At 44.8% G+C, this 144,179-nt stretch overlaps 2 protein-coding genes and 1 non-coding gene across 3 annotated transcripts in view; 1 reads left to right on the top strand and 2 right to left on the bottom strand.

Annotated features, from left to right (window-relative positions):
- Positions 1-6,464, bottom strand: part of LOC144892380 (uncharacterized) — a 547,127-nt gene extending 540,663 nt beyond the window's left edge. Inside the window, exon 1 of the mRNA XM_078778779.1 lies at positions 2,718-6,464. Coding sequence (XP_078634905.1) covers positions 2,718-5,293 — 2,576 coding nt within the window. The 5' untranslated portion in view covers positions 5,294-6,464. The remainder of the gene's footprint in view (positions 1-2,717) is intronic.
- Positions 6,465-27,430: 20,966 nt separating this feature from the next.
- LOC137428804 (U6 spliceosomal RNA) lies at positions 27,431-27,537 on the top strand. Its single transcript, XR_010984759.1, has one exon. It is a non-coding gene; the product is annotated as a U6 spliceosomal RNA (small nuclear RNA).
- Positions 27,538-69,349: 41,812 nt separating this feature from the next.
- On the bottom strand, positions 69,350-136,600 carry NOX4 (NADPH oxidase 4). The gene is made up of 18 exons (XM_068116113.2): positions 136,481-136,600; positions 136,233-136,328; positions 107,075-107,185; positions 106,492-106,576; positions 105,941-106,038; positions 103,050-103,077; positions 102,685-102,757; positions 93,635-93,715; positions 92,236-92,416; positions 91,856-92,020; positions 91,569-91,631; positions 89,924-89,984; positions 88,639-88,720; positions 76,958-77,077; positions 76,019-76,127; positions 75,127-75,195; positions 73,585-73,682; positions 69,350-72,029 (listed from the first exon to the last, which is right to left on the bottom strand). Exons 1-18 carry the CDS (start codon positions 136,541-136,543, stop codon positions 71,909-71,911), a joined length of 1,704 nt encoding a protein of 567 aa, XP_067972214.2. The 5' UTR covers positions 136,544-136,600; the 3' UTR covers positions 69,350-71,908.
- Positions 136,601-144,179: the final 7,579 nt, after the last annotated feature.

Below are 144,179 nucleotides of genomic sequence, written 5' to 3'. Positions count from 1 at the left end.
ATGCCAAATAATTAAATATGCTGCAGCGCGGCATTGCCGGGGCGCCTCCGGCACCCGGCAATACCGCAGTGCAGCTCATTGAGGCTGCATTGGGAGGGAGAGGTGTACACTAATTGATTGATTAATTGTATAATTAAAATCAATAAAAGATTATCACAAAATATTTTCATAATCAATTGGCTAATCGCATAACTAAACCACTAGTGCTTCATCCGAAGATGTATCTTTTAGAAATTTAATTAAATAAGTCATTTATAAAAAATTAAATAATTAATTGATTACTCAATAAATTAATTAATCGATTAATCAATAAATAATTAATAGATGAAATGATTAATCAATAAATCAAAAATATCCTTTATAACCACATCACTTCGTCACTCATGTCCAAATATTAGCTTCCCAGCTCAAAAGGTGCCTGAGATATTGGCCAAATGAGAAAGAAAATAAATAAATGATTAATAATGAAAATAAATAAATAATAATCATAAAAAAATTAAATTATTAATCAATTTGGTCAGAGAACACATAAACTACCACTATTTCATCAGAATCTGTAACTTAAAAAAAAAATTTTTTTTTGTCATTAATCGAATAATTTAATAACTAATCGATTAATTGATTAATTAATAAATCAAAAATATCCTTTGCAGCCAAATCACCTGGTCATTGGCATGTCCAAATATCAGCTTCCTAACTCAAAAGGTGCCTGAGTTAATGGTCAGAAGAGAAAGGAAATTTGATTAATTAAATAAGTACTTAATTAATCGCTAATAATTAAATAACTCCTCAATTAATTGATTAATCAAAAAAAAAAAATACCGTTTTTGACAAAGGACTTGCTCACAAAGGATTGTGCCGAAATTTCAGCTTCCTAGCTCAAAGGATGGCTGAGATATCGTCCGGACAAACAAACAAGAAAACAAGAAAACAAACAAGAAAGAAAACAAGAAAACAAACAAACAAACAAACAAACAACCAGAGTGAAAACTGAGTACTCTCTTTCAGCGTGCGTCACTGCCGAGCCCCCTTCGGTGCCCAGCAATGACGATTTGCAATGCCTGGAGATGGCATAGGAAAGGAGCGGTGTACAATAACCTTTATTGAAACATGTTGGGGTCCCAGCAGGTGTCGTTAGGTAGTGTTGTGCATAGAAGGAACGCTAGAGGGGGCGTGGCCAATAGGAGGAGGAGTTCCGAGTGAAGGACGGTGTGTGGAGAGGATTGAAACAGGACGTGCGTCCGATGTTGGATTGAATAAAACAGTTGGACCTTCACTGAGTTCTTCATTCTTGGAATACTTTACGACACAACAAACTGGCGACGAGAATGGGACTGAACTCGAATCCACCGACATCCTTTCTGCAAAACCCGGGTGAGCCTTCGATGCCTTTTACGGCCTGGACTCGAGTCTTTGACAACTTCGTGCTGGCGATACAGGAGACGACACTGGCGGATGCGAGGAAGCGCGCACTTTTGATACATTGCTTGGGCACCGAAGGTCAGAGACTCTTCTATACATTAACAGTAGCTGATAATAGCTATGAGACTGCACTTGCGGCCTTGAGGTCACAAGAGTTCATGTGGCAGAACGATATAAATTTCGGCAATGTGGTCAGGAAAATGGCGGCGAGTCTCCGTCACAATACATCGCTTCGGAGATGGTCGTCACATGTGAGTTTGGAGAGCTGGCAGACGAAATGATCCGGGACCAGCTGGTCGAGAAAACCAATTCACCTCGGATTAGAGATTAGACTTAGAGAGCGGTTACTGCTAGAAACGGTACTGACATTTACAGAAAGCTATAACCATCGCTAGACAGACCGAGTCGGCAATGGCGGAGGCCAAGATCATAGGCCTAGGGGCTGCTAGGGGCATACAGGTCATACACACACCCTGTGCAGACACAGGATTCGCAGAGCAGCAAAAGACCCTTTTAGTCTAGTAGGAAGACTAGGTCCCCCTGCACCCCCCGGAGATATACTTCTAATCAGTGTTTCAAGATTGGAAAAAATGTGTAGAAAATGACTAGCTATGGCCCCAAGCTGAAAAAATGTCCCACATACCATTTTTATGCAAATTACTGCTGCCATTATCAAAAAAACGATTTTTGACATATCTCAGCCAATATTGCAGATAATTGAAAAATGAAGGTGTCTAGACCCATGTTTTGAAGGGCATAGATCATGATAGAACTATTCATAACATGATTACATGTGTCTATGGTATACTAGTATGCTAATTAGTGCTTTATTTACAAAATAATCACAGTTTTACGAAATAATAGACTCATATTAAGGTCCGTCTACACAGACGTTAACACAAAGTTTTATTTTTCTAAATATTACAACTGTCAAAATAGTCCTAGCACTCAATGTGACCACTCTTCTCTTGCTTGTTTTAGATAAACATCATTAGCATTAGTGATTCTACACTGAGTCAGTCATCATCATTTTCATCGAAATCGTCAGAGTGCCCCTGGTATCATCGAGCGAGCCACTGCGATTGCACCCATAGTAAGCAGGTCCTTGGCCCCTGGGTGCGTGCTTTCCAGATTTGTCAGGTGGACTTCCAGCCAAGTCAGATATCTGTAAAGTACAGAGAGGGAAATACTGTAGACATTTATTGGAATAGCTCCTCTCATAATACATGAACCCAAGTATCAATTAAAATCTACTCAGTGATGGTTATACATTTTACCATGTATGCTACACAAACCTGGAGTAGTTGTGTCCGTCAAAGGCGAAGAAGATATCTGCCATCTCTCCGTTACACTTGTGAAACAGCTGGAGGTTGTTGGTCTTCACAGAGTGGAGGAGCATGAAGACAAGATGGCAGTGGGTAATGAACGACATCCAGAAGGCAGCTGTCTTCCCCAGGTGGCCCTTGCGCACCTTTTCCTCAAAGGCATGGTACTTTTTGATGAGGAGTAGAGTTGAGGGGTCTTTGAGGGCTTCATCGAGGTGCTCTCGGTTGCAAGACTGGGTCATTCTGAGAAGCACAGCAGGGTCAGAGATCATGATGTTCTCCTCCTCAGTGAATCTCTCCATCAACAGCCTCTCCATTGCCTCACACACTGTTTTGAGGCAAAAGAGGGACTTTGCGTAGGCCTTTCCACTGAGAACACCTTTGAGAGATCCACTTGTTACTAGTTGTGCCTCAAAGAGAATCTCTGCATATCCAGAACCACGCATCTTGTGTCCAGTGAGCATCCCGATGTAGTTCATGGATGTGTGGAAGGGTCCAATCGTTACTACATGACTAGCAAATTCATTTGGCCAGCGCCAGATGATGGGAAGGGCTTTCATGCAGACACCCAGATCAAATGTATTCAGGACCCATCTCTGACCCACCTCAGCAGTTGCTGCCTCGGAACGCTTCAGTAGCTCACGAACAACTGCGTTGTCTGTGATCGGTTGGTGGATAGGCGTGCAGTAGTCGACTGTTGATTTGCTGGGTGGGGGAGAACCAGTTGCAGAGGTGAAACCCCCTAGCCCAGGCACAGGCTGCAGGCCACAGCTTCCGATGTATCTGATGAAGAGCCAGATGTAGTACTCTTGCATCGTAGTGGCATAGACTGTGTCATTCTCTGCTGGCGGTGTGAATGATGAGCCTTCAGGGAACTTCGGGCCAACGCGAGTAAAGTGCAAGGGTGGGAGAGTTTTTGGTGTGTCGACCTTCAGGCTACGCTGTTGTGACCTATTGATGGTAGGTAGCATTCGGTCCTTGCTGCTCTCGAACCTGGGCTTGACCTCCTGCACCATGATTCCTCCAGCACTGTTTACAATGTTGCTGCCGTGCACACTGGTAGTGGTTTTATTCAAGTTGTCCCACTCACAGTGGAATACAAGGTTGCCCTCTCCTGTCACAATTTGTGGTGTACGATAAGTTGAGACTTCATCCAGGACCTTGGCGAGAGCAGTTTCCAACTCCAAGGCGAAATCGTAGCTCTCAGAGTGTCCAAGCCTGTGTAGTATTGTGGTGAGCTGTTTGCTTCGGAACAGGTGCCTTACAGTCACACAGAGGAGAATGTGCTTTGGTAACTTCCATTTTCCATCTGACACTGCACGGCACAGATCTTGTCCAATGGAGAAGACCAGACGCTTCACCTTTTCTGTCTCGATGCCCTCCTTGCCAGTCATTAGCACGCTGAGAAAGCGGACAAGGTCTGGAGGTAGGATGTCTTCAGGATTGAGCTCCATGTCTTCAGCTGTTGGTGGCCATGGTTGGTCTTTACACTCTCTGAAAGCCTGTAGAATACCCTGGCGAAGTTGGAGGGCAACATTTTGGTTCTTGTTTGTGCTTCCGAGTGTGAATGCTCGTGCGAGAGCATTGGAAACTGTTATGTTTGAGCTGTGCACAAGCCAGAAAGAAATGACATCACATTTGTCATGATCAACCTTCGTGAAGTGGATATGCTCCTTGATTGGGTCATTCTGTAGGCGTTTCAGTAGTTTCTCTGACCGATAATTTGAGTTCTCATATCCATTCAGTTTCAGTTCCTCGACATAGAGCAAGCGCAAGGAAGAAAGCTGTAGAACTTTATTCTGCTGGATGACCTGGGTTTGAATGTGTTCCAGTACTGAGTTGAATGCCTTTTCATGGGCGGCTGACATGCAAGCCTGCTCCTTTGGTGCTTCGGCTCTGTGAATCGCACGCTCATAGTTGTAGAATGCTGTGCGGAAAGCTTTAAAACATGACGGATGGTGTTTGGCCTCACATGCAAAGAGGTCTTTGTTTTTCACCTTTCGATGGAGTCGATAGAGACCCATTTTCTCAGCCCGTGTTTCGATTTGCTCCCATGCATTTTCTTTGTTTTTAAAGGATGGGAAGGTTGTAGGCCTCTCAGTATTGCGATGAGCATCTTTGGTCTCAACTTTCTCACAAAATATACACTCTGGCGGGAAGATGGGTTCAGCAGAACCTCCTGGTTTACGAGGAGAGTGATGCCATGATGAGGTTGATGGCCCTGGTTCTGTATCATCTCCCAGACGATGAAAGTGGCGGACAAAGTGCTTATAACACTTGCTGTGATATCCTACTCTTTCTAGGTCATCAGGAAGAGTTGCCGGGATCTGATCACATACTGATTGCATACGACATGGGGAGTCATGCGGTTGGTTGAGACGTCTATCCCGGATCTTTTGAAGCAGTTGCAGTTTTTCTGAAGCAGATCCTTTAATTTTACGGAGGGGCGTGAAATCCCCATGATCAGACATGGATGGTACATGAAGGATGCATGTAGGAGGAGAGCTTTGGGCTGCAGGTTCTACACTCCGTTTTCTTTTGGGCATGCTTGCTGTCGATGTCTACCATCACTGTTAAATGACAAATAAGAAATCACGAATGATGTTAAAAGTGCCTGTGAAAGGAGGCTCTGAGTTTTCAGTGAGGTAACAGAGGTTCTGAGTCATGTTCTACACTAGGGTACTTTTTAGCTGACTAAACCATGTTTAGTGGCATCAAAAGTGCTAATAGCTAAAACATCTAAATTCTTCCACACTAACGTTAGCTATCTAGGCCAATGAAACATTGTGCTAAGTTACTGTAGCTAGCTCAGCTGTCGTGCCTCTTTCTGGTTCAATTCATATACAGAAGTCAACAGATATGTCTCATGTTTGGCATTAACAAAAGTTTAAGTTACACCGACATTAGGAACATACTGTACATAGATGAGGCTAGCTTTAACGTTAGCTAACATGGTGCTAGCTGGCTCAGCTGTTATTCTGCCTGTTTATGATTTCATGCAGAAACTGAAGTCAAGAGTGTGAGTAACATTATAGTTAGCATCTTACCTGGCTAGATTGGAGGATGAATACCAAGAACAACACACAGATGGAATGGAAGACTGAACTTTCAACTGAGGTATTCAATAACATCAACGTTACCAATTGATACGAGCGCGCGACATTACCAATTGATACGAGCGCGCGAGCGCGCATGTTACATGGATGGAAATGTAAAATGGCAGCTATAGCAGCACTAATTTGGATCTCTAGTCTGTCATTTCTGCACTGTGATTGGATAACATAAAAAAATATGTTTGGGAGTTAACAGCAGGAGTTGGTAGATTTTACGTGGGCTGGGTGAGAAACCTTTAAATAAGCAAGTGAAAATCTCTCGCAATACAAAGTCAATGGTGGGAAGAAAAGTTGAGTGGTACCAATGTTACTGCCAATGTCCCGCCCCTATGCAAGACTCAGGAGCATCTTGTTGACATTTAACCTTGAAAATACCTGGGTTTAGACCCCTTATGTACCATGTTAAGTTATCTGCAGTATTAACGTATCCTTATCATTTGTAAAACTGATTATTTTGTAATTACAGCATTAATATGCATACTAGTATACCATAGACACATGTAATCATGTTATGAATAGTTCTATCATGATCTATGCCCTTCAAAACATGGGTCTAGACACCTTCATTTTTCAATTATCTGCAATATTGGCTGAGATATGTCAAAAATCGTTTTTTTGATAATGGCAGCAGTAATTTGCATAAAAATGGTATGTGGGATTTTTTCAGCTTGGGGCCATAGCTAGTCATTTTCTACACATTTTTTCCAATCTAGAAACACTGATTAGAAGTATATCTCCGGGGGGTGCAGGGGGACCTAGTCTTCCTACTAGACTATTTAGACTCGCTGGGAGAGGTATTTCAGATCAGCGATCCCAACCGGCTCAAGGGAAGACGTGTTATAGATGCGGTGAACTGTAAACCACACAGCTAATGACTATGGATGCCCAGCAAAGGACGCACAGTGCAACAGCTGCAAAAAGAGAGGACTTTTTGCTAAAGTATGCTGGAGCTCAAAACAGGTTCACGAAGTGACTGTACCTGTCGTGAATGTGCTGAGTGTAGACAATAGGACTCGAGATGCTGATAAGATAATGTGCACTGTACATGTTACTGCTGCCGTGGGAGAGCCCATGGACATTGAACTAATGTTGGATACAGGTTCAGCAGTATCCATACTTCCTGAATCTGTCTACACGCAATGTTTCAATAATGTGTCACTGACTGAGCCAAAACTACACCTGGTTAGCTACCCGAGTAACCCGATTCCTGTGCTAGTGTAGCAGCATAGCAAACCTGTTGTGCATTTTGTGATACAAGCACCAAATTTGGCACAAATGTACATTAATATGTTGCGAACATTTTCAGATATTGGGCCACTTGAAATTCCGTAATTTTTTTTTTCAATTTTTTTCAAATTTCGTAATTTCAAATTTTTCGGCTTCGAGGCCGGCCGATATAGTGGGGCGGCTTAGCCCAAATATTCAAAAGAATTGTGCATTTTGTGATACAAGCACCAAATTTGGCACAAATGTACATTAATATGTTGCGAACATTGTGTGGTCAGCAATGAAGACGAGAGTCTGAATTACATGTATGCAAAAGACCTTGTGAACCAGTGAAGCAAATACACGGGTAAGCATGAATTAAATCTAGGGCATGATATAATTTCCATGATGTTTACCTCTACACTCAATGGTGGAAGGAGGTAATGTTTTGATCCCAGCTTGTCTGTATGTCTGTTTGTCTGTTAGTCCACAAAATTCCAGACAAAGCTTGTAGTAGTGGTAGTTGTAGTGGTAGTGGTGATAACAGAAATTGTTATATAGAACTGAACTTATATTATTATTATATGCAGAAAATAACTTCATTTCTATATGCCCTGCAGTGGACAGGTTAATTGGTTTATGCACTGAAGGGGTCACCCTGGTGTGCACTGCTGTGTTCTGCCTCACTGAGTTGTTCAGGTATGATGTACTCAGCACAAGCTTCCGGTCGGCCCGGAGGTGGGGGTGCGGGGCCTGTCACGGAACGTCAAAACAAACGGCCTGCCGGGGCCGCCCAAAAGTCGGGCGTGAGGGGCGCGTCCACTAATGGAACGCCTCTCGCTTCCCAGATCGAGGGCCACGTGGTCAGGAGAACCTCGTCCCTTCCGGTCACACTTTGCCTATCGGCCGGCCTCGAAGACCGAAATTGTGACGGTGTCACCCGAAAAATTTGAAATTACGAAATTTGAAAAAATTTGAAAAAAAAGATTACGGAATTTCAAGTGGCCCAATATCTGAAAATGTTCGCAACATATTAATGTACATTTGTGCCAAATTTGGTGCTTGTATCACAAAATGCACAATTCTTTTGAATATTTGGGCTAAGCCGCCCCACTATGCGTGGTTGCCTGCATGCCGATGTGACTTTCGAGAATCACTGTGCACCTGCTGAATTCGACATAGTGCGGAGCGACACTGCCATTCTGGGCAGAGACCTGGTTGCTGCACTCGACATGCATTTACTGAATGGTCGCATCACTTCTACCACCTAAAACAGGGCAAATCGAACTCCAGTCGCAAATGTTACAGGTGCCAGCAAGGAGGACACCCTGGGCTGTGCAAAGGGGTTTATTCATCTCGTTAAAATACGACCCAATGTGACTCCAGTCCAGCAAAAGCTGCGCCGCTTGCCTTTTTCTGTGAGAGATGCTGTTTCTCAGGAGTTGAAAAAGCTCGTTAAATTGGATGTAATTGAGCCAATTGAATCTTCAGAGTGGGTTTCACCAATTGTAGTGACAATGAAGAAAAATGGAGGGATTCGTCTGTGTGTGGATTTAAGAGGACCAAATAAATCGGTGGTGATTGACGGATATCCTCTTCCGCATATGGAGGAGATGTTTGCCGAGCTGTGAGGCAGCACACTTTTCTCCACACTGGATCTGCAAAGTGCGTACCACCAGGTTGTATTGCATGAGCACAGCAGGGACCTCACTGCCTTCATTACGCATGAGGGACTATTTCGCTACAAACGAATCCCTTACCCTTACGGGCTCGCTTCAGCAACCAGTTGTTTCCAGAGGATGATGTCTGCCATTTAAAAAAAACCAGCCCGGAGCTCGGTGTTACCTAGACGATGTAATAGTTTTTGGAGGGACTCCTGAAGCACAAGATAAAAACCTCAGAGAGGTACTACAACGTATCGATGCAGCTGGGCTGAAACTGAACCTTTCAAAATGCCACTTCAGACAGACGGAGTTGTCATTTTTAGGATCTGTGGTGTCACACAACAACAACAACAACAACAACAACATGCATTTTAAGGCCATTTTCCCTGCTAGAGCGGGGGTTAGCCTTGCGGTCCCCATGACAATCTTCTCCATTTTGCCATATTTTCTGCATCTCTCCTTGTTAACCCCCTTGCCCGCATTTCTTCTTCCACCATCTTTAGCCAAGTCTTTCTCGGTCTTCCCCGTCCTCTAATTCCTTCTACATTAATTTCCATCACTCTTCTCAACCAGTCACTTTCATCCTTCCTCAACACATGACCAAACCATCTCAACCTGTTCCTCTTCACAGCATCAATCACAGGCAATATTCCCATCATCTTTCGCAATTCATCATTTGTCTTCCTCTCTCTCAACGATACTCCGCACATCCATCGAACCATTCGCATTTCCACCCTTTCCAGCCTTCGTTGCTGCTCTTCGTTCATTACCCATGTCTCGCTCCCATAAATCATAACACTTCTCACACATGCAGCAAACACCTTTCCCTTCAGCTTCAGCGACACTCTCCCCCTCATCAGCACGCCACTCAGTTCCCGAAACTGCTTCCATGCACATCTCACTCGAGCAAACGTTGCCGAGTCTGATCCACCTTCTCCATTCAGCATCTCTCCGAGGTAGCAAAATGTTTTCACACCTTCCAGCTTCACGCCGTCTCCAAGATCCAACTCAACATTTCCTCCATCTGCAGCTCCCTCTGTGCACACCTTACATTTGAATGTAGCTGCCACACTGGTAAATGACCCTCTCAGACCACTACATTTTTGATGAACCCACTCAGCGCACATTGTACATTGAATGGAGTTCACTCCGACACCCTTCCTGCACACAGCACATGGCCACTTCCCAGTTCTTTCCACCTCACCACATGCTTTACCACTTGCCATCACCCTCGTCTTTCCGATATTCACCTTTACAGACCTTTTGTCTCCATACATTCCTTCCACTTGTTCATCTTTTCCTTCAGTCCATCCATACTTTCCGCAATCAACACCAGATCATCTGCATACAACAACTCCCACGGTAAACCCTCCTTTACGTTCTGAGCCAGCACCTCCATCACAGCTACAAATAGTAGTGGACTTAGTACCGACCCCTGATGCACTCCCACCTTCACCTCAAACTCACCACTGTTCCCGTCCTTCGTCCTTACAGCTGTGCGCGCTCTTTTGTACATTGCCATCACTACTCTGATCAACCATTCCTCCACTCCTAACTTCCTCAATGCCCATGTCAATACTTTGCATGGAACCCTATCGAATGCTTTCTCCAGATCAACAAACCCAAAAAACAACTTTTTCCTCTTCTCCATGTACTTCTCCTGCAACTGCCTCACAATGAAAAGCGCGTCTGTCGTTCCTCTTCCTGGCATAAATCCAAACTGCATTTTGTCGATCTTCACTTTCTTCCTTATCCTCCTCTCCAACACCCTTTCCAATACCTTCATTCCATGCTCCAATAACTTTATCGCTCGGTACGAGCCACACTCCAGAGGGTCACCTTTCCCCTTGAAAAGAGGGACGAGGGTACTCAGTTCCCAATTCACTGGAATGCGGCCTTCTTTCACCACCAGATTACAGATCTCTGTCATTCTCTTCACACCCCAACTTCCTGCTGCCTTCAACATATCTCCCACAACTCCCGTCGGCCCTCCCGCTTTTCCACTCTTCAATCTTCATTGCTTTTATCGCTTCCTCAACTTCCTTCTCAGTTATCTTCTCTGCCGATCCTAAAACTGGGTTACTCTCTATATTGCCATCCCATTCATTCTCTGTATTCAACAGCATTTCCATATATCTTTTCCATCTTCCTTTAATTCCATCTGGGTCGACAACGATTTGTCCCACTTCATCCTTCAAGCAACTCACCCCCATCACATCACACCTCTCTTTCGCTATGTGCTTTGCAATCCTGAATACTGCTTTCTGACCCTCTTCCGAATCCAAGCGTTCTCCGAACATTTTCCTACATGCCTCCTGCGCCTTTGCTACCTCTTTCTTTGCAGCCTTCCTGGCTGCCTTATAACTTTCATGCTCTGCTGTTTCTGCTCCTGTACCCTTCGCCTCTGCCACGCCTTGAACTTCTTCCTCTTCTCGTCAATCCTCTTTCCAACTTCATCATCCCACCACCATGTTTCCGACTGCCTCGGTGGTCCTTTTGTCCATCCACATACCTCACCAACGGCTCCCAACAGACTAGCTTTCATTGACATCCAACCACTTTCAAGCTCAACCACATCATCCTCTACCCTACTCAGCCTCTCTTTTAATGCCTCCCTTACTGTCACGTCTTTCAACCTCCACACCTTCATTCTCGGTTGGTACTTCACCCGCCGAGCTCTCCTCGCACCTTTCACCCTTATGTCGCAGACAACCAAGTGGTGCTGTGAAACAGCCTCCTCCCCCGGGATCACCTTATGTGCCCCCTATCTCGCCTACGCACCATCAGGTAGTCAACGGTTGTTGTCGACCCACCTGACATGTATGTAACAAGCTTATTATCCTCTTTCTGGAACTGAGTATTACAAATCAACAAATCAGCTCCATCAGCAAACTCCAAAATCCTTTCACCTTCTCCATTTCTCACACCATATCCGTAACCCCCATGAACTCCCTCAAAACCATCCATACTCCTTCCCACATTTCCATTCAGGTCTCCTCCCACCACAACAACTTCCTCATCTTTCACGTTTTCCATCAGCTTCTCTATCGCACACCAGAACTTGTCCTTCACTTCATTGCTTCAACCAACCTGCGGAGCATATCCCGAGATGACGTTCACCAAGAGCTTTCCAATCATCATTTTCACCATCATCAACCTATCACTCACTCTAGTCACACTCACCACACTGTCTACAAACTCCTCAGAAAACAGGACACCAACACCATTCACGCCCTCCGCGCACCCTTGCCACACAAACTTGTATTTCTGTCCCTGCCTACCCTTCACCATTCTCACACGCAGGACTGAAACCTGACCCTGCTCATGTTGTTGCGATGTCACAAGCACCCCCACTGAAAGACTTGCAGAGTTTGCGCTCTTTTCTCAGACTCACGTCATGGTATGCAAAATTCATCCCGAACTATGCAGCGGTCATGGAACCTCAGAGAATTACTACGGGGACCATCCACCTTCTGCTGATCAGTCAAGGCACAGCAAAGTTTTGACTCTGTTAAAGAACTGATTGTCAGTAGTCCAGCTCTCGCTCTTTTTGATCCAGAGCTATACACCATAGTGACAACTGATGCCTCTGATTGTGGTCTTGGAGTGGTCCTGATGCAAATCCACACTGACAAAACAGAGAAAACCATTGCATTTGCATCCCGAACGCTGACTGAATCAGAAAGAAAATATTCCACGGGGGAAAAGGAAGCACTTGGATGCGTGTGGGCGACAGAGAAGTGGAGGACTTATCTCTGGGGCAGACATTTCACATTACGCACCCACAACAGTCCTCTCACTACACTGCTTTCCACAAAAGGATTGGGAAGAGCTGGAATGCGCGTGGCCAGATGGTCCGCATGGCTTCTGTCATTCAGTACAAGCTTGGCTCTGAAAATGTAACAGCTGATTGCTTGTCTCGCCTGCCACTGCCTGCTTCAGAGCCAAGCCTGGAGGATGATGTTGAGGTTGTCGCACTCACATCAACCCTCACTGCTGTGACAGCTGAAGAATTCAAAACTGCCTGTATGTCCTGCCCTGTTCAAGCAAAGCTGCGGGAAATGCTTGCAAAGCGCTGGCCGAAAACGTCGAAAGGCCTGGATCCTGATCTCCTTCCTTACTTCAGATTGCAAAGTGAACTGTCATTACAAGAGGACTGCGTAATGAGAGGTACTCAGGTAGGTGGTTTCAGGAATTCCTCAATACAATTATGATTTACGAATGCGATTGGCACGGACTTTGCTCCCAAATCCGGAAGTGAATTCCCAATTGTTTTTCTATATTTTGCACAGGTACTTTCTACATTTTGATTCCCAATTGTTATATTTTCTAATTATCTGCTCTCCGGATGGTGTGCACATCCAGCTTGAATGGTGTGCCTCTATCTCTGACTTTCACTTTCCTTATTTCACGTCTTTCAAATTTCTCCATTCTGTCACTACCTGTATGTTTCTTCTACTCACTTGCTCTGTACACCTCAAATCAGGCACAATCATCAGTGTAAACCGTTACCAGCACATTACACTTAATTTTTCCGCAGTTTCTGTGATATGTTTCAAGGTTAGAAATTAATCCTGTCTGATTCTATTCTTATTCAAATGTGTTGGAAAAACTAAAATTATATCATTACATAACATAATCTCCCTTTTGGGCGCAGAGAAAGACGGTTTGATTACAAAACAGACATATATTACACTTCACACACAATGGAAACGAGTTTGGTGTGTGGGACTCGTTGGAAACAAAATGGCTTCTAATTGCAAATTGTGGGGACTCTATATAAAGGGACTCTAAACAAGGGTAGAAAAGATCATGGTTTAAGATTGGGGGTGCCCTAGTTTGAACAGGACTCCTAATTTGACCAGGACTCCCAGTTTGACCAGGACTCTCAGTTTGACCAGGACTCTCAGTTTGACCAGGACTCTCAGTTTGACCAGGACTCCTAGTTTGACCAGGACCCCTAATTTGACCAGGACCCCTAGTTTGACCATGACCCCGAGTTTGAACAGGACTCCCAGTTTGACCAGGACTCCTGGTTTTAACATGACTCCTAGTTTGGGCAGCACTCATAATTAGACCAGGACCCCTAATTTGACCAGGACTCCTAGTTTGAACAGGACCCCTAATTTGACCAGCACTCCCAGTTTGAACAGGACCCCTAGTTTGACCATGAACCCTAGTTTGACCATGAACCCTAGTTTGACAAAGACCCCTAGTTTGACTATGACCCCTAGTTTGACCATGACCCCAAGTTTGAACAGGACTCCCAGTTTGAACAGGACTCCCAGTTTGAACAGGACTCCCAGTTTGACCATGACTCCCGGTTTGACCATGACTCCCGGTTTGACCATGACTCCCGGTTTGACCATGACTCCCGGTTTGACCATGACTCCCGGTTTGACCATGACTCCCGGTTTGACCAGGACTCCCGGTTTGACCATGACTCCCGGTTTGACCATGACTCCCGGTTTGACCATGACTCCCGGTTTGACCATGACTCCCGGTTTGACCATGACTCAGTTTGACAGGACTCCTGGTTTTAACATGACCCCTAGTTTGGCCAGCACTCATAGTTTGAACAAGACTCTTAAGTTATTCAAGGCTGTTTGTACAAGTGTCTTCCAGTTCCACTGCATTGCACAGTTTAACACTTCTCTTTTTCTCTGTATTTTGTTTGGATCACGGTGGTGGTTCTTATTGAGCCTGTGGCTGTTGGCACCATCATCTTTCTGGGAACACTGCATTGCACAGGGGAGATCTCGCGAGATCTTGGAGACGACGTCACGGATTTTCGAAGCTCCACACGGTCTCCACATTTTCAAAGTTAAGTCTGTTCACAATTGTATTTTGTCGAAACTGTATTTATCTTTCGGTGTGTGAACCTATAGTGTGTCCCTTGGAAGTTTCTAGGTGTTTATCTTTCATAAATTAATCGTTTGTTTGCCGCGCGGCGTGTGAGGCCTTGCAGCCTCAGGCTTCCCCCGTCGAAGTGTGTTCCTTCCTTCGCTGGTTTTGCTAGGTTTTTTGATTTTCCCTTCTCCCCCAAACTTCACCGAACATCTACTCTTTGTCTAACGTTGTAACCCCGACCCCCCCCCCCCCAAAAAACAAACAAAAAAAAAAACTTTTATTTCCTTTTCTCCTCGTGTGCTTTTGTCCCATCGTGTGCTTTTGCCTCTGTCCACGTGCGCTGTCCCGCCCCGCCCCCATTATCCCCTTGCCTTCCACCTTTTGCCCTGTTCAAGTGACTCGTGGTTGTCCCTCTCGGCTCCCTCTCCCCATTGGTATTTTTGTGAATATAAGATTGTTCTTCACGGTTCTGTTTAAATATGTTTAAACTTTCCCCTGGAGTGTTTTATTCAGTCGTATATTACAACACGCTGTTTTTCTTCCTATTTAAAAGGCTCCTTTCAATTTCCTCTTCAACTCATTCCATTTCAAAAAAATATTCAATCTCTTATAATTCTTTCTCACTAAATGCTCTAAATTCTCATTCATTCCACCAGGAGCCCCCTCTCATTCATTCCCCCCCCTTCCTCACCTCAGCAAAGGACTTCTGCGACTGATTGGGACTGACACAATCTGTCAATTTCCTGACCCGGATCTCAGTCAATGGAGTATCTTCTCTTGAGGACTTGGTGATGACTAATTTCCCTGCAAATGTCTGCTGCTCTTCTTCTGCTCCAATCGGTTCTTCTGATCATGTGCTTGTTAAAGTGGACATCTCTCTGGCCATTCTCAGGGAGCCTCCTCAGCGCTGACGAGTCTGGCATTTCACTCAGGCCAACTGGCACGGGCTGCAAGCAACCATCAATCACCTGGACTGGTCTCCCATCTCCACTGCCTCTGACATCAATTCTTTCTGGGAATTCTTCCAAAGCAAACTGCTCTCTCTCATGCACAGATTTATCCCATCTCGTCTTCAGTTGTCTTACCCTTACTCCCATCCATGGTACACTGAATCTTGTGGTGAGGCAGTTGCCCTGAAACAACTTGCCTTTGCCTCTTGGAAGGCAAATCCAACTGAAGGCAATCTCAGTTCCTTCCACCAAGCTCGGAACAAGTGTGTGTCTACCCTCAGGAGTGCCAGGAAGCACTATCTCTCCACACTCAAGATTGAACTCTCAAACCTGTCTCCTTCCTCCAAATCCTGGTGGCATCTGGTCAAATCCGTTTCTGGTGTTTGTTCCCCCTCCATCCCATCCCTTACCTCAAATGGCGACACAGTTGACACCGCACGTGACAAAGCCGATTGCCTCAACTCTGTGTTTGCCTCAAAATCTTGTGTCCCAAACCCATCTCTCTCTGTTCCCACCTTTCCCAGTCGAACCCAACTGCTCCTGGACTCTGTGTCCTGCTCTCCTGACAAGGTGGAGAAGTTTTTGACAAACCTCGACTCTGATTCTGCAACTGGACCAGACAGCATCAGCCCACGGGTCCTAAAATCCTGCTCTGCCGCTCTATCTCACCCTCTCTCTGTTCTTTTCACCCTCTCTTTTACTCAAGGTCATCTGCCAGCATCTTGGAAATCAGCAAACATTACCGCCTTACACAAAAAGGTGCAAAAACAGATCCTTGCAACTACAGACCAATCAGCCTGCTTCCAATTATCAGCAAAGACATGGAATCCATCATTGCTTCGGATATCAAATCCTTCTTCTTCTCCAATGGCTTGATCTCTGATCATCAATTTGGATTCAGACCAGGTCATTCTACTCTGGACATGTTGCTTCTGCTGTCTCAACAATGGATGTAGGTCCTCAATGCCAAACAGGAAATCAGAGCTGTCTCACTTGACATATCACGTGCCTTCGATACAGTCTGGTACCCAGCTCTGCTCACCAAACTCTCCTCCTATGGTATCCATGGAAATGTCCACTCATGGCTTGCGGACTTCCTCTCTGGTCGTAGGCAACGTGTGACCCTGAATGGATTTCTCTCATCTCCCACCCCCCCCCCCCCCCCCTTCCTGTTCTGGCTGGAGTTCCCCAAGGTAGTGTTCTGGGCCCTGTGCTATTTCTGGTCTTCATCAATGATCTCTCTGACTCTCTGGAAAATCCTTTCTATCTCTTTGCTGATGACTCCACTTTCTGCCGCTCTATTCCTCATCCCTCAGATCGGCAGTCTGCAGCCTCCTCACTCTCTGCAGACCTGGACAAAATCACAGACTGGTCAAACAAGTGGAACATGTCTTTCAATCCTGACACATCTCACACTCTTACAATGTCTCTCCGAAAGGACCGACTGGAAAACCCTCCCATCTACTTTCTCAACAATCCTCTCCAAGAAGTTCTGTCGCTCAAGCTTTTGGGTCTCACTATCTGCCATGATCTTTCTTGGGAAAACCACATCTCCAAGCTGGCCTCCAAAGCCAGTCGCCGACTGGGCATCCTCCGTCGTGCGAAGTCCTTCCTTGGCACACCTGAGCTCCTCACCACATACAAGGCTTTCATCCACAGCTCAATGGAATACTGTTCCCCCCTCTGGGCTGGTGCTCCTGCCTCACATCTAGCTCAGCTTCACGCTGTTCAAACCAAAGCTTTCAGAATCATTGGAATCTCCCGTGATGAAGTTAACTCCGAGGGCCTTTCACTCACTCACCGCAGGCAGGTTGGTGGTCTTTCTGTCTTCTACCGAATCCTCTCCGGCCTTGCTTCCTCAGCTCTCTCTGTGCTCTGTCCTCCCCAATATTCCTTCAGGTCGCACAAGATATGCCTGCAACCCCCTTCTGGTTAAACTGCCAAAATCTAGGCTCTCTGCTCACCTTCACTCTTTCATTCCCCTTTTCTCCCGCCTCTGGAACAAACTCCCCCACTCCCTTCAATCCTACTCCTCCCTCCAGGTCTTTAAAACAGCTGTCCACCACCATCTCTTATCTTCCCCCATCCAAAACCTTGATCTTTTCTACCCCCGCTAATTCACCCCAGATACACTTTTTTTTTTTTTTTTTTAATTCCAACTTCGTTCCTGGAAGTCCTTGTAGTGCTCATCTGTTTTATACCCCTCCCACCTCCCCCCAAGCCCTCGCCCTCCCACATTTCTCCCGATGTCCCTGCTCTCAAATGTTGTGTTTGTGTCCTTCCCCCTCTCTCCCCATCTTGTCTACCGTTCCCCTTATTTTTTGTGTTTTATGTGTTGGTTTGACTTTTTGTGTGATTAATGTTAGCTCTTTCACGAGCCTCGATCTTGTATACAAAAAAAAAACAAAAAAAAAAAAAAACTGCAGTGCCCCTGTTCACAGTAAGCTGGTACTGTACTCATGTTGATGACCTCGGAAGGATGACAGGCCGAGTTAACCCACCTGGAGTTCATTCAACGGATGACCTCACCCACTCATGCCAGCCTCCTTCACCGTGAAGCCAACATCAGGCTTTTTTGCTTGGATGTACATGTGTCATGTACAGTCGTTGCCAAAAATATTGGCACCCTTGCACTTTTTTCAAATAACTCACAATTTTATATAAAACAAGTACAAAAAGTTTTAATTAAAACAAAAGCCGCGTCGATGTTACACAATGCCTAGATGCAGCTGTGCCTATAACGTCGATGTTATAGGCACAGGACATTCCTATTGATTCGATTATTTGATGTTATTTTTGTGCAAAGTGAAAATATATCTTGGCAATTTCCCGTGTGTGGCGACGAATTTTTAATATATCTCGGCATTTTCCCGTCTGTTATTTCAGGCGGTGTATGACTGACCATGCCGCGATTTAAAAAAAAAAAATCTCGGCAATTTCCCGTGTGTGGCGACACGTGAACGAAGCTATGCTCCTCTCTCCACATTATTGTGACGACGTATAAATTAAATATTTCATCGTGACGATTGTCATCAAATGGACGAATTTTTAATATATCTCGGCATTTTCCCGTCTGTTATTTCGGGCGGTGTATGACTGACCATGCCGCGATTTAAACAAAATATATATATCTCTGCATTTTCCCTTCTCTTATTTCGGGCGGTGTATGACTGACCATGCCGCGATTTAAAAAAAAAATATCTCAATGGACTTGAAGTTACAGGCCTTTGAGAATTCATTTCGTTCTATAAAGGCAACTTTCATCGGATTTTCTTCCCGTTTTTTTTCAACTGAGTCTAAAACTATGTTAGCGACTGTGAAAAATGAAATTATATATCGAATTTGATTTGAAATAAAACTGTGTGAGAGAGGAAGACACCACGGGCCTACAAAACAGGCCTCAAAGCTATGCGAGTTAATAAAATGGTGGATATTTGTTTATATGAAAGCTCTCCCAGAATGGGTGGAGCTATGGTTCCCAGAATGGGTGGAGCTTTGAGGTTTTGTCTTCTCTGCAAGAACAAGAAGAACAAGAAGAACAACAACAACAGCAGAGGGCACTCTATGAGCAGCGTCTGCGACGCGGCTAAAAATAAGTTGAAATTTGAAACAAAAGTATTTGGTCTCCACAATTCTTTATTTCACTGTTAATATTACAGAACCTTTGTTTTTGATTCAGAACTTAATATATCCTTTTAAATCAGAAAATAAAAAGAAATGGCATTGACAAAATTATTGACACCCAAGACTTAATATTTGGCAGCACAGACTATTAGACAGGGCAAACCCAAGGAAAAACTAACATTTTTTCCAGTCAAGGTTTTCTCAGTGGTTCTGTCACCCTGAACATATATCCTTTGAGATTAGCTTGGGAGCCACCCAGGATTTGACCTAAAATCCAAGATGGCCGCCAAAAAACAAAATGGCTGCCAAAATTAAATTAATTAGGTTTATACTGCCTTATAGTTTTTCCTGTCAAAACTTTCTCAGCAGTTCCGGCATACTGGACCTATAGCCTTTAAAATTAGCTTGAGGGCCACCTAGGATTTGACCTCAAATCCAAGATGGCCGTCAAAATGGCCGTCAAAATCATCTTAATTATATTCAAACTACCTCTTAGGTTTTCCTGTCAAAGTTTTCTCAGTGGTTCCGCCATTCCAAACCTATGTCCTTTGTTATTAGCTTGGAGGGCACCCAGGATTTGGCCTCAAATGCAAGATGGCCACGAAAAACCAAAATGGCCACCAAAATTACCTCAAAATTGAATTAATAAGGGTTCTCTTTCCTGTTAAATTAACATTTTGTACCTAATATGAGGTTTATAATGGTACCGGAAATTGATTTTCGGGGTCTAGAATACTCAACCGAGCTTTATTACCATGTAAATATGACATTCTCACTCAAAACAAGCCACAAAATGTAAATTGAGATAATATTAACCGCATTTTCTGGTCATCCTACAGTTCAATTCCCCAACAAAATGGGCGATACAAACACATAATTAAGATAGAACTGCAAGTCCAGAGTTAATGTTCATTCGCTATTATCCAAGTCACTGTCCGTCTGTGAGTCAGATGAGTCGACTGCTCTAATACTGCCAGAAGAGGTAGCTGACTGCTCTTCAATGCTGTCGCTGTCACTTCCAGTACTCTCGTCCCCTCCTGTGCTGTCGTCTCCTTTGTCCTCACTATGGCTGTGTCTCGTTCTTCTCTTCTTCTTTGGGGGCTGGGCCGTGTCTCTCGTATCTTCTGTGTCTGCATCATAATTAATGTCACCTGTATGATCGGAAATGATTTTATTGCTTTGTCAAATTGATTTCGATAATATAAGGCTGTGAATTGTATTACTAAATGACAAACAACAAGTCTGAAACAGCAAATGGAAACCTTGCGTAGCTTTACTATAAATAAATGTATATTTACCTGGTGTTAACCTTGTTCTGCTGCTTGTCACCGAAAGGCTTGGTGGGAATTGGGGGCAGGTGAACCATATTGGCCGAATACCATCTTCCGTTTCTTCCCAACCTCTGTGTTTGATGGAAGGATACTCAATATCTTGTTTCAGACATTGATACCAGATGAAAGCTTGTAAATCGCTCCTCTTGAGGTGTTCATTGGTGCTACTCTCATCTTGCAAGATACTTGAACTGGATTTCACGTTCTGCTTGTCGTACATTCTGATCCTTGTTCTCACAAACTCTTAATGTTCACTTCCAGCATACATGCAGGTTCTAAAGAAGGTCTTCGCGTCGGCGATGTCTCCAACTGAAGTGCGCGATGTGCCAAGTTGCGAGAGGAGTTGGAACTTTACCAGTTTCTTTGTCTTCTTCAGTGGTTTTACTTTACCACCACCAAATGGAAAAGAGGTTGTATCACACCCTGTAATGCTGTGATAGGCAGGAAGTGCTTGACACATCTCGTCACCAAATCGGTCAGTTAGAGCTTTGATGCTAGCATACCTCATGGTCAATCTTCATCATCCAGTCTTGTAATGGTTTAATGACAGAATAAGCATAGGTCAGGAGAACCAAGACATCTGTATCTGTCGCCCTGACAATTACGGGATCTGTTAACTTGGATGCATGGAGGATGAGTCTGGTGTCAGCTTCGTGGTGGTTGCAGGAGTCGAGCATCTCGATTTTGTGTTGCGTTATTAACCAGGTATTATCTTCCTCTGTCACAGTTAGTGGAACTTTCAGCTTGGATCTCACAGCATCGGTCTTGTAGTAATCGACTAGAAATCTAATCAGTTCTGTCTTGTTTTCTGAGTTTCGCAGAAACGAGTCCCAATCTTTCCCTTTAGCTTGTGATGTGAGTTCTTCTTCCAGGTGTGCCACGGCGACGTTGAGTGAGCTCCTTCGTTGTGGCTGTACTGTATGAATCAAATATGATTCCCAGTTGCTGTGGTTTGGAGTCACTTGCTGGCAAGCAAAATTTCAACAGGGCTGCTGCATATTTTCCCCAAGTTTGCTGAGCAGGAACAGATTTCACAGCAGCCATTCCATGCCAATTTCACAGCAGCCAATTTCCTTCATGTGGCGGGTTCTCACGGACTGATTCAGACTCTTCTATGAGGTAGTTCCTCAATGCTGCTTTTGAACCTTGTCTCAAATCTCTCTCTCTGGTGTGGCTAGAGCTAGTGGGACAGTAGTCAAGGGATATGAATGTGCCTCTGCTGGAGATGTTGCTTTGCCTACCAGTAAACCGAAGGCCTGTCTGTCTTCTTTCCGGATATTAACAACTTTTGGGTCTTTCTTGGCCTTCTCCATCCGGGTTTTGATCTTGAGCTTGGTAAGCTGGGTATTCCTTAATGGAATACTGCTCTCCCCTCTGGGCTGGTGCTCCTGCCTCACACCTAGCTCGTCTTCACTCTGTTGAAACCAAAGCGTTCAGAATCATTGGAATCTCCCGTGATGAAGCTACCTCCGAGGGCCTTTCACTTGCTCACCGCAGGCAGGTTGGTGGTCTTTCTGTCTTCTACCGACTCCTCTCCGGCCTTGCTCCTCCAGCTCTCTCTCTGGGCTCTGTCCCCCAAATATTTCTACAGGTCGCACAATATCTGCCTGCAACCCTCTTTTGGTTAAACTGCCAAAATCAAGACTCTCTGCTCACCTTCACTCCTTCATTCCTCTTTTCTCCCACCTCTGGAACAAACTCCCTCACTCTTCAATCCCACTCCTCCCTCCAGGTCTTTAAAACGGCTGTTCACCACCATCTCTTATCTTTCCCCATCCAAAACCTTAATCTTTTCTACCCCTGCTAATTTCACCCCAAATCCCCTTTTTTGAAATACCAACTTCTTTCCTGGAAGTCCTTGGTGTCCTTGTGTTTATACTTCTCCCACCCCCCCCCCACCCCTTCCCATGCCGCCTCCCCCCAAGCCCTCTCCCTCCCACACGTTTCCGATGTCCCTGCTCTCAAACGTTGTGTTTGTGTGCTTCCCCTACTCTCCCCATCTTGTCTCCCGCTCCTCTTTTTAGATACTTTTTGGTTGTCTGTCTTTTTTTTTTCTTTTTTTTTGTATACTGAATCGAGGCTCGTGAAAGAACTGACATTTATTTCACAAACAAATCAACCAGACAAACAAAATATATAAAAAGAGGGAGGGGAAGACAAGATGGGGAGAGAAGGGGAAGCACACAAACATAACATTTGAGGGCAGGGAGGTGTGTGGGAGGGAGAGGGCTTGGGGGAGGAGGCGTGGGAAGGGGGGGGGGGGGTGGGAGAAGTATAAAACATAGGGAGACCAAGGACTTCCAGGACAGAAGTTGTTATTTCAAAAAGGTGGATCTGGGGTGAATTAATGGGGGTAGAAAAGATCAAGGTTTTTGATGGGGGAAGATAAGAGATGGTGGTGAAAAAGCTGTTTTAAAGACCTGGAGGGAGGAGTGGGATTAAAGAGAGTGAGGGAGTTTGTTCCAGACGCTTCTGGGTCTTTTGGATCCCCGGGGTATTTTGGGTCTTCGGGGTATTTTGGGTCTTCAGAGTCCTTGGTGTCTTCTGGGTCCTGGTCCCCCCCCTCCCCCCTCCCCCCCCCCCCCCCCCATAAGACATAAGAGTTGAAAGGGTGAAACATAAGACATAAGGGTGAAAGGTGCGAGGAGAGCTCGGCGGGTGAAGTAGCAACCGAGAATGAAGGTGTGGAGGTTGAAAGAGGTGACAGTAAGGGAGGCATTAAAAGAGAGGCTGAGTAGGGTAGAGGATGATGTGGTTGAGCTTGAAAGTGGTTGGATGTCAATGAAGGCTAGTCTGTTGGGAGCCGTTGGTGAGGTATGTGGATGGACAAAAGGACCACCGAGGCACTCGAAAACATGGTGGTGGGATGATGAAGTTGGAAAGAGGATTGACGAGAAGAGGAAGAAATTCAAGGAGTGGCAGAAGGCGAAGGGTACGGGAGCAGACACAACAGAGCATGAAAGTTATAAGGCGGCCACTGGGCATCCTCCGTCGTGCGAAGTCCTTCCTCGGCACACCTGAGCTCCTCACCACATACAAGGCTTTCATCCGCAGCTCAATGGAATACTGTTCTCCCCTATGGGCCGGTGCTCCTGCCTCACACCTAGCTCGGCTTCACGCTGTTGAAACCAAAGCTTTCAGAATTATTGGAATCTCCCGCGATGAAGCTATCTCTGAGGGCCTTTCACTCACTCACCGCAGGCAGGTAGGTGGTCTTTCTGTCTTCTACCGACTCCTCTCCGGCCTTGCACCCCCAGCTCTCTCTGTGCTCTGTCCCCCAAATATTCCTACAGGTCGCACAAGATCTGCCAGCAACCCTCTGATGGTTAAACTGCCGAAATCTCGGCTCTCTGCTCACCTTCACTCTTTCATTCCTCTTTTCTCCCGCCTCTGGAACAAACTCCCTCACTCCCTTCAATCCCGCTCCTCCCTCCAGGTCTTTAAAACAGCTGTTCACCACCATCTCTTATCTTCCCCCATCCAAAACCTTGATCTTTTCTACCCCCGCTAATTCACCCCAGATGCACCTTGTTTGAAATTCCAACTTCTTTCCTGGAAGTCCTGGCAGTGTCCATATGTTTTATACCTCTCCCACCGCCCCCTTCCCATGCCCCCCCCCCCCCCAAAGCCCTCGCCCTCTCTCAGATCTCTCGATGTCTCCATGTCTCTCGGTCCCTGCTCTCAAATGTTGTGTTTGTGTCCTTCCCCCTCTCTCCCCATCTTGTCTACCGCTCCCGATGTTATATGTTTTATGTGTCGGTTTGTCTTTCTGTGTGATTAATGTTCGCTCTTTCACGAGCCTCGATCTTGTATACAAAAAAAAAAAAAAAAAAAAAAGGCAGCCAAGAAGGCTGCAAAGAAAGAGGTAGCAAAGGCGCAGGAGGCATGTAGGAAAATGTTCGGAGAACGCTTGCATTCGGAAGAGGGTCAGAGAGCAGTATTCAGGATTGCAAAGCAGATAGCGAAAGAGAGGTGTGATGTGATGGGGGTTAGTTGCTTGAAGGATGAAGTGGGACAAATCGTTGTGGACCCAGATGGAATTAAAGGAAGATGGAAAAGATATATGGAAATGCTGTCGAATACAGAGAATGAATGGGATGGCAACATAGAGAGTAACCCAGTTTTAGGACCGGCAGAGAAGATAATTGAGAAGGAAGTTGAGGAAGCGATAAAAGCAATGAAGAGTAGAAAAGCGGGAGGGCCGACGGGAGTTGTGGGAGATATGTTGAAGGCAGCAGGAAGTTGGGGTGTGAAGAGAATGACAGAGATCTGTAATCTGGCGGTGAAAGAAGGCCGCATTCCAGTGGATTGGGAACTGAGTACCCTCGTCCCTCTATACAAGGGGAAAGGTGACCCTCTAGAGTGTGGCTCGTACAGAGCGATAAAGCATGGAATGAAGGTATTGGAAAGGGTGTTGGAGAGGAGGATAAGGAAGAAAGTGAAGATCGACGAAATGCAGTTTGGATTTATGCCAGGAAGAGGAACGACAGACGCGCTTTTCATTGTGAGGCAGTTGCAGGAGAAGTACATGGAGAAGAGGAAGAAGTTGTTTTTTGGGTTTGTTGATCTGGAGAAAGCATTCGATAGGGTTCCATGCAAAGTATTGACATGGGCATTGAGGAAGTTAGGAGTGGAGGAATGGTTGATCAGAGTAGTGATGGCAATGTACAAAAGAGCGCGCACAGCTGTAACGACGAAGGACGGGAACAGTGGTGAGGTTGAGGTGAAGGTGGGAGTGCATCAGGGGTCGGTACTAAGTCCAATACTATTTGTAGCTGTGATGGAGGTGCTGGCTCAGAACGTAAAGGAGGGTTTACCGTGGGAGTTGTTGTATGCAGATGATCTGGTGTTGATTGCGGAAAGTATGGATGGACTGAAGGAAAAGATGAACAAGTGGAAGGAATGTATGGAGACAAAAGGTCTGTAAAGGTGAATATCGGAAAGACGAGGGTGATGGCAAGTGGTAAAGCATGTGGTGAGGTGGAAAGAACTGGGAAGTGGCCATGTGCTGTGTGCAGGAAGGGTGTCGGAGTGAACTCCATTCAATGTACAATGTGCGCTGAGTGGGTTCATTAAAAATGTAGTGGTCTGAGAGGGTCATTAACCAGTGTGGCAGCTACATTCAAATGTAAGGTGTGCACAGAGGGAGCTGCAGATGGAGGAAATATTGAGTTGGATCTTGGAGACGGCGTGAAGCTGGAAGGTGTGAAAACATTTTGCTACCTCGGAGACATGCTGAATGGAGAAGGTGGATCAGACTCGGCAACGGTTGCTCGAGTGAGATGTGCATGGAAGAAGTTTCGGGAACTGAGTGGCATGCTGATGAGGAGGGGAGTGTCGTTGAAGCTGAAGGGAAAGGTGTATGCTGCATGTGTGTGAAGTGTTATGATTTATGGGAGCGAGACATGGGTAATGAACGTAGAGCAGCAACGAAGGTTGGAAAGGGTGGAAATGCGAATGGTTCGATGGATGTGCGGAGTATCGTTGAGAGAGAGGAAGACAAATGATGAATTGCGAAAGATGATGGGAATAGAGCCTGTGATTGATGTTGTGAAGAGGAACAGGTTGAGATGGTTTGGTCATGTGTTGAGGAAGGATGAAAGTGACTGGTTGAGAAGAGTGATGGAAATAAATGTAGAAGGAAGTAGAGGATGGGGAAGACCGAGAAAGACTTGGCTAAAGATGGTGGAAGAAGAAATGCGGGCAAGGGGGTTAACAAGGAGAGATGCAGAAAATAGGGCAAGATGGAGAAGATTGTCATTGGGACCGCAATGCTAACCCCCGCTCTAGCAGGGAAAATGGCCTTAAAATGCATGTTGTTGTTGTTTGTATAAAGCGGTAATGTTTAATGTAATTTAATGTATGACCCCCTCCCCCAACTCCTAAAGCACAACTCAAATCACTCCTAAAGCACAACTCGAAGCCTTTAAAACCTAGCTTTATGAAGAGGGACAGACACACACACACCCAGTGTTTTATATGTGAATATTTTGTTGTATATAATCAAGATAGATTATTTGGAAGAAATAGTGCATTATTTGAAAAAAGTGCAAGGGTGCCAATATGTTTGGCCACGACTGTACCCCATACCCTCTATGGAGCTGCCGAGGCAGTTTGATGCTGCCGAGGCAGTTTCTTGGAAAGGGGAGTTACACTGGGTGGTTTGTCATTTCCTTCCCAACATTTGTCCATGCTCTATCCTTTGAAATGCTGAATGTCAAGCAAGCAAGCACGTACCAGGGTTTTTGAATCTTTTTAGACTCTGCCAGGGTTTGAACCACCGACCTCCCTGACCCAGAGCAGACCCTCTGTAACCATTACGCCAGTCAGATTGTCCTTTGTACTGTAGTCTGTATATATATATGCATATACAGTATGAACCGATGAAATCCTTGAAGTGAGATGGGAAGTCTTGCTTGGCAGACATTTGAGATTATTTTAAAACTTCGAGATACCGGTACGAGGAGCATTGTGTGAGTAGCGCCTTCCCACGTCCGATCAAGCACGACTCCAGGGAAGCTGAGTGGGTGCTGGGTGAGCCGAGCGAGCGGTGTATGAGCAACACGGCTAAAGTTGTTCCTCAAAAGTATGAATGTGTGAAGGAGCTCTATGCCATTCATTGTGGGCATGATGTTCATAAAGTTAGACAATAATCTTATGCTGGTATGAACATATTTCAGCATTTACAACTCGCAATTTAATTCTGATTGAGGTACCATAAGGCATTGCGTGCACGGTCGCACAATTAAATGTACTATCCTACTGTTTCAGTTAAAGCTCAACTACTTCATTTTGATTCTTTAATGCAACTATGTTATAATAAGACTGAAGAAATATGATGACTACAATTTTTTTTAAATCAGTCTCTAATAAATGTGTCACCTACAATGTTGGACAGTTGCTATGGTGGTGGGTATAAAAGGAGATCAGAATACTTATATGATTGTACTCGCTTCGGCAGTACATATGCAAAAATTGGAACGATACAGAGAAGATTAGCATGGCCCCTGCGCAAGGATGACACGCAAATTCGTGAAGCGTTCCATATTTTGTCCTTTTATTATTTATTAGCCTCACCCAATCTGGCAAAGATGGTGGGGTACTTTGTAATCAGCTGGAGTACAGACCAACGTCACCGCAATGTGAACGGCGGAACTGGCAGCCCACCCTTGTATTGCGCCCCACGAGGCCCCAAGCAATCCTAAAGCGCACCTCGACAAAGTTGTCTAATGCAATAATGTAAGTACACATTTTTCCATATCATATTATTATTATTTGTAAAATGGAGGATTTTTAAAATTATATTTGTCGGTCACCGAAGGTGGACGAAGGGTGTGTTTTCGCTCATGTCTGTTTGTCTGTCTGTTTACAGGATGTCTCAAAAAGTTATGGTCGGATTTGGAGAAAACTTGATGGACAGGTTGACCGTGTGACGAGGACGAATCGATTCAATTTTGGCGAAGATCCAGATCAGAATCCAGATACCAGAGTTTTTAATTTTTTATGTGATTCTTCACCATTGAGAGATGGTTACATTAACTCCAGCATATTTGAGCAACAATCTCCATCAGGTTTATTATTTGCAAAATGGAGGATTTTTAAAATTATATTTGTCGGTCGACTTTGTTATTCTGTCTGTCTGTCTGTTACTTGGCAAAAAAAACAAGAGTGAAAGTCTAACAGCGGTGTAGCTGGGCTTGTTTGATACTTTAGTTGAAAGAGGATTGTATGACCTGGGTGGGGACACCAGTTAGTAAATAATGTAAGTATTAAATTATTTTTGCATTGAGACACTGGATTAATCTCCGTTTCGAGTCAACAATGGACCAGCCATACACCGCTTCAATCTAGAAACTTTGCAATAACGACAAAGGGATTGGGATTGCAGTGTTACGATTATATTTACTATATTATTAGTATTAACACTTATTATTATTATTATGAAAACAATACTGCTGTATAATAATAATAATAATTAAAACTGCGGGCAGTGATGATCTGGGGACCATACCGCTCCATCCTGGTTGGACGGGTGCACACCAGAGTCGTTGACAACGATAGCCCAGATCCAATTGTTCAAAGTTTCAACTCAATCGATCGAAAAATGAAGGCAGAGATGCATTTTAAAGGTTTTCATAAAATCCAATATGGCCGCCATGTCATGTGACCTATGACGTCATAATTAGGATATGCATCCAATCAAGTGACATACTATAATTGGTCAAAGTTTCAACTCAATCGATCGAAAAATGAAGGCAGAGATGCATTTTAAAGGTTTTCATAAAATCCAATATGGCCGCCAGGTCACATGACCTATGACGTCATAATTAGGATATGCATCCAATCACATGGCGTACTATAAGTTTTCAAAGTTTCAACTCTATCGAACGAAAAACGAAGGCAGGGATGCATTTTAAAGGTTTGCATGAAATCCAATATGGCTGCCATGTCACATGACCTATGACGTCAAATTTATGATATATATACAATCATGTGCCATACTACAAGTGGTCAAAGTTTCAACTCAATCGGTCGAAAAATGAAGGCAGGGATGCATTTTAAATGTTTTCATCAAATCCAAAATGGCCGCCATGTCACGCGACCCATGACGTCATAATTAGGATATGCATCCAATCAAGTGACCTACTATAATTGGTCAAGGTATCAAGTTCATCTGACCAACGGTTTGGCCTGCAGGTCGATACCAAGTTCATGGCATCACAATATTAATTAAATAAATAAAAATGCAGAGTCAGCACTTTTTTAATTGGCGTGCCGTAGACTAATTAAGCAAAAAATTAAAAATCGGAGAAAAGAGCGTTCTTCACCTTGGGGTGTACTATATGTGTGCCAAGTTTCAACTCAATAGGTCGAAAAATGAAGGAGGAGATAGGTTTTTAAGATTTTCACTAAATCCAATATGGCCGCCACAAAACGTGACCTATGACGTCATACTTAGGATATGCATCAAGTCATATGGTATCCCATGCATGGTCAAAGTTTCAAATTCCTACGATCAAAGGTGTGACCTGTAGGTCGCCAACAATTTTTAATGGAATCAGAATAATAATAATAATCTGAGCAATTTCAAAAGGGTACCTTCGGTCCCCTAATAATAATACAAGTACAGATTCATTCGAAGTACACCGCCCCCATGCCAAATAAATATCCTCAAGCGCGGCATTGCCGGGCGCCGAACCGCCGTGCAGCTCATAGAGACTGTATTGGATGGGAGAGGTGTACACTAATTGATTGGTTAATTGCATAATTAAAATCAATAAATAATGATCGTAAAATAATTTTTGATCAATTGGCTAATAGCATACCCAAACCACCAGTGCATTATCCGAAGCTGTAGCTTTTTGAAAATTAATTAAATAAGTCATTGATCAAAAAATAATAATTAATCGATTAATTGATTAATAAATCAAAAATATCCTTTATAGCCACATCACTTGGTCACTGTTGTGTCCAAATATTAGCTTCCCAGCTCAAAAGGGGCCTGAGATATTGCCCAGATGAGAAAGAAAATAAATAAATGATTATTAATGAATAAATGATAATCGTAAAATAATTAAATAATTAAGCAATTGGATAATGGAATACCAAACCACCACAGTTTGATCCGCATCTGTAACGTAAATTTTTTTATTTATTAACTCATTAATGGAATAATTAAATATTTAATCGATTAATTGATTAATCAATGAATCAAAAATATCCTTTACAGCTAAATCACTTGGTCACTGTCATGTCCAAATATCAGCTTACAAACTCAAAAGGTGCCTGAGATATTGCCCAGATGAGAGAAAATAAATAAGTACTTAATTAATCGATATAATAATTTAGTAATTCAATTCATTGATTAATCAAAAAACAAAAAAATACAAATTTTGTCAAAGCACATGCTTACTATTGTGCTGAAATGTCAGCTTCCTAGCTCAAAGGATGGCTGAGATATCACCCAGACAAACAAACAAACAAGAAGACGTCATGCGGAGCACGATACTTGCAAAATCCGCCCCCCCCCCCCCCGCCCCTCCCAAGAAAAAAAATTCCATTGATACAGCAAATTGTCCATTTCATAAAGATTAAAATTGACAATCTTGATCAAAGCTCGGATCAATAGGAAGAAAAGTGATGATTTTTCAGATGAAAAATGATGATTTTGGAAGGTTGACCTTGAGTTGACCTTTGACCTTTTGACCTCAAAAATAGTTAGTTCCCCTATTGAGTGACTCAATGTGCAAATGCTGTTCAATTTTCAAGTCAATCGGATGAAAATTGAGGATTTTTGAAACTCGGCCTATGTTGACCTTTTGGCCGATGTTAACCTCAAGTATACTTGGTGGTTGAATTCAGTGACAAGATATGCAAGTCCTCTTCAAATTTCAAGTCAACTGGATGAAAATTGAGGATTTTAGAAATTTGGCCTATGTTGACCTTTTCGCCTATGTTGACCTTTTGGCCTATGTTCACCTAAAATATAATTTGTAGTTGAATTCAGTGACCAGATATGCAAGTCCTGTTCAAATTTCAAGTCAATTGGATGAAAATTGTGGATTTCAGAAATTTGGTCTATGTTGACCTTTTGGCCTATGTTGACCTCAAGAATACTTGGTGGTTGAATTCAGTGACCAGATATGCAAGTCCTCTTCAAATTTCAAGTCAATCGGATGAAAATTGAGGATTTTAGAAATTTAGCAAAGTTGGTGACCTTTGGCCTATGTTGATCTTTTGACCTATTGACCCCAAAAACAATAGGCTTCTTGCTTTTGACTTTGACCAACGCTTTTGACCAAAACTTCACAAGTTTTGTGAAGATCGGTTGAAAATTGTGACCTGTAGGCCGGTGACAAAGACAGACAGACAGACAGACAGACAGACAGACAGAACCACAAACGGAACCGACCAATATACTTGAAAAATCTTCGATTTTGCAAGTAACAAACAACCAGAGTGAAAACTGAGTACTCCCTCTCAGCACGCATCATTGCCGAGCCCTCTTCGGTGCCTGGCAATGACATCATGCAGCGCCTGGAGATGGCATAGGAAAGGAGCGGTGTACAATAACAATAATAAATCGGTTTATTCCAAAAAGACTTTCGCAGCCATACGCTGAATTAGTCAATTTACAAATACAGCATTTTGATTACAATAATAAGTTACAATAATAATACGAGAACACCACTCATTTGAGCGCATACTCCCGCCGTGGGTCAGGTTGGAATAGTACGATTTCACAAAAGTTTGAGGGGGTAGTTCAGTGACAACACAACACAAGACAACACAAGACAGACACTGCACAGATATATATTTAGAATATATAGAAGATAATGTAAAAAAACAAGGCAATTTCACTTACATTTTCGGATTCAGCGTTCAATTCCATATAGGTGAGTGTATTTTGAGGCATGTGTAATAAAATTGTAAGCCAGAAGAACGTTCGTTTCATTCCTGAGGGATACAACATGTAAAACTGGCCCAAACGTGAAAACAAAACTCGCTCATTTTAAGTCGTACAAGCTAATGCGACCACTCATTCTTCTGGGAAGAATCCAGTGCACATGCTGGTCACACCTATAACTCACCTAAGTCTTTATAAGTTCATCAAATACTGACACCGCGATTGACATTCGCTGAGGTAAATGTTGATATCTCTTCTGAGGTTAACAAAAAAAACAAAGAAAAAAACAGTTTTAAAGCATTATACATATCAAACGATACATTTTATGAAACGGGGAAACCTAATACACACTTTGGTGGTTTTAAAATGACAAAATATGTCTTTATTAGAAAAAAAGAAAAGAACCTTGAAGATGACGCTGCTAACAAAATACACCGCTCTAACGCATAACCACGAGTTTAAACTACATTTACAACAAATATGAAAACTATTTTCATATCACAATGTTAAATATAGAATATATAGAAGATAATGTTTAAAAAAAAAAGAGCCCTATCTTCCAATGGTAAACAATCCTTCAAAAAATTCCTGGATCCGGAATAATATGCTGAGCTTCACCAAAAACGAATCAATTCTTCCTTATCCCAAGGGCAATCATCCCACCAACTTTCATCCAAATCCGTTCAGAACTTTTCCAGATATCTTGTTCACAAACACACGAACACACACACACACGCACACACACAGTTATATCGAACACAAGAGCATCGAAATTGTACCAATGATAATCGATCGAATCGAATCGAATGCATTACTCCCTTGCGGGAGTAATAAGATGCAGCAAGATGCAAGTTATAAAATGCATAAACTAATATAAAGTTATTTCAACACAAAAATACCAGAAGGAAAACATGGAAGGCAATATAAAGTGTTGCAATTTAAAATGTCAAAATAATGAAGTAGATCAAAACAATCAGTTGTGGTAGAGTAGACCCAGAGTGGTGCATAACATAGACACCATGAAGTGTAGTGAGAAAATTTTTTTTTTTTAAATTAGCTGCACCAAGAAGCCTCCCCATGAAGTTTAACCAGACCCAAGAAGCCATGGAGGCTGCGACATTGACCCGACCTCCATCCCACAACTCCGGCGATATCCACAGCGTTTGCGCAGAAGAACACGGAGAAGTCCCATGCACACGCAGCGGAGAACACCAAGGTCCACACGCAGAACAAGCAACAGGTGGAGGGGAGGAGGAACGAGCACAGTGGTGGGCCCGATGGCGAGCATATAAAGTCATGAGCATGAGGGCAGCCGTGGCAGGAAGGGATGTACCCATCTGTGATGCCAAGGCAGATCCAAAACATCGCCGACAAAACCAAGGAGAAGCATGCAACGGAGAGCCAGGTGCGCAATGGAGAGCCAGGTACCCAACGCAGTCAGGTGCACAATGGAGATCCAGGTGTGCATAACAAAGCCAGATGTGTAGCCAGGAGCCGAATCCGACAAAATCCAGGGCAGTTATCCATCGAGCCAGCAGCCCAAGGACAGCACGGGCACGAAGGCAAAATGCAGAGCCAAGAATATGGCAGCACTCACGACTGGCAAGTTTTCTGGCATTCTTCCATCACGATCCTTGCTCAAAACCCTGCCGATGAAACCCACCGCCAGAAACCTCCCGGTCACTGCAAGAGCGGCACGAAAGGTCATGAACCCGAACATCACAAAAACTGCCACATCCACGAACAGGAGCACGCAGTCCATGCTGTCATGGGAGGGAGGGTGCACCTCGCCGGCACTGAGACCATCAGAGGGTCGGTCACTGCAGAACCACGTAGGCCTGAGGCAGAACCCCAGCATCAAACCGTGAGATACAGGGAGCTCAAGGTGTCTGGACAGTCATTATGAATCCATATTGAAGCATTGGAACTCCCTTGTTTGCTAAATTTAAATATGAATTAAAATAAACTAAAAACAAAACTGCAAAACTTAAGGACTCTTTTCAGCACGAGACACATGCACGATACCGGCTAATCCCGGTATTAGTTTATTCTATGTTTTGAGTCAACAATGAACCAACCATACACCGCTTCAATCTAGAAACTTTGCAATAACGATAAAGGGATTGCAGTGTTACGATTATATTTACCATATTATTAGTATTAATGGCATTATTATTATTACGAAAATAATACTACTGTATTAAGAAACCTGGGCTAATTTGTCCGAAGCGGCCTGAAGATGACCCATGAAGCCTAAGGCCTATAAGTACTGTGTCGTTGGAAGACTCATAATGCCTATGCTTTAGATGTTTGATGATCATTTAAACAATCGGTTTATTTGAGTTTCACACGGAATGACAAACGTAAAGGTAGAGCATGGCGATTGTGATATATGACAGGTTCGACGATATGTTCGGCCTGAACGAAATTGGAATCAAAATGGCGGTGTGCAGAGTCAACCGCCTTACGCCGTAATGACATCAGACGTAATCACATCACCCTGTCATGTGACCAGATCCTCAGTTCTGATTGTTATACGTTTGAGGGGACATACATACATACGGACAGACTAACACTGTGCTAGACAAGTATGTTGATCACTCTGGTCTGTGTGTTAGTGTTTTGTTTGTCTGCTCACTTATACTTGCCTACAGGTCACAATTTTAATTTGATCTTCACTAAACTTCACCAAATGCTAGAGTTAGTGGTCCGACAGAATCCTATTTATTTTTGAGATCAAAAGGTGAGCATAGGCCAAAGGTCAACCACTTTTTACAAGTTTCTAAAATCCTCAATTTCCATCCGATTGACTTGAAATGTGAATAGGATTTACACATCAGCAAAATGAATTTAACCACCAACTATTTTTGTGATCAACATAGGCGAAAAGATCAACAACCTTTTCAAATTTCTAAAATCCTCAATTTCCATCCGATTGACTTGAAAATTGAATAGGATTTTTTACATCAGCTGACTGAATTCATCCAACAACTATTTTTGAGGTCAACCTAGGTAAAAAGGTCAACATAGGCCAAAAGGTCAACAACCTTTTCATATTTCTAAAATCTTCAATTTTTATCTGCTTCACTTGAAATTTGAATAGGATTTTCATATCAGCTAACTGAATTCAACCACCAACTATTTTTGAGGTCAATATAGCCCAAAAGGTCAACATAGGCCAAACTTCTAACATTGTCAATTTTCATCTGATTAACTTAAAGTTTTAAGACGATTTGCATATCAGGTTACTGAATTCAACCACAAATTAATTTTGAGGTCAAAAGGATGCTCGAATGGTGCCATTCTACTTTGTTCTGTTTTGCCAAGTGTCGCTCTGTGAGTGATTTTTCATTTGTTTGTCAATCGCTTTTTCGTTTAATAGTTTGTCACCTCCAAACTGATCATCATGAAACTTTACCAAGTTGTTGAGGGAGTCACAACTGAGAAGTATTTTGATGTTGATGTCAAAGGTCATCTTGAAGTCAAATTTCTAAAGTCATTTTTCATCCGATGGACTTTAAAGTTGAACAGCATTTGCAAATTGGGGCACTGAATTGGGAAACCAACTATTTTTGAGGGCAAAAGGTCAATTCAAGGTCAAATTTCTAAAATCGGAAACTTTAATCCGATTGACCCGGACTTTGACTTAGATTAGAAATTTTTATCTTAATGAAATTGACACGAAAACATGGCAACCATTTTTGGAGGGGGTTTTGCAAGTATCGTGCCCTGCTTGACGTCTTTCTTGTTAATTTATTCACAGAAAATAAGAACAACGACCAATGTTACCGATCATATCAAATATATTGTTACGGATTTGGGGGTCGGCTCTCCCCTTATCAATGGGGGGGGGGGGGGGCGTTAATCCCCTTGTCTTTTAAGCTGGCCGTCCCGAGTGCTGGAAGCTACAACGCTCCTCCGGGTTGGTCTTGGGTAGGGTGATTGGTCAACTTGGGTCCCAAATACCTAATTACCAACACCGACCACGACCAGGGACATAACTCCCGCTCGAACCACGGATAAGTTGGAAATTGCCGAGCAGTTAGCAATCCGCGGCCCGAGCCATTAACCAAGAGACTAAACCCGATTCTGAGTGGTTTCCAAATCGTGCCACAGGTACTCAATGGAAAGAAAGGACGGAGGCGATCGGATTAGGGAAAAACCAAGAAAGAACAAGGTACATTTATTAACAAACCAAAGCGGAAACGAAAGGAATATACAAGGAAGAAGAAGAAGAAGCAGCAGGACACAGGGCAGGCTTATCTAAAGTCTTAACTTAACGACCCCAGGACAAACAGACACACTCACACGGGATGGTAGCTGGTAGGGGAGGAAGGTCCAGGTAGATGGTTCCAGGTAGGTCGACTCTGTCCAGGCTCCGGTTCCGCGGGCGAAGAATGGCAGGCAGCTTCGCGTGTCGCCAACCGCGAGCGGACCTTACATATATCAAGGGGCTGGGATGCTGCGTACGTAATACGTTTATCGAGCAAGCGCTCGCGCTCTCTCTCTCTCTCTCTCTCTCTCTCTCTAGTTCAACAAGGGCTTTCCGAAGCAGTTTGTCAAAGAGCTCTGCGCAGCTTCGTCTCTCAGCCAGACCCCACCAAGCGCCGTCTCCAACCCGAGTCGACTCCATAAAAAGGCTCGCGCTGGCGCTTATATAACGCGATTTAAGATCAATGCGCGCGCTTGGAAACCACGCCTGCCAGCGAGCTCACCTCAGCCCTGGTTGGCTGGTAAGGGCTTACCGGCCCCGCCCTTGACAGCGAGTTGACAGGGCCATGCCTTGCTCTTGTTGTTCCGCCCCCTTTTTCCTCGGGCCGACCACATGGTTAATGGCGTTGCTTGGGCGGAAGCTCAGCGAGGCAACGAACGCTGCTAACCAAACCACGTGACAATTTGGGGAGAGACAAGCCCGACTGTAGGGGCGCATTATGGCGTAGCTTGGAGAGAGCGGCTGCAAAATGAACGGAAGGGCCTATGCTTATTTAATTGATGCAACGTAGATTCAACTATTGGGAACACGGCCTTATCTGACACATAATAAGGAAATAACTAAAGTTCCTATGGTGTCCTATGTGTTGCATATGGACTAACTAAGGGTGCAACCTTTAACTTTATTAAATGATGGGAATTATTTACAAGTATTATTTACAACAAGTGTGGGTTCTAAAAACCGCAACAATATTAACAGATTAAAATAATATCGTTCTCTCATCCTCCGGGTTCATACGATTGCATTTCCTCACCTTCCACTGTCGTACATTTTTTCAGCTGCTCCACCTGGAAGAGATGTTCAGAGCAGGTAACATGTCAGTACATCGAGTCGTCAACATTAAATACCCTATTACGTTTTCCCTGTTGTCATTTTCATGTTCAATCTTATGTCAGGTTTATATTATTATTACTGGGGTTGATAGAGTTGGAGCAAAATTTTGAGAAAGCAAATCGTACAGGCATGGACCCAAATGTCCAATTAACTTTTCCAGGGAGTGATATGCCATTACCCCAACTGACTTATCCAAAAGCCCTCTTTATTGTGATACAATCACAATGGCTGTCAACGTAGTTCATTGATGTCATGCATTTTGTTCCCTCCTTCATCTCTATATTCCTTCATTGCATCAATTTTGTGCAACTCCAAGTATTCCATTTCTTTGTTGACATTTTCAATACATGTCTTTTTTGGATGTCCTTTCATCTTTCTTCCTTCTACCACGAGCTTTATTGCTTTCTTTACAGCTTCATTTTCTGAGCTCCGTTACACATTAGTGTAGCAGCATAGCAAACCTGTTGTGCATTTTGTGATACAAGCACCAAATTTGGCACAAATGTACATTAATATGTTGCGAACATTTTCAGATATTGGGCCACTTGAAATTCCGTAATTTTTTTTTTCAAATTTTTTCAAATTTCGTAATTTCAAATTTTTCGGGTGACCCCGTCACAATTTCGGTCTTCGAGGCCGGCCGATATAGTGGGGCGGCTTAGCCCAAATATTCAAAAGAATTGTGCATTTTGTGATACAAGCACCAAATTTGGCACAAATGTACATTAATATGTTGCGAACATTGTGTGGTCAGCAATGAAGACGAGAGTCTGAATTACATGTATGCAAAAGACCTTGTGAACCAGTGAAGCAAATACACGGGTAAGCATGAATTAAATCTAGGGCATGATATAATTTCCATGATGTTTACCTCTACACTCAATGGTGGAAGGAGGTAATGTTTTGATCCCAGCTTGTCTGTATGTCTGTTTGTCTGTTAGTCCACAAAATTCCAGACAAAGCTTGTAGTAGTGGTAGTTGTAGTGGTAGTGGTGATAACAGAAATTGTTATATAGAACTGAACTTATATTATTATTATATGCAGAAAATAACTTCATTTCTATATGCCCTGCAGTGGACAGGTTAATTGGTTTATGCACTGAAGGGGTCACCCTGGTGTGCACTGCTGTGTTCTGCCTCACTGAGTTGTTCAGGTATGATGTACTCAGCACAAGCTTCCGGTCGGCCCGGAGGTGGGGGTGCGGGGCCTGTCACGGAACGTCAAAACAAACGGCCTGCCGGGGCCGCCCAAAAGTCGGGCGTGAGGGGCGCGTCCACTAATGGAACGCCTCTCGCTTCCCAGATCGAGGGCCACGTGGTCAGGAGAACCTCGTCCCTTCCGGTCACACTTTGCCTATCGGCCGGCCTCGAAGAACGAAATTGTGACGGTGTCACCCGAAAAATTTGAAATTACGAAATTTGAAAAAATTTGAAAAAAAAAATTACGGAATTTCAAGTGGCCCAATATCTGAAAATGTTCGCAACATATTAATGTACATTTGTGCCAAATTTGGTGCTTGTATCACAAAATGCACAATTCTTTTGAATATTTGGGCTAAGCCGCCCCACTACATGGCAATACCAACCAAGTCTTCTCTTCTGAAGTTATTCTTAACTGGTATTGATTTTTTTTTTTAATCTCTTCCTGATTTCTGATCTCAGCATTCTTTCTTTCAGAGGCAATCCATTCATCAGTCATATCATTCGCATCTTTGTTATTCCCATTATTTTTACATCTTCGATCATGCCCAAAGCCTTCCGCCAATAAATTGCAATTGGGAAAGGACAGGAACATATTGCCTTTCGCTTGGTTTTTCATTAATGTGGGCATTGTCTACGTTTCATTTCCATACATCAACACCTTTATTGTCCCCCGTCGCAGCACGGAGCGAAAGGGGGACTATGGTTTTCCCGTCTGTGCGTGCGGGCGGGCGTAAGCGCAGGACCGAATTCTAATTTGGTGTGTTGGTGCAAACCACGTCAAAATTCAAGATGGCCGCTGCCATGTATGTCTGAACCTTGTGATTATTTATTTTATTTTTTTTGTATACTGAATCGAGGCTCGTGAAAGAGCTAACATTTATTTCACAAACAAATCAACCAGACAAACAAAATATATAAAAAGAGGGAGCGGAAGACAAGATGGGGAGAGAAGGGGAAGCACACAAACGGGAGAGGGCTTGGGGGGGGGAGGCCTGGGAAGGGGGGTGGGGGGGGGAGAGGTACAAAACACAAGGGGACCGGAATTAGCGGGGGTAGAAAAGATCAAGGTTTTGGATGGGGGAGGATAAGAGATGGTGGTGAACAGCTGTTTTAAAGACCTGGAGGGTGGAGTGGGATTGAAGAGAGTGAGGGAGTTTGTTCCAGAGGCGGGAGAAAAGAGGAATGAAGGAGTGAAGGTGAGCAGAAAGTCTTGATTTCGGCAGTTTAACCATAAGAGGGTTGCAGGCAGATCTTGTGCGACCTGTAGGAATATTTGGGGGACAGAGCCCAGAGAGAGCTGGGGGAGCAAGGCCAGAGAGGAGTCGGTAGAATACGGAAAGACCACCAACCTGCCTGCGGTGAGTGAGTGAAAGGCCCTTGGAGTTAGCTTCATCGCGGGAGATTCCAATGATTCTGAACGCTTTGATTTCAACAGCGTGAAGACGAGCTAGATGTGAGGCAGGAGCACCAGCCCAGAGGGGAGAGCAGTACTGCATTGAGCTGCGGATGAAAGCCTTGTAAGTGGTGAGGAGCTCAGGTGTACCAAGGAAGGACCTCGCACGACGGAGGATGCCCAGTCGGCGACTGGCTTTGGAGGCCAGATTTGAAATGTGGTTTTCCCAGGAAAGATATGAGCGGAATATCTTGGAAAAATAAGCGAAGTACCAACTTCTAATCTGGTGTGGTATCTAGGTATAAGGAAGAACGCTATTGAAAATTGGGTCGCCACGTCAACATCCAAGATGGCCACCACCATATATATGTCTGAACCTTGTGAGCGAAATATCTTGAAAAATAAACGAACTACTAACTTCTAATCTGGCGTGTAGATGTATCTACGCATAAGGAATAACGCTATTGAAAATTGGGTCGCCACATCAAAATCCAAGATGGCCGCCGCCATGTATGTCTGAACCTTGAGCGGAATATCTTGAAAAATAAGTGAAGTACCACCTTCTAATCTGGTGTGTGGGTGTATCTAGGCATAAGGAAGAACCCTATTGAAAATTGGGTCGCCACGTCAAAATCCAAGATGGCCGCCGCCATGTATGTCTGAACCTTGTGAGCGGAATATCTTGAAAAATAAGCGAAGTACCAACTTCTAATCTGGTGTGTGGATGTATCTACGCATAAGGAATAACGCTATTGAAAATTGGGTCGCCACGTCAAAATCCAAGATGGCCGCCGCCATGTATGTCTGAACCTTGTGAGCGGAATATCTTGAAAAATAAACGAACTACTAACTTCTAATCTGGTGTGTGGGTGTATCTACGCATAAGGGAGAATGCTATTGAAAATTGGGTCGCCACGTCAAAATCCAAGATGGCCGCCTTGCGTCTTCCACTTTGTCAACTCGCATCACTTCACCGACGGGGGACCTAGGCGTAACGCTTGTTAACTCATAACTTTTATAGATTTTGGAAAGTTTCTGTTCTTCATGATACCACCTCGTTGTCCAGTCATCATACATGTGAAAATTCTACCTGCCGCATTACTGGGTTTTCAGCGACTGAACCCACACCCCTCACTGGCTTGCTATTGGGGAGAGTGACTGACACCCTGCCAGAACTAAAAACAACACCTGAAAAAAAGGGCAGATGAGTTTCCAAAGTTGTGCGACAACAAAGTTACCAAAGATTAATTTACCTGAATATGGGACAATAAAGATTTATTATTATTCCTTCAGGAGCCAATGGCCATCCAGTAAGGGGATGGTGTCTCCTAAAATAACACCCATCCTGATTGGACCGGTTTTTGGCAACTCAGGTAGCCGAGACGGGTAGTGGGAACCCTGATGTGAGGCGGATGAGCTGGTATTGGCCAACGGCAACCATCAAAAGGCGGATGAGCTGGTATTGGCCAACGGCAACCATCAAAAGGCGGATGAGCTGGTATTGGCCAACGGCAACCATCAAAAAGTGGATGAGCTTGTACTTAGTCAATGACAACTGCACAACCACACCCATGGAGAAGAGGGTAGGTACACAGTGTTGCTGAAGCCGTGAAAAGCGTGTCCCTCGTCCGATCCAATTCTTGACATTGCAGTCCAATTCTTCCCCAACCCCTTTTGTACCATTTTCATTGTGCAAGTGGGCACCGATTTTTGTTGTCGCTTATTTGTAAATAAATAAATAAAGGAATAGAGAGAATAAAGGAAACAAAATATTTCCCCTTAAGTCTAAACAAACATGTTACATCATCTCCAATTCCAAGTACAATAACCATCATCTCATGGGATGCAAAGGAGTTTTTTTCTGATTTTGAATCAAATTATCATCAATAACTAATCCGTTGGAATTGGAAATGCCTGAGTCATGTTCTTCATCTTTCCCCCCTCAATGTCAAAACCTCCTCGTTGCACGTTCTCAGGTCTTCCTAAGTTGCATCTTGCTCAATGGAAACAGTCATCACAAACTTTTTGCTCAACTTGCCTCTTTTTAAAGGTGTTCTTCCTGTCAAAATAAAATGACACAGGACATGATCAATGAGTACAGCACATATAATACATGGAAGTAAAACCAAAAGCGTCTTTTGTGAACACGCAGGTCTGACCACAAAGGGACCACAAAAAGGTGCTCACCTGCTGCACCACCAGATTATGCTTAGACTGGTGATTACTTTTTCTTCGACTTGCCGCTCCATTCTTGTCATTGGTAACCGAAGCCGGAAGTTCACACAAGACATGTGAAAGCTGTGTGCAGACAACCACAGTCAGAGAAAGCACACACTGTAACCGAGTGTCGAGAGCTATTGCAGGAATATGTAGCACCGTATTCTCAGATTATTTTAAATTAATCATCCTTGCCCAGTATAATTTCCACTGATGCATGAGCACAATTTTCAAGAGTGGCTCTTAGTGCTTTTATTTTGTTGGGGAAAATTATTTCTGCTGTTTCATGGCAAAACAGGAGGGCTGAAAGGCTATCACCATTGGGATATCTCTCGGCATATCATTTTCATTCCTGGTATTTTCATCTTTCCTCCGAGTGTTGCAGACACCAACATGAATCGACAAAAGTGGACTTGTTGCAGTACTCAATGTGGCATTCCAGAACTCCATTGCTTTCTCAATCAGTTTCATTATGTGTGTGTTACAAATATTTGGATTTGGTGGGACTGCCTTACAGACATTCCAAGTATGTTGTGTGAATGTTAGACATGCCTCCTATAAATGAGTAATTATATACGTGCATGGCTACAATACTGGGTACACTAAGTGTTACATCTGAGTGGAAAAAATAAAGTTTCAGGAAACAGTAAGTAGGCTGTATTATGTTGTTCTGTATACAGTGCGTATCAAAAAAAAGGTAATCCGAATTCAAGGGGTTAATATTGTTGCGGAAATGAGGATTGTGTTTTTTTTTATTGTGTGTATTATTATTATTGCTTTATTCTGAGCCCTCCTTGCTCCAGTGTGTATAAAGGTCAAAAGGGCGTCCCGGTAGTTAATTCCATAAAGCATACATTGAAGGACACTATAATATCCCTGTTCAGTAGTTTATATCCTTATTATGTGTTTTAGGGTAAGGCCTTGTCTTCCATTAAAATGACACTCCATTGCACCAAATGAAAAAGATAGATTCCCTTCATTCTTCATTCCCATTCCCAAAAACCTCCATTTCCCCTTTCGTCATTGCCAAGCCTCAATTTCCAGCTACATCCCCTCCAAGTCTCCATTGCCAACTGCACTGGGCAGTTTGCCAGTTTGTTACAGCTGTGGGTTGTTTTCGCCCCAAAACCACCATTGAACATGTGCTCGGGTCGGGGAAGAAAGGCGTGCCCGCCCGTCGTCATCAAGGGCGGAGCCAGAGGGTCGTGTGACCAACCAGGGCCGAGGTGAGCACACCGATGGGCGTGTCCTAAAAGCCGGCGGCTTAATCGCCGGAGGCGCTATAAAGGCGCGCGCGCAAGAAGTTGCGAAGAGCTGAGTTGTGTGGTTTTGGTCAGAGGGGGTTGGTCGTCAGTGGTTGCGTGGGTTGCCGGTGGTGAGGAGTGATTGGACCAAGAGAGAGAAAGAGTGGTTGGACTAAGCAAGAGAGGAAGAGTTGGACTAAGCAAGAGAGAGAAAGAGTCCTGGAGTTAGTGAGAGAGGGAGAGAGAACCCGTCATGCCAGACCCCCCACCAGCAGCGTTGGCTTGGCTCCACCAAGCAGCTCCGACCCGTTACCCCGCGCACACGACAGGATCGGTGGCAACGGCGGCCGTCGAGGTCCAGCCCGACGTCCCGTGCGGGATCAAGCTCCAGCCAGCTCCGGATCTTCCTCTCCCTCCAGCCATCCACCTCCCGCCAGTCCTGTCTTTCCATCCTTTTGGTGTACGTGAGTTTGTTCTGTTTGTTTTGTCCCTGGGTAATTAATTAAGACTGCATAGATAAGCTAGTAATTTTCACTGTGTCTCTAAAATCTTCTGTATATTATTTTATTATCTTTCCTTCTCCTTGGTTTCTTTGAGCCTGTAAATAGTAATAAATAGTAATCGTATTTCAAACCTTTTTTGCCTTCGTCTTCCTCTTCTTCACATCCGTGTCGTCTTTGTCTTTTCCCTCATTGAATAGCTGTGGCGCGATCTGGCCAACGTTCAGGGAATCGGGTTTAGTCGGGGAGAAACTGTTCGGCCGCGGTGCCTCCGCTCGGCAAACAACATCTTATCCGCGGACTGTAACAATATGCAAAGGTTATTTAGTTTGACAATTTACATGTGGTTTACCAATTATGAGGAGATCCTCAGCTTTCCATTGATGCCTTTCATGCATCATTGCTGTCACACATGACCGAGTACATGTTCATTGAAAATGACGAGTTCAAATCACATTTTTACAAGTTTGGCTAATCGGTGTAAGACAGTTTTAAATGGACGCATTACTTGTCGACTGCCAAGTTGATTATGTAAAATTGTTAAGCTGGTCTGGTAATCGTCGGTTGCGTCATCCTTTGTTTAAGATGGGTATTTAAGATGGGCGTAGAGTGTATGGGTTTAGAGACAGTCTGAGTCATTGAAAAGATGGTTCAACTTACGACTGAACAGCGGACCTTCGTGGTTACAACCTTTCACCAAACTGGAAATTTGCAGCGAACTCGTGATGCGTTCAGGGAACGTTTCCCAGAACGGGAGCCTCCAGCAGCCAAAACCATCTGGGCAAATGTTAGAAAATACGAAGAGCATGGCACTAGCCTCGACCGCAACAAGGAGAATTTTGGTAGGAGGCGCACTGGGCGATCGGAAATGAACATTGCAGCAGTTAGGCAGCAAGTTTTGGAGCATCCTAGGGATACCCGTGCAAGACGAAATGGGACGGGATTGCCTTCGGCAACATTCAACCGAATCACAAGACTGGACCTCCACCAACATCCATATCGGATTCACATCCGGCATCAACTTATGCCAGGGGATTTTGCCAGGAGGCTGGTACTTGCCAGATGATTGATAGCACGTTGCGAAGCAGATGTCAATTACCTGCGGTATCTCGTTATCGGCAACGAAGCTGCTTTTGCCATGGACGGCAAGGTCAATCCCCATAATGTTCTTGAATATGCACCGACAGGACAACCCCCGGAATTTAATTTTGACACCAACATGAATCGACAAAAGTGGACTGTTTGTTTGGGTCTTTGTTGAAGTGGTCAGGTGATCGGACCATTTTTCTTTCAAAGGAATGTCAATGGTAACAGGTATCTGCAGATGATCAATGATGAAGTTTTACCGCAGCTGGAGGAGAACTTTGAGCGGCAGGTTTGTGGTGTCTTCAGATATCTCTGGTGGGCCCAAGACGGCGCCCCAGCACATCGTCTTATCGCTGTCCGAGATCGACTGAGGGAACTCTTTGGAGACCGAGTCATCGCCCTCAACCATGCAGTGGAATGGCCGCCAAGATCACCTGACCTCACTCCATGTGATTATTTCCTTTGGGGACATTTAAAGAAGGTGTTCGTAACTCCTCCCCGTGATCTTGACGAATTGCAGGGCCGTATTCGACATGAAGTGGATGCTTTGCGCAATGACCCCGGCTTTGGTGAGACGAGCAGTTCAGGGCATGCTCCGCCGCTGTGAGCTTTGTGCTGAAAGGGGAGGTGGACATGTTGAAGGTGTGGGTGCATGAAGGCCAATCATTCCTGAGAAAAGTTGACATCTGACGTTCATTTTGCACCAATTATCCTGACTTGCATCGATTAGCCAAACTTGTAAAAATGCTATTTGAACTCGTCATTTTCAATGAACATGTACTCGGTTATGTGTGACAGCAATGATGCATGGAAGGCATCAATGGAAAGCTGAGGATCTCCTCTTAATTAGTGAACCACATGTAAATTGTCAAAATAAATAACCTTTGCATATTAACCCCTTGAATTCGGATCACCTTTTTTTGATACGCACTGTATATTGCAGTATTCGAGTTTGAAGCATCAGACCTGCTACATGTTTCGTTTTCACCAAAATGAAAACGAGAGCGCTTCGCACGCTGGATTCGTGCATTCCACAGCACCGGAGCACACGGACACAAAAACAAAGTCTGACGTCATCCGTAAACGAGTGGTCGTCTGCCAGCGAGTGACTGCTATGCTATCTCAACAAACAGGACCCGCGTTACACATAATCAAGTTTCGAGCGATGAAGGTTTCTTTTCACTTTTGCTGGGATGTGATTCGTGCATAACGGGGTGGACACGGAAAAATAATACAAGATTATCGTGAAAAAAATTAACTTTCTGATTGATCGATTGAATAAGCATCAAGGGCATTCTTGTTAATGTATTTCTTAATCTACACACCGAGTTCATTTCACAAGTCCTTCGTGATTTGAAAATGAAACTGACACACAATTATTGTGAATATGGTGGACACGAAGTGTTATGCGCGAATCACTTATTTTGCCATGCATTGCACATTTCAAGGAATTTTAGAAAATGTAAAAAAACACCACCAGGAGACATACTAGACATCAAACATTCCATTTAATTACAATTTTAATCATCAATGCATATTTTTATTTAAAGACAATGAAATAAAAATTGACATAGTGAGAATGTAACATTTTATTTCGAAAATATGCCATTTTTGTCTTGTATACTCAACCATCACAAATCTAAGTGCATGATATAATGTGAAAATCAGGTTTTTGCAGGTCCTCAAGACTATTTGCTACAACATAAAACCAGAGGTGTCTTTTCATTCAGTTCATTTTTTTTAATTGAGGGAATTTTATTTCATGTGTAAAAGTGTACCCAGTATTGTATTATTTATTTATTTATTTCAGCTATCTCAGGCTCACGTTCAGGTGCTGGTACATGCACCACATGCAGGACACACGTGTTAGTAGACGTCAGCGTACTTTACCGTCAAATAACAAGGACATTAGTCGATAATGGACAAATAAATGCAGTGTATGGGACTTGAACCTGGGTTACCTGCATCACGACTCGCGAGCCATCGGTTCAGATCGGAACGCAAAACAAAGCCAATTTCCACCTTTCGGTTCCATGCTGACAAATCCTGCTTGTACTCAATTGGAGAAGATGAAGCAAATAAGCGGCAACAGAGCGATGAGCAAGGAGAGTCAGCAAAAGGCTGAGACGAGGAAGATAAATCAGGACAAACAAAATCGGATGAAGCAATCAGTAGAATATATGTTGTCATAGAGAAGCCTTTGCTTGCAGGCCTCAGAGAGCCCAATTTCCAACCGACCAGCTTCTTTGATCGATAGGCCACTGTTTTGCTGTAGATGTGATGAGCAATCTATCCATCGGGTTATTTCGACTAGACTTGGACATGGACCTCGGCCAACCCATGTTTCTTCGTTCGATATCTTTAATTCTCTTGACATTCTCACAAACTCTGAGAATCTGGGCAAAACAAAACCTTCCTCCTTCTCGTTTATCCACACAATCCAAGCATCTGCAACATACTGTGCAAGTGGAAGGATGTTTTTTTAGAAACTCACCCATCGATGTATAGCGGATTCTGAAACTTTCAAAATTATTGGAATCTCCTACGATGAGACCAAAGTACAATTAAGGCCGACTCTGAGCTATGGGTACTTGCCTGTGTTTGAATCCCGACCCAGCTATAAACTGTCATCCCAGTGTTTCACAGGCTGTGTGATTCATCAATGGTAAACCGGGCGTCCCATCTACTGACATTCGTTGAACATTAAAGACCCCACAGTTTCCTTTGCGAAGAGTCGGCGAGCCATCACCGGCACAATGAACACATTACAAATTCCTGCTCTAACCAGCAGAGGGTACTGCATCAGTGGCCCGGCCACGACCTCAGCAAATGATGCTGCCCTGCAGCCTTGTGCTGCGTACGCACGACAAGGAACAAGGCCTGCTGCTCTTGCATCATACACTGGCCGATAGTCTGTTTGTTACAATTACCTCGGGTCCAACTTCCTCCGTCCTCTCAACCTTTCAACAGTCTCCAGTTTCTCTTGGAGGTTCCTACAGAAATCCCCTCACCCTCCTGGATAAAATTCCAAAATCCAGGCTCGCCCCACACTTCCTTTCCATTGTTCTGCCTTTTTTCCGGTTGTGGGAGCTCTTTCTGGAGATGATTCAGTCACACTCTTCCTTCCAAGCCATCAAACAACCATTGAACCACCATCTCATGTCATCCCCCTTCCCTGCCCATGATCTTTTTTCTACCCCATATTAACTCCACCTCACCAAACCATTTTAATTGCAGCTCTCTCCTTTTTTGTTCCGAGAGGCACCGGTATGAAATGATATGGCCACCATCTTGGTTTTCTGATGGGCCTAACACATTAGGCGTGTTGGCCTCCGCTTTCCCTTCCTTGTCTGTTTTGTCCAACTGATTCCCTACTGTCAGCTCGTTGACATTACACCCTCTGGTCACGTCTCTTCCATGAGCCTCAATGTTGTATAAAACCATTCCACATTTCCGGTTCAATATTACACTAATCGTACGTGAGATTTTCCAGCAAGTCACATTGTATCACGACTTACCCATTGGTTTGACAGCTGCTGGATGAGACATTTTTTTTGTGCACAATAAAATACATTTTTCAGTCCTAAACGTTTCTCAAAGTAAAAAATAAAATAAAGTTAGATCGATTTTTCAAAATATGAATGCAATTAAAACTAGAAAGCATCTGAAAATGCAAACCCCGTGTGCGTCCGTTTGTATTCAGACGTCTTATTCTTCCGCCTGCTCAAAATAACGAAAACTGTTTTTAAAAAAATACAAAATGAAAATTTATGATTTTATGCAGCCTTGACCTTTGAGCTTTAGATCTAAAAAATATATATATAATCTTCTACCTTTTGATCGGTGAATTCTGTGACCTGCAAATTCTTAAAATTTCAGCTCAATTGGAGGAAAATTGACAATTATATACAACCTTGACCTTTGACTTTTCGATCTAAAAAAAACAATTGGCTTCTAGCTTTTGATTGGTGAACCAATTTAGTGACCCAATATGCAAATTCTTTAAATTTCAGGTCAATTGGGTGAAATTTGGCAATTTTACGCAACCTTGACCTTTGACCTTTTGATATTAAAAAAAACCCATCAGCTTCTGGGTTTTGATTGGTGAACCAATTTAGTGACCCAATATGCAAATTTTTTAAATTTCAGGTCAATCGGATGAAAATTGATGATTTGTGACGCTGACCTTGTGACCAAATTACTAATTTGCCTTCTCCACATCTTATTATAATAGAGCAAACGTATACATATATGGTTATGTATGTCGCTGTTTATATGCGACGAAAACGTCTTCTTCTTCAAATAAAATTACCTTCTCTTAATTAACCCTCTTAATTGCGTTAAGACTGCTGAGACCCCTCAGACCTTTGACGACCCTTTAATTCCCCAAGACCCTTCAGACCACCAAGATTCCTGAAGACCCGAATGACTCAAAACACCCCGAAGACCCAAAACACCCCGGAGACCCAAAAGATACCGAAATGGTCAAAGATGCCTACCCCTCTGAAACGACGTATGGTGAGGAGCGTGCCAGTTATTATAACTAGCAACGGTACCCGGCTTCAATTTGGAGGCCCAAAATGAAAAGGCAACATATCAGAAATTCGTGCCACACATCGAACGTCTCCACCAAATTTCGTCCAAATCCGTCGACAATTTTTTGAGATATCCTGTTCACAGACAAACAGGGGTGAAAGCATAACCTCTGTCTGAAATCATAACCTTCGGTGGTGGAGGAATCTATTAATCGCCATGGACATGAAATGAAGGTAAATAGTCAGAACACCGTGGACCTAGTTGTATGAAAGGAAACCAAAAGGCAAGATCTTAATAATAATCACGAGTTATGTTCCCAAAAAAAACCACAAGCGATGATGGATTGTAGGATTAAATAAATGTCAAAAGGAGAGACTATATTGTACTCGTACATACCAAATACAAATTGTCTGCCTTTTCCAGAATCACAGGTGGTTAATTAGTGGTAAAGTTACACCAAACAAGGAATCTCATGAGGCTTTCGGCCATGCTCATCTCTCACCAGGGGCTCTTCCAGACATTCAAAATTAACCGTTATCTTCTGTTTCAAATGAAATATGGCTTACCACAGTCCACACTATTGATTAATGCTCATTTATGGGTCGATGTACATACACCTCAACAGTCCTGTTTCAAATGGGGGTGCTGCCTGCAGTCCTCTCGTGGGAAGGAGGCATAATGAGCTGGCAGGGGCTATCTGGCGTTAATTAAGTGGAATCCTGGGGAGATATGTCATGAGGTCTGCACTCTTTAGTCTGCATGAGTACCTATGCCATATAAACTGCAATTTAAGAATTCCGTCTACTTGAATAGAACTTGCATTTCTCGACAAAAATGCAAATGGTGTTGATCAGGTGATATCGGTGGTGCATTCAATGGGTGAAGGTTTAATCGTTTTTGTTTTAAATCCATGTAGGTTCATTTCCATGGGGGGTAAAGTGCCACCATTATGCAAAAAGCCTCGGACTTCAGTAAGCAACTGACTGCCTGTAGCAGTGGGTGGTTCTCTATGTCTTTAACAGACACCACCGAAACTGGAAGCTTCATTTTAATATGCACACACACACAAACAAATACAGCCCCAACAATTGCAAAAAAGACAAAAGAAATATATAAAAAGAAATATCAAGAAATACACACCAACAACTGGGAGAATGACAAAAGAGCAGGGAAATACATAAAATAATTGGACAGAGTGGGGATAGACAAAGAAGGCTCACTGGAATGGCTAAGAAAGGTCAGCTCAACTGGGACGGTGAACAAATCCTAACAAATGCCCACCAAGGACACTACACCAGTAGATTTAAAAAGATGGTGGGACTGAGCCAGACGGACAAGTGTAGATTCTGCAAGACAGAAACAGGAAGTACTAGTCTCTTGCTCTCCTGCATATTAAAATGAACCTGATCTTGGGATGCAAAAAACTATTATCAGAACAAGTTTACACACAACGGCACAACAAAGTATGCAAAGTGATTCATTGTCATATCTGCAAAAGTTTAAACACCCCAGTATGAGAAAACTCATGGAAACACGAACCAAGGGCAATCGTGGAAAATGAGGACGTCATGCTCACGTACGACCTGATGATTCCATAGAGTGTGAACATAGAAAACAAAGCATTGCTTCCGGACATTGTACTCAGGAACAAAAAGGAAAAGACTATTGATGATTGAGGTATCAGTACCCAGCGAAATTGGACCAGTGATAATTAGAGCAACGGGAATAATAAAGAATATCGATATTATAAAACAGGAGTGTCTGTCCGTCCTGCGCATCATAAGAGCGCGACCAAGGGTTGGCATCAGGAAGGGCATCCGGCCATAAAAACATTGCCTCAAACAGGGAACCATGATTGTCATGGGGCCCGCAAGGCTAACCCCCGCTCTAGCGGGAAAAATGGCCTTAAAACGATCATTCATTCATTCATTCATTTCATTCAGTGTCTGTCCGTCCGTCTGTCTGTCTGTCCCCAAACTACTCCCTCAGTTTTGGGGCTATCCCCGCCAAACCTCCTGTGGAATGTTTTGGGGTCCCAGCGGATGTTGTAAGGTAGGTAGGAGGTTTCATAAATTCCTCAATAAAATTATGATTTTGAAATCAACTCGATACGAACCTGCCGCAAATCCGGAAGTGGACAGATGATGGCAATGAGCTGGTTTGATAATATCCCAATACAACCGTCATTTAAAACAGTATTTTGTAAAAGTATCAATTTATGATTGGAATGACGTTTGGAATTGAGTGAATACAATTATGATTTTGAATTCGCAAGTCCTTCATGAACCTGCTGAACATGCTTGATGTTCAACTCACAGGTGGCACAGGAATGTGAAATTTATTGGTTTCATGGTTTAGTATTTGCCGTTTCTGCATTGTCTGTTTGCTTATGGCCTGCCACCCATGCGTAGCACAGGTACCTCAACATGCATTTTAAGGCCATTTTCCCTGCAAGAGCGGGGGTTAGCCTTGCGGTCCCCATGACAATCTTCTCCATTTTGCCCTATTTTCTGCATCTCCCCTTGTTAACCCCCTTGCCCGCATTTCTTCTTCCACCATCTTTAGCCAAGTCTTTCTCGGTCTTCCCCGTCCTCTACTCTACTTCCTTCTACATTAAACTTCCATCACTCTTCTCAACCAGTCACTTTCATCCTTCCTCAATACATGACCAAACCATCTCAACCTGTTCCTCTTCACAGCATCAATCACAGGCAATATTCCCATCATCTTTCGCAATTCATCATTTGTCTTCCTCTCTCTCAACGATACTCTGCACATCCATCGAACCATTCGCATTTCCACCCTTTCCAGCCTTCGTTGCTGCTCTACGTTCATTACCCATGTCTCGCTCCCATAAATCATAACACTTCTCACACATGCAGCATACACCTTTCCCTTCAGCTTCAGCGACACTCTCCTCCTCATCAGCACGCCACTCAGTTCCCGAAACTTCTTCCATGCACATCTCACTCGAGCAACCGTTGCCGAGTCTGATCCACCTTCTCCATTCAGCATGTCTCCGAGGTAGCAAAATGTTTTCACACCTTCCAGCTTCACGCCGTCTCCAAGATCCAACTCAACATTTCCTCCATCTGCAGCTCCCTCTGTGCACACCTTACATTTGAATGTAGCTGCCACACTGGTAAATGACCCTCTCAGACCACTACATTTTTGATGAACCCACTCAGCACACATTGTACATTTGAAAAAGTAAGTACACCCCCATGTAAAGTTTTTACTTTTTCAACATACAGATATTTGATCTTCATTTCAACAATATTGATAGATAAAGGTGATATAATATAACAAATATAATGAAACATTTACATTTTGTAGTCCATTGTATAATTGAAATAAACATAAATGCAAATTTCGCAGGTGGAAAAAGGAAGTACACCCCTACATTTATCACTACTTCAAATACCTAAAATTAGAATCAGGTGCACCAGCTCAGGTGCAAATGATTAGAACATCTTTGGAGAGGATCTTGGAGGAACCTGTCTTATTTAAACCTCAGACATTTACTTTGGTTTGCTCTTTGTTGTTGAAGTGTGCTGTGTCACCATGCCTAGATCAAAAGAGCTCTCTGAGGCCTTCAGAAAGAAGGTTATAGATGCCTACGAGTCTGGGAAGGGATTTAAAAAGATCTCCAAACAATTTGAAATCGATCATTCGACTGTCCGGAAGATCATCTACAAGTGGAGAAGATTCCAAACAACTGCCAACTTGTTCAGGCCAGGCCGCCCCAGCAAGTTCAGCCCAAGAGCAGACCAGAAGATGCTGAAAGAAGTCTCTAAGAACCCCAGAATGTCATTACGGGACCTACAGGTAGCTCTTGCCACTGTTGATGTCAAAGTGCACGAGTCGACCATTAGAAGGAGGCTGCACAAATTTGATCTACATGGGAGGTGTGCCAGGAGGAAACCGTTGCTGTCCAGAAAGAACATCAGGGCAAGACTAAAGTTTGCCAATGAATACCGAGGCAAAGACCAGCACTTCTGGAACAATGTGCTCTGGACAGATGAGTCAAAGGTAGAGCTATTTGGCCACAGTATCAGAAGACATGTTTGGCAAAAACCAAAGACAGCACTTGACCACAAGAACGTGATACCAACTGTAAAGCATGGTGGTGGAAATATTATGGTTTGGGGCAGCTTTGCTGCATCAGGGCCTGGGCAGCTCACCATCATAGAATCCACTATGAATTCTTCATTGTACCTGAGGGTGCTTGAGGATAATGTGAGGCCATCTGTCGGAAAGTTGAAGCTCAACCAAAGGCGGACCTTGCAACATGACAATGACCCTAAACATACCAGTAAATCCACCAAGGAATGGCTGAAAAGAAAGAAATGGAGGGTTCTGGAATGGCCAAGTCAAAGCCCGGATCTAAATCCCATCGAGAGGTTGTGGGGGGATTTGAAACGAGCTGTGCATGCAAGAAACCCCTCAAACATCACACAGCTGAAAGAATTCTGCATGGTGGAGTGGGCAAAAATTTCTCCCAGTTGATGTCAGAGACTGGTAGACAGTTATAAGAAACGCCTACTTGAGGTTGTTTCTGCCAAAGGGGGCAATACCACCTATTAGAGCTGTCGAGGAAGTGTTGTGAGACTCAAGACTCCAATGATGTCACAGGTTTACAAAAGATCACAACTTTATTAACTGGTTGTTCACTTCATTCCAATACCAAATAACTACCGTTTAACTCAATGGACCAGGTAACTCTATCCGCATAGTCCCTCTTTCGTGGCTGATGTCTTCTCTGCAGCGCCGTACTCGTGGTACGCGTTCATTCCGTCGGGCAGGGCTTCTGAGGATGAGTGCTCATGAGTCAAGGAGATGTTCACTCTTTTATGGGCACCGCAGTATTAATCCTTCCTCCGCTAATCCTAATCCGTTCTCCGCAAACGTTACTCGGTCGCCTCACTGGCACCAGCTCGCTCCCCTCCTGCTGCGAGTTCCATTTACCAAACAATAGGGGGGTGCTCCAGCCTGGGGCTGTGACCAGGTGGACAAGAGATTACCATGTTCGTGCACATTCCTGACATTCATTTACGAAATCGTCTATCTGCTTCGTTACCAGTCCCAATCAATGAGTTACCAGTCCCAATCAATGAGTTACATTTCCACAATTCCCTCATCTTTTTGTTTTTGTTTATATTAACCATTAATCTAAACATCAATATAAGTAAACAATCAATCACTGCAAGTAAACATCAATACAAGTATAAGTAAATAATCAATATCTACAAGTAAATATCAATACAAGTATTCAAACCATAACTTTGGTAATCAAATTCCCTTAGGCATACACCGTCATCCTGCAAGAATCACAAAACATTTCGTTGGTCATTGACTCCTTCCATATTGTTCAATCTATTGCATTTGCATCACAAATATCTTTTCAAAACAACACTTCACCATCACCAAGATACAACAATTTCACTTCATTTTCAAGTTTTGTAAAGCATCTGCACCATCTGGCAAAAACGTTTGCCTCCACACAAATGTTGACTTTGTTTGAAAGGAAGGGCTGATCACTTGTGTTTGAATCCAGGTATGAAACATTTTCTCCTAATGTCTTCATAGCACCTGCACTACTTCGTGTAGGATTTCGCTGTTGTGGTAACATTGCGGAGTCATAGACTGACCCTGCTCTCCATGTAGCATTCTTGCCACTTTTTGCTGTAAACCATAGTAATTCCTGAACAAGGCCTTCACCCAGTTGTAGTCGACTTGCCTCCTCCCTCATTGTGAGTGGGCAGCAAGTATTGGTGTGACGTTGATTGGCCAGCAAGATGTGGAACAGGGATGCCGGATGCATCCACAATGATGTTGGGACCATGGTGTTCAGGTCATCCATGGTCCATACCAGGAGTGGCCCGCAGAATCATGCACAGCTGTTGTGAAAAGGCACAGCCATTGGTTTGCAGCTCCATGCTGGCTCCCCGGAAGTTGGTGAAGTAATAACATATGTCCCCGCATTTCACAGAGGTTGCAGGTAAGGTGTCGTTGTCCTGCAACTTCTGATGTGATGAATGTTCCAAGCCTTCGAACACGAGTAAGTGATCGCCTTTCTTTCATATGTTGCAGTGTGATCCAGGCAAATGGTCACATAAATTTCCTTGGTGAAGGTAAGAATCCATCTCCAAGTTACACGGGAGAATGTCTTCATCATTCTTTGAGAAAGAGGGTGTATGCCACGTTTAACTTCATTTTTTAGCCACAAATTTTCTTTCTCGAACTTCTTCCCAATTCCGTTAGCACCCCCTTCAAATGTGATCTCGTCTTATCCTTATGCTCAGTCACATCTGAATCTGCTTTCCACACACACAATCAGATAGGGTACATCTTACCATGAAATCAGCATAATCATGTATATCTTCCGACAGTTTCACATTCAACAATTTGTTGTTTTTCCTTAACACAAAAAAAGTTATATTCATTTATATGCGTCACACAAATAATATTCAATCAGGTATGTATTTTACTACTAAACTAAGAATAGCATCCACAATTGCTTTCAGGTTAATATAGTTCAAAAATTAACTCATGCAGGTATTTTAGCACTACTCTAAGAAAATAAATTGTATATGATTACAATCACAAACGGGAATATCTAATTCCCAACAACAATTTTCCCAAACCAACAAATTAAGCATAATGTATTATTACCATAATTCCTCTCCACTTTTTCTTTTCCCTTTTTTTTTTTTTTCTTTTTCTAACAGTGTGTCACTCGTGGTGATATGAGTTCACTGATATTGTAATTGACACAACTCATAACATTGTCGTTATGCCATTATCTTAATTCTACTGTATTCATTTGCAACATCACTTGATTTAATCTTTTAATCTCAGTATTTATGTCGCCATAAAAGTCTTCCTTTTCTGGTTCCACATTTCTTTCCTCATTTGTCACTTCATGCGTTATCATCGTGTTGTTGGTTACCTTATTCAAACACACCGTCACTAAGGCTTTCAAGCAAGCCACCACTAAAACAATTGCCTATATAACTACTAAACCAACAAACAAGTCTGCTACTCCTTGTATATATTCATACCTATGACATAATTATATGTCGATGACATTCAACATTATATACCAAACTAACAAGCTTCCTAAAAGGTAAATAAAGAAAATCCCTTAATATGTAACATAAATCAGATTATTTGTCTTACCCTGATCCCCCTATCTCCCGGGGTTGAACTAAATCCCCTAATCATGAGTGTAGTTGTGATACATTATCCCTCATGTTGCGCTAATATCAGTAGATAATGGTATGTCATGTGGGCAAATAAATGTCACTATCTTCCCTAATTCAAGTAGGAATATTAAATGTTGAAATTGTAATGTTTATCAATGCAAGGGGTGTTAAAATGTAATTCAAATGAATGTATATCACGACTATCATTTATCCGCCACTGAATGTTCTGCTGGGCTGCTAGGTGCAGCCTCATTTTCTGTGGGATCGTCCACCTTAGCCCCATGTGCTTGCTTGCAATGAGAGGCATGAATCCAACTTTCTATTTTGGGTCCATATTTGTTTCTATTCTTATCAATCTCCTATGGTTTATCAATTCGTTCCAAGATACCGCAACCAAAGGTTTTAACCAAAGCTCTACCAAACTATTTCCAATTTGAACACAAAATGCCAGTGAAACAATGATTCGAAGAATTAACTTCAAGGGGTCAATAAATTTATTCTATAACCAGATCTAATTTTCCCATCCAATAGTTTGCCTTGCCACATGTCATATTATAACACTTTAATAAACCTTCGAAAAATGTTTCCCATCTCAACAAATTTCCTTTTTTACAAATAGCCATGTGTAACTTACGTATTTAACTACAATTTCCTCTCAATTTGTTTGGCCTAACTGGCCGCAAAAGTGGCTGCCAGCAAGCAGTACCGTTTTTTATCTACCAAGGAAGTGCTCGTCCACACAAGACCTCTACCAAAATGTTGTTTGTAAAAACAAATCTGGGATTTCTGATTACATGGATGCACACTCTCAGGACATTTTCCGGCTGCTGTTAACAATCCACTACGATAAATTAATTCCTTTACCCACAATCAAATAATTAGTACAAATTGAGGATATTATCCCTATCACATTCTTTTATAGATTCATTATGTTGGATCTAATTTTTTTTCCCAATAATTTTCCACTGCTGTAAGGAAGAACAATAGCTCTCATAAGTCTTAGTAATATCGTACTTAATTTACCCAGCATCGAATAATTTATTTACTATCCTTTCTCATCTGTTAACCAGTGACTTTGTTTGAACTCCAGAACTGAAAACTCACAATAGTTCAAACCAGCAAAATTTTCTTTACTATTTTCCCATATCATCTATGCCTAAAACACATCCATACATACAGCACAATTTATATGCTGATAAAATTCAAGTTTATATATATAAAAATCCATGAGCAGAGTACTCTGGGACGTCAGTGTAAGACCTCTCCAAAATTTGGCTAATTTTGTACTCCCACATTTTTATGAAGCTCATATCCATAAATAGCTTTGATTCTCATATAAATTCGATCACAATGGAATCCCAAGATTACTTCCAATTTTTTACTATTAATGAATAGCTGCTCATAACTCAGCAAATCAAATCTTTATTCTCCATCTCCCTTGACAAAAGTGATAATTTTCATAATCAAATTATATTTCTATTTTTTATTTTTATTTTATGAATTCTCTCGATATACGATCCCATCCCCATGGAACTATCTATTTTTCAGACAAGGCACACTGTCGGTGTCAACAATCTTGTAAGATTGATACACAAAAACAAAAACACTGACACACAAAATACCCACACACACATGCATTATGCGTATTTGTTTGCGTTGGAACCCTTATTTACAGATCCGGATGGGTGTCAACTTTATTTCAATTTCTCAAAATTTGTCCTTCAATTTTTTATTTTTTTTTATAAGCGCTAATACACAAATGGACCAAAAAGTTTATTCTTAGAAAACCCCTATGACGTCACATTGACATCACATTGACATTTATTCTTAGTATACCTGCTTACCGGGACCTCCCAACCAGCGAGGAGACAGCCCCGCCCGAGTCGCGACGGTAATGGACACGCCGAGCGAAGCGAGTCACGACCCAGGCCGTTAACAATGACTAACCCGATTATAGCGGTTTTAATCGTGCCACATAGACCAATGCAAGACAAGGGGATTGACCCCCTCTTGGTAAGAGGAGAGCCGACGTCGGGGTTCCGTAACAATTGGTGTCAGGAGTGGGATTCAGGTCCTTGGGACTTTTCATTGACCAATTACCCTGGCTGCTCCTGACCGGAAGGAGCGTTGGGATTTCCAGGACTCACGTCGGTCAGTAACAGACAAGGGGCTAACCCCCCCCTTGGTAAGGGGAAAAGGCCGACGACTGAGATCCGTAACAATTGGTGTCAGGAGTGGGATTTGAGGCCTGAACCAAAAAAAAACAAAAAAAAACATCCAAAAATTGTCAAAATTACGAACGGCCGAAATTTTATTAAAACATCCTAAATTTAAATCGTGCCATGGATGATCAAGGCGACCAGATGCCGGTAGGGGAGCTAGAAGAGGGTTTAGAAGTAGCCCAGGACCCCAGGGAAGAGGTGGGAATAATGGTGGAGGATGGCAATACGCATTCGGTAGCGGGGGTTTCAGACGCGCAAGATGGCGGCCTCGCGCACGAGGTTGGGGGTGCACAGAGTGGCGGCGCCACGGAGGTCGAGCCCGCGGTGGTGGCTGGGGCCGCTGTGCCAAGCGGGTTTGACTTCAGATTATTCCTGACCCAACTGGATGCAAAAATGGAGAAAATGAGTGAGAAACTGGGAGGCCAAATGGGAGCAATGAGGGACGAAGCGAGGGGTACCAGTGAACGGTTGGGCAATCAAATTGGGGAATTGAGGAATGATATGGGGAGCCAAATTGGGGGGCTCAACGGCAAAATCGGGGGGCTAGAAGCCAAATTTGAGGGGTTAGACAATAAATTTGAGGGGTTAGACAATAAATTTGAGGGGTTAGACAATAAATTTGAGGGGTTAGACAACAGGTTGGAAGGGCTGGAAGGTAAATTGGGGGGCCAACTGAAGGACGTGGGTAATCAAATTGGGGAAATGAAGGATGGGTTAACGGAGTTGGAAAATAGAATGGCCACCCAGGAGAACCAAATGGAAGGGGTGAAGAATGGGTTAGGGGGGTTAGAAAACACCATGGAAGGCAAACTGAGGGAAATAGGGGAGCAATCCGCCCGGGAAATTAAACAAATGGGGAATCAGATAGAGGAGGTGAAAATCGGGTTGGAAGGTAAATTGGATGCCCAGAGGAATGATTTGGAACAGATGAGGGCGGCATCTACCAAAGAGATGGGAGAGATGGGGGAGGAGATAAGGTGAGGTGTGGGCGAAGAGGTCGCGGGGGTACACGAGGAGATAAAGCGGGGTGAGGAGCGCATGGAGAAAAAGGTGAGGAATAGTACGGCTAGGTTACAGGGGGGGAATAGCAGACCTAACGCGGGGAGTACAGCAGCTGACGGTGGGACAAAAGGAATTGGGGGAGCAAGTGGAAAAGAACACGGCGGTAATAGGGGGGTTGAAAGCGATCCAGAAGGAAATAAAAAAAGAACTTGTAGCGACGAAGAGGGAATGTCAGATGGTACACGAGGGGTTGACAAAGAGGTTGGACGAGGTGACAGAGGCAATGGAGACAAAAGAACGGGAAGTAAGAACACACATAGAGACGACCAAGGTGGCCTTAGAGGAAGAAATTGAGGGGGTGCACCGGGAAATAAAGGAGGTAAGACAAAAATTAGAGGAAGTGGAAGAGGGGGTAAGTGAAATTAAGAAGAGACGGAGGGAAACTAAGACGGAGATAAAGGAGGAAGTGATGGATTATGTACAAGGTCTGTGCTCAAATCGTGATGATGTGCTTACTGACCAAATAAAAAGTTTGCAGGTGGCGGAGGAGGAGCGAAGACGAGGTGCCGAGGTGAGTGGCGATATACTCGGAAATGTATATGGTGTGAGGGGGAGATTCAGAGAGCTGGGGTGTTGGTTTAGACCCGGGCGTTTGTGAGAGGCCGCTGGCAAGGTGTGCGACAGGTGCAGAGTGTGTGGAAAGAGGAGGTGTGCAAAGAGGTCTGACTATGGGGAATGTGAGGAGCATTGGTGAGCCAGAGTGTGCGGTGATGATTTGGTGTGCAGAAGAGTGCACACCTGTGGTGAGTGTTACGGAGGATGTAACGGAAGAAGGTGCGCGAGTAAGGTGTGGAACGGAGGGGTGTGTGGGGAAAGAGTGTGCGCCGAGGAGTGAGTGCGCTGCCAAGAGTGAGAGTGAATGCACGACAGAGTGTGGTGGTGAGAGTGACACGGAGTATGAGTTGGTTGTGGCAGGTGAGAAGGAATGCAAACCTGGAATGGACGAATGCACACCTGGAATGGTTGAGCGCGTGTGGGAATGTACACCTGAGTTGGTGGTGGTGCGAGAGGGCACATTGAAGCGCGTGATCGGGTGTGCAGAAGAGTGCACACCCATGGTTGTCACAGAGGATGTGACCGAGGAGTGGGCGCGAGGAGGTGTGTTGACGATGTGTGCGAACGACGAGTGTGTGCCAAGGTGTGCGGTGGTCAGGTGTGTAACGAAGTCTGTGAGCGGAATGAGTGTACCTGGGTGGTGTGTAAGAGGAAGTACAATAACGAAGAGTATGGAGACACCTGGATGTGTGAATAAGGAACGGAATGCGTGGTGTGAGCATGCAAGTGAAGCATCGACGTTAAACGGAGCAGCGGTTAGATCGACTGTTAGCCGACGCGAGCCCTCGGTCCGTGCCGGGCTTTGGGTGCTGCGAGAACCGGCGGGGATCGGTGCAACGTGGCTCCTGTTCGGAGCGCCGCGCACGATCCGGGCCGGACCTCGCCCTGCACGGTCGCGTCTGCGCTCCGCTAAGCGGAGCGGGCGGCCCGGTGCGAGGGAAGGTAAGAAGGGTCAGCACGGCGCCCCCTTGTGGTTGCGGCATTCCGGCCGGGCGAGGTTGGGGCACCAGGCGGGAGACCGGACGGCTCCACGCCGAGGTGGACCTTGGAATCTCGGCCCGAGTAAACCTTCCCTGAACCGAGTGCCGGACGGATCCAACTGCAGGAAACGAACCACCCGCGTTCATTGCTCGGCTTTGCGAAGCCGGGCTTTGAGAATGTAACGACGTACCGAGGCTCAGAATAATGGACGAGTAGGGATAGGGGATATGACTAGCAGTGAATTGATTGGCAAATTTGATTGGCGTGATGGGCAAAATTTGATTGGCGATGGTGATGTAGAGGAATGGCAACTCTGCCATCCTGGGCACATGAGTACTGGTTATGAGGTTATGGCAGTGCAAGCTCGCCGAGGGAGGGTTAGGATAATGTATAGGGATCTAGAGAAATGACCATAGGTAACTGTAGGGGTAAGTAGCGACATTGTACAGGTAGTCGGGGACGTAGAGAGGTTAGAATGGTTGTTAATGACATGGTATGTGCTTAGTTTAAAGGGAAGACAGGGAGCACCAAGTTAGAAGGAAACCAGGTAGATCAGATGATGCAGTGTGTTTGTGGTTTATCGAATGAGGCATTGCGTATGGAAGAATCTTTGTGTTGAGCAAATGAGGCAATGCTCGTGAATGGTGCCGTGTGTGTGTGTTGAAAGTGTACTCAGCAGCGTATTGTGAAAAGTGTGAGGTGATTGTGCATTACATTGTATGGAATGAAGAAGCCTGAGAGGAAGGAGGGTGCAGGAAGCCCCAGGTGTGTGAGCACAGGTGTGCAAGTGAAGAACAGGTGAGAATGGTTGTGTGGAATGGATGGTGTGGAGTGAGTATGGTGGAAAATGTGCAGTGGAGTGGTTGGTGCGAAGGGAGTGTATGGGGAGGATGGACCCCTATCACGAATACCCGGGGAGGGTAGTTTAAGAGTTAGGTAGAGGGTATAGGTAAATTGTGGTTGGATATTGGCATCTGTGGTGCGTGTGGAAGAATGGTGTTTGGATGGGTGCATTAGTGACGTGGAAATGGCTGGGCGTGTGGCCTGTTAGAGGGATGGTTGGTTGAGTGCTCCGCCACTGGTAGTCTGTCGGCCAGGTGAGGTCGCAGGTAGGCTCTGGGAGCCAGTTAGAGTTCAATGGGGCCCGAGGATCCAGAGGAAGGACCCGGGTAGCCCAGTGCCAGAGAGGGCACCGAGGGGGTAAGCGCCAGGAAGGGCCTTCCCCAGGTAGGTTAGCGAGGAGCAGGTAAGCTCGGGAGGCAACTTCAGTGGCGGAGGCGCACATGTAAGTAGACCTGTTAGGGGAGCTACACGACTCAGCCCAGAAATTGTGCGAAGGCACAGGGAGTTGAATCGGGGGAGTGAGACCCCATATTGATGAGCACCACAGTTTGGTCAATGGGAGTTTGGTTCTTAAAACCGCATGGAGTGTAAGATGGCCAATGGTTTTGCAGGGAAAGACCCCGGGTAGTGTAAAGTGTGTTAATGTCATTTAGGAAGTAGTTAGGATTGAAATCTCCTCGCACCATCTGCATCCACTCACCTGAGGTGACAGAACTCCACGCCATGCCATGGGTTGTTATTGTTTTTTTGTGCAAATGTTTTGGATTGTGAGACGCATCATGACGTGGGTGTGACATTGTGCTGGTTGTTCCATCTCTTCCTCCTTATGAGGAATTGATGAGAAAATTGAATTGATGGCCAATTTGGTTAGGGGGATTGTGATGACGAATTTGGTATTAGGAGATATGGGGAAGACGAGACAGATAGCGACGGATTTGTAAGGTGTAGTGTCATGTGTAGGTTTTCGTAAATACGGGGAGGGGCAAGGGGGGCAGTGTAGGTCACATGTGGGGGGCGTACGTAGGGACGAACCTTTCTCAGCTCGCTCCCATGCGCCCCTCATTCTGCATTGCCTTGTTTTGATGTGTACCCTTGCGCCCTGACCCATTACTCACCTGTCTTCTGTCTCCCTGTCTCCCACCCGAGGACCGTGCTCTCTGGGCACTGGGGGGGAGGATGTGCCGGCGCTGCATTTGTGTGCCCGCACTTCCGCTGCCTGCTGCCTGGACCGGTACACCTATGGACCACACGATCTGTGTGGCCACCCACGTATGGACCACGAGGTTTTGTGGCCAAGCACCACCCACTTATGGACCCCACGGGATGGGGCCTGGCATCTCTGCTGGGACAGCTTTGCTGCCAGCATGCTGGCTTGCAGACCTCGGGAGAAGCCGAACAGGTGGACCACCCTGCAGTCGGCCCCTGTTGGTCATAAATTAAAAAGGTGGACACTTTTGTGCCATTTTTGTGCTTTCCCCCCTTATTTCTAAATAGGCTGCAAGCCAGGAAGTCCAGCCAAGTAAGAAGACAGAAGATCGCCATCGGCAGACTATCGGAGCACGACGGACCATCGGCCGTGCTGACACCACCAGTGACATTTGAACTTTGTTTGAAATAACTGTGCACTGGATGGTGCTAACTGCATGGCTGTATTTTGGGTGTGGTGCTTTATTGGTGCTTATGGTGCTTTTATCGGTGCTCTGAGGTTGCGCTGCATATCAATGCGTGCCTCAGAGCACCCATGGGTTGGTGTATCGGTGCAGTGCAATGCTTGCCTTTCCTCTCCATTTCAAAAACAACATCTGCATTTTCTTTCCCAAAAGAACAGGTCCTGGGTTAGTGTTGTAAATACCAAATAGTGTAGTCTCTTGTAAATAAGCTCCCCACCGTAAATGTGTAGTTTGAAATTAATTCCGCAATTCTGTTAGTTTGTGGGTGTAAGTCTGTTAGACAGAATGCAACGTAGCAGTGGGACATATTTAATTCCCTGGTAAAACTGTCGCACTCAGGGTCAGTGTAATATCAGAGGGTTTTACACCTACGTGCCACTAAGTTGAAGTTTTATCGGCCCGGGTCTTGCCTGGAGGAAGAAGGGGGCAGTGTAACGGATTTGGGAAACCGTGCACTGTGTGTAATTCATTGTAAATATACCCCCATTGTAAATAATGGAATGATTCCTGTAAATACCTCCATTTGTGTAAAGGTCTTCTATAGACTCCTCTCTGGCCTTGCCCCCCCCAGCTCTCTCTGGGCTCTGTCCCACAAATATTCCTACAGGTCGCACAAGATCTGCCTGCAACCCTCTTATGGTTAAACTGCCAAAATCAAGACTCTCTGCTCACCTTCACTCCTTCATTCCTCTTTTCTCCCGCCTCTGGAACAAACTCCCTCACTCTCTTCAATCCCACTCCACCCTCCAGGTCTTTAAAACAGCTGTTCACCGCCATCTCTTATCTTCCCCCATCCAAAACCTTGATCTTTTCTACCCCCGCTAATTTCACCCCAGATCCACTTTTTTGAAATACCGACTTCTTTCCTGGAAGTCCTTGCAGTGTCCTTGTGTTTTATGCTTCTCCCACCCCTCCTTCCCACGCCTCCTCCCCCCAAGCCCTCTCCCTCTGACAGATCTCCCGATGTCCCTGCTCTCAAATGTTGTGTTTGTGCTTCCCCTTCTCTCCCCATTTTGTCTACCGCTACCCTTATTATGTTTTGTGTGTCTGTTTGATTTTTTGTGTGATAAATGTTAGCTCTTTCCCGAGCCTCGATCCTGTAAAAAACACACAAAAAAAAACGGTCAGCCTGCGATGGTGCGACAAAGCATTTGTTGGCGGTGTCCGTGTCGTGTCATATTTTCTCTGAAGTAATAATGATAGGCCTTGAAATATATTAGAATTCGACCTTGAAATACAATGTGTAAGTGTAAGTCACCATTTGGATCACGGTGAGTATTCTGAGTGTGACTTAACTGGCAAAAAAAAATTCGGCATTGAGTTTGGCTAATTTTCTATCAATTTTTGTTTGCATTTGGGTTCCATTTTAATGTACACAGATGGGAGATGGGAAAAGCAACAGGCTGAGGGTGACATGGAATCTAACGAGACATTTGATTCTGGTTGTTGCTAATCGAGGTCAACAAACACTTGTGTTGATACTCATTAAGAGATAACTACTGAATCCGATAGAGAACTTGTGGGCAGAATTAACGCGTCAAATCGACCACTTGGACCAGCAGCCGACCTCTGTGCGTGAATTGCAGCAGGCTATTGTCACTGCATGGCAAGTGATTCCTGTCCAAACCTTGGCAAATCTCGTGAACAGCATGCCTCAACGTGTACGTGCTCTCCTGAATGCTCGTGGGGGTTACACGAAGTACTGAACTGTAATTTTACTGTCCGTAATCCCAGTCGTAATTTAACTTTTGTTTTTGTTAAAAAAAATTTTGGCTAATGTGCAAAATAAAGAGATACTTCTGGAAAACGTACAGAAGTTTAACACAGTACTGTCCGTGAATTGAGTTCGATATCAGTTTACATCACTTTCAGGGATCAATTTATTTGCTTAGAAATGTCAAATGTGGTTTTTGTTTCTTTTAAAGGTCACATTAACAAAATCTAGAATAATTTCAACATAATTCCAATGAACTTTTGGTTCTAAGTCATCTTGAAAAGTAAGTTCACCCCCACAAAATAAATATTCCATATTAAATGCCAAGTCTGTATATACACACAGACACACAGACACACACACACACACACACACACACACACACACACACACACACACACACACACACACACACACAGTCGTGGCCAAAAATATTGGCACCCTTGCACTTTTTTCAAATAACTCACAATTTTCTCCTAAAAGGAGTTGAAATTGATAAAAGTATTTGGTCTCCAATTCTTTGTTTCACTGTTAATATTACAGAACCTTTCTTTTTGATTCAGAACTTAATATATCCTTTTAAATCAGAAAAGAAAAACAAATGGCATTGGCAAAATTATTGACACCCTCGACTTTATTTGGTAGCACAGCCTTTGGACAAACTGCAGTCCAACACTTCCTTTAGCCATGAATGAGCTTCCTATGCATGGCAGTTTTCTATACAACCTATACACTGAGCTTCCTATACTTTCTCTAATGGCAGTTGGCCCACTCTTCTTGTGCAAACTGCTCCGGTTTTCCCTGATTTGAAGCGTGCCTTCTCCCAACTGCTGTTTCCAGATCTCCCCACAGGTGTTTAATGGGATTTAGATCTGAACTCATTGCTGGCCACTTCAGAACAGTCCTGCGTTTTTTTTCATGAACCATTCGATGGTGCTTTTTGAAGTGTTTGGGGTCATTGTCCTGATGCAAGACCCATGACCTTCGACGGAGACCCAGCTTTTTGACATTGCGTTGAACATTGCACTCCAAAATGCCTTGGTAATCTCGATTTCATGATGCGATGCACACATTCAAGGCACCCAGTGCCAGAGGCAGCACAGCAACCCCAAAACATCACTGAACCTCCTCCATGTTTGACTGTTGAGAAGGTGTTCTTTTCTTTGAAGGCTTCATTTTGTTTTCTGTAAACATAGAGATGATGTGCTTTACAACAAATCTCTAATTTGTTCTCATCTGTCCACAAGACATTCTCCCAGAAGGATTTTGGCTTGTCCAGGTGTGTTTTGGAAAACTCCAGTCAGGCTCTCAGCAAAGGGGTCCTCCTGGATCTCCTACCATAGAACCCCCTTTCAATGAGTTGGCGACGGATGGTGCGAGTTGAAACTGTCGTACCTTGTGTCTGAAGGTCAGCGTGAATCTGTTTGGCAGTTGATCGAGGTGCTTTCTCCACCTTTCGAACAATCCTTCGCTGCAATCTTCGAGCATGTTTTGTCTTGCGGCCACGGCTACGGAGGATGGCTACAGTGCCATGGGCCTTAAATTTCCTGATAACATTGCGTACAGTGGCCACAGGAACATCAAGGTTCCTGGAGATCGTCCATGCTTGGCTACATTCTTTTGTCTGACCTCCTCAGATAATTCTCTGGTTTTCTTTCTTTTCTCCACGTCTGTTACAGCACACACAGTGGGTGACCCAAAACAGCAGAATGACAACTTTTCTCTATTCAAACTGGTTGAATGAGCGATTTTTATATTGCAGGCACCTGCAACTCACCACAGGTGAGTTCAATTCCAAAGTAAAGGAGAATCACCTGTTTGAAATCTAATTATTTCTAACAACTTCCAAAAGGTGCCAATAATATTGTCCGGGCCATTTTAGGATTTGTGTGTGGAATAAGCTAAGATTTACTAATTTTTCAGCTTTTTTTGTTTTGTTCCACTGCAAACCAAAGAAATACAAATGTGGATACCAAAATATATTTTTAATTTCAACAATTTTCTGGAAGAAATGGTGTATTATTTGAAAAGGGTGCAAGGGTGCCAATATTTTTGGCCACGACTGTATATATACATAGTATGTAGATATGCAATCGAGAGTGCATGTGCAAGATCCGTACAGCAGGGAGCGAGAGGTCTATATAAGGCAGAGGCGATCACATGTGTCACTCAGTCCGAGCCACCATAGAGCGAGCGCACAGCCATCTGTACAGCACGGATTATTGACAGACCAGGACAGCGGGTCCACGGCCATGCCTGCATCACGCCTCTCGGCTAGTAAGGCATACTTGCATGCTGCAAGCAGATACTGGGGTGCATCCTATCTGCAGACATAATAAATAGAAGTTTTATATATTGGATGAAGTGCATTGTGTTTGCATTGCTTAAGCAACCTAATAAATAAAGTACATCACGAATGGATGAGCAGAACGAGTTCTTTATTTAACAGTTTACTTGTCATAATTTTTAAGGTTAAAAAAAAAGTCGTTAGAAAAATACAATTATTGTCTTCGACTACAATTTATAAACTCCATCTCTCATCTTTGCCGAACAACCCATGACAAACAATTATTTGGTTGTTAATAAGTGGAGCTTATAAACCAAAATCAACGTTAATGGCTGGAGCTTATAAACCAAAATCAACGTTAATGGGTGGAGCTTATAAACCAAAATCAACGTTAATGGGTGGAGCTTATAAATCAAAATCAACGTTAATGGGTGGAGCTTATAAACCAAAATCAACGTTAATGGGTGGAGCTTATAAACCAAAATCAACGTTAATGGGCGGAGCTTATAAACCAAAATAAAGAATGATGATATTCTTGTAGCCTGTCGAATGTTGCACATCGTTAAGAGCTTGAGGCAATCCACATCATCATGTTAAGTTAGCATTTTTCCTTCTTTATATGTTGATTGAATTTAGATTAGCATCATTTGTGCAAGGAAGGGGCTGCTCGGAGAGTTTGGTCTTGGTTCAATTACCGACCAGACGCCATTGTCTGCGGTCACGTGACCCTCCATGAGCAGAAGCGAGGCCGCACCAGCCAATTTTTGCTTATGGACACTATTGTATTGTGATTTTGGAATATTGGCCGAGTTACACCAGCATGCAAAATGTCAACTTTCTGTCCCACCTATAAAATACTCAACATTTATAAGCAAACAGAAGACCTAATACTGCATTGGAGTCATCATAAGGAACCCGGATAGGATTCGGGCTTCAACCACCACTCCTCTACCCTCTAAGAGTGTCAGTGGTTAGAAAGCTTGATCTATTCAATCGTATCAGGAGCTAATGGCCAAATCAACACAATAGGGCGCACAAAATTCTAACCTGGGATCCCTGAAACAGTTTTAGTTGGTGTCACAAACTGGTGTCACATGAACAACAGACTCAGCAACGCCCTCCTTGAAGGTTATGAGCCTGCTGGGTTTTTACTGACCAATCCGACGACGACATGGTAATTCTCCCGAGACTGGCTCAATCTCCAAAAGCTCAATCTCCAAAACCTTGAAGCTGCTGTTATTCGGTCTGGATTTGAACTCGCCACCTCCAGCACACCAGTGCTGTGTCCTCATCACGAGGCAAGAATCGCACCGAGTATGTCAAATGGGAATGTTCAACTTGCCAAGCCGGATTGCAAAATAACATCTGCACTCATTTATGAATGTGAAAAGACTTCAAGTGGCACACAGACAAACTTGTATATTTTATTTCAATATAAAACAAGAAGTAATCTTTGCATCAGTAAAAAAAGAAAGAAAGACAAAGATCAAGGTCGCTGCAATTTCGCAAACGGAACCACCGGAGTAGTCCTTCGGCCTTTGAACCCGCCAAACAACAAGCCAGTGTTGCCAGGCGTGATGAGCAGCATCGGGATTCAAACCACAACCTGTTGTATCACAAGCACGACCTATTGAAATGCCACACCACCGAACCACCAAAGTGACGTGGACTTCCATGCACACCCGACACCTCTCCACTGGTCTCAGATCAGGAGTCACAGCAATAATTTGTAATGACCAGTCTCCCATTTTGAACCACTCTTTCAAATCACCGTCTGAAGTCCAAAATACCAGTGCCATACAAACACCCTAGACCGGCCCTATACTTTTACGCATTAATCCAGATCACTTTGGCAAATATGCTTTGGCGATCATCTTGAGTAATGAAGAAATGCTTTTTGGCCAAACACTTATTGCACCGCTTCCGGCTTTTGATCAATGTTGCTGATTAAGATCTGAATGACGCTATGCAACATCTGTTTGAGATTTGCATTTGTCTCGGTATCATTTGAGCTTTCCCACTCGCCAATGGCGAGGGTGTCCTTGCAATAGCATTCTACGGTCGCGCACATGAAGCTGTGCATAAGAAACTTCAAAATAGAAACCCAAAACAATCTTTAAAATCATCAAAATATACAGTATCAAGTCTCAGTGCTGGTAACACTCCTTAAATATCAACAAGTTCCACGTTCTCTCGTCTGTAGGACCACCACGTATGTACAACCTAAAGCAAAAAGTCCCAAACCTAAAAGCATAAAGTTCAAAATCAATGAAAATCCCATAAATTGTGCATGTTTTACTCCGACACGAAACATCCCAAATAGGACAACAACAACAAAAAGAAGAAGCAATTTGACACCACTTTCACCAAAACAAAATGTATTTCAGGGAATAGAAATACCCCTTAGGAACCCCTCACAATGCTATGCATCCGTCGTGTGTGTGCATCTAGCTTAGGTTGACCATCTCGCCTCAGTGTGAATCCGACTTAATAAAAGGCCTTGGGATATTCACACAAATGAGGATCACAATTGGTTAAAACAAAAATTTTCACATGGCCGTGTAATCAAAAGGTCGATGTCTCCCACCGTTGATGTGATCATTGTGATCTCATCAACAAATAGATCTCCTGCCCCAAACGTTACAGCCATTTCGTGTCAGGCTTCCCACTCAGGGCAGGAATTTGTAATCTGTTCAGGATGCCTCCGATAACTCGCCTGCAGTGACAGTGATAGTTCAGAGGTGTGTGTGTGTGTCGGGCAGGATTCCAATAGCAAAGCAATAACAAGAAAGAGCAATCAGAGATTGCAGACCCTTGCCAGGATGTATTTTCAGTGGTTTTTAAGGCTTTTGTGTTAAAACAAATATGGCGGCCGAACCACATGACCAATGATATCATTTTTTTTTTTCCTCCACTAATTTATTCCTAGATTATGCTCAAGAAATTTCATCTTGATTGGATGAAGTTTTGTACTTGTCGAATTATGGTCATAATGGAGGCACCTATGACATCCTCATTAACATATTTTATTCCCCATGGAGAGTTCTTCACAATGAGCCATGTCTCAATTTTTTTTTCTATGCAGCGCTTTCGGAGATATAGAGGTGCAAACGTTTTCGGTTATTCCCAGATGGCGGCCGAACCACGCGAACAATGACGTAATTCTTTTTTTTTTTCTCCACCAATTTATGCCGACATGACGCTCAAGAAATTTCATCTTGATAGGATGAAGTTTTGTACTTGTCGAATTATGACGTCATAATGGAGGCACCTATGGCATCATTACCATATTTTATTCCACATGAGTTATTTACAATGAGCCATGTCTCAATTTTTTCTATTCAGCGCTTTTGGAGATAGAGGTGCAAAGGTTTTCGGTTTTTCCAAGATGGCGGCCAAACCACGTGACCTATGATGTCATAATTATCATTTAAAAAATTCTACATGTGGAGTTGCACCTATTGTGAAAATTTCCTGTCAATTGGACCAACGGTTGCAGAGAAAATCATTTTTATTAGGTGCGGACAAACAGACAGACAGACAAACAGACAAACGGACTCAAACGCAATACCCTCTCCTCAGGTGAGGGCAATAATCAGAATATAGTTACCCAAAAGAATGTTTTTCTTTACCTTTATGCGATATGTTATGACCCAGTAATTACAATGTGAAAAAGGGAAAGAATTATGGAAGTGATCGAAGCCAATACTAATGAAGCGCAACAACAGTCAGTTGTAAGGAAATGGCGGACAGATGCATCGGTAGCCATGTAAATAACCGAGCTCGCACATATTAATATTCCCATGTTTAACCATGTGAAAAACCTTATGCTATAAACCGGGAAAAAAAAGAAAATTGCACAGCAACTCTCGGATGGTCCATTAAAAGATCCATCCTGGTGAGGTTGTTCCACCAGCTCTGGCTGGTTGGCATGGAAGACTCTTCTTCTTCTTTCGTGTTACCTTCGACTCAGCCAAAAGATTCCTTGTTCAGCTCAAAGTGAGTTCCAAACTTGTTTGGCGCATTACAAAGCCGGCGGAGTGTGCGAGAAACGCCTTTTGGAGCGCAGCAGAACACTCCCACAGTTTTCCTGGAAAAGAGGTCACGCCATGGACGATGTCAATTTACTATAACGATCACAAATTAATGACACCAGAGTTTGATATGTCGTCATATCCAATGATCCTTAGATATGGAGACCTTAGATATGGATATCCAATGATCATTAGATATAGAGACCTTAGATATGCATATCCACTGATCCTTAGATATGGAGACCTTAGATATGGATATCCAATGATCCTTAGATATGGAGACCTTAGATATGGATATCCAATGATCCTTAGATATGGAGACCTTAGATATGGATATCCAATGATCCTTAGATATGGAGACCTTAGATATGGATATCCAATGATCCTTAGATATGGAGACCTTAGATGTGGATATCCAATGATCCTTAGATATGGAGACCTTAGATATGGATATCCAATGATCATTAGATATAGAGACCTTAGATATGGATATCCAATGATCCTTAGATATGGAGACCTTAGATATGGATATCCAATGATCCTTAGATATGGAGACCTTAGATATGGATATCCAATGATCCTTAGATATGGAGACCTTAGATATGGATATCCAATGATCCTTAGATATGGAGACCTTAGATATGGATATCCAATGATCCTTAGATATGGAGATCTTAGATATGGATATCCAATGATCCTTAGATATGGAGACCTTTAGAAGTGAGTTGCAATGAAGTTTAGCGATTTGATCTCCAATTTGCATTGCAGTAATTGAGAAAATGGAGCTTCACCCCGAAAGAGAAGTTCCACTCACTCGTACATAAGCGAGATTCAACGTTTTGAAAGGGGGTTCGAATCCACCATCGCCCAAAGAAGAACGTCACTCAAAGTACAGCAAGTTGAATTGTTTTTTTTTTGTTTTTTTTTGTATACAAGATCGAGGCTCGTGTAAGAGCTAACATTAATCACAAAAAGACAAACTGCCACATAAAACATAAGATAAAGGGAGCGGGAGACAAGATAGGGAGAGAGAGGGAAGCACACAAGTGCAACATTTGAGAGCAGGGACATCGGGAGATCTGTGGGAGGGAGAGGGCTTGGGGGGGAGGAGGCACGGGAAGGGGGAGGGGAGTAGGAGAGGTATAAAACACATGGACATTGCTAAGACTTCAAGGAAAGAAGTCGGAATTTCAAAAAAGTGGATCTGGGGTGAACTAATGGGGGTAGAAAAGATCAAGGTTTTGGATGGGGGATAAGAGATGGTGGTGAACAGCTGTTTTAACGACCTGGAGGGAGGAGTGGGATTGAAGAGTGTGGGAGTTTGTTCCAGAGGTGGGAGAAAAGAGGAATGAAAGAGTGAAGGTGAATAAAGAATCTTGGTTTTGGCAGTTTCACCAGAAGAGTTTCTGGCAGATCTTGTGCGACCTGTAGGAATATTTGGGGGACAGAGCACAGACAGAGCTGGGGGAGCAAGGCCGGAGAGGAGCCGGTAGAAGACAGAAATTGTTGTTGCACGAGTCAGAGATAAAATTCATGGCGAACAGTTCCCTAGAAGCTCATTGTGACATCACATAGAGAAGCATGAAGGGGGTTTGTGTGGTTGCACCTCACCTCCTGTTACACATCGCCACGTCATGAAATATCGTCGGCCAGTCTGGCCGCCCCAGCTTCAATCGAGCATTAAGCATAGTCTGATTTGCACCGATCATCTAAAAAGGAAAGAAATTAAATAAACGCAAGCAGGAAGAAGGTGGGATGAAAGGATGGGAAAAAAATATATATATATATATTCAGGTTTAATTAAATAAACAATAATATGACGTCACACCCATGTAATAGTCACGACATTCAATTCACTTCGCTCTTCTGCAAGAAAACTGCCTGACAAAGAATTGCTACAATTCCTGACAATACTCGTATATCAATCCATATCGCAGAGCGACGATTTTAATCAAACAGGAAGGAAGGTCATAATTCTGCAATTTCACAAAGCACTAGCACACGTGACCTGCTACTTTTCAAAGGCTCTGGCAGCCGGTGTGCGGTGCTCAGTCCGATTTGACACATACCGCAGGTGCCGGCCAAAGACGTTGTTTAACAGAGGAATATGGTGGGCAATTCGCCATCGCCTGGTCGTGAGCTCAGGTCAGGAAATTATACCGTTGTGATGGTACCAACACCTTACGGCCTACTCTTTTTAAAAGACACCGTCGGGTATTTGAAATTCACAAGGACGTGCGAGCAGTTGGGAATATTTTCTTCTTCCTTCGTTACGCAGCACACGGGTGTGGCCAGCACCATTTTCTGGGGCGCAGCTGTACTACTGATGTGTGACAGTTGCCCATGTAGGATAGAGCAGGAATTTGGATTTTGTTCAGGGTGCCGGTGTCAGCTCGCCTACACTTTGTGGGATCTTTAACGTCCATAAACATGCCGGCAGACGGCACGCCGAGCTTCATGTCCATCCGAGGGACGGCACAAATTTATGAATCGTCCTGCTTGGGAAACACCAGTATGACGGTTTATAGCCGAGTCAAGATACAAACCCAGGCGAGACGGCCCAGAGACGAGTGTACGTACCCCTTGGCTATCCGAAAAAACCTGCACTTGGAATTGCCAGCTGAGAATGCCCTTTTAAACGATGGCTTACTCCATCGAACAAACGTCCTGCCGGCAGAGCACCGACAGCAACGCTACGTGACCCTCGAGCTACGACGTTCGCAAAAATGAAACCTTAACCACTCATCCAAGTAAACGATAAATAAAACTTCCTTCGAAGACTTTCGTAACCTGAGGTGTTTGGTCAATAGATGGGCGACGGGATTCAAAGCGTGTGATGTGACGAGCACGCTCCGGCAAATGTGGTCAATGGGCCATAAAGTTGGATGAAGCGGGGATGGGAACCGTTACGTGACGTTTCAATCATTACCGACTCGGGCCTTCCTTCGATGTTCACCGAACGATGGTCATTTTGGTGAAGTTAAATTTGTGTGGCATTTACTGACGACGGAGAGGTCCGTTATTCCAGATGAATCAGAAAAGCGGTCTGGCATCGATTATCATGCCAGCGGCGTTCGTGTTCCTTTGCATTATCACAGCAAATCAAATCCAACGAGTGAGCATCAAGCGGCTTTTAATGATCAAAGCACTCACTTCAGACTTGCCACCACCTGTAAGAAACAGCCGTATCGTCAAGTAGTCCGGCCTGTTGTCTCGCCAGAGCTACGGAGACAGAGAGAGAGAGAGAGAGAGAGAGAGAGAGAGAGAGAGAGAGAGAGAGAGAGAGAGAGAGAGGGGGGGGGGGTGCTGTACATAAACTGGCATTTATCCAATCAGAAGTACTTCACAAATTAATATGTATATGTATATGTATATATATATCTACTATATAAGAGAGATATCTGTCTGTGTGTCTGTCTGTCTGTCTGTGTCGCCATTTTTCTCAGAGATGGCTGAATGGATCTTCGTTAAACTTTCAGGGGTTCATCAGTGAGTGCCTGGGAGTGTTTTAGGCAAAAAATATATATAAAAAATATATATAGATCGTTATTTTGGAGTTAAAAATAAATAAAAAAATTGATCGATAGTGCCCGAGCCTTTTTAAATTAATGACAGTTATATACAAGTACACATTCGCATAAATAAATACAAAACAATAACCAGACATTTGAATACAAATATTTAATCAAACTATTCCGGAAGTGTACGAAGTTGGTAGTACGGCTTCTTCTTCTTCCTGAGTAACATCACACTTAACTCAGAAACGTGATGAACGCCACATTCACCCACCAGCATATACATATGAATCCCCTTCCTCTCTTGCCTCCCCCCCCCCCCCCCTCCCCAGCCCTGCCCCCCCCCCCTCCCCTGCCCCCCTCTCCCCTCCCTACCCAGCAACGCTAGGTACTTCTGCTAGTATATATACAGTATATATCATCTGGATATATATCCTATATCCAGAGGTGGATGCCATGAGGTGAACATGGACACAGGAGAGATGATGACATTGTAAAATAAATAAATAAAGTGATGATAAAATCTTCACCTTGTCATTGAAAGATGCCAAGAGGTCAGCAAACCAGGTAAAATGCGAAATGTCCCGGCACATCCACACAAGGTAAAGGCGTGACAAGCAGAATGGCTTCCAGTCGTACCTGCCGATTGAGCAGCACACAGACAAAAGAAAGAGCAGCGACTTCGAGCACATAAAACTTCCTTCAGCTTATTGGTGCACAGATAACGCATCACCTCAACTTCCATCAGCAACATTCCGCTCACAACCTTGTTTGAGAGATTTCATTCCGACTGCCAATGACGATGGGTCAACAAACTGACATCATCACGAGGCGAGGGTTGATTTACAAGGTACTTTGATACAGCACTCGGCTATTTGGCCCATCATGTCTGTACTTTATCAATACAATGCTTCGTCAGTCTATCAATTCATCCACTAAATTTTGGTGGGGGTGGGTGAGGCGTGGTTGATTGGTGGGGAAGAAGAGTGCAGGGTGGGGGAAAGGAGGAATGGGAGTAGCAGACACAGGGACATAATGAATTTTTTTTTTTTGGGATGGGAGATGAAGGTGAGGGTGAAGGATATTGTAGGGTTTCAATGAACCAACACCAGCAGCACATTCACCTTTTGGTGACACTCTCTCTCTCAGACATCACAATCACTACAAATGTAAAAATCACCCATCCATCCATACAAGTCCTGCCAATATCTATGTACAGGTAACCCCATCATCCCAAATGCTTCTACATACCTATCTAACTCCAGTTTAAACCTATCTACTACTTCTGCTGCTGTTATCTTTCCAGGGAGACCATTCCATGCATTAACTATTCTCTAAGAAAGAGAGCCCCCCCACACTTCAGTCCTATCTCTTTACAATAAGGGTTTCCGGTCTGCCTATTATATTATACTTAGTCATGCGATTTTAGTTGTGCAATAACATGCCAATGTTGTGGCAGTGCTTCTTACATCAGTGTTCGGAGGACCGCCACAAATGGCGTGACTCCAATCCCACCAGCTATGCATAGGCCAATCTCGTAGTTGAAAATCTCTTCCGTCGGGCCTCCAAAGGGACCATCCACGTAGAGTCTACGGCGTGCAAGAAGAGGGAACTCAGTACAAAATTACCACCACGTATGTTCACTTGTATGTCACAACTTAGACACGTTGTTAACCCTTGATTTTAAAAAAAGAGAAACAAAATTCTTCACCGCCTAAAAGGACATCAATGTATAACTAAAGGAGATGGGATAATTGATACTCTAATTGGTATTGGCTCAACTATTCTTAAACAAATATCTAATTGGTTCAACCGCTTCTGCCATGGGAAATGTAGCGGGTGCTGTAAAGAGTATAAAAGACTGATTATATATTATACTTTATTTATAAAAGGGTGGAATAGGGCGACAAGAACATCTATAACCGAAATAATTATGGAAGTGAACAAAACAGAGCAAGTGCTGCCCACACGGAGGCTGGATGGCAAAGCTATATTCAGAAGGGAAGACAGCATGGTCTGTATTCCCCCTTCAAGCTGTCTCCGGTAGCTCATTATCGCTGCGAGTCATCCAGATCTGTGTCCGATGATCAGGAAAGTCAAATTGAACTTCATCGTTGTGGCTCAAAGAATATCATCTTTCCAAGTTGTTGTTAAGCTGAACGGCCCATCTACATTTGTTTGGAGGTTTAAAAGTATCTATCTATAATTCCAGTAATCTCTGTGTGTATGTGTGTGTGTCTGTGTGTGTGTGTGTGTGTTTGTCTGTGACCGCTGTTTCTCGACAACCACGGGTCCGATATACTTGAAACTTGCCAGGTATATTGCTGGGGACCCGAGGATGTGCCTTTTCAAGGTTTGAAATTAATCGGACAAGTGGTTCCCAAGGTATGGTCACCGTACTCGCAAGCCGTTCGCTTTGGCTTTGCGAATGGACCAAACCATTTCATGTAAATAGAGGGGGGGGGGGGGGGGTTCTGTGGTCGTTCGCTTTGGCTTTGCGAATGGACCAAACCATTTCATGTAAATAGAGGGGGGGGTTCTGTGGTCGTTACTGCATGTAAACGCATGTTTTTTTGCACGCACGTACGGGCAAGCACGTACGGGCAAGCACGTACGTGCGGGCACGCCCTAGTATTTGAAAATCCATCAACTATATAATGCGGCCCATGTGGTCGTAGGACAAATGTTTTGAAGAACAGGTCTTGTGGTGCACTCCAATGTATATGTGGCAGGTGTCGTTTCAGCAGTTTTGAGGAGACCGTGTATTAAAAGCTCTCTAAAAGTATTTATTTTATTATCATGACCCGGAAAGATGTGCACAGACCTGCAGGGGTGACCGATATCGTGACGGTATCACCGCAGTGCAGCACCCCAAAACAGGTACATCAATAAACATTCCCGTGGGTGGATGCAGCACCGCTATCAGACCAGACCCTGACAGCATCCACCCAGAAGTGTTGGTCACAAAAGTATCATTCCATCAGTTTTGGCCCCTCTCTCTGCCCCCCATTTTACCTATAACTCCACTTCCCCCATTTGTCACCCCCCTCTTGCTCCCCATCACACCCCTTCTTTCCCCATCCCATATGACTGCACGAGACAATTCCTCTCAAGGTCACAAGCTCCGCCTTGCGGTGATGTACAGGGCCCAACGTCGCCTCGCCGCCATCCTGTTAGGGCAAAAAGCCAAGCTCGCAAAGAAATTACCCCTGACGTGACCTCCCGAAACCCCATATTCCTGCACCATCGCATTCAACCTTATTTATTTTATTTTTTTCTAATAACCACTATTGCCAGAAAAATTACAATGAAAGCGAGGTCTGGGCAGGGGGTCGGGGGGAATGAATCACATTTATGACGCAATTCTCCGAAATAAGAAAAAATGATTGCACAGTTAGAAATCGCCATTTAAACTCGAGGATAAATGAAGGACGATGGTGAGCACCAGGAGGAAAATGATGAAAGGATGATTTAAATTTTCTTACAGTATATATAGCTAATTGTTAGCGAGAATTGCAGGTGTTAAATAATGCCAATAGGTTCTCCGAGTGAAAAAAAATATTTGGGCCAAAGCTGTGTCATGTCAGATGATCTGCCATGCAGATTTCAATGGCATGGGTACCAAATGATATGACAGATGCAGAATATTTTGTCCACAGCTATCGGTTGGAAGATGTAAAGGAGAGAACACCTAAAAGTCATCATTGAAACATGTCAGGACCTCAGCAAGCATACAAAATAATCTCATTATGAGGATAAGTCATCACCGTGCGATGAATTTCATTACGAGCATGTTAGTCCTTGAGCCAACCGGCCATTTTTTGAAGTGAATGCTCCGGCGGGGGGAGTAATTCTCATTATGATTTTCCATTAGACCAATGTCTCAAGTGTCAGAAAAGGTGTGATGGACATCTGAGAACGGTAGCTTAGTGCCCGGATGGACGCCATCTTTGAAACCACCCAGCTCGAAAATGCCCATTTGGTGGGGTACATTGTTGCACGTGTATCTGGACTTCTATACTAGCTATCGATGTGCGGTTGACGACTAAATATACGTCCGATGTGTACCGTCTAAATAAAAAATAATATGAAGCATTTTGTTTTAGATTAATTATTATAAAAATCAATTATCGAAAAAAAATCATATATTTTTCAATATTTTATTATTAGACTTGTACTTTTTTTAGTGAAACAAGACTGGTATGATTTTCCAAATTATGCATTGTGCTACACCGTTTATCTGTCTATAAAAATAACTCAAAAACTAAAACATATCATCCACCACGAGTGTACACAAAAAATATATGAAAAGGCATGCACTTTCCACAAACCGAAACTATGTCAGTTGGAATTTCCCGCCGATAATCAACCCACAGAACCCAGTGCCGAAAGTGACGTCAGTCTATTCTATATCTATATTCTATATTCTATATCTCAGTCTGAGATTTGTTGCGGTGACCTGATTAATTTCTGAGGGGGGGGGGGGGGGGGGGTGGGTGGCTTAAGAACTAAAAGTGAACATGTTAGATGGCGCCACATACAACTCTATTATAGAGTTGTATTGTGGCGCCATCTAACATGTTCACTGACTTGGATGAGTATGTCTATGTAAGCTGGCGAGCTTTTCGGATATCGGAGTAATCTAACGTCAGTCTTTTTGTTCTTTCAGCTGAGATGGCCGGTGTCGAGGCGAAACGGGCGAAGATTGAACCTGAGTCCGGAACGTGCATCCTGTGCAGCAAGAAGTCGCCACTCTCTGAGCTAAGCAAGGCAGCGGGCAACAATTTTTGGAAGACATTGTGTGACGCAGCCGCAGTTAGAAACTTTTATCCAATTCTAAAGCTAGTCCAAGAAGGCGCAGTTGAACTTCCTAATATTCCAATATTATACCATAGGGCTTGTAGATCAGACTTCACTCACAAAAACCACCTAGCTACTTTGACCAATGCAGCTAGAAGTTCTTCAGTTGATACTGGCGATGCGGTGCGACGGCGATCATCACGGGAAGAGACAGGATCAACTTCAACGGTCTACGATGATAAATGCATTTTTTGCCAGCGTGCTTCAAAATTCATAAAAGGCAGTCGTACCCGTGAAACAGTTGTCTTGGCTGTTGAACTTCGAGCAGATAAGACAATAAGAGATGCTGCGACAGCTCGCAATGATGAGAGAGTTTTGGCATTGACTACACGAGATATGGTTGCAGCTGAGGCTCACTACCACTTCTCCTGCTATAGAAACTACACACGGCCCCAAAAACCTCAAGTAGAAACTGACATTGAAGATAATATCGAGAAAAAAGAAATGATACGATGTATATTCAATTTCATTCGCACTGACTTGTTCTTGAACCCGAGGATTGTTCCAATAGTTGATGTTGCAACAGATATCCTGTCTTCAGATACATTTTCAGTTGATGTTCGTGACTCCATCAAGAAGAATCTGCAGCGCACATTACAAAGAGAGTTTGGAGAATCGCTCATCTTCTTCAATGTGAAACACCGTGTATACTTGATGCCCGATAATCTGACAAAGCGAGAGATTGCTGCAGAGTGCGTAAACCTGAAAGCAGAAGTGAAAGCATTTGAACGAACGGACGGTGAAAGTAACATTGTGCGTGCAGCTACTTCACTGCGACACCAGATCAAAGATGCTCATTACAATGAACGTTGGCCGCCTCAGCCAGCAGAACTCACTTCAGATTACGTGAAGATACCAGATTCTCTTCGTGTATTTCTGCATACTTTGATTTGCGGGAGTGGGGGTAGCTCTGCGCGTGCCGACACACTGGTATGGTCGATGGCTCAAGATATCATCAATGCTGTACACCGGGGTACCATCAGAACATCGAAGCATGTCCTACTTCCGTGGGTCATGAAAACGCTCACCGGTAATACAGAGGTCATCAGAATATTGAATCGACTCGGGCACGGATGTTCGTACACAGTTCTGGAAGAAATCGAGACAGCGCTATGCATAGACAAATTAGCAAGTGTGGAGAAAGATACAGTACCACTTCCGTCACATGTGCACCCTTCGGTCCCGACTGTATTAGCATTCGATAACATCGACAGGCTAGAGGAATCGCTGAGTGGTGGCGGAACATCGCATCGCGTCAACGGTATCATCGTCCAACCGAAGTCGCAGTCGTGTTTGCCGCCCCAACCTCCATCGGCAGTATCCAAAGCAGATAAGAAGCGATCTATCCCGTCATCCAGCGATTTAGTTCCAATATACAGCGGTGGGAAACGAGAGGGCCCACCTGCAATCAAGCCTGCAGATCTTTCTGACACTCTTGCAGGCGCAACATCCCTTGCGCAGCGCCGAAATCACGTATGGATTATGACTCGCATGCTGGAACCATGCGACCAGCCAATCAGTTCGTGGACTGGTTTCAACATCATGACTAGAGATCGTGTTCAGGTGACGGAAGATGTAGTTGGCTACCTGCCGACTATAAACGCGCCTGCCACAGATATGGCAACAGTGCAAGAAATCCTCAGAGAAGCTCTGAACATCATGTCATCACTTCAGCTTGAGCGTATACCGGTGGTGCTAGACCAGGCACTATTTGCTAAGGCGACCGAAATAGCATGGAAAGATGTCGATCGATATGGAAGAATCGTGCTCATGATGGGGAACTTCCATACCATCTGTAACTTCATGTCGAGCATTGGGAAAATGTTTGGAGATGCAGGCCTTCGGGATGTAGCTGTTGAGTCAGGAGTAATCGCTGAAGGTTCCATCAACAGGGTTCTGGAAGGCAAGCAATACAACCGTGCTGTGCGACTCCACAAGTTGATGTACGAGGCACTAATGCGCATCATTTGGAAGGGCTTCCAGGTGTGGATAGAAAGCAATCATCCTGACAAGGAACCCCAGATTCGAAGCACTGACCTCAAAATTCGCAGCATCAAGGAGGATGTTTGCCACGAGACTCTCGCTGCTGCTCTCGATGATGATTCATGTGTACAGAGCTTTGACATGTTCGCGAAATACCTACATTTTCTGCGAACCAAACATGGAGACCTGGCTCGCTTCTGGATGATGTATATTGATATGGTAGAGACCCTGCTGGGGTTGATTCGTGCGGATAGAGAAGGCGACTGGATGCTTCACTTGGCTTGTGTCAGAAGAGTGATCCCTTGGTGTTTCGCAATGAACAAGGTGAACTATGCTAGATATCTACCAGTGTACTATGCACAGATGACGCAACTCCACGAAACATGCCCCGAGTTGTACAGGCATTTCAATCAAGGCTACTTCTCCGTACAGCTTAGACCAGGGAATCCATTTGCCAGAATCGCTGTTGATCAGACAACAGAAGAAACAGTAAACAAAGATACGCAAACAGCTGGAGGAACACGAGGTTTTAGTCTTCGACAAGGGGCTGTGTCACGATACTATCTAACTGCAGAAAATCGGGCTACTGCACTGAGGCAACTACGAGAGGCAACTGAGGCAACAGAACACTGTATGTCACCTGTGGTGAAAAATGTGTGGTACTGACCCGCGATAGGTGGAAGTTGGTGCAAGCACTCGAATGTAGCCACGAGGAAGCAGACACGCGTATGTTTCTCCACGCAAAGCACGCCGCTACCCACTACAAGACGATCATCTTAGTGGCAGATGACACCGACGTTCTGATCATCAGTCTTCATCTCAGCAGAACCATCGATAGTCAGCTCTTCATCAGACGAGGAACAAAGGTTCGAGTCAGAATGATCGACGTTGGAAAGTTGGCTGCGGTATTGTTGGGGTCTGGAGTTTGCAGTGCATTGCCAGGGCTTCATGCATGGAGCGGGTGTGACACTGTGAGTGCTCTGGCTAGCCAAGGAAAGATAAAGGCTTTGAAGCTTGTGCAAGCGAATGAGCTGTATCTTCAAGCATTCACAGATCTGGGATCTTCGTGGAATGTACCAACAGACGTCTTCAATAGCATTCAGGCCTTCACGTGTCAGCTGTACGCCAAGAACACGAAGATCGTCGGTGTTAATTCGCTCCGTTATCACATGTTCTGTGCAAAGAAGGGCCAGATCGAATCTGGACAATTGCCGCCTTGTGAAGACTCCTTGATGCAGCATACGCTTAGGGCCAACTATCAGGCGGCTATCTGGCGACGCAGCCTTGAAAACCTACCAGACGTCCCAACACCATCAGCAGGACATGGTTGGGAACTCGATGATGGCGGTTCGCTCACAATCCGATGGATGGCGGGTCTACCAGCTCCAGATGTCGTCTTGAATCTCATCTCATGCACATGCAGAAGGACGTGTCGACCGTCAGATTGCTCCTGCATACTGAATGGGTTGAAGTGCACTGTTGTGTGTAAGCTGCAGGGATGCTCCAACATGGTGCAGGATGATGCTATCGTGGCTCAGGATGCCAATGACTCTGATGGCGACTCTGATGATTAACTTTGTGTGCACTGTATATTGTATAGCATATGTTGTTCTCTATTATAATGCAGGCCAAATTGCCTGAAAATCTTTATAGACAGATAAACGGTTTAGCAAAATGTATAATTTGGAAGATCATACCGGTGTTATTTGACTAAAACATGACATGTTCAATGATACCTCCGCTTGCTTATTAGGAATATACATCGTATGGTGTTAAAATCAGCTCCATACGTCTTTCCAAACTCTAGTAATGAATAATTAATATAATTGGCGGCCATTTTGAAATCCAAGATGGCCACCAAAGTGCAGATTTCCTATGTAACAATTTCCGCCTGCTTATTAGATATCGTATGGTGTTAAAATCCTCTCCGTACGACATTCCTAACTTGCGTTATCGTCAGAATGGATAATGCCAGCGGCGGCCTAAGTCATTTTATGCCTCTTTACATTTATTTGTTGTAAACTCGTGGTGGATGATATGTTTTAGTTTTTGAGTTATTTTTATAGACAGATAAACGGTGTAGCACAATGCATAATTTGGAAAATCATACCAGTGTTGTTTCACTAAAAAAAGTACAAGTCTAATAATAAAATATTGAAAAATATATGATTTTTTTTCGATAATTGATTTTTATAATAATTAATCTAAAACAAAATGCTTCATATTATTTTTTATTTAGACGGTACACATCGGACGTATATTTAGTCGTCAACCGCACATCGATAGCTAGTATAGAAGTCCAGATACACGTGCAACAATGTACCCCACCAAATGGGCATTTTCGAGCTGGGTGGTTTCAAAGATGGCGTCCATCCGGGCACTAAGCTACCGTTCTCAGATGTCCATCACACCTTTTCTGACACTTGAGACATTGGTCTAATGGAAAATCATAATGAGAATTACTCCCCCCGCCGGAGCATTACTTTTGGTCTGGCTCAAGGACTATGTGCGATGGACGAGCAGGATTGGATAGCCAAGTGGTCTGCACAATTGTCCTTGAGCTGTCTAGCCTGGTTTAGAATCTCGACCTATCCACTATAAACTCTCGCTCTGGTGTTTCATGTGCAGGGCGATGCATCAATGCGTGTGTGTGATATCCATCTCGAATGACATCAAGCTGGAGGACCCGTCTGCCAATGCTGGGCCTTGGTGGATGTTAAAGATCCCCGCAGAGATATTCGCGAAGAGGAGGCGATTTATCACCGGCACCCTGAACAAATTTTAAATTCCTGCCTGAATCGCATTTAGTGTGGTGAACCGTCCAAATTTGATTCCTTCTTGGAAACGTTTCTCAACTTGTCAGGAACACACCGGAGCTCCATCAGGAGTACTGGCCTCCATTATTTATTATAAGGGACAGCATTTTGTTTGTGGGCAATTGCGTTGCAAAGTAACAAGTTGCATCTCAATATAATGAATAAAATTAACTCAACATACAAAAGCTATTTCAATATATTAACTCGATATACGATATGATCTGCTTAACAGAAACTTTCCTCCTCCAAGATGTCTCTTATTCCTTGACATCTCTCCCTGGTTACTCCCTCCTCTGGTATGATAGACCTGAGCTTCATCCGGGTGGTGGGGTGGCTATCTTTATCAAAAACTCTCTTCCTCACTCTCCCTGCACTGCCCTCTCTCCAGCCCACCCCCAGGAGTACCTCTGGCTACGGCTTCCTCTCCGCTCCCACCTTTTGTTCATATGTGTTCTGTACCGTCCTCCAAACAGTGATGACTCCATTTACATTTCGCTGTCGGACAACATGGACCAACTTCTATCAACTCATCCCAACTCTCTCTTCCTCATATGTGGCAACTTTAACTGTCATCATTCCAGCTGGCTGGGTGTGGGTTCCTCTCACACCAGCCATGGCACCTCAGCAAAGGACTTCTGTGACTCATTGGGACTGACACACTGTCAATTTCCCGACCCGGATCTCAGTCAACAGTACATCATCTATTCTAGACATGGTTATGACTAACTTCCCTGCAAATGTCTGCTGTTCTTCCTCTGCTCCAATCGCTTCATCTGATCATGTGCTTGTTAAAGTGGACATCTCTTTGGCCGTTCTCAGAGAGCCTCCTTAGCGTCGACGAGTCTGGCATTTCACTCATGCCAACTGGCACTGTCTTCAAGCAGCCATCAATCATCTGGACTGGTCTCCCATCTCCACTGCTTCTGACATCAACTCATCCTGGGAATTCTTCCAAAGCAAACTGCTCTCTCTCATGCACAGATTAATCGCATCGTCTTCAGTTGTCATACCCTTCCTCCCGTCCATGGTACACGGAATGTTGTGGTGAGGCAGTTGCCCTGAAACAACTTGCCTTCGCCTCCTGAAAGGCAAACTCAGTTCCTTTCACAGAGCTCGGAACAAGTGTGTCTACCCTCAGGAGAGCCAGGAAACTACATCTCTCTATTCTCAAGAATGAACTCTCAAACCTGTCTCCTTCCTCTAAATCCTGGTGGCATCTGGTCAAATCTGTTTCTGGTGATTGTTCCCCTCCATCCCCTCCCTTACCTCAAACGGTTGCAGAGCTGACACTGCACGTGAAAAAGCTGAATGCCTCAACTCTGTGTTTGCTTCAAAATCTTGTGTCCCAACCCCTTCTATCTGTACCCACCTTACCCAGTCGAACACAGCTGCTCCCAGACTCTGGGTCCTTCTCTCCTGACAAGGTGGAGAAGTTTCTGTCAAACCTTGACTGATTCTGCAACTGGACCAGACGGCATCAAGCCCATGGGTCCTAAACTCCTGCTGTGCCACTCTATCTCACCCTCTCTCTGTTCTCTTCACCCTGTCTTTTGCTCAAGGTCATCTATCATCTGCTTGGAAATCAGCCAACATGACCACTTTACACAAAAAAGGTGCAAAAACAGATCCTTCCAACTACAGACCAATCAGCCTGCTCCCAATCATCAGCACTGTCATGGAATCCATCATTGCTTCTGATATTAAATCCTTCCTCTTCTCCAATGGCTTGATCTCGGATTATCAATTTTGATTCAGACCAGGTCATTCTACTCTGGACATGTTGCTTCTGCTGTCTCAACCATGGATGAAGGTCCTCAATGCCAAACAGGAAATCAGAGCTATCTTCCTTGACGTATCACGTGCCTTCGATACGGTCTGGCACCCCGCTCTGCTCACCAAACTCTCCTCTTATGATATCCATGTAAATCTCCACGCATGGCTTGCAGACTTCCGGGCTTCCTTTCTGGTCGCAGTCAACGTGTGGCCCCGAAAGGAATTCTCTCATCTCCCTTCCCTGTTCAGGCTGAAGTTCCTCAAGGCAGTGTTCTGGGCACTGCTTTTTCTGGTCTTCATCAATGATTTCTCCGACTCTCTGGAAAATCCTCTTTTGCTGATGACTCCACTCTCTGCCGTTCTATATCTCATCCCTCAGATCGGCAGTCTGCAGCCTCTTCACTCTCTGCAAATTGGGATAAAATCACAAACTGGTCAAACAAGTGGAACATGTCTTTCAATCCTGACAAATCTCACACTCTTACGATGTCTCTCCGAAAAGACCGACTGGACAACCCTCCCATCTACTTTCTGAATAATCCTCTCCAAGAAGTTCTGTCACTCAAGCTTTTGGTTCTCACTATCTGCCATGATCTTTCCTGGGAAAACCACATTTCAAAGCTGGCTTCCAAAGCCAGTCGCCGACTGGGCATCCTCCGTCGTGCGAAGTCCTTCCTTGGCACACCTGAGCTCCTCACCACATACAAGGCTTTCATCCGCAGCTCAATGGAGTACTGCTCTCCCCTCTGGGCTGGTGCTCCTGCCTCACACCTAGCTCGTCTTCACGCTGTTGAAACCAAAGCGTTCAGAATCATTGGAATCTCCCGCGATGAAGCTATCTCCGAGGGCCTTTCACTTACTCACCGCAGGCAGGTGGGTAGTCTTTCAGTCTTCTACCGACTCCTCTCCGGCCTTGCTCCCCCCGCTCTCTCTGGGCTCTGTCCCCCAAATATTCCTACAGGTCGCACAAGATCTGCCTGCAACCCTCTTATGGTTAAACTGCCAAAATCAAGACTCTCTGCTCACCTTCTCTCCTTCATTCCTCTTTTCTCCCACCTCTGGAACAAACTCCCTCACTCTCTTCAATCCCAATCCTCCCTCCAGGTCCTTAAAACGGCTGTTCACCACCATCTCTTATCTTCCCCAATCCAAAACCTTGATCTTTTCTACCCCCGCTAATTTCACCCCAAATCCACTTTTTTGAGGTGCCGACTTCTTTCCTGGAAGTCCTTGGTGTCTTTGCGTTTTATGCCTATCCTGCCTCCCCCCAGGCCCTCTCCCTCCCACACATCTCCCGATGTCCCTGCTCTCAAATGTTGTGTTTGTGTGCTTCCTCCCCTTCTCTCCCCATCTTGTCGACCGCTCCCCTTTTTATATACTTTGTTTGCTTGTTTGATTTGTTTGTTTGAAAAATGTTCGCTCTTTCATGAGCCTCGACTCTGTATACACAAAAAAAAACCCCACGTAAATCAAAACACCTCACTATATGAGAGAGAGAGAGAGAGAGAGAGAGAGAGAGAGAGAGAGAGAGAGAGAGAGAGAGAGAGAGAGAGAGAGATAGAGAGATAGAGAGATAGAGAGATAGAGAGATAGAGAGATAGAGAGATAGAGAGATAGAGAGAGAGAGAGAGAGAGAGAGAGAGAGAGAGAGAGAGAGAGAGAGAGAGAGAGAGAGAGAGAGAGAGAGAGAGAGAGAGAGAGAGAGAGATTTAACCTACCTTGGAAAATTATTCTGCTGAAAAAATGGCAAAACCTCACCACTGGAGCCCACACCGGAAATGAGTAAATTCTGCAGAGATGCTGGGTTGAGGAAGACAAGGAAGAGTAATGGTCATGGCATTAAAGACCCATTTTTAATTTCCGTCAGGCATCTCCAAACACATTTTAAAACGAAGCAAGTTGACAGCTGTTAAGGGACCATGGAAGAAAGGAACGAAAATGATGATGAAACGTTTGCAGTGCTTTACCAATTGAAGCCAGAGCAGTCACAAATCGGGCCGCTCTCATAGCTCGGTGATAATCAGGCCACTGCTCATGCAAGAGAATCACATTCTCCTTTCCTCCACGGTCCCTTTACAGCTGACGCAAGGCAGAAACGCCTCTCACTTGCCCAAAATAAAACTCATCGTGACCTTATCCTGTTCACCTGCCACACATTGGAATTTGCCATTTGCAGGCTTTTTGTTCGGCAGTCACCGCGGGAGGTTTTCGTGGAGGTCTTAGGCTGTGGTTACATGTGCTGTTCACGCCGAGATCTCGGGTATCGATTTGGGTTGTCCACTGGACACATCGTCATCGACACGATGCTCGAGCAGGTAGAATGTGACAAAGGCAGATCGGGTCAGGAGTGGGTTCGACATTGCTCTTGGTTTAAACGTAATTACATTGGCATCACAGTACCATCAGGTTGCATTCTGTTTCGAAACACTGTCGTCTTTCCTAATGATGAGTCGCCTTCAAGAAACTCGAATTGCAGGAACGAGACCATTAAACCCAGCAAGCCTGCGCAATGGTTGCCAACCTGTGGTTGCTTGTCTGTGGTCTATTCTATTTGAATGCTGAACGTCAAGCAACGAAGCGGCATTGGTGCAACTTCGAAGCGCCAACCTCCCAGACTCTCAAGGGACGTTCTAACTATAATTACACCACCGAGTCTGGCGTTACTGAAATGATTAGAGTGCTGGATCGATAGTAAAGAACAGGATGGACTTGCAGAGGGACAAATTTTCAGCTCTGCGTGCTTATGACGTCATAAACATCCTGCTCCACAGTTTGGCTACCTGACCAAACAAGGTACCGGTCAATTAATGGTATGTGCCGGAAACAGTCGCGGCGTCCCTGGAGATCATAACCTCATCGGAAAACGTGTTTAAATGACTTGAGGCTTCTTCTATTGCACCAAATTAAATTTGACTATTGCTGTGAAGATAGTATTATCCTTTAAAAGTATTGAACGAGTCATTGTTTATGTGAAACAAAGATGGGTTTGTTCAGGGAGCTTACCTGTCCAATCTCCGAGAACACGCAGGTGAACCATAAAACAACCCTTTTCATCCACAGGACACTGCAGGGGGAGGAGGGATGACGGCAGAGTGAGCAAGAATAGAAACGCCAACCCACCTTCAGCATCCCAACACTCAAACACGCACAACACCGTCGATACAAAGACTCCCTGGAACCCAAACGAATGCTTTTCAGGTTTGGCCATCCGTCAGCACGATATGCCGAACAAACATGAAAAATGCCACTTTTGATGGCGAAAGAACCTTTTTGTAACATATTAAGTGAGATTGCATTATGCCATTCCATTAGCTGCTGCGTGAGTGATGCACACTCTGCAGGTGCTTTTCTCGCACCGAGTGACTCTATTTTCTTAAGAATAAACGGCAAGAGGGGCCCGGCAAGATAGTGCAGCGAGAACCCATGACAATGAAAAATAAACTGACAACATGTAATAAGGAAAAGCAAAACAAAAAAGTTCCGTCAGTCTTTCAATCCTATCGGGGTTATCGATGGCCAGAGACACAATTGTTGGCAAAGTGATCAATCTGTTTCCTTGAGCAAGGATGGATCACACATTAAACCCTTATATTGTTCAGCTTGCCTCAATCTCTTGGACTGGAACACAATGTTCCACAACCACAACCACAACCACAACGTGGAACCACAACGTGGACCACAACGTGGAACACAATGTCTTTCTCATGCCCGTTTTTATTTTGTGGAGAGCGGGAGTGGAAGGAGGGGGTTAAGGAAGTTGTTGAGTCGGAATTAACACCGACAGCACATTCACCTTTTGATGAGATCCTCTTACAGACTTTCCAATCACTACAAATGTATACAATCACCCATCCATACATAAAAGTCCTGCTATCCATGTACCCCTCCAGCCCCAATACTTCTACATTCCTATCCAACTCCAGTTTAAACCTTTCTACTGCTTCTGCTGCCATTAACTTTCCAGGGAGACCATTGGATGCATTAACTATTCTCGGAGGAAGAGACCGCCCCCCCTTAGTACAGTCCGAAATCTTTACACTCAGCCTGTACTGGATCCTGGTCTGCCTCTTATATTGCACATAATTATGTGATTTTAGTTGTGCAAGAACATGCCAATGTTGTGGCGGTGCTTCTTACAGCAAGTGTTTGGAGGTACCGCCACAAATGGCACGACTCCAATCCCGGCAGCTCCGCATAAGCCGACGCCGTAGTTGAAAATCACCTCCTTTGGGCATCAGGATATCATGACAGGAAGGCAAACCATGCAGACTTCCAACGAGCACAACGTACCGGTATATTTTATTGAGTTATGGTGGTAAGGACGTTGGACTGGAATCTCAAGGGTTGTCACTTGTCAGCGTCTTGTCCTCATTCCAAATTCCCCATTTGAGTAGAATACAAAGCTGACCACTATACCTCAATACCTCATCCTTCCTGGTTTCAAACTAACACGGTGGTCCAATTTCACTTTATTTGGTGACCCTCCAAAACTTGTGTTTAAAAAAAAACAAAAAACATTGAGAAGTGGATATGTTGATGGACAATCATTGTCACATGATCACATCGTTCATCACATGTTGCAACAATCTTTGTTGTTGTTCGTGTTTGCTTTGCGTTATGTTGCAAGACAGTAGGCATGCATACACACCTGGGTCAAAGTGAACGGATGGCTTTCAAAAGTAGATATCTCTGGACATTGCAGAAAGACATACTGGAAAAGAATAAAGGGAGGCATGTTGCAAGTTTTGCAAAGTAACCACCAGCTTCAAATATTAGTAACAGTCTGTGAGGCCTTTGCACTATCTTCTTTATGTCTAGCTAGGGCTTCAACCTGCATAGACTCCTCCTCTCTCCCCAACCCCACCACTTTCCACTCCCACACCTTTGAAATTCACATCACAACAAACAACTAATTGCACATGTCAAAAAACCCACCTGTCCAGGCCGGGCGGAGAATCCCGGTCTCTGCAGCGCGACTTCTATGACACCTCCTGGAAGGTTTCTCACCGAGGTCACATTGGCAGTCTTTCCCCCACGCACGCATCGCATCAACCGCTCGCCACAGTAAATGCACAGAGGCAGGAGGACCCACATCCAGGACTTCCCCACAATCAGAAAATAAAAAAGCAAGAGGGGACAGAAAGAATATGCCTCAATGTGCCAAACCTTTTTTGGCCTAGACTAATGAAAACGGCACCAAAAGTATGAGTCGACATCGAGGGATGAGATACATATGCAGATTCTTGAGAATGCAACTCAAGAAGCCACTTTGGAAACCATTGTTACATTTTACAAAATCTGAACTTTCTAATCACCTCTGGCAGTTGGGTACGGAAGCGTGGTTCGGCACGGCACACAGAAGGTGGATCCGCGCGATGGCTCTCATGGTAGGGCCGGGGAACACCAGCCCAGTGGATAGAGACATTGGCATGCCCAGATGGCGGAATGCAGCCTGGTATGTGGTCTTTCACATTGGTCTGAATCTTGAGAGCTCCTCTGCGGCAGAGAAATAATTACAAATTCAGCAGAGTATCTGGTAGTGTATTTTGGGGCTTTTTTTGCCCATCACACCCCCCCCCCAACCTTTCCTGTCCTGCCCCACCCACCACCCCCACCCTTTGGCCAACTTGACTTGCTCTTCAAAGCCTCGACAGCAATTGGTGTATCGACAATGATTTTGCAATCCTCATAGCATCTTTCACGCCGAGCTTTCACAAAAGGGATGAATATTGAAAATCATTCCACCATTCCTCCCCTTCCCCACTTTCTTCACCACACATGACTGCTAAGACCAAAACCTCACGAGAAGCTCGCTGCAACCATCGCCTGCCTGGACAAATGTCATTAATGACACCGTCGGACATGGCCTCTTTGCAGCCGGTGGAAAGCAGATAAATCCCGTGAAAATTGCATTGGGAGTGCGTGGGGCAGTCAAGTGTAGGGAGAAGAGAGAGGGAGGGGGGAGGGGGAGGAAGTGGGGGGGGGAGGGGGGGGGAAGAGTGGAACAAGTTTCTCAACTGGCTTCCAAAATAAACAATATACGTATGCACCAAAATCTGCTATAAACCCCATAACCATGGGCACATCCCAAAGAAACAATCCGATCACTGGGCAGTGTATGATCGGTGATGTGTTTGCTATGCCAGAGCAGAAGCTGGAGTAATGCTTCAAGCAGGACTCGGATAAACACCAGAAATGTGCAAATTATGGTTATTGGGATTATAATTATTCCCAAAATGACAGTGATTATGACCACTCAGGATATCTTGGCTTAAGTGTCAATTACTTTTATTCGCAGCAGAAATGTCAATTCGTTGTCCAAACTTAAAACATCCGACGAGAAAGCAAGAGGCATTAATGGATGTGGGAATATCAGAGATTCCAGTGAAATGGCATCTCTCTAATTAAATTGGAGAAGGTAAAGAAAACTTGTGTACACTAATCCATGGTGTTTTGTGGAATGTGTTTATTGTTAGTACCTGTGGGAAGATCCAGGCTATTTATTGGACTTAAGCGACTGGGTTGGGCCTCTGCTAACGAGTAATTGCTTGTGGTTAGTAAAGGTGTCAAGGTTTTTTTTATTGGGGTAATTGTTCGCTTTCCATGGGGTCAGACAAGACGAATGACTATGAAGACGGTTAATTTTAAGCTTTGGTATTGTTTTTATAGAACTTGTATAGAATTCCAGTGGATGCGACGCAAGCGATGACTCACCCGGAAGCGTGACTAAGGAGGAGGACGTAGAAAACGATGTACAAGTTGTGCGTGTACCAGAATACGTTGTACGACACCAGTCTACAAAAAACAGTAAAGCAGGTTGGAGGGTGAGGGTGGCATTCAGTAAATTGCAGCGATACCCTGATAAGCAAGTCGGTTTGTCAATACAATACACTAAATTGAAAAAGTTGATTTGAAGGTAGACTCTCACATTCACGGGCACACAGGCTGATTACAATAGCCTGACGATCACTTCGGGAATGAGTGAAGCCAAGAATGTACAGCGTTGCCAGAATGCGTAGATTAAAGAAGATCGGAGAACAAACACTGCATGAATCGTGACGTGTCTTACCGAAATTGAGGTCGATACTTCGAGACCTGGGAGGACTCCATTCCACCTTCTTAAACCCGCATTTGGAGATAACAACATGAAAGAGCAATCGGAGATTGCAGACCTTCGCCAGGACGTTTTTAAGGCTTTTGTGTTGAAACAAATATGGCGGCAGAACCACGTGACCGATGACGTCATCTTTTTTTCTTTCTTTTTTCTCTCCACCAACTTATCCCGAGATGACGCTCAAGAAATTTCATCTTGATCGGATGAAGTTTTTTACTTGTCGAATTATGACGTCATAATGGAGGCACCGATGACATCATTAACAGTTATTCCTCATGAAGAGTTCTTTACAATGAGAGATGTCTCAAATTTTATATTCAGGACTTTCGGAGATATAGAGGTGCAAAGTTTTCAGTTTTTCAAAGATGGCGCTCATACCATGTGAATTATGACGTCATAATTATCTTTTTTATTCTACAGGAGGAGTTGCACCTATGGTGAAAATTTCCTGTCATTCGGACCAATGGTTGCAGAGAATATTATATTTATTCTGTGCGGACAAACAGACAGAGACAAACAGACAGACAGACAAACAAAAAAAAAAAAACGGACTCAAATGAAATACCCTCTCCCCTGGCGAGGGTAACAATAACGTCTCTAGTCCTTTCGGCAGTAGGCCAACAATGCACAACGTTTCCGAGGCATAGAGGTTACCGTACCTTTGGGGATGATGGATCTATATGAAAATAGATCTGGGTGTGAACTCGTATGCACATCGTTATTTACAAATTTCCTCCTCATGAATCTAATCATTTATTTAGCAGTAATGCCTATTCCTAATGCATTAGATTAATATTTAAACAATGTTGGAAATTATAATTATTCTACAATGCTGACGATTCTACAATATATATTATATTCTTATTATTACAATATAATTCAACGATTGTTCTAGAACGGTAAAAAAAACATTAAATAAAAGCTGACCTTCTGTACTCTTTCCTCATATTCATCTTTTGATCTCAAATCCAAATTTCTTCAGTGTGCACTATAGTGATAAGTTGATAACAAATTTGACTTCTGTTCCAATACTTATGGAGGGCACTGTATTATATGATTTGGCAAAGAGATGACCGTTTTATACTGGACAGTACATGGCCACGCGTGCCATCTGCCATCATTAGTTGGTACATGTTAAAGATCCCACCGTGTACTTCAGGAAGTGTGGGCGAGCTATCGTCGTCACCCTGAACAAATTGCAAGTCGCTGTCCTGACTATACCTATTACCTATGGTCAAGCAATGCAAGCCACCTTCACAAGGTGTTCAGGGGCCCTGGTACATGACTGGGAACAATAAGTTGGTGCACAAACAGATACTTGGCTACCAGTGGTTGCCAGCCAGATGAGGGGCCCCGAAAGAAGAAAGAGACATAGAGAGAGCAGAGATGATCATATGTTGAGGTCTTACAGAATATCTGCATTAGCACCTTAAACTGACTATTTTGAGCCATAATCGTAGACATTAGAGGCAATACTTTAGCCATGGAAGGTTATGAGTGTGAACCTTGCAGAGTTGTAGCGGCATCATCCCTTATTTGCTAAAGAGTAACGAAAACTCATTTGAAAAAGGCGCTGACGAGTGTGGTTTGAATTTTTCATCCCCCGTGGCCGAGCGTTGGCAATAATTTTCTTTGTGGTTGATGTGAGCCAATAAATCATATGTATATATACTGTATATATATATATATATATATATATATATATATATATATATATATATATATATATATATATATATATATATTGTTATGGTTTTTAGAACCTTCACTTGTAAAATAATAAGCCTTGTAAATAATTCCCTGTAAATATCCCCATCTTCCCAAAGGTCAAAGATCGCACCCTAGCTAGGCCACAAGCAACACGTAGGACACCATAGAAACCTCTTCAGTTATCTCATTAGTATGTGTTTCAGGTAAGGATCTGTTCCCAATAGTTTCACTCTGCGTTGTATTAATCAAATAACCTAGGCCCCTTCTCAAATTCCAAACTACATTCATTTTGCGGCGTAGCCGCCCTCCAAATCATATGGCGCTTCTCTACCAGCCGCCGCGCCCGTCTCAAGACGCCATTGACCACGCGGTCGAGTTGGAGAATAAGGGGGGAGGAGCGCCAGGAACGCAGGCGTGGCCCCATCAACGCGTCACAAAGGGAGGTACCGATGAACCCTCGCGACCAATCCAGGCCGAGGCGTGTTCACCGGTAGGCGGAGCGAAGCGGACATGGCTTGACACGCGAGGCATGTAATAAAAGCGCCGCCGCGGACTACTTCGAGAGAGGAGCAGCAGACGAACAAGCAGAAGAGCGAGAGAGGAGCCGCAGACGAACAAGCAGATGAGCCAAAGAGCCACGGAGGCGAGTGGCAGAGAGAGCCACGGAGATTGACCGGCAGAGATTTGAATTACGTACACAGCATACCAGCTTTCCCCCGCTATATAATTGTCCGGTCGGGTCCAACGACACGCGGAGCTGTTTGCCGGGTTTCGCCTCGAACCCTAAGCGTGGACCGGAGCGCGAGCTTGGAGCCGGACTTCGACGCCTACCATCTGCCTGGACCCTTCTCTTCCTTCCCACCACCACCTTTTCGTGGAAGTCAGTTTGTGTTGTCCTGGGCGTGATAAGTGAGACTGTTTAAGCTTGCCCTGTGTATCTGCTTCTTCCTCTTCTTGTATATGCCCTTCTTTCATTTCCTCTTCGGGTTTTGTGTACATAATTAATAAATATCTGTTCTTCCTTTACTTTGGTTTCCTCTCATCCGATCGCTTTCGTGATTTCCTCAATCACAACAGAAGGATGTAAAGAGAAAATGTTGCTAAAGAGCAGATTTAATTAATTCTTAGTTGGGCAAATTTCAGTTTGGTGGAGATTGGAAGAAGAGGACAATAACAGACAATGTACCCACCGTTTTGCCCGGTACACAGACATTCGGAGATTTATGGGCCGAGCATGTGAGAGCCGTTACAACATTATGATTGTAGTGAAATCGTATTCGTACTGAACCCGGGGTGATGCTCGCTGCTCGTTGACACCGCTAGGGGCGTGACTATAAGACCCGCTGCTGCGGACGGTGCTCCGAGACTTCTCCTGTGACACGTTACATCTGGTAGACTCGCTAACGGTACGCCAGCATAGAATATTCAGCTTGCTTGCATTGAATGTTATGAATGGTCCCATGTGATGCCACATCGTATACTTATTGCATTTCCTGCATTACAGGATGATGTCATGATCTAAATGGAATTAAACCACAAGTTGGACTAAAGTTGTGTGGACCTGATTGGTTTTCCACAACACTTAATTCCATTTATATCTACCGACATGGCTGGCAACAAGACGCTGGCGGTTGCTGTATTCTGCGCTGACCCGCAAGCCCCGGATGGTGGCTTGCAACTGAAGCACTGGCTCAGAACATTGGAGAATCATTTCGAGGAGCCTGAGACCGCGCCGATGGCTGCCGCGAAGCTAGCTACGCTTCATTCAAAAATCGACTACAAGGTGTACAATTCCATCGCTCAATTCGCGGCGTATGACCTCTCGATCGCGGAGCTCAAACGGCTGTACATAAAGGAAAAAAGCCCGGTGTATGCACGATATTTGCTGCTAACGCGACGTCAGCAACCCAACGAGGCGATGGACCACTACACCCAGGAGCTCCGACAGCTCTTGCTGGACAGCATCAAGGAGCCACGGACTCCCGCGCAGTCTCAGGATGATCTTCTTTTAGATGCCTTTATTGCAGGGGTCTCCTCCCAGGAACTAAGGCTCAAGCTCCTAGAGAAGACCGACCTGACCTTCGCTACGGCACTCGAGCAAGGGAAAGTATACACCGAAGCGCGGATGCAATCGAACACCTATGATCGCACGCGCCTCTTGGCGGGCACTACACTACACGCCCGGCCGGAGAGTGCTACCGCCAAGGATGCGGACCTGCTCGAGGAACTCCGGGATGCTCCGGAGGAAGACCCAGTCCTGACGGCTGCCGCTACGGCCAGACCCAAGGCCTTACGCGGGGCCGCATGCTTTTTCTGTGGGGGGCCACGTCATGCCCGGCCCGTGTGTCCGGCACGAGACGCTATATGCCATTTGTGCTCGCAAAAGGGACATTACGCGAAAGTGTGCAGGAAAACGGCACGCGGCTCGCGGCTCATTGAATCGCGCGGTCGCGGTCGCGCGGTCGCGGCGACCTTGAATGGGCTCATTGCGGAGCCTGCGAGCCGAGCCCGAAACCCGGCGCCTTACCCGTCTTCGAAGGGGAGGGCCCCTCTCTGCGGGCCCCTGGGCGCTCAGACGTCCTTGGCGGGCGTCACCGGACAGCCACCACAGTCTCATCCTCAATCGGGCATGAAGTACGTGTCCTTGACCAAACTCCGGGCCACGCAAGGGGCTTTGAAGCCTCGCCAAGCCCCAGCGGAACATTCTCCTCGTGTCGTCCACGAGCTAACGGTGGCCCTCACCCCGGAAAAGGCGATTTCGAATACTACGGAGGCCTTTTCCTGCCAAAAGTGTCAAAAGGCGTTTTCAAATACTACGGAGGCCTTTTCCCGTCAGAATTGTCAGATTTTGAATCGCGAAACACCGGAATGCTTGGGAAAGCCCTCTGATGGCATTAATGGATTCCCCATGGACAACGCATACTCCGGCCACGACCGCAAAACTGCTGCTGGCATAGGATCCACCCGCGAGGCTTGTCCGACCCATTCGGGGGGTTCAGTCCCACTCCCAGCAGCCTCGTCTGGCCTGACTCAAGCCCTTATTCCCCTCATGGTCGAAGGCTATTGTGTTTGGGCCTTGGTGGATACAGGGTCTACGGATAGTTTTATCGACCAGCGACTTGTGCTCAGGCATGGATGGCGGATCTGGAGGTCTATGAGACGGATCTTCATGGCTTCCCAGGGGCTTCGACTCAGCACGAAGGGGGAATGCCGATTGAAACTCGTGCTAAAGGGACGGGTTTTTCCTGATGTACACCTTATGGTTTTACCCGCTTTATGTGCTGATATTCTGTTAGGACACGATTTTCTTAAACTGCATGGACGTCTGGTAATGGAGTTTGGTGGGCCTGACACGCTTGTTGTGGGGGCGGACGACGCGCTTGCGGTGTGCGCCCTAGCGAAAATGGACATCCAGCCGCTTTCGCTGTTCCCCAATCTAACCTCCGACTGTACCCCTGTCGCGGTGAAATCACGGCGCTACTCTCGCGCAGACATGCAATTCATTGCGGACGAAACGGCTCAGCTCTTAAAAGACGGCATCATAGAACCTAGCAGGTTGCCGTGGCGCACCCAGGTCTTGGTGGTGCGCAGCGAGGCCCACCGCAGACGCATGGTAATCGACTATTCCCAAACGATTAACCGCTTTACACAGCTGGATGCCTACCCCCTTCCGGGTATGGACGCGCTGGTGCAACAGGTGTCCCAGTATTCGGTCTATAGCACTCTCGATCTCCGTAGTGCATACCACCAGATCCCTATCTCTAGGGCGGATCGTATCTATACCGCTTTTGAGTCGGGGCAGCGGTTGTACCAATTTACGCGATTGCCTTTTGGGGTAACGAACGGGGTCGCTTGTTTCCAGAGGGCCATGGATGACCTCATTGCGCGGGAGCACTTAACCGATGTTTTCGTCTACCTCGATAATCTTACGGTTTGTGGATATGACCAAGGGCACCATGATGCTAATCTGAAGCGCTTCCTTGAGGTCGCGCAGAGGTATCACTTAACTATGAACGAGGATAAGTGCCAATACTCCCTACGCACGATAGATCTTCTGGGGTACACCGTGACCCATGGCTCTGTCGCTCCGGATAAGGAGCATCTGCGACCTTTGCTTGACATGGCCCCTCCCTGTGATCGGGCGTCCCTGAAGCTCGCCCTCGGGCTATTCGCCCATTACTCCAAATGGGTGCAAAATTTCTCCGCGAAACTTCGCCCCCTCATGGCCTGCGACACCTTCCCACTGAGTCCGGCCGCATTGGCGGCCTTTGAAGGCCTTAAGGCCGACATCGCCCGAGCCGCCGTGGCGACAATCGACGAGAGCGGATCTTTCATCCTCGAAAGTGACGCCTCGGATCAGGCCATCGCGGCGACCCTCTCCTAAGGGGGGCGTCCCGTGGCTTTCTTTTCACGGACTCTTACCACCGCTGAGCGGAGACACTCGTCCGTCGAAAAGGAAGCGTATGCGATCGTCGAGTCTATTCGGCGATGGCGCCCGTACTTACTCGGGCGGTGCTTCCAAATCATCACGGACCAGCAAAGCGTGGCGTTCATGTACGACACCTTACACGCCCAGCGCATTAAGAATGAGAAAATCACTCGCTGGCGTATCGAACTCGCCGACTTCTGTTACACCATCAAATATCGCCCGGGGAAGGATAACCGGGCCGCCGATGCCTTATCACGACCAGCTACATGCGCGGGTATCACCTCTTTGGAGGGCCTACGTGTGCTGCATGCCACTGCGGGCCATCCCGGCGTAACGCGTTTCGCTCATTTTGTGCGGCGTGGCAATCTCCCATACTCGATTGACGATATCCGCCGTATCTGTCGCGACTGCGCTATCTGCGCGGAAATCAAACCGCGTTTCTATAACCCTCCCATGGGGACTCTGGTTAAGGCTACGCGACCGTGGGTACGCTTGGCGATGGATTTCAAGGGCCCATTGCCGGTGTCGAGCGGCTCTCGCTATCTGCTCACTATCGTCGATGAGTACTCGCGATTCCCCTTTGCTTATACGTGCGCGGACATGACTTCTGTAAGCATCGCATCACCGTGGCAGCACTTGTTCTCAATGTTCGGGTACCCGGCCTATGTCCATACCGACCGAGGTGCGGTCTTCTTGTCTCAGGAGGTGCGCGGCTATCTGCTCCAAAATAACATTGCTTCTAGTTACACCACGCCGTACAGACCCCAGGCTAATGGGCAGATCGAACGCTTCAACGGGATTATCTGGAGGGCCGTCATGCTCAACCTCCGGACCCTCGGCCGGGGCCTCGATAAATGGGCTTGGTCGCTACCTGCGGCGTTGAACTCGATCAGGGCTCTCCTGTGTACGGCAACCAACCAAACTCCCCACGAGCGACTTTTCCACCACCCCAGGAGCACGGGGTGTATACGGTCTTTGCCCAGTTGGCTCGCTGGGCCCGGGCCGGCCTACCTTAAACGGGCGGTTCGTGCGAGCAAGTACGACCCCCTAGTGGACAAAGTGCAGATTCTCCAGGCTAATCCTGAGCATGCTCGTGTGATGACGGCTGATGGCCGTGAGACTACTGTCTCCGTCCGTCACCTTACCCCTTGCGGGGTCGCCGACCTGAGTAGGGAATCGGACGGACCGACCGAACCCATCTATGAAACTATGGCCTCTCCCGACGCTCCCATCGCCGAAAGTCTACCGACTCTCCCCTCGCCGGGACTACCTGGGCCTGACGACTTGGAGTTACCCCCTTCGTCACCCGACCCTGATGGCGCCTCCGACGCCGGGGACACAGGGATACGTGATGCCGTACCCGGGGAATTTCGGACGCGTGCTGGCAGAGCAATTCGCCGCCCGGCCCGATACGGTTGGGTCGACTGATGTTCCGCACCCTGTTCGTGCTGACGCTCGCTCGCTTCTAGCCGCACCGCCGTATAATTCTGACGGGGGGGGGAGAATGTAGTGAAATCGTATTCGTACTGAACCCGGGGTGATGCTCGCTGCTCATTGACACCGCTAGGGGCGTGACTATAAGACCCGCTGCTGCGGACGGTGCTCCGAGACTTCTCCTGTGACACGTTACATCTGGTAGACTCGCTAACGGTACGCCAGCATAGAATATTCAGCTTGCTTGCATTGAATGTTATGAATGGTCCCATGTGATGCCACATCGTATACTTATTGCATTTCCTGCATTACAGGATGATGTCATGATCTAAATGGAATTAAACCACAAGTTGGACTAAAGTTGTGTGGACCTCATTGGTTTTCCACAACAATGATTGTCACCGTTATCTATCTATAATTCCAGTAATCTCTGTCTGTACGTTTGTACGTTTGTACGTCTGTACGTCTGTTTGTCTGTGACCGCTGTTTCTCGACAACCACGGGTCCGATATACTTTTAACTTGCCAGGTATATTGCTGGGGACCCGAGGATGTGCCTTTTCAAGGTTTCATATTAATCGGACAATTACTTACTGAGCTATGTCCAAAAAACGATTCAACCAATCAGAGAGCAGCGAACTATCGCGTGTGCCGAACGTGGCGGACACACTCTGCCTCGGATGGCACATTTGAGAGCGTATTCATTTATTTCACGTTTGCAAACTATGTTGGCGTTAAACTATGTTTTAAAACTAATAAAAACGAATTTGCGATTCATTCGCTTTCCTGCGCGTTTGTGCACGCGATGGCGATTTCTTTACCAAACTCCGGAAGCCGTTCGCTTTGGACCAAACCATTTCATGTAAATAGAGGGGGGGGATTGTCACTGTACTCACAAGCCGTTCGCTTTGGACCAAACCATTTCATGTAAATAGAGGGGGGGGATATAATTTTAGATATAGATATAGTACGGGCAATGCCCTAGTATGGCATAATTACAATAATCTGCATCTTCGTGTTGAGAGGAAGGCTGGAAAGGGAAAAGCTGGATTCAGGTGAATAAACTGGCAGCTCTCACCGGATGTGTCGAGAAGATGACGTGGCGATGAGGAACAGGACAACGACCATGAGGATGCCCGTGATTCCCGGTACTGTGTGGACACAGCGTGCCATTAATACTCTCATCGCTCTTTCAGCTCACGTCGCACAAATGATCACCTTTGTGACTTAGTGACTGTGACTTCCTGTGATCCGACACGCTCAGAATAATCAATTGCATGGGGAAGGTTCAACATTGGCTCAGCAGCCCAAGTGATACAAAGGGATCGAATTGTGATGATGCAAAGGGGGTCAAAGGGCAATCAATGTAAGATTTGGATGGTGAGTGAACGACAACACAAAATTATCTCGAAAAATTCGAGCGCGAGTGCAAGTCAGACTAACCGGTTGTTAAGAGAAGTTTCCGTGGGTCCTGTGGAGGTGATACGATACATTATTAGTGACTCGCAGGTAAGTTTGAAGCAGAGAAACAATGAGCAATATTGGTGACGTTGCAACATAAGTGGGATACCTCTTCACTTTCTTATGCAATCAGGAAGTTTAAGTTTGAGCAAGAATTTGTTCAGAGTGCCGGTGATAACTCACCTACTCTTCACGAAGGATGCCGTGGGATCTTTAACATCCACCAACACGACAGGTGCTGGCAGGCTCAATGTTCTTCCGAGAGATGACGCACACGTTGATGTCTCATCCGGCATGCGAACCATCAGAATGACAGTTTATACTTATGACGGGATTTTAATCCAGGATAGACAGCTCAGAGGGGAATGAGCACACCTCTCGGCTATCCTACCTATCGGCGTGACAATCCAAAAAAAAAACCACCAAAAAACAACTATTTCCTCTTCCAGATGGAAAAAGTTTACAAAGTCTCAAGGCACGACAGCCTCAAGGAGCTTTACCTGAACGTTAACTCTTGTAAACGTACAAACAAAACAATCCGTTATAATTCACAAGCAAAACACCTGTATTGTGTCCAAACTACGCTGCACACTTCAGCAACTCGTTTATAAAACAAAGGGTGTGATGCGTCTTACGGAGTCAATTTTCCTCAATAACAAACGTGACCACATAAGACAGGTTTTACTGCTTTCAAATTACAGCTTTGGAATGTTACCTTTGATGAAATATGGCTTTATGCCCTTTTCCCTGCTATTCCTTGGGCTTTTGACAGTCGGAGTTAAACTTGAGATTTGGACAGACTGCAGTGACCTCTAGTGAGCGCAAATGGAGTACCTCCTCAGGTATTTGGCCTTCGGTTTAGTACTAAGTACCTCAAGTGCACTGAAATTTGTTTTCTCGTTACAAACGATGTTATCCGATAAATGTTTTGTTTTTATTGATATTGATCAATAACAACAGCAGGTGTACAGCCAACTTGGAGCAGATGCCTGGTGCTGACGATGTTTAAGATATTATGGGTCCCGAGTGCACCTGTTATGCTGATAATTAACACCAGGTGGGTTGAATCGGCCTATCATCCTTCTGAAGTTGGCAAAATGAATACCACCTCTGGAAAATAAGTCATTGAAGTATCCTGTGGTGGAGTGGTGTATGTGTCGGAATGGTGAACCGTCCAGGATCGTTTCTTTTAGCCAACGAAACTGCCTCGGCAGCGCCTGCCTCGGAAACATGGAGCAGGTGTGCAGCCAACATAGAGAAGGTGTACGTACAGGCAACATGGAGCAGGTGTTACCTAACCCCGAAGGAGGCGCGAGACAATTATTGCAACGCCAATGTCTGGCTGTCTGTCTTTGTATAATCAGTGTCTGTGTCCGTATCTCTACATTTTTGCTTTTAAAATGCTTTTCACTGCAACCACTTGTCTGATCAATGCCAAACTTTAAACATAGGAGGGACTCCCAATGGACAATATTTTATTGATATCTGTGACGTCATCGGTCACATGTGTGGCAGCCATATTGAATTAAAGAAAAAAAAATTGGACATCTTTTTCTCCAAAACCGTTCAACGAAAAGAATCGAGACTTGGCATACTTCAAACTCCCCCATGGAGTATATAGGGTGATAATGATGACGTCATTCGAGCCATAATTTGTTGAATCAAAATCCTTTTACAAAAAATCTGAAAGTTCATATGTCTGATCTATGAGCTGATGTGAGTGAAGAATTAAATTTATGACAACATCAGTCATGTGGTCTGCCAGCCATATTGGATAGAAAATAGACACACATGTTTTTGTCCAACACTGTTTAACAGATCGATGTAAAACCTCATACGTATATGATCAACTAGCCATGGGGAATAGGTCTCTATATAGTTTGAAAAGGTATTTCATATTGCGCAATTTAGCGTTAATGTGCACAAAAGTGATCGTTAAATATCCCAATAATCAATAAAGCAATGGATAATGGCAATGTATGTGACATAATATGGTGCATGGATGATATGGGTATTTGAGCCATAAAAGTAGCGTGTTCATTTCATGATGGTATTTTTGATCAGAATAAACGTGCGAGGCAAGACAATGTGCTCTACGAGGACCATTCCAGTTGCAAATGATGTTGTTCGTGTAGTCATTATAGTTTTATCATCAACAACGTACCTGTCAAATTTCCCACCACTGCAGGTAAAGTACAGTGACAACATCGGACTAAACAACCACGCGTTAGCGAAAAACCAATTCATATTGACCCAGTATCCTGATATCATCAGTTAACGTCGGATAACATCGGATAACATCCTTTTCTGTAAGGTCGGTCTTATGGGACTGCCACTGGTAACATGTAAACCAGTGTTTCCTGCCGCAGGATCGGGTTGTCGGCAATTAAACCAACACCCCACACTGGCTTTGCTAGTGGGGAGAGTGATGGTGACACCCTGCCAGGACCAAAAACAACACCTGACAAGGCCGGATGAGCTCCCATAGGGCGTCAGCGGCCATCCAGTAAGGAGATGGTGTCTCCTAAAAAACATCCATCTGGATTGGACCGGTTCAAGTCGTACAAAAAAAACTTCAAAAAACAATGGTTCAGTACGTGCTGCTTTCTTGCTTGATGTTCAGCATTTAAAAGGATACAGCACGGACAATCCCCATCAGCTGGCATCTATGGAGGAGGAAGTTCCTCCTGAGGAAATGCCCTACTGAGTACAGTGAGTAAAGCGACGTCGCTGATACCGAGTATCCTGTGAAGTGACGGCACTTCCCCCAAATTAATTGGCTGTATTAAGTGTTTGTCTTGTCAGTATGTGTATGTGCTCCATTACGAGCCTTAGACCATGTATATTTTTAAAAAACCAAAACTGAGGCTTACCTCATAGCGGTACCTGGCCAGGTTTATTGTCGGGTGTTCCTCGTCGTAGCGTATGGAGAAGTTCCACGCGTTGACCATGTGAGCAGCACAATGGATACCTGAAAGGAATAAATTTCCATCACGCGAGGCAATTTGGAATCCTCAAAATGAGGAAAAATTCATCACTTTTCCTCTTCCAGGCCAAAGTGGTCCACTTTTGGATGGAACTGGCAAATTTCTGGGATTTTGAGCCATTTTCATTTAGTTTGATGGGGATTCCATTTCCTCATTTACTCCATTTTTTTTAAAATCTCTCAATGATTCCAACTGAATAAATGGCTGAATTTCACCTTGACCATAATGTGGCCCAAAAAGAGCAAAAAAAATTCTCTCAAAGTTGATTATTTGCATGTATTGCTAATATGATCGACTCGAGAGTCACATTGAAAAATGAGATGAAAGTTCAACCTGTAGAGTCTTCTCCTGCTAGCTCTCAGACATAACCAAGCAGTGGTGAAAAACAAATAAATAATGAATAAAAATATGTTCAAGCACGGTACACATCTATTGACCTGTGAAGATCATGATGGCGGAACCACAGGCGATGTGAAACGCTTTGCTTCGGTCCAGCAATCTTCTGGTAGATTTACTTGTCACCTGCCAGGGTGAGCAGTGCCATTGTGATCAAACACTTAGGGATTCCTTCAACATAAATACGTATTCCAGACCTCAACCCTGTAACCACAGTCAGCAGCCACATGTTCAATAATCAAATGAGTCGTTAAGCCGGCCATCCTATCTGCTCATTAGTATCAAAGTTCAATCACCGATGGAGTCAAAAAGCCGGCTGTCCTATCTGCTTATGGATATTAAAGATCAAAGTTCAATCAGGGAAGGAGTCAATAAGGTAGCTGTCCAATCTGATGACGGGTAATAAAGATGCCACGGCATTAACTATAAAAATGGAGGCCATCATTTGTTGGTTGTCGGGCCTGTGAGGTCTAAGGTGCCACCCAAGACCAAAGATATAACGATAACACAGAAGGGCAAAGGTCAGGGAAACCCCACGACTGTAGTTGTGTTGCTCACTATCATACACCACTTTACAGAGAACAAGAATGTGAATCAGTGTGGTCTTGGTGAGCAGGTGCTTACTCGCACGGCGCCACGTAGCGTTGACAGTACTCCGCGAAGGATGGGCAGCAGGATGAGGCTGCAGTTGAGGTTGAGGGCGGCGGCTGACGCTCGACTCACGCACAATCCTAGCTGAGGGGATGGAAGGCCCCAGCTGAGAAACACTCATTTGACCATGATCAATGCGTTTCAGTTGAAACTTGAGTAACCAATGGGACAAATGTCACGTTCTTATCTTTGGACAATGATATTATCCACAATGCTTTTCCTCTTTTCTCTCAGTATTATATCAATACTCCAGGCAAATGTCATCGGATGGACCAAAATAAAGAAAAATAGGGGCAATAGCCCCGGGTGCTCGCCTAGTACAATAAAGCACTATACTATGCCAACTAAAGGTATTTTAAACAGTATCAGATTATTTTAAACCAATTTCAATGGTTGCTAGGTGAGAGTGCAGCATGTAGAATCATACTATTGAAGGAGCTGCGCTCCAACGCGAGTCGAAAGAATTGACGCGACCAAAGACGGAATTCGTCCGAGTTGCTTTATTGAAACAAAACAGCTCAGGAATTCTGACAAGCCCGTTTATCGGGCAGCAATATATATATACACATTTATGCCGGGGCGTTTGCCCGGGAAAACCGAGACTGGGCATGCCCGGGTGTCAAGGGCGAGTCCTGGCAAGTCGAGGCTGGGCGTGCCCGAGCGCTCTGGGCGAGCCCTGGAAAGGCGAGAGCGGGCATGCCCGGACGCTCTGGGCGAGCCCTGGAAAGGCGAGTCTGGACATGCCCGGGCGTCCTGGACGCGGCCTGGCAAGTCGAGGCTGGGCGTGCCCGGGCGCTCTGGGCGAGCCCTGGAAAGGCGAGAGCGGGCATGCCCGGGAAAGACGAGACCGGGCGTGCCCGGGAGGTTCGGGCGTGCCCGGGAACAGCGAGTCCGGGCATGCCCGGGAGAGGTGCGTCTGGGCCCGTCCGGACGAGCCCGGCATGGCGATCGCGCCCTGGCCGCGTCCTGGCAGGTGCAAGGCGATTGTGTACATTCAGCGGGAACCGCTACACTATCATCATAAGACTTTAAACAAACAATAAAATACCGATTTGGGGGTGCAACCCACCCTCCCCCTCGTCTCCCGTAGACCCCAATTTTTCCAAAGCCGTGAACAAACTTCGGTATATCATTCACGGGTGATGGAGGTAATGATCAGGTTTCATCAAAATTGTGTGGGTAGTTTCGGAGAAGAGGGCAAATACCAATTTAGGGGGTCAAACCTGGGCCCACTTTGACCCCCAGTAGACCACCATAGACCCCAATTTATTTTAATGCCGTAAACAAATTTGAGCTGCAACATACGTACCATATTATTTTAGCAAAGTTTGGTCACAATTCCATCAGCAGTTTCGGAGAAGTTGGAAGTGTTTACAGACCGATGACAAGCCATCCCATAAGCCATCCCATAAGCCCCTCGGAAGTACATTCCAGGTGAGGTAAAAATAAAGGCAGAGTATTTTAACTCATTATTAAATACCATCTTTACTCCCGCCAGGAAGTAATGCATTCGATCGTGTCCGTGTGTGCGCGTGTGTGCTCGTGTGTTTGTGAACAAGATATCTGGAAAAGTTCTGAACGGATTTGGATGAAAGTTGGTGGGATGATTGCCCTTGGGATAAGGAAGAATTGATTAGTTTTTGGTGAAGCTCAGGATATTATTCCCGATCCAGGAATTTTTTGAAGGATTGTTTACCATTGGAAGATAGGGCTCATTTTTTTAAACATTATCTTCTATATATTCTATATTTAACATTGTGATATGAAAATAGTTTTCATATTTGTTGTAAATGTAGTTTAAACTCGTGGTTATGCGTTAGTGCGGTGTATTTTGTTAGCAGCGTCGTCTTCAAGGTTCGTTTTTTTTTTGTAATAAAGACATTCTGTCATTTTTAAACCACCAAAGTGTGTACTAGGTTTCCCCGTTTCATAAAATGTATTGTTTGATACGTATAATGCTTTAAAACTGGTTTTTTTGTTTTTTACCTCAGAAGAGATCAACATTGAGCGAATGTCAATCGCGGTGTCAGTATTTGATGAACTTAAAGACTTAGGTGAGTTATAAGTGTGACCAGCATGTGCACGGGATTCTTCCCAGAAGAACGAGTGGTCGCATTAGCTTGTACGACTTAAAATGAGCGAGTTTTGTTTTGACGTTTGGGCCAGTTTTACATGTTGTATCCCTCAGGAATGAAACGAACGTTCTTCTGGCTTACAATTTTATTTGAAGTCACACATGCCTCAAAATACACTCACATATATGGAATTGAACGCTGAATCCGAAAATGCAAGTGAAATTGCCTTGTTGTTTTTTAACATTATCTTCTATATATTCTAAATATATATCTGTGCAGTGTCTGTGTTGTGTTGTGTTGTGTTGTCACTGAACTACTCCCTCAAACTTTTGTGAAATCGTACTATTCCAACTTGACCCACGGCGGGAGTATGCGCTCTACTGAGTGGCGTCCTAGTTCTAATAATGTCTCTGTCTGAAAGCATGTTCAGTGCTGCCACAGCAGTCCAATTGCAATATTACACCAGGGGGTTTGCCTTTACTTTCCCGATGGTAGTCAGGGCAGAATATTGTGATTTTATTGGGGGCGTTTCATGTCCACCATCTAATGCTAACAGACGGGACAACATCCATCCGAAGAATTGTGCAATTTGTGATCCATTACCTTGCCTGCAGAGACCCAATCCGAGAGTCTCCAGTGAGGTCGAGAATCTAACCCAGACTAGACAACGAGGGCAAGTGCGCCATCTCTGCATTATCCTGTCAGGTGTAATATACGTACAACAGATGGCTGGCCGTTTGTCCGTCAGCAGTTACACCGACTGATTGGTGTGAGGCTCGGGCAATGTGATTGACTCCTGGCAAGATTGAATTATGTATCGTATACTGGTAGGCTTATTAAAAGCAGATTCCATATTTCACAATTGGATCTCATGGCTTAAATGACCATGTTGAAATATAGAGTGAAATCGGAACAAAATTAGGGGGGGGGGGGGGGGGCGGGCGAAATAAATAATAATCGATTAAAAAAATTAAATAATAGCCTCTGCGAGACATGAGGTAAAATGGCTCCAAAATGCATTTTTTCACTCTTTTAAAAGGTAATTATTATATGTCTGATTTTAATTTACACCATCCAGGGGCATCGGGACGATATTTTTGGATTCGGATTCTACTTTTATTATACATTTTTAACGTAGAGTAATACATACCGGTACAACATGGAATCACAGTTTGATTATTAACATTGCGTTAAGGTATGACATAGACAGGATGACCACAGACAGGTATGCACACTCTCCTCTAGGCTGTCTAGCCTGGGTTTGAATCCCGACCCAGCTATAAACTATTGTCCTGGTGTTTCACAGACTGGGTAAATCATCAATGTGTGTTGTCCCTCAAATGGATGTTAAACCTGGTTTCCCGTCTACCGATATTAGTTGATGGACGTTAAAGATCCCCACGGTGTCCTTCATGAAGAGTGGGCAAACTATTGCCGGCACCCTGAACAAATTACAAAATCCTGCCCAAACTACTGCTGGGAAGGCAATGGCAAACCACCCAGTATAACCCTTGCTCAGGAAGCTGCTTCGGTGGCACAGATGCTCTGTAATGAGTATAGTACATCAGATATCAAATAAAAGTGACAAATAAACAGCGAAAGCAAAAAAGAAAACGGAAAAGTAAATTAAAGTTGTTTAAAAAAGGATAGAACACGGACATGTGGAGGACGGTAGGAGGTGGGGGAGAGGAGAGTAGAGGAGGGAGCGGGATGTGAGAGGAGGGATAGGGAAGTGAGGAAGAGACGGAGTGGAGAAGACAAGGGAGTGAGGGACACAGGGGAGGAGCAGAGAGGGAAGTGAGTGACGGAGGGAGAGGGGAGTGGTGGTGAGAGGGAAGTGAGGAAGGACAGGGGAGTGGAGGGTAAGGTGGGGGAAGAGGGGAGGGACAGAGGAATTGGGGACAGGGGAATGTGGTGGAGAAGGTGAGGGCGAGAGGGGAGGGGGATACTGCTGTGAGCTTTTCCTGTCACTTGGGATGGGTACTCTTCCTAGTACCCAATAAGCAAAGCCAAAGCTGAGTTGAAGTCAAAACAAGAGAGAAAAGAGCTGAACCAAAAGATGTTCCTATTAAACAAATTGACGCACGTGGGAGGGAATGTTCGTCTGCGGAGAAAATCTAAACATTGATCAAAATAGAGTGCAAGCAATACAAAATGTGTCACAACTCAGTCCCCAAGGCATCCCACAACCACCATTACCTTTTCAGATTAATATTTTAAAAAAACCAAGGATGGTTTATACATTTGAAATCATCAATATATGTTGCTGGAGGCCGTCAGCGTATTCACAACAAAAAACAAGACAAATAATGAGGGGTCAAATGACGAGGTGAAAAAGGGAGAGAGAGGGGGATAGAAAGAGAGGAATAGAGGTAAAACGGCAACAAAGGATCAACTACAAAGGCACTCGGTAGACAGCATACCTCCGCTAGGCTGATTAGTACATTTTGTATTCCACCGATAGGCCGGATCTGGATTCGGACCTGAACCAAAATCTAAATCGGCTCGTTCTTGTTGTCGAACCAGCTCATTCCTCAAGTTTTCATAACGCGTCCACTACGTTTTGAGATATCATACAATATATCGTTTTTGGCCCCACGACTCAATGGCGAATAATTTATTAGAGAAAATTAAAAAATTGTCATATCCAGATTCAGATTCAGATCTTCACCAAAATTGAATCAATTAATCCTCGTCACACACCCAACCTCTCCACCAAATTTCAACCGAATCCGTCCACAATTATTTGGACATATCCTGCACAGGGAATGTTCGTCTGCGTTCGTCTCTGGCCATTCTCAGAGAGCCTCCTCAACATCAACGAGTCTGGCATCTCACTCAGGCCAACTGGCACGGTCTTCAAGCAGCCATAAATCATCTGGAATGGTCTCAAATCTCTACTGCCTCTGACATCAACTCATCCTGGAAATTCTTCCAAAGTAAACTGCTCTCTCTCTCTCTCTCTCTCTCATGCACAGATTTATCCCATCTCGTCTTCAGTCGTCATACCCTTCCTCCCGTCCATGGTACACGGAATCTTGTGGTGAGGCAGTTGCCTTGAAACAACTTGCTTTCGCCTCCTGGAAGGCAAATCCAATGGAAGGCAATCTCATTTCCTTTCACAAAGCCCAGAACAAGTGTATCTACCCTCAGGAGAGCCAGGAAACAATATCTCTACTCTCAAGACTGACCTCTCAAACCTGTCTCCCTCTTCCAAATCCTGGTGGTGCCTTGTCAAATCTGCTTCTGGTGTTTGTTCCCCCTCCATCCTCTCCCTTACCTCAAACGGCTACACAGCTGACTCCACACATGAAAAAGCTGAATGCCTCAACTCTGCGTTTGCCTCAAAATCTTGTGTTCCAAACCAGTCTCTCTCTGTACCCACTGTACCCAGTCATAGCCAGCTGCACCTGGACTCTATGTCCTTCTCTCCTGACAAGGTGGAGAAGTTTCTGTCAATCCTCGACTCCGATTCTGCAACTGGACCAGACGAAATCAGCCCACGGATCCTAAAATCCTGCTCTGCCGCTCTTTAACACCCTCTCTCTGTTCGCTTCACCTTATGTTTTGCTCAAAGTCATCTGCTTCAGCTTGGAAATCAGCCAACATTACCGCTTTACACAAAAAAGGTGCAAAAACAGATCCTTGCAACTACAGACCAATCAGCCTGCTCCCAAATATCAGCAAAGTCATGGATTCCATCATTGCTTCAGATATCAAATCCTTCCTCTTCTCCAATGGCTTGATCTCTGATCTTCAATTTGGATTCAGACCAGGGCACTCTACTGTGGACATGCTGCTTCTGCTCTCAATAATGGATGGAGGTCCTCAATGTCAAACAGGAAATTAGAGCCGTCTCCCTTGACATATCACGTGCCTTCTATACGGTCTGGCACCCCGCTCTACTCACAAACCTCTCCTCCGATGGTATCCATGGAAATCTCCATGCATGGCTTGCGGACTTCCTCTCTGGTCGTAGTCAATGTGTGGCCCTGAATGGATTTCTCTCATCTCCCCTTCCTGTTCAGGCTGGAGTTCTCCAAGGCAGTGTTCTGGGCCCTGTGCTTTTTCTGGTCTTCATCAATATCTCCCGCGATCAATGATCTTTCCGACTCTGGAAAATCCTCTTTCTCTTTGCTGATGACTCCACTCTGTCGCTCCATACCTCATCCTTCATATCGGCAGTCTGCAGCCTTCTCACTCTCTGCAGACCTGGACAAAATCACAGACTGGTCAAACAAGTGGAACATGTCTTTCAATCCTGACTAATTTCACACTCTCACTACGTCTCTTCGAAAAGACCATCTGGACAACACTCCCATCTACTTTCTCAAAAATCCTCTCCAAGAAGTTCTGTCACTCAATCTCTTGGGTCTCACGATCTGCCATGATCTTTCCTAGGAAAAACACATTTCCAAGCTGGCCTCCAAAGCCAGTCGCCTCCTGGGCATTCTCCGACGTGTGTAGTCCTTCCTTGGCACACCCAAGCTCCTCACCACATACAAGGCTTTCATCCGCAGCTCAATGGAATACTGCTCTCCCCTCTGGGCTGGTGCTCCTGCTTCACACCTAGCTCGGCTTCACGCTGTTGAACCCAATGCTTTCAGCATCATTGGAATCTCCCGCGATGAAGCCGATTCTGAGGGCCTTTCACTCACCGCAGGCAGGTTGGTGGTCTTCCTCCCTCACTCTCTTCAATCCCACTCATCCATCCAGGTCTTTAAAACAGCTGTTCACCACCATCTCTTATCTTCCCCCATCCAAAACCTTGATCTTTTCTACCCCTGTTAATTCACCCCAGATCCACTTTTCTGAAATAACAACTTCTTTCCTGGAAGTCCTAGCAGTGTCCTTGTGTTTGTTAAATCTCCCACCCCCCACCAACCTTCCCACACCTCCTCCCCCCCAAGCCTTCTACCTCCCACAGATCTCCCGATGTCCCTGCTCTCAAATGTTGTACTTGTGTGCTTCCCCCTCTCTCCCAATCTTGTCTCCTGCTCCCTTTATGTCGTCTTATGTGTTCATTTGTTTTTTTTGTCATTAATGTTAGCTCTTGCACGAGCCTCAATCTTCTATACAAAAAAAAAAAAAAAAAAAAACCCCCCACAAACATACAGACAAACAGACAAAGGTGAAAACATAACGTCCTTCCACCTTCAGTGGTGGATGTCATAAATTAGGTTATGGGGTTAAAACAAAAAACCGAGAGTGGTGAAAAACAGTAAAAATGGTTCCAGACAAATGTTATGAGTGGACCAAAAGCCTCTGGAGGGAAGGCCTTGACTGGATGAAACGAAGAAAAATACGGAGGTGTTCGAACTACGAAATGCACGTAAAGGAGTTCGCCGATAAAATAAAAGTGTCTGCTACCGTTTATCATTACGAGGGGTGGGATTCAAGAAGTGATGGATGAGATTGGAAGGGATTGAGGGATGAGTGAGGGGTGAAGGGCTGTTAGGGTGAATAAATCTAATTACAATGCAAAGATCATGCATTTGATTCAGGCAGGGACTGTTGCGCCCAGCCTGCTCGGACTGGGACATGGAGGAATAATCGGTTTAACACGACAACTGCCAAATTAACTTTCTCCCCGGAGGCATCAACCCAAGTCAGCCATGTTTGCGATACCCTCCCCACACTTAATGAGGAACGCAGTGAGGGCAAATCAAATTGAAGCATTTGTCGGGCCAAGCGCAGCTTGCTCCCTATGGCTGTGTTCTCACGTGATGAAAATAAAGCTTCTACAAAGAAACTCCTCTTCAATCCCCATGGCAATGTCGAGGTCCTCAGCAAAACTGTGCTGCTGTCAGCGAGTCGTGTACGATCTGCTATCTCACTCCCCCTCCATCACCATCAGGAAAAAGCCATATAGAAAATAAGCCTATTGCTTTGTGTACATGTTAACACACCGACAGCAACTGCTTCAGAACATTATTGTAATGAAGGTTGTTGTATCTTAATGCAATTACTTGCAACATTGATGATGATGACGAAGATGAATGAGATTCATCAGCAACTTGCAATTACCGGGCTCGGTGGCATTGTCGTTAGAGCGTCTGCTCCGAGTCTGGGAGGCCGGCGGTTAGATTCTGACCCCAATCAACTCATTACAACAAAGACTTTTAAAATGGTACTTCCTGCTTCTTTGCTTGAGGCTCAGCATTTAGAGGATAGAGCACAGACAAACACCGTGGCTTTTGAAGCCATTTTGATGTGATGCCAGCAGGAGATGATGCATCATGAATCAAGCTGGCTGTCCAAAAGAGAACATCAAAGCTTTGCAAAGGAAGTGAATTTGAACCAGCAAGTTTAAATCTAATTTGAAATCTGCATTTTGAGAGTTAAGTGAAAAGATTACTTGTGGATCAGTTACCTGTTTGGTGTTCACATCCAAGCACTGAGCACATAATGCTGGAAACCCAGGTTCTAATCCAAGAAATTTGTTCATCATCTCCTAACATGCTTGTAATTCCTTTGATTTTATGTGCATGGTTCTCCCCGAGCCTTAGAATCCATGATAATCGAAAAGAAATAATAGAAAATGCACACCAAAAGGTATGGTCCCAAAAACGGCCTTTTTGTATGCATTTACTCCCTGTTCCATTAAAATCCTCATGTAAAGTATCATATCACTACATATGGCACAGTCATAATACAAAGTACTAAATATATATATATATACACACACATACATGAGCAATGATCTGCACTTTGTAAATGGCGAAGAAAGCCTTTGTGCGGATAGGGGGGCGATGGAAACCATGCCAGAGACGGTGATAAATTGCCTGTGTGTGTTGTGTGGGAAACCTGGCACATGAGGCCTAAAAACGGAGTTTGTGGGTGGCAGCCAACAATGAGCAAAAAAAAAAAAAAAAAAAAAAAATTGCACGACATTGTGAGGTGTGTGGAAGCTGCACAGAGTGAGAGTGAGAGGGTGTGATGAGAATGACGTTGTGGACATTTGAATCAGCCAGACTAAAATAGACTTCAGAAAGCATGGTGAACGTCAACAACAAACGATTAGCTGACTTTGTATTTAACAAGTATATTGGAGGAACAGGGAGAGCAGATCAAACGGAAGGGTAATAAATAAATATTCAATTCCCTTTCTGGACAGTTCTACCACTGAGATTCTCCTAGCAAACGAAATGAAAATTAAATAAATAACCGAGAACACTGGCGACATTCCAAAGGTCCAGAGAGATACATCCTTCTGCTATCAAAAGCTTCCGGATGTCAGGGCTCGGAAACAAATCGTTTTACACCACCGGTCAAAAGTTTTAGAACACCTCACTTTTTCCAGTTTTTATTGAAATTTACGCAGTTTAATGTCTCAATGTACTCTGAAATTAAGCAAAGAACAAATAAACAATTGGAGATTAAAAAGAAATCATAGAATCATTTTCTTTAACAAAATTTAACTTAAATTTTTGACTCGGCAAAGTAGCCACCTTTTGCAGATATAACCGCCGAACACACTCGTGGCATTCTTTCTGCAATGGAAATCAAATATTGTTCGGGAAGTTCTTCCCCCTCACCTTTGCAGAAGTTCCTACAAATGTGTTGCACTTGTCGGTTGCTTTGCTTTCACCCTTCTGTCCAGTTTATCCCAAACCAGCTCGATGGGGTTTAAGTCTGGAGACTGTGCTGGCCATTCCATGATTTGAAGCCTACCGTCTTGTTCTTTTCCTCGAAGGTAGTTTTGACATAGCCTGGAGGTGTGTTTAGGGTCATTATCTTGCTGTAGGATGAACCCCTGACCAACTAGGCATATACCAGAGGGTATTGCATGGCGCTGCAAAATGCTGTGGTAGCCCTTTTGGTTCAGGGTGCCAGTCACTCTGTGCAAGTCGCTGACTCTGGATCCAGCAAAAGAGCCCCAGACCATCACGCTTCCTCCTCCATGTTTGACAGTTGGTGTCACGCACCGAGGAACCATCCTTTCGCCTACTCGACGGCGTACAAAAACCCTGCGTGATGAACCAAAGATTTCAAATTTTGATTCATCGGTCCATAAGACATTCTTCCAGTGTTCAATAGTCCACTGGCGGTGCTTCATGGCCCAGGCAAGCCTCTTTTTCTTATTTTGCCATCTTAGCAATGGCTTTCTTATTGCCACTCGACCTGTCAAACCTGCAGCTCGAAGTCTTCTCTTCACAGTTGAAACTGAGAATTGTTTACTTCGACCAGTGTTGAGCTGTGCTTGAAGCTGTTGTCCTGTGAGCCGCCTATCACGCAAGCTGTTGACTCTCAGAAACTTGTCTTCTGATTCTGTTGTGGCTTTTGGTCTGCCAGACCTCTTCCTATCAGAGTTTCCTCCAGTTTCCAATATACTACTTCCTGCAGTGCCATATTGTCCAAATAATGCTTCAGAGGGTGTAATAACAGTCTGTTCCAATACTGCTTTTATACAGACAGGGGGTTTGTAATCAAGTAATCAGCAGAGGTTGGGACACCTGTAGGATTTGTTTGCATCAACTTTCAAGGCTTAATTTACTTGCATTGCTGCAGAACAGCTGTAAGTTGTTAACCCATTACCTGTCCGCTGAAGAAGGCCTTTTTTTTTTCTACAATATAACTGTGCAATTTACATTATTTTCCCGTTTTTGCTGACCTAAACTTTTTTTTTAACCTCGAGTAGTTTACTGCTTACCTTTGTACCATTTCAGGTTATTCACGGGACTTGAATTGCTTAAATTTCAATAAAAACTGGAGAAATTGAGGTGTTCTAAAACTTTTGACCGGTAGTGTATCTCTGCAGTGAATTTATAGGACTTGATAGTATGCGTACTATCTGAGGGAGTTTTACTTCACAGTCCCAGGTTATCGAGTCACCTGCACTGTGATTAGAAGATCCCATCTGTCGGCCGCCGTTATGTCCATCCAATTGCAGCCTAGCTCGGATGGCCTAGCTCGGCCTAGCAGGACACTACAGGCATCATATTAGAGTGTACACATGGTCCAGGTATATAAAGGTTGCAGATGCCGTGTGGAGAGCACATGTGGAAAACATCCAAAATTTCCACCACGGTGAGCATATTCTTTCTTTCCTTTTCTTTTTTATGTGGAAGGCTCCAGGCACAGACTATGTCGTCCTCGTCGAGGCCCGGCCTAAATAGAGCTGCATTGATAGAAAAGTAAAGAATGAGAGAATCGTCTAAGAGTTTTTGAGAAAGCAGAGAATCTGCTTTTTGAAAAGGGGAAGATCATAAGTGTTTGGAAAGACATGTGAAGGTAAAGAGTTCCAGAGTTTGGCAGTGGAGGGGAAGAAACAAACATCATAACGGCCCACCCTTGAGTTGCCAATGGCCACACAATAATCATGAGATGTAGTGGCTTGTCGAGTAATCCGTGGTCTCGCTAATGGCGGAGGTATACAGGCAGCAAGTTCTTGGGAGCAAAAACCGAAGTAATATCTGTAGAAAAGAGAAAGAGCCAACTTTGCAACGTAATTTGAGTGGGTCAAGTTTTGAGGTCAGATTGGGAGAGTTGATGAGTCGAATTACTTTTAATTCAATTCTGTCCAGTAAGTTTGTGGAGCTAGAACCTCCCCAGATGTGAGAGCAGTACTCGATACAAGGACGAACCAATCCTTTATATAGTGGAAGCAACTGTTGAGAGGAGAAGAATCTTCGACATCTGAACAGGACTCCCAGTTTCTTCGAGGCAGATTTAGCTATTTGTGTAATGTGTGGATTCCAGGATAGATTTGAAGTTAGGGTAATACCTAGTAGGTTTATTGTATCACATGGTGTCATTGTGGAGCTTTCAAAGGAGATTGGAGCGTTGAGAGGAGTTTTAGAGAGATATGGGAAGAAATTGAGTTTTAGAAGCATTAAACTTAACCTGGTTACATTTGCCCCACTGGGAAATCTTGTCCAAATCCGAATTTAAAGAGGTGGTTGTAATAAAACGAGATGCAGATCGATTGAGGAAAGATGGGGCAGATGGGAAAAACATGGAGGAATGCAACGTTGAGTCATCAGCATATGAGTGCATTTGGTTATTTGTAGAAGAAAGAAGGTCATTGATAAAAAGAAGGAAGAGTGTTGGAGACAGAACAGAACCCTGAGGAACACCACTGTTGATAGGGAAGGAGGGAGATGTTGAGCCATGGACAATTACAGAGATAGAGCGGTCAGAGAGAAAGCTCGATATGAGAGAGCAGAGTGAAGGAGGAAAGCCAAAAGAGGGAAGCTTGGATATCAGACCCTGATGCAAAACTCTGTCAAAGGCTTTTGAGATATCAAGGCCTACAACAAAGGATTCCCCAAAGTCTCTAAGAGAAGAGGCCCAGACATTTGTAATGTAAGAAAGGATATCACCGGTAGATCTTGCCTTGCGAAAGCCATATTGATGGTCAGATAGAAGACTGTGGGAATAGACCTATAACATGTGCACTCAGTTACGAGGGAATACGACATCACGGGCTTGAGGATTATCAAATTCAACTTCCGTCCCCAAGTCAGCATCTCAAAGCTCTGCTCGAGACTCAAAAGAAGAACTCAATCCTGATGAGCATCGGAGGCGAATCTCAAGCAGCAGATGGAATCTGCATTTTACGACACGTCACCCCCTCAATGATGGACTGCATTGAACAAGGAAGACATTGCTTTTGGTCATGTGATCAGAGGTATTCCAACTACATTAAGCAGTAGACCCACTTAAGGTGTTGAATTAGGCCATCAAAACTGGACACCAAGGTCCAAACGTGCAGGAAAAGATAACATGCAAAATGGGACAATATAAATATCAGCACCATAAAAGTTGTATTACAAGGGTAATTTATTAGTCTATGGATCAGTTATCCGAAAATGTGAGACTGCCGCTTAATGAGAAGGTTTAGCAGTACTTTGGTTTTGAATTCGTCCCGATTGTGCATGCACAGAGTGAGATTATTTTTTTTATTTCTCCTCTGTCTGTTTGGCAGTCAAAAAAAATAGAAAAAAAATTTCAAAACAGGAAACACATTTTGAGGACGTCATAAAGGACACAAACAACAGGCACAAAGTACTAATGTAAGATGTTAAATAAGGTGGTGTAAAAGACGCTGCATCAACGGTGGTTAACTTTTTCTATGACTTTTAAAATCGTTATTTTATTTCAAATTAACTTTATACTTGAACACCGTAGAACACAATTCGTCTTTTTGGCAATTTAAAAATCCTTTCATTTAACAGTACTTGGTACATATTACGGCATTTTACGTTATCATAACCAATCAAATTTTCCGCTCATAGACCCCGACGATATCCTCGTTTGTCAAGACAGCGCAGGGTAATGCGTTCTATGAACTCTCTCGTTCTCTAGTATATTTATGATTCACAGAAGCAATTTTATGATAGCTGCAAAGTTGCATCACCAGGGTACATCGACCTCATCCGATTTGATCATTAATACACGTGCTAAGTTTGAAACATGACAAACTTTCAGAAAAACAGCTTTTATTTGTGTGCACTATTTTAATAGCTTATCCACTGCGCAGGTGGAGACGGGGTTTTGCAATTGTGTGTGTGTGTGTGTGTGTGTGTGTGTGTGTGTGTGTGTGTGTGTGTGTGTGTGTGTGTGTGTGTGTGTGTGTGTGTGTGTGTGTGTGTGTGTGTGTGTGTGTGTGTGTGTGTGTGTGTGTGTGTGTGTGTGATAACTTTTTTATGCCTCCGTTGACGAAGTCGCCGTAGGCATTATGTTTTCAGGTTGTCCGTCCATCCGTCCATCATAGGTTTTCGTTACCGCGATAACTTGAGAACGGCTGAACGGATCTTAGTCAAAACTTGGTGCATGTATGTATAAAATGAGCTAAAGATGAACCGATTCGATTTTGAGGTCACGAGGTCAAATGCCAAAGGTCAGAGGTCATGTTAGGTAAAAATCCTGTTACCACGATAACTTGTGAACCAGTGATGGTATTCTGACCAAATTCGGTACACTTATGTAGAATGATGTAAAGATGAAGTGATTAGATTTTGGCTTCAAGAGGTCAAAGGTCAAAGTCTGTAATATGTCTATAAATTGAGAACGGCTGAAGTTATCGAATTCAAACTTGGTAAAGGTATGTATAATGATGTAAAGAATAACTGATTAGACTTTGGGGTTAAAGGTCAAAATTTGTAATAGGTCTATAACTTGAGAACGGCTAAAGGGATCAAATTCAAACTTGGTACAGATATGTATAATGCTGCAGAGATTAAATATAATAAATATTATAAATATAAATATATAATGCTGAGCTATTGTCAATTTTTCACCAAAGCTTTATTATGATAGTACAGAGAAGGCAAAGTAATAATTTTGTCAAAAGGTTAAAGGTCAGCATCAACTAAAATAATCAATTTTCATCCAATTGATCTGAAATTTGAATTTACCATTTGAGTTTTGTCATCAAATTCTCAACAAAGCTATAGTATGAGAATATGGAGAAGAAAAATAATTTGGTAAAAAGGTCAAAGGTCAGCATCACATAATATCATCAATTTTCATCCGATTAACCTGAAATTTACAGAATTTGCATTTTGAGTCACAGAATTGGTTTACCAATCAAAATCTAGAAGCTGATTATTAGCCCCCGTTGGACTTAGTCAGAAATGGGGGCTCAGGGATTGGGTCTTGTTGGGTCTGTTGGATTGGGTCTGTCCATCCGCAACGATATCTTAGAGAGGTATGGACCAATTTTGTTCATACTTGGCACAAAGACAATACATGATGGTGTGTGAACATATGAACATCATTTTGTTTTGTGCTGAAATCAAGGATAGCCGACTGGCACCCATTTTAGCTGTAAAAAACCCGATATTGACCACATCCTCAACCATTGCTCGGATGTGCATTTACCGATTTTGTTTATACGTTGTGCACAGATAACGAACGATGGCTTACATACGCACGTCATTTTCTTTCGAGATAAGATCCAAGATGGCCGCATGGCAGCCATTTTGTTATTGAATGTGTCCCCAACTATTCATCGAGCATGCATGGACCGATTTTGTTCAAATTTGGCACAATCACAGTATTTGACGGTATATCTGTGCACCTCACTTTATTTTGTGATCTGATCAAAGATGGCTGACTGGTAGATTGGCGGCCATTTTAGTTTAAAAAAAAAAAAAAAGGATATTGAACACGTCCTCAACTATTTCTCCGACATGCATTTACCCATCTTCTTCAAACTTGGCACACAGAAAACGAATGAGTTACATATGCACGTCCTTTTTTTCGACTTAGAGCCAAGATGGCCAACTGAGAGCCATTTTGTTACTTAAACGTGTCCCCAACCATTTCTCGACATGCATGGACTAATTTTGATGAAACTTAGCACAAAGACAATACATGAGAGTAATGCATATGCAGAAGATTTTGTTTTGTAATCTGACCAAAGATGGCCGACTGATGGCTTTCAACTCCGTACAGCAAAATCACTGAAACCTAAACTGGGGCTATGACATTTTATGTCTTTTTCTTCTTTTTTAAGATTTAAAGCACAAATGTCAACGCTGCATAAAATCATAAATTTTCATTTCATTTTTTAAAAAACTGTTTTCGTTATTTTGAGCATATGGAAGAAGAAGAAAACATGTGAATACAAACGGTTGCAGACGGTCTTGGCATTTTCAGATGCTTTCTAGTATTTAAACTAGAATGGCACTCGGTAGAGCACATACTTCCACCAGGATGAATAGTTTTTGTTTTGTATCCCACTAATAGGCTGGATCTGCATCCAGACCTTAACCAAATAGTAATCAACTTGTTCTCGTCACCGACCAAACTCATCCACCAAGTTTTGTCATAATCTGTCCACATATTCTTGCAATATCATGCTATATATCGTTTTTGTCCCATCTCTCAATGGCGAAGAATCACTTTTTAAATGAATTTTTTTTTCTCGAATCCGGATCTTCACCAAAATAGAAATGATTAGTCCTTGTCGCGCACTCAACCTGTCCACCAAGTTTCGTCCTAATCTGTCAACCACTTTTTGAGATATCCTGCTCACAGACAGAGAGACAGAGAGACAGCCAGGGGTGAAAACAAACTCTGCCAACCTTCGGTGGCAGAGATAATAACGATCTTCTTTCACTATCAGTCTGTCATCATCATCATCATCATCATAATGATTGTACCAGAATCTTGAGGTTCTCCAGCTTCATGTCCCTCTGACAATGCACATGTTGAATGCAACCCTAACTCTGCATGGAAAACACCAGTTATAACTACCGGAATTGCTGTTCTTGTGGACGACAGTTAAGAGTCGGCTGCACATAGCAATTTTTGTCTCTGGTACGACTCAGGCAAGGTTGGAATCGAACTGCTGATCTCAAACACACAGAGGATGCTCTAACCACCACATCATTGTCTGGTCAAGAAACATTGCTTCACCTTCTCCATGGCAGTTAGCATCCTTCTCTCAAACATTTGGTTAAGAAAATTAATTAGCCATACATGTATATCCAACACATTCTGTTACAGAGTGTTGGTGACGACGAAGCAGTTTCTTGGCCTGTGGTCATGCTGGGCGGTGTGCCATCCCTCTCCCAGCAGTAGATATGTCAGGAATTTGGAATTTATTTGTGGTGCCAGCGATGACTCGCCGATACTTCGCTAAAGACACCATGTGATCTTTCATATCCACCAACAAATGCCAGTAGAAGAGACACCAGTTTGACATCCATCCAAGGCACAGCACACACTAACCGAACCAGTGAAACCCAACCTTACAGCTTCGAGCTAACCCAATCTTACAGCATAGAACTGGGCCAGGATTCAAACCCAGGCTCGACAGCTTAGAGGTGACTGTGCATTCCTGAAGGGGCTTATATATATATATATATATATATATATACATACACATACATATATATACATACACATATATATATATATATTGTTACATATTTATGTGAATGTATGTGAAGTACCATGCAGGTCTTTGCTTCCGTGTGTAGTATATTAAGTTGTTGTGTAGTTGTTGTGGTTGGAGGGTCAGGAGCCCTTCTGAAAGAGTGGCAGGAAACGGAAGTGGCCGGAAGCGGAAGTGACGGGAAAGGGGAGGAAAAAGACACGAGGGAAAGGAAGGCTTCTTCTTCCTCGCCCCGCGACGACGAGAAGGTGGAATCGACCTTACGCTGCGCGGAAAACGCGCCGTTGCGAAACGTCTGGCGAGAGGAGTTACCTGGGCGGTAAATACCTTTTGACACGTCCAGTCACCGTGAGTTCGTGCACGAAACCAAGCGTCCGGGACAGTTTGCCCCGTCTACAAAGACGCGTACGGGTCCGCACGTTGGGCCTCGCTCGCGTCGGAAGCCGCGCTGGGTTTTGCCCCGTCTACAAAGACGCGTACGGGTCCGCACGTTGGGCCTCGCTCGCGTCGGAAGCCGCGCTGGGTTTTTGCCCATCTACAAGGACGCGTAAGGGTCGCACTCGGGGCCTCGCGCACGTTGGACGCCGCGCTGGGTTTGCCCCGTGGCTTGGCAAGGAGGTGCGCTGCAGCCGCGGCCCCAGTACGAGACTGCACGTTGGGAGCACGTCCGCCCGGGGTTCGTCCAACCGCCCGTGTGCGGAGAGGAGAGACATTGACCACGGAGGGAGTCAGGAGTGGGGCTCACGTGAGGAATGTATAAGATTAAGATGGCCATCTTAGAGTTTGTGTAGATGAGTTCACATGGTTGTAATATTGATTGTGCCTGGTTGTGTATTGTTGATTGCTCGGGGAAAATCTCCGTGGTTGTGTCTTTGAAAGTGTTTGGTATCATTACCATTGGAATTATATACTTGCACATCAGTTGTCTCCTGGGTGAAATTCCTATAGATTGCGTGGCGAATGCGCCTATATAATACTATTTGCTGGCGAGGGTCCTCTCACGGTCCGGGGGTCACCGAGACCTGGTATGCACTGAGGGGACCACGTAACAGAATTGGGGGCTCGTCCAAATTACGATTTGCGGTTTCGCAATTGGGTCTACGTCCGGGATCTAAAATTGAATAAAGTAATAAAATAATAATTTTAATTAATTAAAATTTATTAATTAATTATTAATTGGTAAATTTTTTTTGTGAGAAATTGGGGTAAAATCTTGGGTGAAGGTTAACAGGTGTTAACGATAGGCACCATGGCGTTTGTGGCACAGAACTTTGGGGTAACCCCGAGTGAGGCACAGTTCCGAGCGTTGCTAAAGTCGGATCTCTTGAAATTGGCCAAACATTTTAACTTGGAGGTCCGAACTAATTTGAGGAAGGCAGAGTTGCAGGCCACGGTGATACAATCTATGGTGGGATTAGGAACATGGGACGAGTTAGCCTGGGAGTGGCTACCCGAAGAACCAGAAGACGTGGAGCTCCGGAAACTGGAGTTGCAATTACGGAGCCAGGAACGGATCAAAGAAGAAGAAAGGAAAGCAGAAGAGAGAAGAGAAGAGAAGCAAGCAGAGGAAAGGAGAGTGGAACGAGAACTCCAGGAAAGGTTAAAAGAAGAAGAAAGGAAAGCAGAAGCGAGGAGGGAAGAGAAACAAGCAGAGGAAAGGAGAGTGGAAAGAGAACTCCAGGAAAGAAGAGAAAAGGAACAAGCAGAGGAAAGGAGAGCTGCAAGGGACCTCGAAGCAGAGGAGAGAAAAGCGGAAAGGGAATTAAAGGAACGTGACATGGAGCTTCAGCGGGAAATCAAGTTCAAGGAGCTGGAGTTAATGAGAGAACGGGGAGAGGCACCACCCTTGCTGACGGGGTCGACACCTAACCAGAAAACCTGGGATGTGGGCAGACATGTGAGGCTGGTTCCACCGTTCAGTGAAAAGGAAGTCGCGAAATTCTTCCCACACTTTGAGAAAGTGGCTCGACAATTAAACTGGCCGGAGGAGGCCTGGACCATACTCGTACAAAGTGTGCTGGTGGGGAAAGCTCAGGAAATTTATTCGGCGCTACCAATGGACCAATGTGCAGATTATGAGGTACTGAAGAAGCACATCCTCAAGGCCTATGAGTTGGTTCCGGAAGCTTACAGGCAAAAATTCAGGAATGCCAGGAAGAGGGAGAGTGAGACCCATGTGGAGTTTGCCAGAGTGAAAGAAAACATGTTTGATCGGTGGTGTGAGTCAAAAGGAGTCGGGAAAGACTTCGAGACATTGCGGGACTTGATCCTGGTGGAGGAATTCCAGCAGTGTGTCCACGAGGACATCAAAGTGTACCTGCAGGAAAAGAAGGTACCAAAGTTGTGGGACGCAGCCACCATGGCAGATGATTATGCCTTAACCCACCGAATAGGGGTCCACGAACCTAACTCCTCGCCTAGATCTCCGCAGGGGAGGTGGGGAACAGCAGGTGCGGAGAACGACCATACATGGCGGCGGCCTCGAGATGATTATGGGGACAACTATGATACCCCACCGGTTCGAAATCAGAGGGATGCGGGCCCAAGACAAACTTATAGTTCGGGGGGCCCGAGGCAGACCCCGAGTTTTTCCTCCGGGCCTACTTGCGCGTTTTGCAAAAAACCTGGACACTTGATGTCCAGTTGTTACCTCATGAAAAGGGACAACCCAGAGCGGAGTCCGACTATTACAACTCCGAATGCGATGGCTAGCGTAAGAAATCGCCATCAAGAGGGTTACCAACCATTTATTTCCGAGGGGTTGGTGTCACTGGATGGAGCCTCGACTAACCGGAGACCGGTTAGGATATTGAGAGACACAGGGGCCCATCAATCTTTAATGCTTGAAGGCATTTTGCCATGGTCCGAGGAGACGGCAACGGGGGATAGTGTTCATTTACAGGGGATCGGGGGCGGTGTTAGTGCTCCCCTTCAGGTCATCCAGTTGGAGTCCGATTTGGTGTCAGGACCGGTCACCGTCGGTTTACAAGCCACGTTTCCTGTAGAGGGTGTATCTGTGGTTCTCGGGAATGATTTGGCCGGGGGTCAAGTTTATGGTAACCTGAGGGTTGATAAAGAGCCCAGCAGGGAAAATAACACCACTCCAGCTCGGGATGGTGACAAAAGTGCCAAGTTATTTGTAGGGGGACTGAACTTCAAAACAGAGGAAGAAGTTCTGACCTCTGTCTTCAACAGATATGGGCCGCTGGTGGAAGTGCGGTTGGTAAGAGACTGGGAAACGCAACAGTCAAGAGGGTTCGGCTTTGTCACGTTTGCCAGCACAAAAGACGCCAGAGAGGCAGAGAAGAATTGGAATGGCAAGGATTTGGAGGGTCGGACCATAACAGTAGGGAAGGCATTTCGTAGGCGTCGAGAGGTCTACAGGAGAGGACAACTGGGCGGTAGTTTTGGTGGTGGCCGCAGTCAATATTATTATGGAGGCTCCCTGAGTTACGGCCGCTCCCGAAGAAAGAATGGGCAACGTAGTGGCCGAGAAGAAGACCGGTATTCAGGGGACTACAGGGACCAGTGGTCCCACCCTAATTATTAGGGACGTTCTGAGAAGTTGAAGCACTGAAGGCGGCGGAGCCGCCGAGCCAAGATTCCTACACGAATTAACCGTGAACGCCGTTCCTAAAGGCGCCCAGGTAGAGAACTTTCCTGCACGGACTAACCGTGAACTCCACGTTCCTCAAGGCGCCCATGTAGAGAACTTTCCTGCACGGACTAACCGTGAACTCCGCGTTCCTAAAGGCATCCATGTAGTGAATACTCGGCTTGGCCTCCCGGAAAAGTGCTATCGAGTGGCTTAACTGGCTTTATTTTTAAGTGATAACTGTGCCCGGGGGGAACTGATAATGTGGGGGGGGGTTGAGTGATCTGGTTTGTTTCTCCAAATTGGCCGGCAAAGAAAGTTTTCGCTGGGTTCAAACTTTCTTTCTTGAAGGGGGGGAGTGTTACATATTTATGTGAATGTATGTGAAGTACCATGCAGGTCTTTGCTTCCGTGTGTAGTATATTAAGTTGTTGTGTAGTTGTTGTGGTTGGAGGGTCAGGAGCCCTTCTGAAAGAGTGGCAGGAAACGGAAGTGGCCGGAAGCGGAAGTGACGGGAAAGGGGAGGAAAAAGACACGAGGGAAAGGAAGGCTTCTTCTTCCTCGCCCCGCGACGACGAGAAGGTGGAATCGACCTTACGCTGCGCGGAAAACGCGCCGTTGCGAAACGTCTGGCGAGAGGAGTTACCTGGGCGGTAAATACCTTTTGACACGTCCAGTCACCGTGAGTTCGTGCACGAAACCAAGCGTCCGGGACAGTTTGCCCCGTCTACAAAGACGCGTACGGGTCCGCACGTTGGGCCTCGCTCGCGTCGGAAGCCGCGCTGGGTTTTGCCCCGTCTACAAAGACGCGTACGGGTCCGCACGTTGGGCCTCGCTCGCGTCGGAAGCCGCGCTGGGTTTTTGCCCATCTACAAGGACGCGTAAGGGTCGCACTCGGGGCCTCGCGCACGTTGGACGCCGCGCTGGGTTTGCCCCGTGGCTTGGCAAGGAGGTGCGCTGCAGCCGCGGCCCCAGTACGAGACTGCACGTTGGGAGCACGTCCGCCCGGGGTTCGTCCAACCGCCCGTGTGCGGAGAGGAGAGACATTGACCACGGAGGGAGTCAGGAGTGGGGCTCACGTGAGGAATGTATAAGATTAAGATGGCCATCTTAGAGTTTGTGTAGATGAGTTCACATGGTTGTAATATTGATTGTGCCTGGTTGTGTATTGTTGATTGCTCGGGGAAAATCTCCGTGGTTGTGTCTTTGAAAGTGTTTGGTATCATTACCATTGGAATTATATACTTGCACATCAGTTGTCTCCTGGGTGAAATTCCTATAGATTGCGTGGCGAATGCGCCTATATAATACTATTTGCTGGCGAGGGTCCTCTCACGGTCCGGGGGTCACCGAGACCTGGTATGCACTGAGGGGACCACGTAACAATATACATACACATATATACATACACATATACATACACATATATACATACATATATACATACATATATATATACATATATATACATATATATATATATACATATATATATATATATATACATACATATATGGCTGGTGTTGATGGTGTGTGATGGTATATATATATATATATATATATATATATATATATATATATATATATATATATATATATATATATATATATACTAGCAGAAGTACCCGGCATTGCCGAGCGGGGGAGGGGAGGGGGAGGGGGAGGGGGAGGGGGAAGGGGAGGGGAACGGGGGGGAGGAGAACGGGGGGGAGGGATATAGATGGTTACTGGCAATTGATCACATCCACAAATGATGTAATCCACACAATTTATGTACTTTACATAACGTTAATAGGAATACATGGCCGTGTAGATGGGAAATACAGTTTGTTTGAAATACAGTTTGTCTCATCTTCTGTCTCTCGCTGTCTGGCCCTCGCCAGACGTTGTTGATTGGTGTTTAAACGTGCCGTTCTCTCATCTTCTGTCTCTTGCTGTCTGAATCTAGAGACACGTTCTTGATTGGCTTGTCGATGGTGAAAAGTATCTTCATCGGTTTCATGGAGTCTCCGATCAGCGATTTTCCTTGCTCGGGAGGTTGAACGCGACAAATTTCTTTTCTTCCGTGCCATTGCCTTTATCACAGTCAGTTTTCGTCAAGATTGCAACTCTGCGTCGTGTCGTGGGCGTGGCCAACGTGGCCTCATGCTCCCAGGTGATTGGCTAACTCGAGCTCGAGCGAGCCATAATGCGCTACGTTATGGCAAAAAATATGGATCTAAAGATGAAAGAAAAAAAAAACCTATGTGGTGTGAATGGCAATGGTCATTCGATATATTTTCACTTTTACGTTTTGGCTAACTCGCTCGCGAACCTGACGAAGATCCTGAGCGAGGATCGTTACGCTACGCTACGTTATGCTAACGCTACGTTAGCTATGCTACGTCCGCTACGTTATGGCTAAAAATATGGATCTAAAGATGAAAGAAAGAAAAAAACCTATGTGGTGTGAATGGCAATGTTCCTCGCTGAAATGTGAAGAAACGCAATCGCTTTTCGCTCTGAATTACGTGCGAACGCGTAACTGTGAGATTATGGCGGCAAGGTTGGAATATCACGTGATCGCTCTGAGCGAATCAGCGCGCTGCTCTGCCACCAGCTCAGATTCCGTGTATAATATTCCTCGCTGAAATGCGCTGAGGTAAAAATATGGTATGAAATAAATTTTTTTTAGGTAGGCCATGTTCTTCCCAGGCTCAATGGCCATGTCTATGCCAAATATCAAGCATGTGAGCTCTCTCTCCGTTTAGGAGTCTATCGGTAACATTACACACACAAACTATTTTATATATATATATATATATATATATATATATATATATATATAAATTTTTATAAACAGGAATCAAATTCCTGCGAGGGGCTAAGTGTGAAAAAATTCTGACTCAATGCGGGGCTCGAACCAGGAACCTCCATTGATAATGCGTCAACAGCCCACTGCGCTATTGAGTCAGCCACAATCTCCTCAGAACGTTTCCACACTTAACACAGCGAGCTTTATAATGGCCGATGTCTTACGTGCCTGCTAGGCAGACCCCGAATATTAGCGCAAGTATATACACTATACAGGGTGAGTCAAAAGTAGCGCCCGCGCCCGATTCCTGTTTTTTCGGCTGTCAGATTCTTTCTGAGATGTCATGGTGTTAATAATTGTCTCGCAGATTATTAATTTTCTTACTTTAATTATTTATTTATTTGTTTTGCAGGTTATTGCTGAGAGTTTGGAAAGTTACTGAAGTTGCACCAAATTGAACCATGAATTACCTTTCAATGAATCAACGCATTGCGGCCGTGAAACATTACTACAAATGTAATGAACAACCAACGATGGCAGCACACCGTTTGGCACAGGAATTCGATATTAACCCACCCCAGGGAAGAAACATACGATTGATTGTCGAGAAATTTGAAGCAACAGGGTCGGTAGCCACTGCAAAGAAGTCCGGTCGTCTGAAAACGGCAACGAATGTAGCTAAGGGTTTCCCCCGTAATAATTTTCCCTCGAATAAATGGTTAGAAAAACATGTCATTCATTTATTTCTACCTTCTTGTACACTGTAATACAAATGGCAAACAAACAATCAACTGACAGAAATATATATATATAAACAGAAATCGGGCGCTACTTTTGACTCACCCTGTAGGCCTATATTGTGTGTGTGTGTGTATATATATATATATATATATATATATATATATAAGTACACGTACACGTATACACACACACACACACACACACACACACACACACACACACACACACACACACACACACACACACACACACACACACACACACACACACACACACACACACACACACACACACACACACACACACACACACACACACACACACACACACACACACACACACACATATATTGTGTATATATGTATATGTATTGATGTAACACAACAACATTTTCTGGGGGGCAGAACCACCTGAGGAGATCACTGAGAGGTACCTGAAAGGGCACAAGGTCACATCCTTCTGCCCTTTCAATGCCAGATGGGGAATACTAGGGCCTTAATGGTTTGAGAATGACAACAGCAGGACGGTGACGATCAACAGTGAGCGCTACAGGGCCGTGCTCCAGAAGTTCCATATTGATCTAATCCAAAAGGCCACCCTAAACCAGCTCAGCATGACCTGGTTTATGCAGGATGGTGCAACCCCGCATACAGCTGGTGACAACATCACTTTCCTGCAGCAGCTCTTCGGAAACCGCCTCGTTTCCCTGGATACCGGTCTGTCTACGTTAACCGCCCTGCCACACTGGATGATCAGAAGCAGGAGGTGTCAGACTACCTCCAGGCAGTGCCACATGAGATCTACAGGAAAGTTGGACAGAACTTTCGAGTCAGATCAATGCCTGTCTGAACTAAAGGGTCTGAATCTGTCTGAACCGCACGCGGAGGGGCGCACATCGAGAACGTCAATTACAAGGATTTTGCGTAAATGCCAATTTCAGACCTTGGGCTCTCACTAACTCTAGCAGTGACTTACTGCAATAGCAATCGGTGATAGAAAATACCATGTCATAAGCTTTCAACAAATGTTTGGTTCACGTCCTTGAGGTTTCTGTTTCTTTGTAAATAAACGTTTAAAGTTGTATCACTCATTTTGAAACACACACACACACACACACACACACACACACACACACACACACACACACACACACACACACACACACACACACACACACACACACACACACACACACACACACACACACACACACACACACACACACACACACAGCGTTTTCAGACAAAAGTTATGGCCTCATCTCTGCTAGAAAACCTGTGTTACAATTAAGCACCAGCCATCGTTAAACCAACCAATTTAGCCTGGTGTTGGCTTAGCGGTTAGGGTGCCGGCTTGGGATCCTCGGATCCTGGGTTCGAATCCCGGTCGATCGCTGAATTAACGCCAGGGGGGTTGACTCAGCTTGTCATCCTTCCGAGGTCGGCAAATTGAGTACCAGCTTGCTGGAATGAATGATCCCGGTGTGTACCCCGGTTTAGAATAGGTGCACCGTATCCCTGCGCATCGTAAGAGGCGACCAAGGGTTGGCGTCAGGAAGGGCATCCGGCCATAAAAACATTGCCTCAAACAGGGAACCATGATTGTCATGAGGACCGCAAGGCTAACCCCCGCTCTAGCGGCGAAAAATGGCCTTAAAACGATCATTCATTCATCGGCAAGCTCCACATGTCAAGTTGTGAGCAATGGGCAGGTGTGCCCCCCAGCAGGGAACATCTTTGTTGAAGGGCCAGGTCAGAAATGGACCCTTTTCCAGATGTTTCTGAGGGCTTTGAAGCTCCCTGACACATCAGTTTATTGCGATGCCTCGTTATAATTTTTAAAGCAGCAAGTTTGGAAGGAAAACCGAGACAAAATAAAAAGTAACATTTGCTGGAATTTTACACTTGTCTTCACTTTTGCTCATTCCATGGGAAGGAAGCTTCGTTATTTTTTTTATGTACAATGTTAGGCTCATTAAGGAGCTTGTACACAAATCACACCCCAGGTGAGATAGCTAGACAGACAAAAGGACAAACGGACAGAGAACAAACCTATAGTCCCCTCCGGTGAAACCGGTCGGGGACTCAAAGTATGTAAACAATGGACAAGCACATTTGGTTTATGGAATTTCAATCATGAACCAGGTGTTCTGACGAGACCACTCCAGGCCAGGTTTTCCATGAAAACAGATGAGATCGCTGCATGCCAAGCTTTCAAAGATCATTTCGTGCAATAAAGTCCCTTGGCTTTTATTCAGCTTGGAAAACTGCCCTTCAGTTCAAAATCTTCAGCATTTATTCCCCGTTATGGCTCGTGTGTGCAACATGAGCAGCAAAAGCACGCATGCAATGCCGCCGAGGCTTACGACATCATTCAGGCCCCCATTAGCATTGGCAGGACACTGGCTCTGGAAGGTGGAAAGGCGGTCTTTATGGATTGAAATCATTAACGATCGATTGGAGATCACTCGTGCCTGTTCGATGATGACTCGCATCGATTGGCGTTTTAAACCAGAGTTCCATGATGACCGATGGGCAGCACAAAATCGGTCCCACATTCGAGTCACGATACTGTGAGTGATGCAGTGTCGAGTCCATAAAATGATGGTGGAAACAAATTTATATCAACATGTCAAGACAGTCCGCTCTTGGGTCATCGGGTCATCTAGCGTTGGTCTGGCAGAATGACCTACTGGGACGCACACTCGCCTCCAAGCCGGCGGGCCTGGGTTCGAATCCCGACCCAGCTATAAATTATTATTGTGGTGTTCACAGACAGGGCGATTCATCAATGTGTGTGCCGTCCCTCGGGCTAGACGTTAAACGGGAATCACATCTGCAGTCGTTAGTTGGTGGACGTTGAAGGTCCCACAATGTCCTTGGTGAAGTGTCGGCGAGCAGTTGCAAGCACCATAGAAAAAAATTCCAAAATTCCAGCCATAACCACACGATCCCCTGTCCCAAGGGAACAAAGTGCAAAAGGATCAACCCCCAAAGGGGGTCGCCACGCCCCTTAGCTGGGCATGCTCATTAAGAGTAGTAGTAGTACTGAGATTATGGCAGGAGGACCAGATTTGTGTGTTATTGGGAAAAACTTTTGAAAAGTCTCATAAATTGGATTCATATACTCTTTGTTTTGGATCAGACAAATATTTTGCAAAAGACAAGCACAACAAGTGCTTTCAATACCGTTCCAATATATCGTGTTTAAATGCCAATGTTTTCAATATAGCTTTTAGGTACGGGTAATGAAAAATATAAATACATTTGGCGTTATCTGGGAATGTATTATTTTAACGTCTAGGGCTGGCAGGGAATGTTTACACGTATATGCACACTCACCTCCGATCTGTCTAGTCTGGATTTGAACCTTGACCGAGCTATAAACGGTCATCCTGGTGTTCCACATGCAGCACGAGGCATCAACGTGCCTCGTCCTGCGGCAATCGGAATGGCATAATGGCCATCGGAATGGCCATCGGAATGGCATAATGGCCATCGGAATGGCCATCGGAATGGCATAATGGCCATCGGAATGGCATAATGGCCATCGGAATGGCCGTCGGAATGGCATAATGGCCATCGGAATGGCATAATGGCCATCGGAATGGCCATCGGAATGGCATAATGGCCATCGGAATGGCATAATGGCCATCGGAATGGCCATCGGAATGGCATAATGGCCATCGGAATGGCATAATGGCCATCGGAATGGCATAATGGCCATCGGAATGGCCATCGGAATGGCATAATGGCCATCGGAATGGCATAATGGCCATCGGAATGGCCATCGGAATGGCATAATGGCCATCGGAATGGCCATCGGAATGGCATAATGGCCATCGGAATGGCATAATGGCCATCGGAATGGCATAATGGCCATCGGAATGGCCATCGGAATGGCATAATGGCCATCGGAATGGCATAATGGCCATCGGAATGGCCATCGGAATGGCATAATGGCCATCGGAATGGCATAATGGCCATCGGAATGGCATCAAGCCGGAGGACTCCTCTGCCAGCGCTGGCCGTTGGCAGAAGCTAAAGATCCCAAGCTGCCTTTCACGAAGAGTATGCGAGTTATTGTCAACCCCCTGAAAAAATTACAAATTTCTGCACAAATCAATTCAGTCCGTCAGGCCTGGCCAGCCAGTTCGTGAAAGAGTTCGGCCAAATAACGTTCCCGGGCCAATCCCACAAGAAGGTGTACATAATTGGGGCACTAAAGGACTAGTAGTAGTTGTAGGCCTATATCATTATCAACCATATTGTCTGAACACATTTCTTTCCAATACAAATCACAGCAACAATCAATCTATCCAATCTGATGTCTCCATGAAAACAAATGTCACCCTTCATGGAATCCCATGTGGCCATTCCAGTAGTTGTGGGAAGGGAAGTATTTTCTTGAGCATTTTACTGGATGGTTAAACAGACCGAATGAAAGATTAGATTATACATGGTCTTGTCCGATTTTGTTGGTCTACCAATTGGATGATATGACAAAAGCTATCAAGAACGCAAGGATCCCATTGGAGAGTAACACAAGACCTAAGCAAGAATGACAGGTCGTTTGCTCGTCGATGAGAAGACATTTAAAAGTGAAATACACAACTGTAGTTCAAATCTTGGCAGCTCGAATAAAACTCGAAATTAAACGCAAGATGGAACATCATACAGCGAGTACAACTAATAGACTTCATCCCTCGTTAGCACACGACGCCTAGTTCCTCATGACGTCATATCAAAAGCATTGTGTGGCGGATTTTCCCCCAAACAAAGGAGTCTCGCCGAGAGGCGGGGACTAACAGGGGCGGGGCCTAAGGGGGCGGAGCCATCAGCGGCGCGCGCGCTGGGATGATCCGTTTCCAATGGATTTGTCGGCTGTTTTAAAGATGCAATGGAAGCGAGGATGGGATCGATTGAAATAAGAGGATAAAAAGTACGGGATGAAGGATTATAAAGACAAAAAAAAGAAGAAAAAAGTTGCGCACTTCGACAAATACCTCAAGGGGATGACCCACGATTGCAACAGGGGGGGCGTTGTGCAGGGCGGACAATGGAGGGCTTACTTACCCCCAGCATCCTGTGCAGATAGTAGTACTGCTCCCCGTAACAGTATAGCCTGAACATGCTCCACACGGCCCACGCATTGGCTCCCAGCCAGGACAGCTGCAGACACAGCCGCACGGACAGACATTCATTCCCTGGACCATCATCATCATGGGTCTTTGACGAGAGCGGTTAACAACGTCCCCGCGGACGATATATTCATCATGGCCATTAGATCGTGCAGCACTCTCGTCCGCCCGTCCCTGTCTCACCATGAACGCGTACGTCGCGCTGTCGCTGCTCAACCAACGTACGAACCTCCGCAGCATCTTCATCGCGACTTTTCCCACCAATCGACCCCGAGCCGACTTTTCTGCTCTCTCTTAGCCACGCCCACATCCTTCACTTTGCCCGCCGACTTACTCGCCCCGCCCACCAAGCGCCGGCTCGCCCCGCCCCGGCGTCACTGCGAGGATGTAACGTGTTGATTGGGAGAGGTGAAAGAGGAAGTGCAAGATGTCCCGCCTGAGGACAAATTCAGGAACTGGCAGGACTGACCTGGCCAGGTGGGGGAGAGTGATGATTACACGTTGTTATGATTAGAAATGACGTTTAAAACAGGTTGTCAAACACCGCATCGTGCTATTATTATTAAGTTACACTCCTAATTATGTTAATTTATCACACAAAAAGGTATATACCGATATGTGTATGATTGGTTCGTGCTCGTAGTCGTACACGAATCGTATATTCACGTATTCGAGTCGTTCACGTCTTTCGGAAAATGTTTTGCATTTCTGCCAAAGGGACGAAAAACTTTTTGAAACTTTTCATCTGGAAGGAAAACTCAATATTATCGTTCATGTACCACATCGACAAGGTGAGGCATCACTCGGTGTACCATTCCATGAATTATAAGGACACTAGTAGACAATGGACAGGTGAACAGTGCACGTCATTTAAATTATCTGCGATCTCAGCACGGCGAGTCACACCCCCAGGTGCGAAGATGCGATTGATGGTGTCACTGTCGTGGCTATGAGGTCAGGTACTTATAAATACCTTGAAGCATTCTGAAGTTTGTCCAAGGAGGTCACAAACCCCGGTGGGGTGAGGGCTGTGAGGGCTGTGAGGGCTGTGAGGGCTGTGAGGGCTGTGAGGGCTGTGAGGGCTGTGAGGGCTGTGAGGGCTGTGAGGGCTGTGAGGGCTGTGATGGGTCGGGCTGTGTTGGGTGGGTGGGTCGGGCTGTGTTGGGTGGGTGGGTAGGGCTGTGTTGGGTGGGTGGGTCGGGCTGTATGGGGTGGGGACTGTGTGGGGCGGGCTGTGTGTGGGGGGGGGGGAGGGGGGCTGTGAATGACTGTGGGGGTGGGGGGCTGGTTGGGTCTGTGTGGTACAGTGGGGGCCCGGTGGGGGCTGTGTGGTGCAGTGGGGGGCTGTGGGGCCCGGTGGGGGGCTGTTGGGGGCTGTGGGTGCCCGGTGGGGGGGCTGTTGGCGCCTGGTGGGGGGCTTGTGTGCCCGGTGGGGCTGTGGGCGCCCGGTGGGGGGCTGTGGGCGCCCGGTGGGGGGCTGTGGGCGCCCGGTGGGGAGCTGTGGGCGCCGGTGGGGGGCTGTGGGTGCCCGGTGGGGGGCTGTGGGCGCCTGGTGGGGGGCTGTGGGTGCCTGGTGGGGGGCTGTGGGTGCCTGGTGGGGGGCTGTGGGTGCCGGGTGGGGTCTGTGTGTGCCAGGTGGGGCTGTGGCACCCGGTGGGGGGCTGTGGGAGACCGGTGGGGGGGGCTGCTGGTGCCCGGTGGGGGGCTGTGGGCGCCCGGTGTGGGTGCCCGGTGGGGCTGTGGGTGCCCGGTGGGGCTGTGGGCGTCCGGTGGGGGGCTGTGGGAGACCGGTGGGGGGGGCTGCTGGTGCCCGGTGGGGGGCCGTGGGTGCCCGGTGGGGGGCCGTGGGTACATCATGATGTGGATTTCCTCGAAGATCTCACGTAGGCGAGGATTAGTTATAAAGTGATTAAAAAGTGAAACTTTATCGACCTCATCCCAGAAGATGGTGTCCATCCGTGCACAGAACGTTTGGATCGTGTTGATCAAAGCTGGAACACACAAACACGTGCGGGTGAGTGCGAGTGCAAACAAGCGGGTAATGGCTGAATCACGTGATGCCTCCATTGAAACGATGTTCCATAAGGATGAATCCTATCCGGGACGTTCCCCATCGATACCTTATCGTCCCTCTATGTCTACAGGAAGCTTGTTGGAACCGAAACTGCCGGACAAGCTGGAATTACCTGTTTGGAGCAGTCGCGCGAAGGCAGAGTGCAGGTGTGCCGAAAATCCTACTTGCTGGTCGCAACATGCTTGGAGTAGCAGTTACAGGGGAATGGAGGATTCTGTAATTATTTATCAGGATGCCGGCGATAGCTCGCCTACTCTACGTTATGGACACCGTGGGATCTTTAAAGTACACCAACTAATCCTGGCAGACGGGACGCTCAGTTTAACGTCCATCCGAGGGACGACACACACCTTGATGAATTACCTGTGAAACACCTGGATGACAGCAATTATAGCTGAGTCAGGATTCGAACCCAGGTTAGACAGCTTACAGACCAGTGTGCGTACCTCTGGTTGCATAGACTATCCTGTCAACCACTTTGATACACACGATTTGTAAGAAAAATATTCCCTTCTATTTATATACACTACTCATTGATAAATAAATAACTAGAACGGCACTCAGTAGAGAGCGTACAGTCACGTGAAAAAGTAAGTACACCCCATGTAAAGTTTTGACTTTTTCAACATATTTCAACATACAGCTATTTGATCTTCATTTCAACAATATTGATAGATAAAGGTGATATAATATAACAAATATCATGAAACATTTACATTTTGTAGTCCATTGTATAATTTAAATAAACATAAATGCAAATTTCGCATGTGGAAAAAGTAAGTACACCCTTGGCTCTAATAGGTGGTATTGCCCCCTTTGGCAGAAACAACCTCAAGTAGGCGTTTCTTATAACTGTCTACCAGTCTCTGACATCGACTGGGAGAAATGTTTGCCCACTCCTCCATGCAGAATTCTTTCAGCTGAGCGATGTTTGAGGGGTTTCTTGCATGCACAGCTCGTTTCATACCCCCCCCACAACATCTCGATGGGATTTAGATCCATGCTTTGACTTGGCATTTCCAGAACCCTCCATTTCTTTCTTTTCAGCCATTCCTTGGTGGATTTACTGGTATGTTTAGGGTCATTGTCATGTTGCAAGGTCCACCTTCGGTTGAGCTTCAACTTTCCGACAGATGGCCTCACATTATCCTCAAGCACCCTCTGGTACAATGAAGAATTCATAGTGGATTCTATGATTGTGAGCTGCCCAGGCCATGATGCAGCAAAGCTGCCCCAAACCATAATATTTCCACCACCATGCTTTACAGTTGGTATCAGGTTCTTGTGGTCAAATGCTGTCTTTAGTTTTCGCCAAACATGTCTTCTGGTTCTGTGGCCAAATAGCTCTACCTTTGACTCACCTGTCCAGAGCACATTGTTCCAGAAGTGCTCCTCTTTGCCTAGGTATTCATTGGCAAACTTTAGTCTTGCCCTGATGTTCTTTCTGGACAGCAAAGGTTTCCTCCTGGCACACCTCCCATGTAGATCAAATTTGTGCAGCCTCTTTCTAATGGTAGACTCGTGCACTTTGACATCAACAGTGGCAAGAGCTACCTGTAGGTCCCGTGATGACATTCTGTGGTTCTTAGAGACTTCTTTCAGCATCTTGCGGTCTGCTCTCAGGCTGAACTTGCTGGGGCTGCCTGGCCTGAACAAGTTGGCAGTTGTTTGGAATCTTCTCCACTTGTAGATGATCTTCCGGACAGTCGAATGATTGATTTCAAATTGTTTGGAGATCTTTTTAAATCCCTTCCCAGACTCGTAGGCATCTATAACCTTCTTTCTGTAGGCCTCAGAGAGCTCTTTTGATCTAGGCATGGAGACGCCGCACACTTCAACAACAAAGAGCAAACCAAACTAAATGTCTGAGGTTTAAATAAGACAGGTTCCTCCAAGATCCATTGTTGAAATGAAGATCAAATAGCTGTATGTTGAAATATGTTGAAAAAGTCAAAACTTTACATGGGGTGTGCTTACTTTTTCACGTGACTGTACCTCCACCTGGTTGGCCATATCACTCAAAGGTGAAGAATCACTTGAAAACTTCTAGTAGCCGGATCCGGAACTTCACCAAAATCGAATCATTTCGTCCTTGTCACATACGCTACATCTCTGCCAAATTTCGTCTGAATCTGTCCACAACTTTTTGAGATATTTTGTTCACAAACGGACAGACAGACAGACAGGGATGAAAACACAACCTCCATCCACCTTTGGTGGCGGAGGTAACAATAACAGCATTTGGTAGAATCCATACCGGGCTCCACTGAACAGTTTACGTTTTGTATCCCACTGATAGGCCGGATCTGCATTCGTTCCTGAACCAAAATAGAATTGGCTTGTTCTTGTCACTTAGCCAACTCATGCCCCAAGTTTTGTCATAATCTATCCACTACTTTTTGAGATATCTTGTTTATAGACAGACAAACAAGAAATATGTCGTGCATAGCACGATACTTGCGAAATCCCTAAAATGAGTTGTTGGCATATCATGACCTCAAAAATATTCGGTGGTTGAATTCAGTTACAAAATCCTCTTAAAATTTCAAGTCAATCAGATGAAAATTGAGCATTTTAGAAATTTGGCCTATGTTGACCTTTTGGCCTATGTTCACCTTTTGGCCTATGTTGACCTTTTGGCCTATGTTGACCTTTTGGCCTATGTTGACCTCAAAAATACTTGGTGGTTGAATTCAATGACCAGATATTCAAGTCCTCTTCAAATTTCAAGTTGTAGGTCCCGTGATGTTAATCGGATAAAATTGAGGATTTTACAAATTTCCTGGGTTCGAATCCCAAACCAGCTAAAAACTGTCATGCGGTGTTTCACAGGCACGGTGATTCATCAATGTGTCTGTACATCAATGTGTTCCAAATTCCTGCCCTAACCAGCCGAGGGCATTGCATCAACAGCACAGCCACACTCGGCCAATGGTGCTACCGCGCAGCCTTGTGCTGCATAAGAACGAACGATTGATGCATCGCCCTGCCTGCAAAATACCAGGATGGTGGTTTATAGCTCGGTCGAGATTTGAACCCAGAAGCAAGTGAACACCTCTCTGGACTATCTTGCCAAAATACCAGGATGGTGGTTTATAGTCGAGATTTGAACCCAGAAGCAAGTGAACACCTCTCTGGACTATCTTGCCAAAATACCAGGATGGTGGTTTATAGTCGAGATTTGAACCCAGAAGCAAGTGAACACCTCTCTGGACGATACTGCCAAAATACCAGGATGGTGGTTTATAGTCGAGATTTGAACCCAGAAGCACGTGAACACCTCTCTGGACTATCTTGCCGAGAACCCAGGATGGTGGTTTATAGTCGAGATTTGAACCCAGAAGCACGTGAACACCTCTCTGGACTATCTTGCCGAGATACCAGGATGGTGGTTTATAGTCGAGATTTGAACCCAGAAGCAAGTGAACACCTCTCTGGACTATCTTGCCAAAATACCAGGATGGTGGTTTATAGCTGGATCGAGATTTGAACCCAGAAGCAAGTGAACACCTCTCTGGACGATCCTGCCAAAATACCAGGATGGTGGTTTATAGTCGAGATTTGAACCCAGAAGCAAGTGAACACCTCTCTGGACTATCTGGCCGAGATACCAGGATGGTGGTTTATAGTCGAGATTTGAACCCAGAAGCACGTGAACACCTCTCTGGACTATCTGGCCGAGATACCAGGATGGTGGTTTATAGTCGAGATTTGAACCCAGAAGCACGTGAACACCTCTCTGGACTATCTTGCCAAAATACCAGGATGGTGGTTTATAGTCGAGATTTGAACCCAGAAGCAAGTGCACACCTCTCTGGACTATCTTGCCAAAATACCAGGATGGTGGTTTATAGTCGAGATTTGAACCCAGAAGCAAGTGCACACCTCTCTGGACTATCTTGCCAAAATACCAGGATGGTGGTTTATAGTCGAGATTTGAACCCAGAAGCAAGTGCACACCTCTCTGGACTATCTTGCCAACCTGACTCAGCAGGCTCATTGATTTGCTTTGAGATCTTAGATTGGCAATGAGGACGTGTGTGCTAAGAGTGACAAAAAGCACGTCGAGTGAAGTGTTCACAACGTCCTGTAAGATAACAACAGGACACCCAAACTCGATGTTTCAATGACTGGAGTTGCAAATTGAAAGTTTGGAATTTAGAAATAATAGAATTGTGTATCTCAAAGTTGCAGCAACTCAAGAAAGCGCGTAATTGTGGATTGAAGTAAATATTTGGAGCCGGTATGTTTGCCTGCGTCTGTGTGTATGTTTGTGTGTGTCGGCATTTTGGAATTAGTTTTGCTGTTAATTGAGCTTGGATCTTCTCGAACTTCCAACCTACACAGCAGAATAGAAAACGGAGATGATTGTATTGTGCAAGTGAAGTGAGTTGAGTCGTTCAAGCACAGTAGGAATGGGATGTGCTGAAGGAGTAATCTTCAATGATTGGAGAGGACGTGTAGATGAGTAAGTATAAGTCAGGAGTTTCAATGTTCACTCTAAAGTGCCACGTAATGTTGACAATGAGTGGAATATATATATATATACACATTATACATACTAGGGCATGCCCGTACTATATATATATCTAAAATTATATCCCCCCCCTCTATTTACATGAAATGGTTTGGTTCATGAAATGTTTTGGTCCATTCGCAACGCCAAAGCGAACGGCGAACGCTTTACATGAAATGGTTTGGTCCATGAAATGTTTTGGTCCATTCGCAACGCCAAAGCGAACGGCGAACGGCTTGCGAGTACAGTGACAATCCCCCCCCCCCCCCCTCTATTTACATGAAATGGTTTTAATTAGTTTTAAAACATAGTTTAACGCCAACATATGGCATGCCCGTACCCGTACTATCCGTAATGGCGCACGCTCTCACAGGAGCTCCGGAAGGTCGCATATCGCAGGAAAGCGAAAGAATCGCAAATTAGTTTTAATTAGTTTTAAAACATAGTTTAACGCCAACATAGCGCCAACATAGTTTGCCGACGGGAAATAAATGAATACGCTCTCAAATGTGCCATCCGAGGCAGAGTCTGTTCGCCACGTTCGGCACACGTGATAGCTCGCTGCTCTCTGATTGGTTGAATCGTTTTTTGGACATAGCTCGGTAACTACTTCTGCGATTAATTTAAAACCTTGAAAAGGCACATCCTCGGGTCCCCAGCAATATACCTGGCAAGTTTCAAGTATATCGGACCCGTGGTTGTCGAGAAACAGCGGTCACAGACAAACAAACACACACACAGACACACACACACACACACAGACACACACACACACACACACACAGAGATTGCTGGAATTATAGATAGATATATATATATATACACATTATACATATATATATATATATATATATATATATATATACACATTATACATATATATATATATACACACAGTCTTGGCCAAAAATATTGGCACCCTTGCATTTTAAAAAAAAATGCACCATTTCTTCCAGAAAATTGTTGAAATTAAAAAATATTTTGGTATACACATTTGTATTTCTTTGGTTTGCAGTGGAACAAAACAAAAAAAAGCTGAAACAATTACTAAATCTGAGCTTATTCCACACAGAAATCCGAAAATGGCCCGGACAGTATTATTGGCACCTTTTAGAAGTTGTTAGAAATAATTAGATTTCAAACAGGTGATTCTCTTTTACTTTGGAATTGAACTCACCTGTGGTGAGTTGCAGGTGCCTGCAATATAAAAATCATTCAACCAGTTTGAATAGAGAAAAGGAGTCATTCTGCTGTTTTGTGTCACTGTGTGTACCGCAATGAGTATGGAGAAA

The sequence above is a fragment of the Myxine glutinosa genome, chromosome 5 (genome assembly GCF_964187855.1).
Source record: "Myxine glutinosa chromosome 5, kmMyxGlut1.1, whole genome shotgun sequence".
NCBI classification, from domain to species: Eukaryota; Metazoa; Chordata; class Myxini; order Myxiniformes; family Myxinidae; genus Myxine; species Myxine glutinosa.
This window is presented reverse-complemented; position numbering and strand designations above follow the sequence as displayed.

What these genes read in the sequence shown, in the direction of transcription:
- NOX4 (XM_068116113.2), bottom strand. Translation starts at nt 136,543, where the DNA reads ATGAAGATGCTGCGGAGGTTCGTACGTTGGTTGAGCAGCGACAGCGCG. An exon ending in GCGCGACGTACGCGTTCATG is followed by an intron (nt 136,329 to 136,480) that starts GTGAGACAGGGA and finishes CTGTGTCTGCAG; the next exon opens with CTGTCCTGGCTGGGAGCCAA. An exon ending in GCGGTCCTCCGAACACTGAT is followed by an intron (nt 76,128 to 76,957) that starts GTAAGAAGCACT and finishes CTCAATCGGCAG; the next exon opens with GTACGACTGGAAGCCATTCT.